Source organism: Cenococcum geophilum (assembly GCF_001692895.1).
Source record: "Cenococcum geophilum 1.58 unplaced genomic scaffold K441scaffold_76, whole genome shotgun sequence".
Classification (NCBI taxonomy): domain Eukaryota; kingdom Fungi; phylum Ascomycota; class Dothideomycetes; order Gloniales; family Gloniaceae; genus Cenococcum; species Cenococcum geophilum.
The window spans coordinates 61457-204339 of NW_027137634.1; the positions used below are offsets into that span (position 1 = coordinate 61457).

Consider the following 142883-nt stretch of genomic DNA (forward strand, 5'->3'; position numbering starts at 1 on the left):
CTTACGCGGCCATTGAAAACGGACTCTGCACCTGTATGTGGTAACGGCTATAAACCTGAGTCTTCGAAGTTTAGACTCAGAGCTAACGCAGAGACGTCGTATAGCGTGCGATACGACCTAGTGGTGGTGGTTATGGGTATTATGGGCGGTGGTGAAAGGTTTTCACATGGGATGGTGAGATCTCGAAAACCACTACTGAGTGCCCCTTACGATAACAGCAACACTATTCTCCTATTAAGGCACCTGTACAATCCAACATGGATACGCGGCATTCGATAACATCCCCCGACCCCCAGTAGAGAGCATCAACAACCTCTTATGTTGACGAACGAGCGATTGCGAACGAACGAGTAATAAGCAAATATACGGCCCCTCCTAACCCCTAGGGCGATCGCCCGCGGAGTATACGGTCACTCGCCATTAACTATTAAATACTACCTAGCAGTCTGGATAACACCGTACGGTTTTCCTGTCTCCTCTTAAGGAGTAGTAACCCTTGGCGAGGGCCTAGTGACTAGGGCCTAGGTATAAAAGATACTTAGGCATATACGTCCCGCTCGCCTTTTAGTATAGTGGTGGTTTATAGATGAATCCCCCTTACGCCTTTAATAGGCCTTAGGGGGGGGGGAGGTATGGCGTATATAGTAATGGTTAATAAGAGATAGTATATAGGGGGTGGTTAAAATACGGAACATAACTATAAGTATATAGCAATCGAACGGCAAGGCCTAGCTAGGATGTAGTGAACCCTAGCTAGAATAAGCTAGAGAAGGAAGCAGTGGTTCCTAAGGAGTTCGAACATCTAAGGAGGACAGGACGTAGCCGTAGGCCCGTAGGGCCGCCGCTACGGACGGATATGGCAAATCAGGGTTTTTTATCCTACTAAGGTGGCTTATAGGGTTTTTCCTCCCCCAACCTAACTGCAGGGTTTTCTTCCTATAAATTACAAGTTTTCCCCCTGTGACGGAGTAGTCTGCGTGGGCCTAGATAGGATCCGTATCAGACGTTAATTAAAGAACTACTACTATATAGGCTTACGCGTCCCTCTTGCCGTACTTGTGCCTTAATTAACTAAGTTGCTAATATTAACTAAAGCTCGTTTACTTTTCTTCCTAAAAAAATATTTATAGACTATAAATAAGAATAGAACACAGAAGTAGACCTAAAGGCTATTACTAGAACTTAAAGAATAGAAAAGAATACAGAACATATATAGACTAAAACCCCTGCAAAAACCCTACCGGAAGTTACCCTAACAACTGTATTACTATACTAAGAACTATAGCGGCCGGCAAAGTAGCTGTAGGACCCTTAAATACCTCTAATGGTGAAATAGCAACTAACTTAAACTCCTAGGTGGAGCTTATAGTAGCTAATGCCGAAATTAAACGATTTTAAGAGCTGCTTAAAGCTAGAGAACCCCTTATACCTAGCGAAGAGTTATTGGACACCTAGAGACTTGCTATAGTCCTTAAGGCCCTAGCCTAACGTACAGCATTAGTATTATTACGGTTTATAAAGGTTGCGGACCCTCTATTACTTATAGATGGAACTAACCCTATATTTAATAATTGGAAGCTTTAATTATAGGATAAGCTCGAAGTTAATGCGGACCACTTCCCTACTACTTAGGCTAAAATGGCCTACGTTTTTGGCCGTACCGGCGGGGATGTATAGACGCACTTACGTCCTTAATATATATAGGACTTAATAAATCCCTTCCTCTCTAAAGAAGAGATAATTATGCACCTGTCTTCTATTTATAAGGACCCCTTTAAAGTATAGAACGCCTAACTTAATTATAAAAGCCTAAATATGAAAACAATGGAGACCTTCTTAGCCTTTTAGACCCGCTTTCTATACCTAGCTGGCTAGGCTTAAATTCCCTAGGAAGATCTAATGCTAGATTTATTTAATAAGCTTACCCTAGACCTATAGCGAGCCGTACTACTAGTTTTTACTACTGTATAGATGCTAAAGGAACTTATAGACTAGTGCTTGGCTATTAACTAAGGCCTCTACCGAATTAAGGCACGTGTTAAACGGTATAAAGCCAGAAACCCTTTAAATTAGACTATAAGTAATATAAGAACGGTCCGTAATGCCCCAGCATAATTGGTAACCCCTATAGCACCACCTATATAGCCCGCCGCCAATTTAGCAGCTAGCCGTGCGGTTAGCCCTGCTATGGGTTTAGCGAATGCTTGGCCTATATATAGCAACCCCCATATACAGGCCCTTAGTGCTTAAGGAGCTTACTTCTCTTGCGGTTAGAAAGGCCACTATATAAAGGATTGTCTAATAAATATAAAAGTAAACGGGGTTCTGTTAATCTAGGAGGATAGCGCAGAGTTAGAAAAAGGGGAACCTTAGGGGAAGGCTCCTCTCTAGGGTTAAAAGGGGTTGATATGTTAGATGTTAATCTAGGTTAGCTAGTTAGTAAAAGAAGCTATATTATTCCTTGTACTTTATTCCGCAATAGATACTAAGTTTTAACCTCTACTTTAGCTAACTCTAGAGTAAATACCTTTGCCTTAATAGACACCTAGTATACCGTAAAGCTGGCTAACTTTCTAAATGTACCTATTAAAGAACTGCCTAAACTAATTCCTATCTATGGGTATAATGGGCGGATAGGACTACCTATTATAACTATCTTGCGGATTTACCTCCGTGTTAACGGACGAAGGTAGTATAATACCCCCTTCCTTATTATGGACCTAGGTAGCTATAATATAATCTTAAGGCGAAAATAGCTAGCCTATTTAGGCTTANAGCTTNANNTATNGAGTAGANNGCTTANCTAGCCNNAAACNCTACNCCNNACCCCTTCCTTTATAAAANAAATTAGCATTATAATAGAAAACCTTATACGGCCCTAGATTAATACTATTTACTAGGCTAATGCTATGCGTAGGGACTAGGCCTTTAAGAAAGATATATAGCTTAATTTACAACGGATCCGTATACTACGTCGCCCCTAGACTACCTATGTCACGTTACCTGCATTAAAGACCTAGGAAGTTAGTAGTAACTTAAAAAAGCCCCCTATGGAGAGCTTAGGCCCTATATAGCTATAAAGAACAGTAAGGGACGCTAGATATTATACTAAACTAATAGATTAGAGGGATAATCTACAGAAGATAGAATAGGAGCTAAGAAAGATTATAAACCCTAGACCGCAAAATACAGTTTAGAAAACGGCTGTAAGAAAACTAGCGGACCTCCCACTAGTTAATGTCTACTGTATTAGTGCCGTAGGATTTTACCAGAACTTAGTTTAGCCTAATACCATTACCTTTATAACGAGCTTATACGAAATTAATTAAATAATTAAGGAAAAGGGAAATAAGCTTAGCGGATAAGAAAGTAAGCTTATAGATAAGGAACTAGTAGAATAAAAGCTGCCCTATTAACACCAGAAATTTAAGAACGTATTCTCTAAAGTAGTATTTAATATACTTCTACCTTACTGACCGTATAACTATAAGATTAAGATTAAGTAGGGCAAAGAAAACACCTTTAGCTTTAGCCCCCTCTATAAGTAGTTTATTACTAAATTATAGGCTATAAAGTAGTATCTTATTAATAACCTAAATAAGGGCTTTATTAAGCCTAGCTAAGCCCCTTTTGCCTTGCCTATTTTCTTTATTAAAAAGCTAAATAGAGGACTTCGCTTCTGCATTAACTACTATAAGCTAAATAACATAACCCGTAAGGATCGCTATCCGCTGCCCCTACTTAATAAGACTCTAGCCTAAATAAGTAGAGCTAAGGTCTTTATAAAACTTAATATCTGCTAGGCCTTCTACTGAATTAGGATAAATCCTAGGTCTAAAGATCTTACTATATTTTAGACTTATTACGGAACGTATAAATATAAAGTGCTCCCTTTTAAACTGACTAACGGACCAGCTACGTACTAGCGGTATATAAATGATATACTTTTTAACTACCTTAACAATTTCTATACGGCCTATTTAGATGATATTATAATCTACTTTAAGAATGAGCTAAAATATAAGGAGCACGTCTATAAAGTCCTATAATGGCTTTGCAAGGCTAGCCTCTAGGTTAACATTAAGAAGTTAGAGTTTAGTGTTAAGCGTATAAAATACCTAAGTTTTATTATTAGTATAGATAGAATTAAAACCGACCTAGAGAAAATGGCTATAATTGACCAGTGGGCACCCCTACGGACTGTAAAGGGGGTATAATCCTTTTTAGGGTTTTATAACTTCTACCGACACTTTATTAAGAACTATAGTAGAATTACCTGGCCTCTTAACCGTCTTACTAGAAAAGACTAGCCCTTTTACTTTAACGCTATATATAGGCAGGCCTTTAATAAGCTTAAGAAACGGCTGGTATTGGCTCCCCTACTTACCTATTTTAACCTAGAATGGCCCTTAATACTAGAAACTAATACCTTAGACGGCGTAATAGCTAGTATTTTTTCCTAGAAGTAACTAGACGGAGAGTAGCACCCTATTATATACTATTTGAAGACTATAATAGATGCTAAGCTAAATTACCATATCTATAATAAAGAAATGCTAGCTATTATCTCTAGCTTTTAGCACTAGCGTATATAGCTAAAGGGGACCCCTAAGCCAATTAAGGTAGTTTTAGATCATAAGGCCCTAGAATACTTTATAATAACTAAGGCCCTTATAGCCCGGTAGGCACGCTAGGTAGATACCCTATCTTAGTTTAACTTCTTAATTATATATAGACTAGGCGCTACGAACCGCGCGAACGCTCTTATAAGGCGTAAGTAAGACCTAGATAACTAGACGGCTGTAAAGATCTTACTATGGACCTAGACGCTACTACAACTAGAATACCTTAACCCCTAGATATAGGCAGAACTAAGTACGGACTCCTTAGGCGCCAAGATATATCCTATTAACTCCTCTAAACTTAACCTTATTAATAAACTACTATAGGCTAACCGAACGACCCCCTTTCTATAGGAATACCGTAAAAAGGTAAAGAACGTTGCCAGCCTATAGTCCCTTAAAAGCGGACTACTTAAGCACTAGGAACGGCTAGTAGTAGCTAAAAAATAAAACTTACGGACCTAGCTTATTGCCGAAGCTTATACCTAGGTCTCTACAGCCCACCCTAGAAAAAATAAGACCCGTAAGATTATTAGTGACCGCTACTACTGGCCCGGAATGGTTATAAATATTGACCGTTATATACAGAATTGCGACAGCTGCCGTAGATCTATAATTCTACAAGATAAGACCCTAGGACTATTAAAACCTCTTCTAATACCCGACCGCCCCTAGCAGTATATCTCTATAGACTTCTATAAGCTACTAATAGACCGCGACGGATATGATATAGTTATAATTCTAGTTAACCGCTTTAGTAAGCGCCTATTCTTAATTCCCTATTATAAGAATATTAATGCTAAGGAGGCGGCCCGACTATATATCTACTACGTCTACCGCATTTATGGACTACTAGATACTATTATATCCAATTGCGGCCCGCAATTTATATCGGCCTTTTAGAACAAGTTTACCCAAATCCTAGGTATTAAGCTAAAGCTCTCTATAGTATACTACCCCTAGATAAACGGCTAGACGGAGATTATAAATTAATATTTAGATTAGAGACTCCGGCCTTTTATTAACTACTTTTAGGACAACTAGGGCGAACTACTACCCCTAATAAACTACGCCCAGGCGACCCTACCCTATAACTCTACGGGATTTGCACCTATCTAACTAGAAATAGGGTATTTACCCTAAATAAGCTTTAATTAGGATAAACTAGAAGGACTACAGACCGTACGCAAGAAACTGTCTTATAAGGAAGCCCAGTAGTACACTAAGCGCTTAGAGGAAGCCTAGATGGTAGCCCATATAAATCTAAAAAAGGCCTAGAAATTAATAAAACAGTAGGCAAATAAGTATAGGCACGAACCTGACTTTACCGTAGGCGATATAGTCTAGGTTATAATAAAGAACTAAAAGATAGAACGGCCTAGCCGTAAGCTAGATTATTAGATAGCGGGACCATATAAGGTCCTTAAGAAGATAGGTAACTTGTATAAAGTAAAGCTCCCAGATTTAATTAAGGTTTACCCCGTTTTCTTGCCGGATAAGCTATAAAAAGCTATAAACGACCTATTACCTAGACAAAAAAACACACCTCCCCTGCCGATTTAAGTTAATGGCGACAACGAATAGGAAATTAAAAAAGTACTGGCCTATAAACTAGTAAGGAAAACGCTAAAGTACTATATTAATTGGAAAGGCTATAACCTAGATCCTACCTGGTACCCAGTATAGAACTTTATTAGCAGTCCCTATAAGCTTTAAGAATTCTATAACCGCTACCCTAATAAACTAGGACCCCTAAAGTACCTAGACAAGTAGATAGAGTGCTAGTATAGTAAAGACGATAAGCTACCGGAAGAACATAAAGATAAGAACGCCCTATAAGCATAATATGGACTATAAAGCCTAAGGGCAGGCTTTTATAGAGGGGGGGGGTAATATTACGGCACTGGCAGAACTTAGTAGAACTTTGCGGTTATATGACTAGAAGACTATATAAAAGAACCCTACTTTAACTAGCGCTGCTCTTCTTCTCCTTTCCTTTCTCTAGCTTTAGATCTTCGTTTATAGACTACCAATTGTATAGGCTTGCGCGTCCCTCTTACCGTGCTCGTGCCTTAATTGACTAAGTCGCTAACATAGCTCTTCTAAGTCTTGGGTAGTAGCCTATTATAAAGTATACTCTAGCTACATCCGTAAGCTAAGGTACTATTAATAGTCCGTAGGTCTTTAGGGCTTTATTTAGGATCCTATCTAGTCCTAATACTATATTATTTAAAAGGCGGCTAATAGTTCTAGCTATTTCTTTAGTTATTATATTACTATTAACCCTTAGGCAAGTTACCGGTGCTTTGCCTATAATATTACTAAAGTCTACTAAAGCTAGTTAAGGGGAAAATCTTTTTATAAGGATCTTTGCCTTCTTATTATTATTGCTTATAGCTAGTAATTTACCTAGTCTTTGTAGGGGCGGAAGGTATAGGTCTTCTACTAGATATCCCACCTTTTTCTTTACCTATTTTGCTATTTTCTAAAGACCTTTATTATAGGGGAGGCTTAGGTTAATAGTATGCTTATTTATAAACCGTCTCCAGCTATTCCTTACTTCTTTTTTTAGGGTATTCTTTAGCTGGTTTCTTATGTCTTTATATTATCTTTTATCTTTAAAATTATAGCTACTTATATATTTTCTTCTTACTCGTTATTAGCTAGTAATAAGAATTATATATTATATAGACTATATATATCGCGTATAGGGGCCTAGTTTTAAGACCGGGCAGTACTCTTTTAGCCTATTTTTAATTGCTACCTAAATCCTTTCTAGTCTTTAGTTAATTTCTTTAGGGGTAGCCAATAAGCCTCGCTTGTTTAGTATTAGGTGGATTTCTTCTAGGTCTTAAAATTATTATTTAACTATATTAAGGAAGCTGTCTATCTTAAGCTTTCTTATTATATATCTTTTACTATTTAGTTACGCCTTAATATCTAGATCTAGCTATATCTAGATAGGGATATGGTCTAAAGCAAGTGCCTATTCTTCTTTAGGTTTATACCTTTTAAGTCTTTAGTATAGGCCTTTGTCTATAAATATAAGGTTAATTATACTTCTAGCGGTGCCTTATTACTATATAATTACTCCTAGGGGGGTAGCTAGCTTAAGGCCCCCAGTGTTTATAGCTCTTAATAGGCACTCTACCTATTGTTTAGCAGTAATATAGATACCCCCCTACTATAGGTAGTAGAGGTTTATATCTCCTAATAGGATAAACTCTATACCTTTAGTTTTTAGTAAACTTATTACTAATATAATATTCTCTATTTATAGGACCCCTTTAACCCTAGGGTTATACACATTAATAATCTATACCGGTCCCCTATATGTTTAGATTGTTATTACTATAATATCTAGGTTAACTGCCTACTATAACTATAAGGATAGGCTAATAGCCTTACTAATTATAAAGTATACGCGTATAGCTGCTTTTAATTTATATAGGAGCTGGAATCCTTAGGGGTAGTATATTAATTATATATAGGCATTATAATACGGCTCTTATATAGTAAGGATATAGTATTTCTCTAAGTCTAGACTGTTTAGTAAGGGCCTTACAAAATAGTGGTTTATATTGCCGCAGTTATACTATATAATAGATAGGTGGCGGACCCCTAGCAAGGGTCCTTTGCCTCTTCTTTATTTCTTACTTCTTTTATTTTTACTTTCTCTAGGACATTTAGAACTTCTATCTCTTATATCTGCACCCTAGTTACTACTTATTTTATATAGAGCTTTTTATTCCCGTATCTTATATTCCTACTAGCGCTTTTATATCTAAATTTGTTATTATCTCCAGTTCTTCCCCTATTCTTACTAGTTAGCTATATACCCTTTAAGAGTTGGCTGCAAATGTTATATTTACCGCGTTAAGTTTAATTCTTAATTATCCTAGTCTTAAGCTTACTATAGCTGTCTATAAGGGTCTTTCTATAGGGCATCCTATAACGAAGTCTTGTAGTAAAAACTATAGTAGACTCGTTAATAGGCTAGGTATATAGGTATTGCAAGTAAGTTAACAACATAATAATAACTAGTGGAGTAGTTGCCTAATAGATTAACTCTAATTGTATTCTAAGAATTACTATAAGGAAGGAACTATCTAGGTAGGAACTAAGGGTCCTTAAATACACAACCGTACTCCTAAGAAAGTTGTTACTCTATCTACTCTATTTACTCTGTTCGCTCTATTATAGATTTTATAGATTATATAGATTACACAGATTATATTACGTAACTCTGCTTATTATTCCTCGTTATATAGTTCTATAGGTTTTATCCTAGACTGTACTTATATTAACCAACTAGCTTTTTCTAACTCCTCTCTAAGTAGTCATAACATTATACTTAAAGCGTTTGTAATACTATCTCCCTCCTTTTTATCTTTATCCTTAAAGATACCTAGCATCTCTAAGTTATTTACTAGAGGTATAATATCCGTCTAATTAATTTAGTTAATATTATTACTTATAATACCTAAAGCACCTTCTTCTTCTTTAACTCTTTGTTATATACGTACAGTCTCTTTTATACTATTACTTAGTAAAGTAATACCATCTCCATATTCTTATTGTGCGAAAGAGGGGTTAGTCTATATTGCGTTGGCGAGTCCTTTAAGCCCTCTTTTTATATAGAGTGTACTAAAGCAAACGTTTAATTGTCTTACGATGTTTACTTAATTTCTAACGCTAAGTGTGCGTGTCTTATAACTCTTAATAGTCTCTAAGTTTCCTAAGTAATTTATTATAGGGTCTTATATTTAATCTGCCGCTATAAAGCTTAATGGTAAGCTATCCTTAGCGCTACTTACGGTCTAACATGCCTTAAAAGAGTCCGTATATATTCTTAAAGCTTAGCATTTAGCTTACGCTTATCTTTAGCGTTTAAAACGTATCTATAAGAAGGTTTATTTAAAGGAGTAGAAACTTATTTAATAAGGTCTATAGGAACTTAGTAATAAAAGAACGGATTCTCTTCTAATAGAGAAGGAAACAACTTTAAGTAGTTCGGCAGTCGCTCTTCCTAGGTCCCCCTTAGGTAACTCATTCTTTAGTAATTCTTCTTTATTAATATTGCCTAACCTTTTCTCTTCCAATACTCCTATACCTTTCCTATAGCGTTTTTTAGGTTCTTTAGTAGCTCTTAGGTAATCTTATCGTAGCCTATTTACTTTACTTTATACTATGTTTTATCGTCTATATCCTTATAATTAACGATCTTTAAAACTTACTATTTATCTTTCTCTTATCCTCTATACGTGTCTGCCTTATAAACTAATAGCTTAATATTCCTATATACTGGCTCTAGTATTATAATATACTATATAGGGTAGATCTTTATCCTAGCTGGTAGGTTTAACTTAAATGTAACTAATAAAATTTTTTATATAATTTTAAAAGGTCCTAGCCTAACGTAGTCTAACTTCTTACTTAGTCGTCAACTCTTGAAATTTTTATATAGTAGCTATACTTTATCTCCCTCCTTAAGATCTAGTCCCTTAGATCTCTTAGCATCGTAGTACTTTTTTATCCTTTATTATACTACCTTAGCTATTTCTATAAGGTCTGCATAAAGATTTATTAAACTCTTTATTCTTTACTTAGCTGTATTACTTATCTTCTTTACTTAACATGGCGATAATAAGGTCCTTAGCTTATATCCATAATTCGCCTTAAATAGTAACGTGCCTATTCCTTCTTATAGTGTTATATTATATATAAACTATATAACTAGTAATAGTAATACCTAATTATTCTATATATAATTAATATAATACCTTAGATACTATTTTAGTATCTAATTTAATCTTTCCGTTTAACTATCTATCTGTAGATAATATACGGTAAAAGTTACTACTTAAACTCCTTGCTCTACTAAGAACACTTCCTAAAATACTACTATAAATTTTAAATCCCTATCCGATATAATCTTACTTAGTACTCTATATCTTACGAATACTTCTTTAATATAGATTCTAGCGACATCTTCCGCTAATATTTCTTCTGTGTATGCTATAAAGTATCCCTACTTTATAAGCTTATCTATTATTACTAAGATTATATTATAATCTTATCCGGTAATAGGATCTCTTAACTTTAATAACTTAATAATAAAGTCCTATAATATAACCTCCTATAGTCTCTCTAGTATTTTAATAGGTTATAGCTCTCTATATGGCTTATGCCTTATTAGTTTATTTCTTTAGTAATTTAAATATTCCTTTATAATTTTTTATACTAAACCCTAAATTCCATTAATAATATACTCCTTTTAAAGTCTTAACACTAAGCCTATAGCTCCGTTATATCCTTAAGTTAATCCTTTATAAAATAACTTAATAAACTCCTTTATAATAGATCTTAGTATATATATTACTTTTTAATTTTTATACTACTCTAAGTCCGGATCCTCTATTTATATATTTAGGATCTTTTATATCTAATTACTCTCTAGTAATTTATAGATCTTTTCTTCTCATATTACTGCGATTTTTGGATAATTATATTTAATTAATCTATCTATATCCCTTTGCAATAAAGCCTCTAATAGCTTTTTATTATTTTATAGTTTAGCCTTTTTACTTAAAGCGTCTGCTTATGTATTTTCTATACCCTTAATATACTAAATCTTAAAATAGTATTTTATAAGCATTTCCGCCCATCTAACCTATCTATAATTAAGTTCTTTTGTTATTAGGAACCCCGTTAAGTTCTTATAATCCGTTTTAACTATAAATAGTTTTTCTATACCTTATAAGAATAATCTCTGTTTCTTTAGTACTGTAACTATACCTAATAACTCCTTATTATAGATGTTATAGTTTAGTTCCGGTGGTATTATCTTTTAACTATAGTATACTACTAGGTGCCATCTATTTTTATATTTCTATAGAAAGTACGCTCTTAGTATATAGTCTAATATATCTATCTTAACTACTATCTCTAACTATAGTTAATAGATTTTAAGAACTGGCTCCTAGGTAAATAACTATTTAATTCTTTTAAATAGTTCCTTTTTTTTCTTTCCCTATGCCCATAGTTCTTCCTTCTTTATTAATCTTATAAGTGGCTTAATATCCTTTAACTATTAAGCTATAAACCTTCTATAGTAGTTGTTACGGCACTGACCTAACGCATACTGTTTCATACTGTCTCGTACTGTTCCCTACTGTTAGCTGGCCTACCACTAGCGACTTAGCGGCCGGCCCTACTATTTATATACAATACCCCCTTTCCACCTTCTTCCCCTCTTTATACTATAACGTAGTTATTCAGTCTACTTTATTACAGCACTATAACAGTTTGTGGTATCTTTAATTTACGCCCCGTCGCGATCACTAATTCCCTATACCCTAGCCAATTAACCTCCGCCCCAGAGCAATCGCGACCTACGCGCGCCTCTACTAAAACTAACATATCCCTAGCACAGTCCTAGAATAATCCTTAGTTTTTACCTAGCGCCTAGATAGGCGACACTAATGACGCTGAAATGGCCGAAACCTAGAACCCCTGTGACGTTTTCGTAGACCTATTTATAGAGATATACCCTAATATCGCGTGGATAATCCGCCGCTCCCTACCGTACCCTAAGACCTTTAAGCCTAGCAAAGCTTACCTTACCCTTGTTAACTATACCAATAAGTTCCTTAATAATATTAAAGTAGGACTATAGTGTATATATAACACAAACACCGCTAATAAAAAAGCCAACGAAAACCTTAGTGCCCTTATCGCTTCTTAGATAGGAACTATTAACTCCTAGGTAGAGATTATTACCGTTCTAAAACAATTAACCCCTATAACAACGGTAGTAACCTAGCAGAAAAAACAGAGATCTAAAGACCCGCCAATATTTAGCGGAAAAGGCACCCCGCTAGAATGATAAGCTAATTTTAAGACCTAGCATATTAAGATTAAGGGAGTCTTTAACCGGGACTAGGACTACTTTAATATAGTTTAGTCCCAGATCCTTTACATCTTAAATATGCTAGAGGATAAGGCCTATAAGTTTATTAAGCAAGGCCTAGAGCTTATACACGAGAACCTAAATAATATATCTGCGTGGAAATGGCCTACTAAGGAAAATATGCTTAAAGACCTTACTGCCTACTACGAGGTCCTTAATATAACCTAGGTCGCAAAAAATAAGCTTAACCATTTCCCCTAAGGCGAGCATAATTACTGGTCCTAGAAGGGAGAGCTTGATAAGCTAATGGTCCGCGCTAAGAAGATAGATAAACAGAAGGTGGACCTACTCTAAAAGTTTATCTCTCCGAAGATGGAAGAGCTGGTACTTAGACTGGCCTATAAAATTAATAATAGCGACTATATAGGTTGGAGTAAGCAGATGGATGTGTTTGCTAAGAACCTCGTAAACTATACACACCAAGCCAACCTTAAGAAGAACGCTAACCACCGCCTACCTGCCTAAGCCCCTGCCCCTATATTAACCCTAACCCTAGTAGTGACTAGAGAACCTATAGACCTTAATAGAATCTTAGACACGGAGCGTAAGCGCCGCGTTAATAATAGACTATGCCTTACCTATGGCCTACCCGGCCACTAAAAGGATGCCTATAACCCTACTAAGATAGCAAACCCAGTCCTAATGCCACCCTATTAAATGACGCAAATAAATAACCGCGGACGCGGCGACTGTAGAGTCTATTATAAACGCGGTGACCGCGGAGCCTATTATAGCCGCGGTAGACGACCCCCCCCCTTTAACCCTACGGCTTAGTTATTCTAAACTATACCCTATATAGGAGCCTAACCCGTTAACAACGCCTAGTATTAGCGACTTCGCGCTAGCGAATACGAACACAGCCACGTTATCGGTGAGGTATTATTTTCCTATACCCCAACCAAAACAGAGATAGATACCGCTAGCTAGACGGACACTAGACCGCCCCGCTAAGACAGCCCTATACCCTAGTTGTTAAAAGGCAGACCCTTAGACTAAGTCGCGCCTAAGGGTCTAAACTATATAAGGAGGAAGACGAGAAGATTAGGTCCCTATTACTAAATTAATCAATCCTTTCTATTAGTAAACTACTACTTAATCTTAAATCAGCAAATAGTAACAAGAAATCAATCCTTATTTAAACCCAACTCTCCTTATTACGTAACCTATACCCCTAAGTTTATATCAATACAGTAAGCCTAGTAGACTTTAGTAGTACCGCAATGGCATTTGCCGACGTAGAGTCTATCGTAAGAAAGTATAACGTTATAACTAAGAAGCTGCTAGCACCTAGGCCACTACGCCTCGTAAACGGCATCCTAACTTCGCTTATTACAGACTACTTTACCACCTAAATGTCAATCGGCCTCTATACTAAAGCCATGCTCTTTTTCGTTACCAAACTCTCGCCCGCTACCCTAATTATTCTAGGTATGCCCTAGCTTTAGAAGCATAAGCCCCGTCCTAGCTTTAGGAAACTTAAGATCCGCTTTAACTTAGACTACTACTCTAGGCACTACCTCCTATAGGGGATAGCCGACGTTAGTAGGGACGCCCTATATAAATACTTAGCACTACTAAGCCTAGTGCCTAGGACTATATATAAAGCCCTAACAGTAGAAGACGTTCCTGATAAAGGGGAGCCTATATAGCTGCAAAGAAATAAGATAGTAGAAGACTGGACTAACCTAGCACTTAAGACCAAAACAACGGGCCAGCTAGCCCTACTAAGACTAAGGAAAAAGGTCCGCTTCGCGCCACTACTACTAAGAAACCAACCCCAACCTAGGCACTATTTAAACCCCAGCCGCCTAGCCCAATACCTAGAACTAAGCCATATGCTATATACGCACACTACAGCTCGCGTTATAGCAAGGACTAGCTATGGAATTACCGAGACCCAGATAATAGAAACCGCGCCACCGTAACGCCTAACCTTATACCCATCTCCCGCGTGTACCATATAGGGCTACCGCCTCGTTTTCGCCCCCCTAGGCCAACCAAGCTATGCTAGCCCAGCTATAGTACTAAAGAGCTAGACACGCCCCAACCTAGACGATATTAAATACACCTGTGCTATTAATTTTACCTAGTTTTATAAACAAAAAGACGTAAAGGTAATAAGGATCTATATAGCGGAGCTAGTAGAACTAGTTAAATAAGATAAGCACTAATAGCTGCTTAAAGAGCTGCCTATAGGCCTAATAGAAGTACTAAACCTATTAGAAAGATCTTTCCGCTAGCTAGTAGAAGGTAACTATATAATAAAGGAAGCCCGTAAAGCGCTCCCCCCCTATTTCTATAACTTCCTTAAAATAAATCTAAAAACTAAACCCGAGCTTTTACGTCGGAAGATAGTTAATACTAATATTAAAAAATTCCTAAAAAGCAAACCAGGATTAACCCGCGAAGATATTCTACAACGCCTACTAAAGGAGTTTAATAAACATATTAAGTACTTCCTCCCTAAAAACGTAGATAAGCTGCCCCCTTACCGACTATGGGACTATAAAATTAAGATCACCCCTAGAAACTAGGCCCCGTACTATAAAAATAGACCACTCTTACCTGCTAAACTTAGGTATATAAAGAAGTGGATTAATAAGATGCTAGATAAGGGTTTTATCCGCAAATCAACCTCACTAGCTACCGTACCACTCCTCCTCGCTACTAAGCCCGGCGGCGGTATATGAATTTACTACGACTACCAAGGCCTAAACATAGTCACTATTAAGAATCAATACCTACTGCCACTAATCCGCAAGACACTTAACGCACTTTATAGCGCCAAGTACTTTACTAAACTTAATATAATTACTGTGTTTAACCAGATCTGGATTGCGGAGGGCTATAAGTAGCTTATAGCATTTATTACCCGGTTCAGACTCTATAAGATACTAGTTACACCATTTAGCCTCTATAACGCACCCACTATATTCTAGAACTATATTAACCATATTCTACACAACGCCCTTAATAACTACTATACTGCCTACCTTAATGACGTCCTTATCTTTTCTAAAACATGTGCTAAGCACACTAAGTATATAAATAAAGTCATCTAAAGACTCGGCAATACTGGACTTTAAATTAATATTAATAAGTCTAAGTTCTACTCTACTAAAACAAAATACCTCGGCTTAATTATCTTAACTAATGGTATAACTATGGACCCTAAGAAGATATAGGCCTTATAGGAATAGAAGGACCCAATATTAATTAAAGAACTATAACAATTTCTCGGCTTCGCGAACTTCTACTAACGATTTATCTAAGGCTACTCTGCTATCGCTATACCTATAATAAAACTTCTAAAGAAGGATATCGGATGGCTATAGGGACCAGAACAAGCCAAATTGTTTAAGGCCCTTAAGGGAGCCTTTACTTTAGCACTAGTACTAGCATACTATAACTATATAAAGAAAACAGTAGTAGAGACAGACGCATTAAATTAGGCTTTTGGCGGAGTCCTTTCCTAGTACAACGATGACGGAAAATTAAGACTAGTCGTATTCTTCTCCGTAAAGCACTCCGCGTTGGAATATAACTACGAGATCTATAATAAAGAACTCCTAGCTATTATTAAGGCTTTAGAGAAATAGCGTCCTAAGCTATAAGGGACTAAGGAGCTATTTAAAATTATTACTAACTATAAGAACCTATAGACGTTTATAACTACTAAGCAGCTAAACTAGCGCCAAGTCCGGTAGGCAGAGTTTCTTTTATAGTTTAACTTTATAATTATATATAGACCTAGCAGCAAAGCCACGCTCCCTAACGCCCTAAGCTGGCTACTAGGAATAAGGCCCAAGAACGCTAATAATAAACGCCTCCGCTACTAAGCCTAAGTCATTATACCGCCCTAGAAAGTTAACCCTATAATCTTAGAAGAATTACTATACAAGTCCTATAACTCTAACAACGCAGAGTTTATAGCTGCTCTAGACCCCAAAATAGCCAAAAAGTCACTAGACGAGTTAATCCGGCTAGGATACCAGGAGAACAAACTCGCAAGAGATATAGTAGCAGCCCTGCGTAATTGGAAAGCTCGCCATTAGCTAAAGAAAATTAAGAAATTACTCCGTTGTAATAAGTTAGAATATAGTATTATTAATAGACAGATCTACTTCCGCTAACGTCTCTTTGTCCCTAACACTCTAAACCTTTACCTAGAAGTTACCCATCGCTCTTATAGTAGCGGCCCCGCTAGTTACCCTAGCCGGGTTAAGACTCTTAACCTCTTAAACCAAACATACTGGTGGCTAGGAATCTCCCAGTTTACGGCTACCTTTATTAAAAACTATGCCCTATACTTTCGCACTAAGACCCCCTATTCTACCCTACCTAGTTTCCTAAAGCTACTAAAATTACCCGCCCGCCCGTAAACCAATATCTTAATTAACTATATTATAACGCTGCTAGTATACTAACGCTACGGCAAGGTATATAAATATATCCTTATTATTATAGACTGCCTAACTAAAATATAATACCTCGTTTTAGTAACAGGACTCTTAACAGAGGAGTTAGTTAATAGCTTTATTAATAATATATATAAGCTCCACGGTGCACTAAGCACAATTATCTCCAATTACAGTATATAATTTATTAGCAACTTCTAGCAACGACTAAGTAAACGCCTTAAGATAACCTTGCGACTAAGCTTAGCCTAGTACCCAAAAACGGACGGCTAAACCAAAATTATTAACGCCGCCGTAAATAAATACCTTTATGCTTTTATTAGCTTTATATAGGACAACTGGGTTAACTACCTACCGCTTACTAAGTTTGCTATAAATAACCAAGTCAATAAAAGCATAGGCATCTCCCCGTTTTTTGCAAACTATAGCTTTAACTCTTACCTCGGAATTGAGCCTGCTGGCCCCTACCTACTAATACTATTAGTATAAGCAAAGAAGAAGTTCTTCCGCGTAGACTCTATAGCCAACCGCTTTAAGCAGATATTAACACAGCTTAAGGCCCTAGCTTAGATTTTATAGCAACGCTATAAAGATAATACTAATACTTATAGGGATAAGAGCGCGTTATTCTACGAAGGTGATATAGTTATAGTTAGCTTAGAAAATATAAAAATAAATAGACTTAAGAAGAAATGGGACGATAAATGGGATGGCCTGTACCCCGTACTCGCAGTATACTAAGGGGTAGTTGTAGTAAACCTCCCGGACTATATTTAAGTAAATAAATCCTTTTATACATTTAAGGTCCGCCTCTAGGCTACTAAAGAGATCCCTGGCTAAGCAAATATTAATACTATAAAGCGCCGTAATGTATAAGGACGAGTGGTAGAGAGAGATAATGACGGCAATATAGAAGATAAATAGGAGTTTAAGAAAATCCTTAATATACATAATAAAGACCCCTAGGGCCTAACTTATGAGATTAAATGGAAATATTATAAGGATATAACCTAGCAGCTAAAGGAAGACCTAAAGGGTTGCGAATAAGCTATATAGCGCTTTTATAAGCAACACCCTAAGAAGCTAGGACCCCCAGACTGGGTATAAGATAAGGAAAAGTCACGCTAAGGTCACGGCCAACCACCGCATTAAAATTTGTGGTGGTTAAGATGTTATAGAACTTTGACTAGCGGTTAAAGTTATCTAATTAGCTAAATTCTTGCTAAGAAACGCCACACGGACCGATTTAGGTGGCGGTGTGGAGTTCTGCTAACCTTACTCACTAAACTAACCAATTAGGATTTTCTATGCCCGGTATGGAAAATCGCCATTAGCTTAGTTAAGGGCGGTAAGCGGAACTAATATCTTTGCGGTAGAAAATAGACAACCTTATATACTGCCTATTTTTAAGTTATCTATTTAGTTTGGGGACTAAACCATCTAGGGGAGAGGAGTACTGTCACGGCACTGACCTAACGCATACTGTTTCATACTGTCTCGTACTGTTCCCTACTATTGGCTAGCCCACCACTAGCGACTTGGCGGCTGGCCCTACTATTTATATACAATACCCCCTTTCCACCTTCTTCCCCTCTTTATACTACAACGTAGTTATTTAGTCTACTTCATTGCAGCACTATAACAGTAGTTATAGAACCCTAAAAATAACCTTAATTATGTTATATTTTCTAGTTCTTACTAATTTACTATAGCCTTAATCTTCTTTAAATCTATACTAAGTTGGCCTAGTTTAATAATAAATCTAATAAAATCCGTCTTCCTAGTAAAGAACTTATATTTTTTAATTACTACTAGCATTTGCTCTTTCTATAGTCTCTTTAAAACCCATTTAACGTGTTCTCTATATTCTTTCTTACTTATTAAATAGATAATAATATTATTAAGATATACCATAATAAATTTATCTAAGTGCTCTCTTAATATATTGTTAATATACTTCTAAAACGTTACTAGTACGTTTATAAGCCTAAATTATATAACTAATGGTTTATATAGTTCTTCCTTTAACCTAAAGGCTGCCTTTTATTTGTCGCCTTCCTTAATTCTAATCTAATGGTACGCCTATCTCAGATCTATCTTTATAAAATTTACGCGTTACCGATCCTATCTTAGATTTCGCTAATTAAGGGTAAAGAATACCTATCCTTCCTAGTAATGCTATTTAACTATCTATAGTTAATGCATAGCCTAAGTTTTCTATTCTTCTTTAGTATGAATAGTACTAGATATTCTGCTAATAACTATAATAGTCTAATATATCCTTTTTAAAAAATTTCCTAAACAAACTCCTTAAGTACCTATAACTCTTTTTTTATTAATTTATAAGTTAGGTAGAACCTTAAACTCGTTCCTAGTTCTAACTCTATCTTATAGTCCTATACTATATAATCTAATAGCTTTTTACTTTCTAGTAACTATAGCTTCTTACTATACTTATAGTATCTCTTTGGTATATAGCTTAATCCTTAATTAGTTTCCTTATATATCGCTCTAGCCTAGTACTATACTAACTTAGTTTATTATTATATCTTGCGTTATTATATATCTCTAATATTAACCTAACCTATAACCTAATTGATCTTTAGATTATATTCCTATAACTAAGGCATTCCTAATACTACCTTATTATTCCTTAATGGTAATATATTAAAAGATATCTTAATTTATCTCCCTTTAATAGTTATCTAAACTAGTCCTATTTTAAGATTAATAATGCCTCCTCTATAGGCTATTAGATCTCCTAAAATTGTTACTAATAAATAAGGGTACTCTTTTTGCCTATATAGTAGCCCCATCCTTTTAACTACTATTAGTAAGATATGGTTCCGTATTACCCCACTATTTACTAACACTTTAAACTATTAATCTTGCCAATTAACTCTTAGGTTTAGGTATTGTCCTTAAATTCCTTTAAGGGTCTAAGGCTCTACTACTAGCTCCCTTTAGTTCTATAGGCCTCTACTTTTCCTAACTATTAGCTACTTAATCTTATTATACTTAGCTTATTCTTTAGCCAATGCCTAGTTTACTTTTTGTCTTTAATATACTATAGATAGGTATTCTCTAGATATTCCTACTATTATTATCTATCTAAGCATTCTTCCGTAAGGAATTTTCCTAATTAAAGTATTAAATTTTCTTCCTCTTAGACTTCTACTGGATACTAGCTATATATATACTTAGCATTCCTATACTATTATTTATCTATTATCTAGTATATCCTTATAGGGTATTTCCGGTTCTTTTCCTTTAGATTCTTATATATTTTATATATATTGTCTATATATATAATCCATAATAGCGTATAATATGCTAGGTACTTTAGGTTAACTCTTAACTCGTCTTTATCTTTAAGTTTAAACCTTTATCGCACTAATCTAAACGTTATAACTTTATTTATAGGTACTAAGATACGCCTCTTGCTTCTCTAGTCCTCTAATTATTCCTTTAAATCCTTTAATATTATAATTAAGGCTCCCTTAATATAATTTATCGCTTTTTCCATAATTAGGTGGTTTTAGATAACTTTTTCGTCTAACTATATATAGAAATCTTCCCACTTATTATTGTGTCGTTGCCTATACCACTTTTAGTATAGCTGTTAGAGTGTATACGGTCTATCCGTAAGGAAGTATCTTCTTATTACTGCATTATAATAGCCTTTTATATATCGTTCTTCGAATCTAATAAAAATCCCTAAATCCTCTTTATTTTCTAGTTTAGTAAGCCACTTAGCTTTTAGTGTACCTATCTTAGGTCTATTAGTAATTCTTTATACGGGTGCTCTATCCTTTATATAACTTAGTATACTAAATCTTATATCTAGTTTCTTTTCTTGCTATAAGGTAATTCTTGCTCTAAATTCCTCTATAGTTTCTTTCTTTTCGCGTCTTATAAGTAGATCCTTAAAGTCTTCTTACTTCTTAATCTTGGTATTAAACTCTCGATCTTTAGTCTAAATATTATGTTCTACTAGTAAGTCTTTTAAGTCTATATATCTATCTCCCAATCTAACTGCTATTTATATTATAGATTCTCTAATCTATAGCAAAGCCGCTTACTTCTTACTTATAGGTGTCCTTATTTATACTCCAAACTCTTAACCCCTTAAATTCTTTAATCCTAAGCTTACCTCTTTCTTAAGCTGCGCTCTAGCCTTAGTCCAACTAGGCTTTACTAGCGTTCTTATCTTGTCTTAAGAGTTTTAAATCTTACTTATCTTATTTTAAGAATCTTATACTATTAGGAACACTTGTCCTAAGCTTATTTATATATTCTTAAACTAAGCTACTGCCCTACTCTATCGGTTTGCGTCTATTATAGGTCCTTAAGTATACCTTATCTCTTCTTAAGAATCTTAGTTATCTCTTATCTCGTCTTAAGAATCTTAAGCCTTTAGCCTTTTGCCTTTATTAAGTGGTAAGCTAGCACTAGTAGTTATCTGCTTACTTAATCGTCTTTAAATATTGCTCCTTCTGTCTTATAAAGCGATAGATGCCGTATTTAACGGTATTATAATACCCGTTACTAAACCTTACTCTATAGCGGTCTTAGTCTCTACTTCTATTGCGTTATTAAGGTTTAGATACCCTTAGTTAGTTTCTTTACTATCCTTATCACTATTAATTAATAAGTACTCTATGTTACGGGACACCCCCGTAATACCTTACACACGTCCACCTATTTTTACCGACTTAGCAATTAGAGACTAACCGCGAAATAGCAATTTAATGGCAATCTAATGGCAATCTAACGGCAATTTACGGCATTCTGCTATATTCTGCCAAGTTCTACTAAATTCTGCTAAGTTTTGCTAGGACTACGACCTAAACCCTATTTTGCCTATATACGTATTAACTAAGTAACTAAGTCAATAATATATACCCTTTCTTCCTATTTTCCTACCTTCTTTTCTTATATAACGTCTTAACTTTATTACGCAGTTTATATACATAGCTTAATAATACCTACTTCGCTATATATTATTACCGCTTATACTTACTCTATAACACTACGTTGCGTTAAAAACTTATACTACCCTCTAAAAATGCAGAACGACCCTAAAGCCCCCGCAACGGCTGACGCTATTATAGCCGCACTCTAAAAATAATTAGTAGGTATACAGAAGTCCTTTATAGACGCCCTTATATAGCACTAAGCCACTTTAACTTAATAGTAAGCCGAATAAGAAGTATAATAACAATAATTAATTAAAGCACTTTAAGAAGAAGTTTGTATCCTTAAGATGCCTATATTAAGGCCCTAAAACCGAACGCTATTTCTAGAGATAAACACGCGGAACGCAAGCCCTAAATTAGTAGTAGTTACTTACCCTATAAAGCCAACTACCGCACTAAAACAATCCGAGAAACTACTAGACCCCCTAATATTTACCAGTAAACAATAAGAGCTTTAGTTATTCTTAAGCCGGCTTAAGAATAAGCTAACTAGTAATACTAACCGCTACCTAACTAAAGCTAACTAACTCTATTACGCCCTAAGTTGACTAAAAGGAGACGTAGCTAACCTTATTAAACCTCTCTAACTAAACTTAGTATAAAGCCTAGTTATACTTCTTAAAGCTATATACAGTAACCTAAACTGCTAAGCTACCGCTTAAAGAAAGATAAACCAAATAACTTAAGAAAAGAAAAGTTTCCTAGTATACTTCTTTAAATTCAACCACTACGTAAAGGAAACAGGCTGGAATAACTCCGCACTAATTAATAGCCTTATTAAATCCCTAAGCCCTAAACTAAAAATCTCCCTAATAGGCGTAAACTTCCTAGAAACTATTAACGCCTACGCAAACGTTATTAACAAACGGTATAACAATATACTACGCCTCATACTAAAGCCCATTTATTAGTATAATACAATAACCCCATAAACGCCTACTAAGTCATTATCTTAACCTAAGCACCCCAACGCCATAGATATTAACACTAGGACCCTAGGATACGCCCTATTAGGGTCCTCTAAATAAGAATAACGCATTAAGCTAGACCTCTACTTTAAATATAAAAGTGGCTCCCACCTCTTAAACTACTACTCTATCCCTATACCCTAAAACAATTTACAAACGGCTAGCACTGGCAGCCGTTTACCACATTAATCTTCTGGTTACCGTCCCCAATCTTTATCTGGTTCCAGCCCTATATTTAATAAGCACTACTTATAAGGATAAAGCTCTAACTAACCTCCTATAAGAACCCCGCCCTAATTGCCTTTAAAAGGAAGATCCTAAAGCTAAGTTGCTTTTTAGGACGGCTCTACTATAGGATCTTATTAAACGCATTTAACGTCACAAACTCCGACTCTTAGGACTATAGCATAACTATTAACTACCGCCTTTAGCAGAATAGTTAAAAGGGTAATGCTTAAATCCTAATTAATATAGAAGCTAGCGGCATAGGATTTATTAACAGGATTTTTATGTAAAATAATAGTTTTACCTTAACCCCCCTTAACCGGCATATTAATGTATTTAGATTTAATAGTAAACGTACCGTCTTAGGCCGTATCACCCATATAGTAGCCCTAAGACTTTAATACCTAAACTATAAAGAACTAATTAAGCTTTTCGTCACTACCCTAGGTTACCCAGTAATCCTTAAATAACCCTAGATAAAGCTACATAAGGTAACCATTAATTGGGACAACCTTAAGCTTCTATTTACCGCCTTCCGTTATAAGCAAAAGTATTATATAACGCACCGCCTTAACCCTAAACTAAAATCTAGGAAATCCGCTAAGATCCACTAGCCTAAGATTTCCACTAATATCTACCCCGCGCCTAAGGAATCCACCAGATTTTACCAACCTAGGAATTCCACTAAACTCCACAAATTGGCCCTAAGCACTATACCGCCCCAAGCTAAGCAAAAGCTTAAGCTCCATACACAAAAATACTAAAAGGACTAGTATTCCACTATAAAAAGGATTCTTAAAGAACCCGAACCTAAATCTAATACTAACTCTGTACTTAATACCAAACCTAAACCTAAATAAGAAACTATAGACAATCCAAGTAAGCTCGGCACCTTAAATATCCGCATAATTAGAGCTACCCCGCTAGCGCAACTTGCTAAGAAACCCGAATATACAATCTTCGCTATTATAATAGCCAATATTAAAAAGGCCTTAGTACTAAAGAAGTATACTAACCCTACCATAAAGGTACTAATAGAGTATTATCATCGCCTAGATGCATTCTTATAAAAGGAAGCTAATAAGCTACTAAAATACTAACCATATAACTATAAGATTATACTTAAAGAAGGAAAGCAGCCTAGATTTGAACCCTTATACGGGATGTCCTAAAATAAACTTCAAGTGCTATAAAAGTATTTAGACGAAAACCTAAGTAGAGGATTTATTAGAGCAAGCTCGTCGCCTATAGCCGTACTAGTAATCTTCGTTAAGAAACCTAGCGGCGGTCTACGCTTCTATGTAGACTACCGAGCTCTTAATACCGTTACCGTTAAGAACTAATATCCAATCCCGTTAATATAAGAGACGCTAAACCGACTAAGTAAGGCTTGTTACTACACGAAGCTCAATATTATCTCTATATTTAACCGTCTCCGCATTATAAAAGGGGATAAATAGCTTACTGTATTTCGTACCTAATATAGACTATTTAAGTACTTAGTAACACCCTTTGGCCTTATAAACGCCCCGAGCTCGTTTTAACATTATATAAATAATACCCTACGCCCCTACCTAGACATCTTCTGTACTGCTTATATTAACGACATCCTAATATATAGTAATAACCTAACCGAATATTGGAAATACGTTGACCTTGTTCTATAAGCCCTATACGGAGCTAGTCTATAATTAGATGTAGATAAATGCGAGTTCTATAAAACGGAAGTCCTATACCTTAAACTCCTTATTTTTATAAACGGTATATAAATAAACCTAAAGAAAGTTAAAGCAATTATAAACTGGCAAGAACCTAAGAATGTTAAAGATATAAGAGCCTTTATAGGATTTGCTAATTTCTACTAACGGTTTATTAATAACTTCTCTACCCTAGTTTTACCCCTTATAGCTCTAACCTAAAAGGATAAAGTCTTTATCTTTAATAAGGAATGTAAGAAGGCCTTTACCTATCTAAAGGTTATATTTACTACTACGCCTATACTCTAACACTTTAACCTAAACCGAATAAGTGTTATAGAAGCCAACTTATCTAACTACGTCACTAGAGGCATCCTGTCTTAATATAATAAGGATAGAGTATTACACCCCGTAGTATACTTCTTAAAATAACTAAGCCTAGCTAAATATAACTATAAGATCTATAATAAGGAATTATTAACTATTATTAGGTATTTTAAATAATGGCAACCTAAACTAGAAGGCGCTAGATTTCTAATTAAGGTCCTTAGCAACCATAAGAACCTATAGTACTTCACAACCACGAAATAGCTAAGTTATCGTTAGGCCCGCTAGTTAGAATATCTATCTCGTTTCCGATTCTTAATTATATACCACCTAGGCATCTAAGGTTAGAAGCCTAATACCCTAACCTAACGCTCGCAAGACGCGCTAGCCCTAGAAGAAGCGCGCTCTTACCGAAATCAGACCCTACTTCGCCCTAAACTATTTAACCCTCCCACTAAAGACCTTATAGTATACGTCCTTAAAATAACTAATTAATTAATTAAATAGATTATAGTTAACGAATACCTAAATAATAAGTTTATCTAAGAGACGCTTAAGCTAATATAAGATGGCATTAGACGCTCTAAAAAGATTTCTCTAAGTAAATATAAAGCCCGCGGAAACCGCTTATATTACCAGAACCGTCTAGTTATCCCTAATTATAATAAGCTTAAGCTTAAACTCCTTAAACACGTATACGATCTACCTGTCGCCGGCCACCTGGGCTAAGGAAAGACCCTAGAACTACTCTAATAGGAGTATTATTAGCCGAACATATATAATATAACACGAAGGTACGTCTTTAGCTGCCATACTTACTGATAAGCTAAAGCCTCGTATAAGACGTATAACGGTCTTTTAAAGCCACTACCTGTTCCGGACCGAAGATAGAAGGATATCTTAATTAACTTTGTTATTAACCTTCCTAATAGTAGAGGCTGCACGAACATTATAGTAGTTATAGACCAACTATCTAAAATAAGATACTTAATCGCCTGCCCCAATATATTAATGCCTGCCGTCGCCTAACTATTCCTAGATTACGTATAGAAACTTTACGGACTCCCTAAAACGATTATCTCCAATAGAGGCAGCTAGTTTGTCTTAGCATTTTAAAAAGAACTAACTACTTAACTCCGTATTAAAGCACTATTATCTACTATGTATTACCTAGAAACGGATGGCCAAATAGAATGCGTAAATGCTATAATAGAATAGTATATTCGGATATACACGTTATATTTATAGGATAACTGGATTAACTGGCTTGTATTCGCTAAGTTTACTATAAATAATTCCGTCTCGGAAACTATAAAAGTCTTCCTATTTCTAGCTAATTACGGCTAGCACCTACAAATGGGTTTTAAACCCTTTAGTAATGTTCCTTACCCTACTTATTATACCTTATAAGTCGTAAAAGTAAATAAATTTATAAAGAAGATGGAGGAACTATAATAGTTTCTTACTAATAAGATAATATAGGCTTAATCTGTCTATAAAGCCGTAGTAAATAAGAAATAAACCCCAATACCGGCCTACTAAATTGGTAATTTTGTCTAGCTAGATATAAGAAATCTAAATATAAAACGACCTACTAAGAAACTTAATTAGAAGAACGCTGGCCCTTATAAGGTTAAAAAGGTTATCTTTTCTTATGCCTACTAACTAAAGCTCCCTAATACGGTTAAAATCTACCCCGTATTCTATACGTCAGTCCTCCGCCCTACTACCCCCGTATTAGACGCCCTGCCTAAATAGATATAAGACCCTCCCCCACTAGTTAAAGTAGATGGTGAGAATAAGTACTTTGTTAAAAGAATTAACGATATTAAGTATAATAAACGGAAACGCTAATATATATATCTTACGAAATGGAGAGGCTTTACTAAGTCCTTATGGGAACCCGTTAACTCTATAGGACTTATATAAGCCGCAGAAGACTTTTACAAACTCTACCCAGAACTACTACAGCCCTATCTCGCAGAAGCTCGAGTTTAAAGGGGGGGTACTATTATAGGACACCCCCGTGACACTTTGTACACGTCTACCTGTTTCTACCAACTTAGCAATTAAAGACTAACCGCGAAATGGCAATTTAACGGCAATTTAATAGCAATCTAACGGCAATCTACGGCATTCTGCCATATTCTGCTAAGTTCCACTAAATTCTGCCAAGTTCTGCTAGGACTATAACCTAAACCCTATTCTACCTATGCACGTGTTAACTAAGCAACCAAGTTAATAATATATGCCCTTTCTTCCCGTTTTCCTACCTTTTTTCCTTACGCAACGTCTTGACTTTATTACGCAGTTTATGTATATAGCTTAATAATACCTACTTCGCTATATATTATCACCGCTTGTGCTTACTCCGTAATACTCTAACTCCATTGTTATTATTACTAATTATTATCCGTATGTTACTATAATATCTTAATCTAGCTTATAGAGTCGATCTTATTCTTTATCTAACTCTTTAGTTCCTTTAAGTCCTCTTAACTCTAGCTCTTATAGCTAATAGCTTGCACCATACTTAGCGTCTTTATAAATTTGGTATGCGTTATTATAACAAAACGCAAAACTTCTAATTAAACACTCTTTTGTTCCTTATAGTATACTATTATCCCTTTATACGTGTATGTCATATACTATTAGTCTAGTTCCCTTTACTATATAATAACTCTAACTACTTCTACAGTTTCTAGCAAAATAACTCTATTTTCTATAATTTATATAAGCTCCTTCTTTAAACCATTACTTTTATTATAGAGTCCGCTTAAACGTCTTCTATTACTAAGATCCTTAGTTTAGCCTATGCTCCTTAGTCCTATAATTACTTAATCCTTAACCTCTAGGTTTCTATAGTTTCTTACTCCATCTTTTATAGGTTTCTTTAGTACTACTTAGGTTTATTAGCTCTGCGCCATACTATAGTTTCTAACTTAGCTTTAGTTATTACGTACTTTATATCTTATATAACTATAAAACTCTATCCTAGCCTCTCTTAGCCTATTCCCTTTAGAAGATCCTATTATTAATCTTAATTGCTTAATCTATTAATTCCCTTAGGGTATCCACATCTTCTATTAGATTACGTCCTAGACTTTAGCCTTAAGTCCCTATTTATACTATGCTATAAGCGCCTTATTATTCCATTTAACCTATATAGTAAGTGTTTAAAACTATATTATATACTTAATTGCTAAAGTTTGCTGTATTAGGTCCTAAAGCTTTTTTTTTACTATAGTTATTGCTTCCAGGTCCCTAAATATCTATATTAATTATTCCGCGAATCCTACCTAGCTAGAAAACACAAATTATACCTCTTAATTAGTAGTAGTTATTCCGTTAGTCTGTATTTCCGTTAAGTAGGGTTTAAACTATTTAAGTGCCTAACCCGTTAGGAATAGTCCTACGTAGGCTATCTAATTTATTATCGTGGCTAACTTAGCCCCTTTTTATATAACTTTAAAATACATTTATATTAGGAATCCTTTAAGCTTTAATCTCTCCCCTAAGAATTGTTTAATTAAAGGTAACTTAACCTTTACTACTCTAATTCTATTAAGTCTTTCTTTAAGTATTTAGTTGTTCTTATTTAACCTATTAACAATTTTCTATAACTGCCTAACCGTAACTAGTTATAAGTTAGTATCTTATATACTTGTATCTCCACTTAACCTTAAAGTAGTTACTGCCGTTAACGGCGTTATAGTGGCTGCTTTTAGTAGCATATTATTTAACTTATTAAAACCGTAACTATGGTAGTAATTATATAACGGAGCTTTGTAGTAGGAACTACGGTAAACTTATTAATAGGCTAGGTATATAGGTATTGCAAATAAGTTAATAACGTAATAATAACTGGTGGAGTAGTTACCTAATAGATTAACTCTAATTGTATTTTAAGAATTACTATAAGGAAGGAACTATCTAGGTAGGGACTAAGGGTCCTTAAATACACAACCGTACTCCTAAGAAAGTCGTTGCTCTATCTGCTCTGTCTACTCTATTTACTTTATTATAGATCTCGCAGATTATATAGATTATATAGATTATATCACGTAACTCTGCTTACTATTTCTTGTTATATAGTTTTACGGGTTCTATCCTAAACCGTGCTTATATTAACCAACTAGCTTCTTCTAACTCCTCTCTAAGTAGTTATAATATTGTACTTAAAGCGTTCGTAACACACCCTCTCCCTTATATTCCCTATAACCCTTATATCCCTATATAGTCTAGTAATATCGCATAGCGTCGCTTCTAGCCTATTAAGGCTTGGGATAGCTAGTCTAACCCCCTAGTATTAAAGGTAGGAAACGCTAAAAAGGTACCTGCGCCCCCCTAGCTTATTGCCTATTGTTTTTATTTATATAACCTAGCGTATAGTTATTCCCGTAGCTGTTAAGCCCTTACCTTCTATCTCCTGTATTTAATGTAGTCTTCTTTCTCCTACGCCTTATATGTACTTCGGTGGCAGTTTACGCATTTTATTTAGTCTTAATTTAAGCAATATCTTATATCGTGGGGGCCTATATAGTGGCCGCAGCACACCTATACTGCGTATATGGATTAGGTGTGTCCCTATTATACGCAGCAATAGTATTATTTTAGGCGGAGTCTATAGTTATAGAGCCTTATATTATATATAAGGCTATTTATAATAATACCTTTTTAGATAAGAAGTTTTTATATTCTTAGTATATATATACTGATAATAAGGGAGCTATGCGTTTAACTAGTGCCTCCCTAGTAAATCTCTAGCGACCCTTATATTCTTTTATTATTCTTATTATATACTTAGTTTACATTTTCCTATTATAGCTATTGGATTTAGGTAATCTTAAGTCCTAGTATAAGGTGTTCCGTTTATTTTACTATCTTATATATAGTTACTATATTATCCGCCTAGCGTCCCTTTTCTACCTTAAGGCTTAAGGGAACCGCTAAGACTTTAACTAGGTAATCTTTATAGAGCACTTTTATGCTAATACGTTCTCCTAGCCTGTCCTCTACCCTTACAGCTCGTTCCTTTACCTATTAGTCCCTTAGGGTAACTCTAATATCTCCGCTCCTAAGGTGTTAGACTATAACAGCGTTATAGACCTCTTTATAAATCTTTATAAGGACTTCTGTTTCTAATTATCCCCTAAGCCCCTCTGCTTTTTCTATATTTGGTTATATTATAATTATATACCCGGATATTATCTTTAGGGGGGTAGGTTCCCTATATTATAGAAGCGCAGCTATAGCGGCCTAGGTACAGTTTACCGGTAAGGAAGGGTTTTATTTATTTTTAATTTTACTTAGCCGTTAAAGGATTTAATTAAGGGTTTGCTAGAGGGGCGCCTAAGATTCGCTGAACTGGCGGAGCTATTCTACTAGCTGTATTAGTTCGTTATAGCTAACGGTTACTCCCCTATAACTACGGATACTAGACGCGTCTAATAGGCTTTATATTTTATTAGATACCTTCTTAATAGAGGCCTTTCCGCTTTATAGTATAGTATTCGCCCGTTTTTATTATAGAGGGCTATTACTAGGCGTGGTTCTAGTGGACGCGCGCGAGTGCAAACCACCGTCGTTTAACGTATGCCTCCCCTACGATGCGTATATCTTAGGGGGATTCTCTAGGTGTTTTTTTAGGGTTCTTTTGGTTGGTTTTAGTCTTTTTTAGGCTAGGTACAGCAAGAGCTCCAATGGGCGGTAACCTAGAAATATAGAATAAAGACATTAACCCTATAACTGCTAAGTAATAGGACCTAAACGGATTCCTATTACACTATATAGTATACTATAAAGATAGTGAATATAATAATACTATATGTCGGTATCACCTAGGGGGTACTATAATTATAATAAGTAGTTCTAGTTCTTGGTTTATTCGTGTCTATCCTCGTCTACTAAAAGAGAGAGAAAGGGGTAGTAAAGGTCGGGCTATCTATTAGGCCGTAGGTAGTTAGATAACCTACACTACGCATATAGCCCCTACCGCATACACTCTACGCCATTTATCTAATAATAATATTTATAACCTCTACTCGTATAGACACTGGCGATATTTATAAAAAGAAAAGAAGGTAAGAAAGTATAAAGGAGAAGTATATAGGTTAACGGGTGCTTAGGGCAGTAATCGCGGATGTTTTAGGTATTGCGAATATTATAGATATTGCAGACGTTGCGGATATCGTTACGGATATTGCGGATATCGTGAACATTGCGGATATTGCGGTGGAAATAGGTAGGCGCGTATAAGGTATTACTAAGGTGTCCTATAATAGAGCGTAGTTAAAGTTAAAACTAAAGGTATGGCGGCTTTAGAAGGTATAAAAGTTGTTATAGACTATAGGGGAAAATAGGTGGAAGGGCTAATAACTAAGTATTGTATAAGGTTGTTCCTCCTCCTAGGTCTAGTTACTATTGTTAGGTAAATTATAATAGGGTATACTGTTGTCGGCTAGGTTACCTAGGGTCGTACTCCTACTACTAGGCAGGCTGCTAAAAGTTATACTGTTGCTAGGCAGGTTACTAGGGTATAAGTATAACGGGTATTTAAGGGTAGTGCTGCTATTAAGTAGCAGTTAGTGCGGCTTACTAGGGTATAAATGCAATAGGTAGTTAAGGTATTACAGGGGTATTTGTAGAGGGAGCTATAACATTTATTAAGGGAACCGTAACGTTTATAAAGGGAACTGCTATTATGGACGCTTTAAGTACAATGCTACGACTACTTAGAGAGGAGTCGGAAGAAGCTAGTTGGTTAATATAAGCACGGTCTAGGATGGAACCCGTGGAACTATGTAACGAGGAATGGTAACCGAGGTTATATAATGTGCTACGTATTAAATAAGAGGAATGAGAGGAACTTATATACCTTATGTATAAGACGTATATTACGTATAAGAAGGATTTTATAAAAGTACAGTTGTGTATTTAAGGACCCTTAATCCCTACCTAGATAGTTCCTTCCTTGTAGTAATTCTTAGAATATAATTAGAGTTAATCTATTAGGCAACCACTCCACCAGTTATTATTACGTTGTTGACTTTTATACTTGTATTTCCTATACACCTAGCCTATTAACGAACCTATTATAGTTCTTACTACAAGGTTCCGTTACACAATCACTACCTAGTTATGGTATTAATATAAGAAGTCGAATAACATGCCACCAAAAGCAGCCACCATAACGCCATTAACGGCAGCAACTACTTTAAGGATAGGAGGTGACACTAGTATAGCGGATACTAACTTATAGTAACCTGTAACGGTCGGACAGCTATAGGAAATAGTTAACTAGCTAATAGCTAATAATACAGTGTTAGAAGAAAGACTTAATGGGATAGGAGCAGCAAAGATTAAGCTACTATTAATTAAGAGATTTATAGGAGAGAGGTTAAAGCTTAAAGGATTCCTTATATAGATGTACTTTAAGGTCTCATAAGAGGGAGTAAAGTTACCTATACCTATAGATCGGATAGCCTATATAGGACTATTCTTATTAAGAAAAGCACTTAAGTAGTTTAAATCTTACCTTACGGAGATATAGGCAAACGGAATGACGACCACTAACTAAGACGTGCGATTTATATTCTTAAGTTAGGAAGGATTCGCAGAATAACTAACGTAGATATTTAGAGACCTAGAAGAAACAACTATAGCGGAAAGAAAACTCTAGAACCTCGTATAACAAACTTTAGTAATTAAGTATATAATATAGTTTTAGACACTAGTAATATAAGTAAAGTGGAATAATAGGGCGCTTATGGCATAGTATAAATAGGGACTTAAGGCTAAAGTCTAGGACGTAATTATCCTAATAGAAGATACGGACACCCTAAGGGATCTAATAGATTAGGCGATTAAGATTAATAATTAAATCTACTAAAGGGAATAGGCTAAGAGAGGCTAGGATAGAGTTCTACAGTTATATAAGGCGTAGAGTACGCAACAATAAAAGCCAAGTTAGAAACTATAGTATGGCGCAGAGCTAATAGACCTAAGTAGTACTAAAAAAGCCTATAAGAGATAGAGCAAACTATGGAAACCTAAAGGATAAGGATTAAGTAATTAAAAGTCTAAGGAGTAGAGGCTAAATTAAGGATCTTAATAGCAGAAGATATTTAGGCGGACTCTATAATAAGAGAAATAGTTTAAAGAAGGAGCTTATATAAATTGCGGAAAATAGGGTTATTACATTAAAGACTATAAAAGTGGGTAGAGTCACTATATAATAAAAGGCATAAGACTAGCAGACAATATATATGTACAAAGGGATAATAATATACTGCGAGGAACAAAAGAGTATTTAATTAGAAGTTTTGCGTTTTGTTATAATAATACATACTAAATTTATAAGGACGCTAAGTATAGCGTAAGCTATTAGCTATAAGAGCTAGCACCTATAGGATATAGAGGAACTAACGAACTAGTTCGCAGATCGGACATTAAGGACGATAAATTTAACCTAGGCGAAATATTCCGTAACGATAAGGCAACAAGGGCCGCTTACTAGGAGTAAGCAGACCTTAAAGATGTTATACTAAAGGTAGAGGATAATTCTATTATAAAATAAGGAATATTAGTAGGGATCGAAACCCCACTAGATATAATGTCTATCGCTTTATAAGACGTAAGAGAAGTAGGATAGCGAACTACTTCGGCACTTAATAAAGGTAAAAGGCTAAAGGCTTAAGATTCTTATAGCGAGATAAGAGATAACCAAGATTCTTAAGACGAGATAAGGCAAGCTTAAGGACCTATAACGGACGATAACCGATAGAGTAGAGTAGTAGCTTAGTTTAAAGATATACAAATAAGCTTAGGACAAGAATTCCTAACGGTATAAGATTCTTAAGACGAGATAAGTGAGATTTAAGACTCTTAAGATAAGATAAGAATACTAAGTAAGCCTAGTTAGACTAAGGCTGGAGCTAAGCTTAAGTCAGAAGTAAGCTTGGGATTAAAGAACCTAAAGGGTCAAGAATTCGGAGTGTAAATTAGGACACCTATAGACCAGAGGTAAGGAGCTTCTTTATAGATTAGAGAATCTGCGGCATAAACAGCAATTAGACTAGGAGATAGATATATAGACCTAGAGGATTTACTAGTTAAATGAAGTGTTTAGACTAAAGATTAAAAAATTAATACTAGGATTAAGAAGTAAGATAACTTTAAGGATTAGAGTATAAGGCGTAAACCAAAAGAAACCATAGAAGAGTTTAGGTAAAGAATTATCGCATAGTAAGAACAGAAACTAGATAAGAAATCTAGCACATTGGGACGTATAAAGGACAGAGCACTAGTATAAAGAATTACCAATAGGCCAAAAGTAGGCATACTAAGAGCTAAGTGGCTTACTGAACTAGAACAAGAAGAGGATCTAGGGATCCCTATTAGGTTTAAAGAACGATATACTAAAGGCTGTTACAACGTAGTAATAAAGAGATATTTCCTTACGGACAGACCGTATATACTTTAGTAGCTATATTAAAAGTAGTATAGGCAACGACGTAATAATAAGTGGGAAGATTTCTATATATAGTTGGATGAAAAAGTTATCTAAGACCACCCGATTATAGAGAAGGCTATAACGCATATTAAAGGAGCCTTAATTATAACGTTAAAGGATCTAGAGGAACGTTTAGAGGACTAGAGAAGTAAGAGGCGCATCTCAGTACCTGCGAATAAAGTTATAACGTTTAGATTAGCATAATAAAGGTTTAAACTTAAGGATAAAGACGAGCTAAGAGTTGACCTAAAGCACCTAGCATACTATACGTTATTATAGATTGCGTGCGTGGACGATATATACGAAATGCATAAAAATCCGAAAGAAAAGAATCGGAAATACCCTATAAGGATATACTAGATAATGGACGAGTAATAGTATAGAAATGCTAAATATATATATGGATGGCATCTAATAGAAATCTAAGAGGAAGGAAGTTTAGTACTTTAACTAGGAAGATTCCTTACGGAAGAATACTTAGACGGACAATAGTGGTGGGAATACCTAGAAAATACGTATCTATAGTATATTAAAGATAAAAAGCAAACTAGGTATTAGCTAAAGAGCAAGCTAAGTACACTAGGATTAAGTAACTAACAGTTAGGAAAAGTAGAGGCCTATAGGACCAGAGGGAGCCAGTAGTAGAGCCTTAGACCCTTAAAGGAATTCAAGGACGACACCTAAATTTATAAATTAATTGGCAAGATTAGCAGTTTAAAGCGCTAATAGATAGTAGAGTAACGCGAAACCATATCTCATTAGCAGCAGTTAAGAGAATGGGGCTACCTTATAAACAAAAGGAGCAACTTTACCTATTAGTTACAATTTTAGGAGATCTAATAACCTATAGAGGAGGGATTATTAGTCTTAAAACAGGACCTATTTAGATAACTATTAAAGGAAGACAAATTAAGATGTCTTTTAATATCCTACCATTGGGACGGGATAAGGCAGTATTAGGTATACCTTAGTTATAGGAATACAATCTAAAAATCGATTGGATTATAGGTTAGGTTAATATTAGAGATACTTAACGCCGTAAGATATAACAATAAGCCAAGTTAGTATAGTATTAAGTAGGAGCAACCTATAAAGAAATAGAAAAAGGACTAAGTTATATATTAAAGAGATACCATAAGTACGGTAAGAAACTATAGTTACTAGAAAGTAAGAAGCTGTTAGAATATATAGTATGGGACTATAAAATAGAGTTAGAACCAGGAATAAGTCTAAAGTTCTTTCTAATTTATAAGCTTACCGAAGAAGAGGGTAGAGCGTTAAAAGAGTTTATTTAGGAAAATCTATAAAAGGGATATATTAGACCATCGTAGTTATTAGCGGGTTATCTAGTACTATTCGTACTAAAGAAGAATGGTAAACTAAGGCTGTGTATTAACTATAGACAGTTAAATAGCATTACTAGGAAGGATAGGTATCCTTTACCCTTAATTAGCGAAATCTAAGACAGGATAGGCAATGCGTAAATCTTCACGAAGATAGATCTAAGATAGGCGTACTATTAGATTAGGATTAAGGAAGGCAATGAATAGAAGGCAGCCTTTAGGTTAAAGAAAGGACTATACAAACTATTAGTTATATAATTTGGGCTTATAAACGCACTAGTAACGTTCTAAAAGCGTATTAACAATATATTAGGAGAATACTTAGATGAATTTGTTATAGTATATCTCAACAATATTATTATCTACTTAATAACTAAGGAAGAATATGGGGAATACGTTAAATGGGTCTTAAAGAGACTATAAGAAGAACAGATGCTAGTAGCAATTAAGAAATGCGAGTTCTTTACTAGGAAGACCGATTTCGTTAGATTTATTATTAAACTAGGCTAACTTAGCATAGATCTAAAGAAGATTGAGGCTATAGTAAATTGGTAGGAACTAGAGAACGTTATACAGTTAAGATTGTTCCTAGGGTTTTGCAATTACTGCAGAAGGTTTATAGCGTAATAGTTAAAGGATATTAAGCCATTTACACGGTTAATAAGGAAAGAAGAACTATGGGTATAAGGAAAGGAGTAAAGAGAACTCTTTAAGAAAGTTAAAGAGTTGTTTACCTAGGAGCCAGTTCTTAAGATCTATTAACTAGGACTAGAGACGGTTATAGAAATAGATGCATTAGACTATATACTAGGGGCGTGCTTTATATAAAGGTATTAAGATGGATAGCACCTAGTGGTATATTATAGTTGGAAGATGATACTACTGGAGTTAAACTATAACATCTATAATAAAGAGTTGTTAGGTATAGTTATAGCATTAAAGGAATGGAGAGCATTCTTATAAGGTATAGAGAAACCATTTATGGTTAAGACGGATTATAAGAACTTAATAGGATTCCTAATAACGAAGGAACTTAACTGAAGATAGGTTAGATAGGCAGAGATGCTTACGGAATACCATTTTGAGATTTAGTATACTAAAGGTATAGATAATACGCGGGCAGATGCTCTGAGCCGTAAAGCTAAACTATAAAACGAGGAAAAGCTATTAGGGGCTTTATTGCGAAAAGATACAGACGGGTTAATTAGGTACAATTATCCGAAAATTATAGCAACTTAAGAAGACAACGAACTAGAGAAAGTCTACAAGACACTAGAAAGCTTTTAGGTATAAAGAATTCTAAAAGCATAGCTAGAAGATCTACAGACGGATATATATAAGAATTGAGAAATAAAGTACATCCTAAGAAGTATAGTAGAGTAGTTTATGGAGGACTTCTATAAGGGACTAACCTAAGGACATAATGGAGCTACGGGCTTAGTGTTGAGACTCCAGGAGGAGTACGTTATTAATAGAATCTAGAGGATAGCTAGAAGGGTTATAAAGGAATATTTAGATTGCTAAAGGAATAAACTAATAAGGTATAAGCTATATAGAGGGCTACAACCTATTAAAATACTAGAGAGACTATAGGAGGTTATATTATAGGACTTTATTATTAAGTTGCCAAAATTAAAAAACCCTATCACCGGACAAGATTACGACGCGATCTTAGTAATAGTAGACAAGCTTATAAAGTGGGGATACTTTATAGCATGTATAGAAGAAATCTTAGTAAAAGATGTCGCTAGAATCTATATTAAAGAAGTGTTTATAAGATATAGAGTACTAAGTAAAATTATATCGGATAGAGATCTAAGATTTGTAGCAGTATTTTAGGAAGTGTTCTTAGCGGAGCAAGGAGTTTAAGCAGCAACTTCTACCGCATATTATCCGCAGACAGACGGTTAAATAGAATGATTGAATTAGACGCTAGAATAGTATTTAAGACATTATATCAATCATATATAGAATAATTAGGTATTACTATTACTAGTTATACAGTTTACATATAATATAATACCTTAAGAAGGAATAGGCATATTACTATTTAAGGCAAATTATGGATACGAGCTAAGAACATTATTGTTACTATAGTAAGTAAAGAAAACGAGTAGTACAGCCAAAGAGAGAATGAAGACATTAATGAATCTTTATATAGACCTTATGGAATTAGTAAAGAAAGTATAAGAGAGAATAAAAAAGTACTATAATGCTAAGAGATCTAAGGGACTAGATCTTAAGGAGGGAGATAAAGTATGGCTACTATATAAAAATTTCAAGAGTTGACGACTAAGCAAGAAATTAGACTATGTTAAACTAGGACCTTTTAAAATTACATAGAGGATTTTACTAGTTACGTTTAAGTTAAACCTATCAGCCAAAATAAAGATCTACCCTATATAGTATATTGTAATGCTAGAGCCAGTATATAGAAATATTAAGCCACTAGTTTATAAAGTAGACACGTATAGAGGACAAAAAGAAGACGAATAGTAAGTATTGAAGATTGTTAATTATAAGGACATTGATGACGAAATATAGTACGAGGTTAAGTGGATAGGCTACACTAAGACTACCTGGGAGCTACTAGAGAATTTAAAGAACGCTATAGGAAAGGTATAGGAGTATTAAAAGAGATTAGGTTAGGCAGTATTAATAAAGAAGGATCGCTAAAGAATAAGTCACCTAAGGGGGACCTAAGAAGAGCAGTTGCCGAACTACTCGGATCTGTTTCCTTCTCTATTAAAAGAGAATCCGTTCTTTTATTACCTAGTTCCTATAGACCTTATTCTATAAGTTTTTACTCCTTAGAATAAACCTTCTTATAAACCTTCTTAAGACGAAGCAGATAAGTAGACGCCGCAATTCGAGTATCTAGGGCCTTCTGTTCCGCGTCATGAGAACGTTCTAACTTAGTAAGGGCTTATGATAGTTTACTATCTAGCTAAGTAGCAGCAGATTAAATACAAAACCCTAAAACAAATTAATTAGGGAACTAGACGACTATTAAGAGTAATAGGTCGCGTATATTTAGTATTAAAAGTAGAGCGAACGTTATAGGATAACCGAATATTTGCTTTAGTGCACTCTAAACAAGAGGAAGGTTGCTAGGACGAAGGACTCGCCAACGCAATATAAACTAACCCCTCTTTTGAATAACGAGAATATAGAGACGGCATAATCTTACTAAGAGATAATATTGCAGCAATAGTGCGAGCACAACATTAGGCGTGTAAAGAAGAAATTACTTTAGGTATAATAAGCAATAATATTAACTAAATTAATTAGACGGATATCACACCTCTAGTAAATAACTTAGAGATATTTTAAATCTTTAAGGATAAAAATAAAGAGGAGGGAGATAGTATTACGGACGCTTTAAGTATAATACTATAACTACTTAGAGAGGAGTTAGAAGAAGCTAGTTAGTTAATATAAGTACGGTCTAGGATGGAACCCATAGAACTATGTGACGAGGAATAGTAACTAAGGTTATATAATATGCTACGTATTAAATAAGAGGAATAAGAGGAACTTACGTACCTTATATATAAGACGTACATTACGTATAAGAAGGATTTTATAGGAGTACGGTTGTGTATTTAAGGACCCTTAGTCCCTACCTAGATAGTTCCTTCCTTATAGTAATTCTTAGAATACAATTAGAGTTAATCTATTAGGCAACCACTCCACTAGTTGTTATTACGTTGTTGACTTTTATACTTGCATTTCCTACACACCTAGCCCATTGACGAACCCATCGTAGTTCTTGCTACAAGGTTCCGTTACAACTGCAACGTTTATAAAGGGAGCCGTAACGTTTATAGGCGGAGTCGTAACGTTTATAGGTAAGGGAAGCTCGGCTATAGAAAAGTTATTTAAGACGGCTAAAGCTGGGGTGGCAGATAACACTAGAGTTAATAGACGTAATTTAAGACGGCAGTTAATAATATATAAATTAAAAGGTCCTTTAGTACTAATAAATAGTCTAATTTCTACATCTAACCATTCCGTACGGTCGTTCTCGTGGGCGACGTTGTATAGTACTTATAGTACTAATTTGCTCTTCTTATTAAAGACCCATACTCTATTACGTTGGAGTAGTTACTTAAGTCCCCTAAGTTTAGACCTATCGGCGTCTTTAAATATCTGCACCGTAAAATTATTAAAGTCCTCTTAGTATAATTCCCATAAGCTTTTATCCTTAAAGTTATACTTAGTATACTCTTTAATTTTAAAGTTAATATAGTTAGTAAGATCTTCTGCGGTGATCTTATTGGTTAGGGTAATCCTATTACCCCAGTCCGGACGTTAAATTCCTATATCGGACATAATTAACTAGCGTAGATTATGGTATTCGTGGCTTGCAAAGGCCGTAAAAAGGGAGGAAATACGCTGGCGTTTAGGGCGTGCTGTTGACGTGATTTTCGACGTGGCAGATCTGTAAGGTAGCAAACAGTGTCAGGATTATAGGTAGGTAGGTGCCGTTAACGCTGCTAGGTTATAGGATGCTGCCGAAGCTGCTAGGTGTACTGGCTTAGTAAAGAGGTTATACTAGGTATTAATTTGCGTAATGGACGCAAACCAGACGAAGCCTTAGTAGGAGCCAGTTCTTTAAGTTCCCAGGGCCTTAGTAGAAAGGGTTCTCCTTAGCAAACGCGATATAATCGACGGGCCTTGGTAGAAGCGATCGCGTGTTATTTCTCTTCGTAATAACACCAGATTCTAATCTGTAATATTACTAATTAGTGTTAGTATTACCTAGGGGGTACTGTAATTACAATAAGTAGTTCTAGTTCTTAGTTTATTCGTGTCTATCCTCGTCTACTAAAAGAGAGAGAAAGGGGTAGTAAAGGTCGGGCTATCTATTGGGCCGTAGGCAGTTAGGTAACCTACGCTACGCATACAGCCCCTACCGTATACGCTCTACGCCATTCATCTAATAACAATATTTATAACCTCTACTCGTATAGACACTATACTATAGTACTATATAAAGGAGGACTTTATTAGATAGATAAAGGAAATATAGGTTTCTATAAATAAAGATATCGTATAGGACTTCCGTAACTTTCTTCGGGAGTATAGAGTATTTATCCCTATAGATAGGGGAGTTATTAGAGATAATATTTAGGAGTATATTATTGACGTAAAAGAAGAGCATAAATGGACCCTATAAGAGATTAAGCACTAACTACGCACTATAAGGAAGCTTAACTTACGATAGAATCCAAGTAATATACCTCTAAAGACGAATCTACCTCTACTCTTAACTCTTCTGTATCTAATTTAACCTATAGCTTTAATATTAGATATTATACCCTAATGAGAGTAGGTATAAGATCCTATTACTTTATAATTTAATAACCTTTAGACTCCACCGATTAGACCTACGTCCCCACTACAGCTTATAATGCAACTCCTACCTTCTCTATCTTAATTTTAAATTAGAGGTAGTTTAAAATTACTTATAGAGCTTGCGAAGCTCTATTCGGATTAGGAGAAGAAGTTTAATAGGGAACTATATAATGTCCTTAATTTAAAACTACGTATCTTCTATAACTATTACTAAAAAGTAGGAATAGAGTCTAATTAATACTATAACGCCTATTCTGTTATGCTTAAGGGCTAAGCTAGTACCTTCTATTATAACCGTTTGGTAGGAAAAGGATATAATTTTAACCGTATAATATATAAGTTAAGATACTACTTTAAAATAGAAGAGAATAAGTAGCAGTATATATTAGAATAGAGAGAGACTACTTTTTTAAGGATTATTACTATAAACCCAGGTATCCCTCGGCTTAATTATCTTTAAAAGCTCTTTAATTAACTTTAGATAATTTAGCGTGGTTTATCCAAATTATATTGAGAGGATTTTAGCCTATATAATTAAGTTATTAGCATATACTAAGGCGTTAAAGAATACAACCTTACTCTCTTTAATCCTACAAATACTTATAAAGGAGTGTGTGCTTAATTAAGATCTTCTATTAGCACCGCTTTACGCTCTTAAGAAGTATAGCAATTTAACGCCTAACTTTAACCTACTTTAATTAACCCGCCTAACTAATATAATTATAACTAAACTAATTAAATATATAGTAGCTAGGGTAGATAATACGGTAGAGGGTATAATTAACAACTATAAGGTAAAGGTGGAGGTTTTTATAGAGGTTTATTTTAAAGCAATCGCTAAAAAAAGTGCTATATTTATAAGAAACCAAATTGCTAGTTAACTAGGTATTGTAATGGAGCCTTATAGTAGGAACTACGGTAGACTCGTTAATGGGCTAGGTATATAGGTATTGCAAGTAAGTTAACAACGTAATAATAACTAGTGGAGTGGTTGCCTAACAGATTAACTTTAATTATATTCTAAGAATCACTATAAGGAAGAAACTATCTAGGTAGGGACTAAGGGTCCTTAAATATATAACCGTACTCCTATAAAATCCTTCTTATATATAAAGTACGTAAGGTACGTAAGGTACGTAAGACGTTCCTTATAGACCTCGCAGAGCTTACAGAGCTTGTCATATAACCTCGATTACCATTCCTCGTCACATAGCTTTATGGGTTCCATCCTAAACCGTGCTTATATTAACTAACTAGCTTCCTTTAACTCCTCTCTAAGTAGCCGTAATATTGTACTTAAAGCGTCCGTAACACCATCTCCCTCCTCTTTATCTTTGTCCTTAAAGATACCTAGCATCTTTAAGTTGTTTACTAGAGGTGTAATGTCTATCTAATTAATTTGGTTAATATTGTTACTTATAATGCCTAAAGCACCTTCTTCTTCTTTAGCTGAGCGCCGGTTTTGTACCGTAGCTATTATATTGTCGCTAGGTAAGATTATGCCTTCTTATTCTTGTTGTGCGAAAGAGGGGTTAGTCTGTGTTACGATTACGTTACCTATTAACCAATAACCGTCCTCCTGTTTTAAGTGTACGCGAGCGAATATATGGTCTTCCTGTGATATTTATTCCGTTTCTAATGCTAAATATACGCGTCCTATGACTCTTAATAGTCTCTAAGTTCCCTAAGTAATTTATTATAGGGTCTTATATTTAATCTACTGCTGCGAAGCTTAATAATGAACTATTAGAGGCGCTGGCTAAGATCTATTAACTTTAGTATAATAATAAGCTTTGTCTAGCTCGCATTTGTAATAAGGAGCGTTATGCCCTAAAGGCCCGTTAAAACGCTTATGCCCGTCTTTTTTATCTTAAGAAGGTTTACAAGAAGGTCCGTTTTAAGGAGTAGAAACTTATAGAATAAGGTTTATAGGAACTTAGTAATAAAAGAACGGATTCTTTTCTAATAGAGAAGGAAATAACTTTAAGTAGTTCAGCAGTTGCTCTTCCTGGGTCCCCCTTAGGTAACTTATTCTTTGGCGATTCTTCTTTATTAATATTGCCTAACCTTTTCTCTTCTGATACTCCTATACTTTTCCTATAGCGTTTTTTAGGTTCTCTAGTAGTTCCTAGGTAGTCTTATTATAGCCTATCCACTTTACTTTATACTATATTTTATCATCTACGTCCTTATAACTAATAATCTTTAAAACTTACTATTTATCTTCCTCTTATCCTTTATACGTGTTTGCTTTATAAACTAGTAGCTTAATACTCCTATATACTAGCTCTAGTATTACAATATACTATATAGGGTAGATCTTTATCCTAGCTAGTAGGTTTAACTTAAATATAACTAGTGAAATTTTCTATATAATTTCAAAAGGTCCTAGTCTAACATAGTTCAACTTCTTACTTAATCGTTAACTCTTAAAAATTTTGTGTAGTAGCTATACTTTATCTCCCTCCTTAAGATCTAGTCCCTTAGATCTCTTAGCATTATAGTACTTTTTTATTCTCTACTATACCACCTTAGCTGTTTCTATAAGGTTTGCATAAAGATTTATTAAACTCTTTATTCTTTACTTAGCTATACTACTTATCTTCTTTACTTAACGTAGCGATAATAAGGTCCTTAGCTTATATCCATAATTCGCCTTAAATAGTAATATACCTATTTCTTTTTATGGTGTTATATTATATATAAACTATAAAACTAGTAATAACAATACCTAATTATTCTGTTTATAATTAATATAGTGCCTTAGATACTATTTTAGTGTCTAATTTAATCTTTCCGTTTAACCGTCTATCTATAGATAATATATAGTAGAAGTTACTACTTAAACTCCTTTCTCTGCTAAGAATACTTTTTAGAATACTGCTATAAATCTTAAATCTCTATCTAATATAATTTTACTTAGTGCTCTATATCTTATAAACACTTCTTTAATATAGATTCTAGTAATATCTTCCGCTAATATTTCTTCTATATATGCTATAAAGTATCCCTACTTTATAAGCTTGTCTATTATTACTAAGATTATATTATAATCTTATCTAGTAATAGGATCTCTTAACTTTAGTAACTTAATAATAAAGTCCTATAATATAACCTCCTATAATCTCTCTAGTATTTTAATAGGTTATAGCCCTCTATATAGCTTATACCTCGTCAGTTTATTTCTTTAGCAATCTAAATATTCCTTAATAATTTTCCGTACTAAACCCTAGATTCTATTAATAATGTACTCCTCTTAAAGTCTTAACACTAAGCCTATAGCTCTGTTATATTCTTAAGTTAGTCCTTTATAAAATAACTTAATAAACTCCTTTATAATAGATCTTAGTATATATATTACTTCTTAATTTTCGTACTACTCTAAGTCTGGATCCTCTGCCTATATATCTTAAATCTTTTATATTTAATTACTCTTTAGTAAATTATAGATCTATTCTTCTTATATTACTATAATTTTCGGATAATTATATCTAATTAATCCGTTTATATCTTTTTTATAATAAAGCCCCTAATGGCTTTTTGTTATTCTATAGTTTAGCTTTTCTACTTAGAGCGTCTACTTATATATTCTCTATACCCTTAGTATACTAAATCTCAAAATAGTATTCTGTAAGTATCTCCGCCTATTTAACCTATCTATAATTAAGTTCTTTTATTATTAGAAACCCCGTTAGGTTCTTATAATCCATTTTAACTATAAATAGTTTTTTTTATACCTTATAAGAATGATCTCTATTTCTTTAATACTGTAACTATACCTAATAACTCCTTGTTATAGATGTTATAGTTTAGTTCTAGTAGTATTATCTTTTAACTATAGTATGCCACTAGATGCCATCTATCTTTATATTTTTATAAAAAGCACGCTCCTAGTATATAATTTAATGCATTCGTTTTAACCACTATTTCTAACTATAGTTAATAGATTTTAAGAACTGGCTCCTAGGTAAATAACTATTTAATTTTCTTAAATAGTTCCTTTTATTCCTCTCCCTATACCTATAGTTCTTCTTTCTTTATTAATCTTATAAGTGGCTTAATATCCTTTAACTATTAAGCTATAAACCTTTTGCAGTAATTACAGAACCCTAGAAATAACCTTAACTATATTACATTTTCTAGTTCTTACCAATTTACTATAGCCTCGATCTTCTTTAAATTTATACTAAATTAGCCTAGTTTAATAATAAATCTAATAAAATCTGTCTTCCTAGTGAAGAACTCGCATTTCTTAATTGCTACTAGCAACTATTCTTCTTATAGTCTCTTTAAGACCTATTTAATATATTCTCTATATTCTTCCTTACTTATTAAGTAGATAATAATATTATTAAAATATACTATAACAAATTCATCTAAGTATTCTCTTAATATATTATTAATACGCTTCTAAAACATTACTAGTGCGTTTATAAGCCCGAATTATATAACTAGTAGTTTATATAGTTCTTCCTTTAACCTAAAGGCTGCCTTCTATTTATTGCCTTTCTTAATCCTAATCTAATGGTACGCCTATCTTAGATCTATCTTTGTAAAGATTTGCGTATTACTAATCCTATCTTAGATTTTACTAATTAAGGGTAAAGGATACCTATCCTTCCTAGTGATACTGTTTAACTATCTATAGTTAATGTATAGCCTAAGTTTTCTATTCTTCTTTAGTACGAATAGTACTAGATATCCTACTAATAATTATAATAGTTTAATATATCCCTTTTATAAGTTCTCCTAGATAAACTCTTTTAATACTCTACCTTCTTCTTTAGTAAGCTTATAGGTTAGAAAGAACCTTAGACTTATTCCTAGTTCTAACTCTATTTTATAATCCCATGCTATATACTCTAATAGCCTTTTACTTTCTAGTAACTATAACTTTTTGCTATATTTATGGTATTTCTTTAGTATATAACTTAATCCTTAATTAGTCTCCTTATATATCGCTCTAACTTAGTACTATACTAACTTAGTTTATTATCGCATCTTATGTTATTATATATCTTTAATATTAACCTAACCTATAACCTAATTAATCTTTAGATTATATTCCTATAACTAAGGTATTTCTAGTATTACTTTATTATTCCCTAATAGTAATATATTAAAAGACATCTCGATTTATCTCCCTTTAATAGTTATTTAAATTAGTCCTATTTTAAGATTAATAATACCTCCTCTATAGGCTATTAGATCTCCTAAAATTATTACTAATAGATAAGGGTGCTTTTTTTACCTATATAGTAGCCCTATTCTTTTAACTACTGCTCGTAAAATATGGTTCCTTATTACTCTACTATTTACTAATACTTTAAACTACTAATCTTGCCATTTAACTCTTAGGTTTAGGTATTATCCTTAAATTCCTTTAAGGGTCTAAAGCTCTATTACTAGCTCCCTTTAGTTTTATAAGCCTCTACTTTTCCTAACTATTAGCTGCTTAATCCTATTATACTTAGCTTATTCTTTAGCTAATACCTAGTTTGCTTTTTGTCTTTAATATACTATAGATAGGTGTTTTCTAGATATTTTTACTATTGTTATCTATCTAAGCATTCTTCTATAAGAAATCTTTCTGGTTAAAGTATTAAACTTCCTTTCTCTTAGACTTCTGCTGGATGCCAGCTATATATATACTTGGTATTTCTATACTATTATTCTTCTATTATCTAGTATATCCTTATAAAGTATTTCCGATTCTTTTTCTTTGGATTCTTGTATATTTTATATATATCGTTTATATATACAATCTATAATAGCGTGTAGTATACCAGGTGCTTTAGGTTAACTCTTAACTTATCTTAATCTTTAAGTTTAAACCTCTATCGTACTAATCTAAATATTATAACTTTATTTATAGGTACTAAGACGCGCCTCTTGCTTCTCTAGTCCTCTAATCGTTCCTCTAGATCTTTTAATATTATAATTAAGGCTCCCTTAATATAATTTATTGCTTTTTCCGTAATTAGGTAGTCTTAGATAACTTTTTTATTTAACTACATATAGAAATCTTTCTACTTATTATTATGTCGTTGCCTATACTACTTTTGGTATAGCTACTAGAGTATATACGGTCTGTCTATAAGGAAGTATCTTCTTATTACTACGTTATAATAGCCCTTTATATATCGTTCTTTAAATCTAGTAAAAATCCCTAAATCCTCTTTATTTTCTAGTTTAGTAAGCCACTTAGCTCTTAGTATGCCTACTTTTAGCCTATTAGTAATCCTTTATACTAGTACTCTATCCTTTATACGTCCCAATATACTAGATCTCTTATTTAGTTTCTTTTCTTACTATAAGGTAATTCTTGCTCTAAATTCCTCTATAGTTTCTTTCTTTTTACGTCTTATAAGTGGATCCTTAAAGTCTTCTTACTTCTTAATTTTGGTATTAAACTCTTAATCTTTAGTCTAAACATCTTGTTTTACTAGTAAGTCTTCTAGGTCTATATATCTGTCTCCTAATCTAACTGCTGTTTGTATTGCAGATTCTCCGATCTATAAAGAAGCCCCTTACCTTTTACTTATAGGTGTCCTAATTTATACTCCAAATTCTTAGTCCCTTAGATCCTTTAATCCTAAGCTTACTAACTTAAGCTTAGCTCCTGCCTTAGTCTAACTAGGCTTTACTAGTGTCCTTATCTCGTCTTAAGAGTCCTAAATCTCCCTTATCTCATCTTAAAAGTCTTATACCTTTAGGAAACTTTGTCCTAAGCTTATTTATATATTACTAAACTAAGCTATTGCTCTATTCTATCGGTTTTCGTCCATTATAGGTCCTTAAGCATACCTTATCTTATCTTAAGAATCTTAGTTATCTCTTATCTTATTTTAAGAATCTTAAGCCTTTAGCCTTTTACCTTTATTGAGTGGTAAGCTAGCACTAGCAGTCGTTTACTTACTTAATCGTCTTTAGATATTACTCCTTCCGTTTTATAAAGTAATAAATGCCGTATCTAACGGTGTTATAATACCCGTTACTGAACCTTACTCTATAGCGGTCTTAGTCTCTACTTCTATTACGTTATTAAGGTTTGGATACCCCTAGTTAGTTTCTTTACTATCCTCGCCGCTATTAATTAATAAGTACTCCAACTCTATTATTATTGTTGCTAATTGTTATCTATATATTACTATAACATCTTAATCTAGCTTGTAAAGTTAATCGTATTCTTTATCTAACTCTTTAATTCCTTTAAGTCCTTTTAACTCTAGCTCTTATAGCTAATAGCTTGCACTATACTTAGCATCTTTATAAATTTGGTATGCGTTATTATAATAAAACGCAAAACTTTTAATTAAATATTCTTTTGTTCCTTATAGTATACTATTATCCCTTTATACGTATATATTATATACTATTAGTCTAGTTCCCTTTACTACGTAATAACTCTAACTACTTTTATAGTCTTTAGCAAAATAACCCTGTTTTCCGCAATTTATATAAGCTCCTTTTTTAAACTATTACTTTTGCTATAGAGTCCGCTTAAACGTCTTCCGCTATTAAGATCCTTAGTTTAGCCTATACTCCTTAGTCCTATAATTACTTAATTCTTAACTTTTAGGTTTTTATAGTTGCTTTCCCTATCTCTTATAGGTTTTTTTAGTACTACTTAGGTCTATTAGCTCTGCGCCATACTATAGTTTTTAACTTAGCTTTAGTTATTGCGTACTTTATATCTTATATAACTATAAAACTCTATCCTAGCCTCTTTTAGCCTGTTCCCTTTAGAAGATCCTATTATTAATCTTAATTGCTTAATCTATTAATTCCCTTAGGGTATCTACATCTTTTATTAGAATAATTACGTCCTAGACTTTAGCCTTAAGTCCCTATTTATACTATACTATAAGCGCCTTATCGTTCTATTTAACCTATATAGTAAGTATTTAAAACTATATCGTATACTTAATTGCTAAAGTTCGCTATATTAGGTCCTAAAGCTTTCTTTTTACTATAGTTATTACTTTTAGGTCCCTAAATATCTATATTAATTATTCCGCAAATTTTACCTAGCTAGAAAATATAAATTATACCTCTTAATTAGTAGTAGTTATTCCGTTAGTCTATATTTCTATTAAGTAGGGTTTAAACTATTTAAGTGCCTAACTTATTAGAAATAGTCCTGCATAGGCTATCTAATCCATTATTATAGCTAACTTAGCCCCTTTTTATATAACTTTAAAATGTATTTACGTTAGGAATCCTTTAAGCTTTAATCTCTCTCCTAAGAATTATTTAATTAAAGGTAACTTAACCTTTGCTACTCTAATCCCATTAAGTCTTTCTTTAAGTATTTAATTATTCTTGTTTAACCTATTAACAATTTCCTATAACTGCCCAACCGTAACTGGTTATAAGTTAGTATCTTATATACTTATATCTTTACTTAACCTTAAAGTGGTTACTGCCGTTAACGGCGTTATAGTGGCTGCTTTTGGTGGCATGTTATTCGACTTATTAAAACTATAACTATAGTAGTAATTGTGTAACGGAGCCTTATAGTAGGAACTACGGTGGACTTATTAATGGGCTAGGTATATAGGTATTATAAGTAAGTTAACAACGTAGTAATAACTGGTAGAGTGGTTGCCTAATAGATTAACTCTAATTATATTTTAAGAATCACTATAAGGAAGGAACTATCTAGGTAGGGACTAAGGGTCCTTAAATACACAACCGTACTCCTATGAAATCCTTCTTGTATATAAAGTACGTGAGGTATATAAGGTACGTAAGACGTTCCTTATAGACCTTGTAGAGCTTATAGAGCTTGTTATATAACCTTAGTTACCATTCCTCGTTATATAGCTCTACGGGTTCCATCTTAGACCGTACTTATATTAACCAACTAGCTTCCTCTAACTCCTCTCCAAGTAGTTGTAACATCGTACTTAAAGCGTCCGTAATAGGCATTCTCTTAATAAGTAAAAAAAGGCATATAATAAGTTTTACTAAAGTGTAAAAAACGTTAGAAATTATAAGGTTACTATAACCTACTTCTAAAGCTTCTTAGTTTAATATAAAGGCGTAGAAGATCTTAAGGGTGAGGTTAATAAGGCTGAATAGCTTCTTATAGATATAGAAATTGAGGACTACTTACCCAACTAATACTTTACTAAGTATAGTAAGGTAGATAGTATATAAATTATTACCATTCTTAATAACTAATCTACGCTCTACTCTATTATAAAGTTAGATATCTTTAACGAGCTATAGGAGAGTTTTACGTTCTCCTTTAATAACAGATACTTGGCGAACGTTTTTTATAGTATTATACCAGACACTAGAGCCACAGGAGTATCTATAGTAGGAGAACCTTAAGTTTAAGCCCTTTAGTAGCTTGATAGCTCTGTTTAGATTAACTATTTAACGGTAGGCTAACACACAATTCGTTTTAGTAAGGGTACTGCAATCTTTTTTAGCATAATTAGGGTCTAAACCCCCTTAGGGTGCATTACTTTTTATATTATTCCCATAAATACCCCTTTTCTATTTTGCATTAAAGATATAGATAAATTAGGCGTTAAGCTTAATAACCTCAAGAATATACTTATTTAGGGAAATAATTAGGTGCCTGTTATGCGCAAGTAGGGTTACCCCTAGTTACTCCTTTATTAACTAGAAAAGAGTGTTACTTAAAGCTACTTAACTAAGTTAGAGTTACGTTAACTATACTATTGCTTTAGCTACCTATCTATTTACTAACTGCTTAGGGTCCTTTAGCGAGCAGGCTATAAAGTTAAGATTAAGGTAATTAAGTATCTTATAAAGTACTACTATTACTACTAAATAAACTAGAAGTCCCCTAGCCGATTTAAGTTTAGCCTTAAAGATAACTACGACTTTAACTTCTATATTATTGTTAACGTTATATATCTTAGCAGTAAGCTAGTACTCTAAGTTATTAACTTCTTAACCTTTTTCTAAGCCGCACGTTTCTTAAAGGATATATTAGCTAAGAACGTATAGGATACCCTTTAATTATACTAAATTAATATTTACTTAGGACCCCCTAACTAAATTATCTACGACGTAGAAAAGAACTTCTTATTTATAGAGTTTCGATAACAGATAAAGGTAATGGTAATTAAGGTTAAGAAAGTCCCTGTTAAGGTATATAATAGTATTAAAAAAATAGAGCGATATTACGCGCCATTACGCCGCGTATATAAGATTATCTTTTTAAAACTAAAGGCCGCTAGCGAAGAACTTACCTTATAAATGGCTGTTAAAGCTATTAACAATTCCGCTAGCCCGGATAGACTTATACCTATATTACTAGTCTTTAGCGCCTACCCTTAAATAATTAATAATTCTCTACTATCTCCCTTTATTATATAATAAGTTAAGGCTATTCGCAAGGTAATAAAGGAGGTATAACGTCTCTACGCTATACGCTAGGTTAACGACGCACTAGGAATAAGAAATAGCCTAAATATATTAACTACGCTTAATCTGCTACTCTAGTCTAAGGTATATATATGGCGTAAAAAGGGAGGGTAGTTAAGCCTATATTAACTTATTATAATTAATAGTTAAACTTATACTATTTAGATGCCTTATAGACCTACTTAATTCCGTTTAACTGTTATTAAGCCTTATTATAAAGATAATAGTTCCGAGCCTTTATAGGATGCTATAGAAAATACCCTAGAGAAGAACTACGATTAATATGCTTTAGAAGGCGACCATAATTCTAATATAATTGTAGTAGATACGCCGCAACTATAACGTAGTAGAGGTCGCCTAAAGGGATTACGAGATTACTAATATCTTATTAATTTCGAAGAGTAATTTATTGCCGCTATTAAGAATAGAGTTAAGCTATTAATGGCCTTTATAATAGCTAAGGAGAAGGCTAACTTTAAACTCGCAAAATAGCTTTAAAAGGAAGGTTATATTATAACTCTAGGAGCTCCTTTCTAAGCATCCAATAAGTAGGAGATCGATAGTCTTATTATAAGAGAAGTCTTTAAATTTAAGAAGTATAACCCTATTAAGTTTAATAGAGTTCGTATCTTTAAGTTAAGAATGGTTAACGAGATTAAGGGTAAAGCTACTAACGCCCTATTTGAGAAATTAAGGCTTATTATCTAAGGTTACAACAATAATAGTAAGGAGGTGATTTTTATATAATCTCTTATAATTTAACGAGCTAGTTAGTGAGTTATTGTTGCGCTAGCTCCCTCCTTAATAAAGAATAAAATGGCGGTTTATTTATAAGATATTACTTAAACCTACATTTAATTAGAGACGCCCCTTTAGCGCTTAATACTGGCATACCTTTTAGAGCAAATTCGCTACTAATATCCCGAAGATATAATTATAGTTATGCTTAAGCTATTATATAGAATTATAGAGGTAGGAACTTATTAGTGGGCTACCTAAAGTAAGCACTATAAAGAGAAGCTTTTAATAACTACTTCTATATTTAATCTATGCTTTCTTATTATAACCATAGAAACTCTATTTGGAATCGTTGGTATATAAACTAATAATATAATTATTTTAGAAGACAACCGATTTTTAGCTCTTAAAGAAAATAAACTAGTAAAGGCAAATCTTATAGTAAAGCTAAAGGAAAAGCTTAATTTAATAATACTATTACTCTTTAATAGATGCATCCTCTCCCTAAATAAGGATTCTATTGCTTTACGCCAAAAGGGTTAAGGTAAGAAGATTAACGTTATTAACGTTAATTCTTTAAAGTAAGGATATATAGAGCAACACGCTTATAGAGTTTATATTACTTTTATTTGTTAACCTAAGGCTTTATTTAATCTCTCTATTATTACCTAATACTAGGAACTAACTAAGGATAACGTTCTTGCCCTAAATAAACGTCTTTTTTAGTAAATAAACTATCTTAACCAAGGACTATACTATATGCCTATTAATCTTCCCACTACTAAGCTCTTTATATTTATTAATAGATTATTTATAAATAATAAAGATTTTAGCTTCTAGCTAAGATATAAGATTATTATTATAAACGAATCTACTAGAGAGAATAACTTTACAATCTACGGTAATTTTATCTATTGGAGCTTAACTAAGAGTAAGTATATTACTTAAAGCGTTCTAGCGTTAGAGATATATAAAATGGTTAGCGGAGTTAATATAGCAATTATAATTGGAACTACCCTAAAGATAATTATAGATTAACTTAAACTTCCCGTTATTCCTATAATCGTATATACCGACTTATATTCCCTCTATAAGTATTTAGTTAAGCTTAGTACTATAAAGAAGAAGCGCCTTATAATTAATATTATAGCACTTTATTAATTTTATAAACGGTGAGAACTCTTTAAGATTTAATAGATTAATGGTTATATTGGGAATAAAGGCAAGTGGTCACCACATAAGGCAAATTGCCATTATAGGTGGCAAGTTGCCGTTACGTGCGGCAAGTTGCCGTCACGTGTCGCCGCGGCAGTAGCGTGGCGAGGAGCCTTAAGCTCCTTACCCTCCCTGACATATACAAAAATAATAATTATTATACTATCTACGAACCGTAGCTACGTGATATCCCCTTATATAACCAATACTAATTAGTAGTTAACTTTACTATTATACTATAGAACAGCTAGGTATTCCACTAAAAAGAGACGAGCTACTATACTAGTGCTACTCGTGCTAGAGGAAGCTGTCTTTTAAGGTTAGAACTGGTCCTAAACCTTAAATAGAACTCTTCTATAAATNTAAGGATTTAAAGGCCAGAACTGGTCCTAAGCCTTTNNNAGATTATAGATTCTTGCGTCNATTATACAGAATAACACGCTTTATAAGTCTTCGCGATTTAAGGCTAGAACTAGTCCTAAGCCCTATAAACGACAAATATACATTATAAATGCGTACTAAACAACAATCCCTATACTAATAATACTTCCCTCCCTCTGAAAATATGGCTATGCTTACCTTAAATAACTAAAAAGACTTCTTACTACTAGGGGTAGCTAAGCACGCGAAACTTATTAATAAAGATTGGGACGAATTCGCCTTTAATATAATAACTTATACCGCAAAACAAGTTAACAGCTTTCTTTTATACTATATTATATTCTACTAAAATTAATACTATACCAACTTATAACTATAGGAGGATTTTAGGCAGGATTTTATAGGATAGACTGCTAATACCTAGGTACTTAGTAACGTTAATATTATTCGGGACTTTTAAGACTTCCTTTATAGGAATAGGGTATACGTTACTAAGAACGGTAACCTAATTACTAGTAATATTTAGGCCGTTATTACTAGTATAGAAGAACTAATATGGACAGAAGCTAAGATTATACGTTAATTATGGAAACCTAAAAACAACCTATATTCTTTAGAAGGTAACTTTAATTTATATTAAAACCCCTAGAACGCTAACCCCCTACCTAAAGCTGCTCTCCTACCTAGAGGTGCTCTCCTACTTAGAGTTACTCCGCCTTTACCTTCTTTACTCTAGCTAACTAGTAAGCCTTTACTATAAAAAGTTACAAATCTAATAAAGGTATATTTAGACAAAGAGAAGAAGTTTAAAGGAGAACTGTATAATATACTTAGAGCAAAACTATAGGTCTTTTATAACTATTATAATAAGGTTAGAATTTAACGCCACTAGTACTATTACGCTTTCTCTATTATATTAAAGGGACAGACAGCAATATTCTATTACAACTATATTACGGGTAAAAACTATAACTTTAATATAATGCTTTAGCTTACTAGAGCCCACTTTAAGACTAATAAAAATTGCTAACTTTATATATCTAAATAGCGGGAGACTATGTTTTAAAGAGTTATTACTTTTAACCTAATAAAGACTCGTTTAGAGTGCCTTTAACTACTCTTTAATAAACTTTAGAAAATCTAATATGGCCTTACTAAAACTTACTAAAATAAGAATAGCCTAAGGGATTAGGTTATCTTAGCATGCCATAGCGTTTCTAAGTGTAACTTAGCGCTATATAAACCTATAGATATATTTAAAGGAGTATATACTAAGCTACGCTCTGCTATAGGTACTATAATATAAATATAAGAATCTTAATAGTTCTATACCGAAAACTTTACCTAACTAAGTATTCCTAACTAACACAATTATAACTGAACTAATTAAATATATAGTGGCCGCAGTAGGGAATATAAAAGAGGGTATAATTAATGTTAACTATAAGGTAATTATAGAGGTCCTTATAGAGGTTTATTTTAAAGTAATTGTTAGAAGAAATGCTACGTTTATAAAAAGCTAAATTACTAGTTAATTAGATACTCCCTTAATAAGCGAAAAGAGGTATATAACAAGTTTCGTTAGAGTATAAAAAATATTAGAAATTATAAGGTTACTACGGCCTACTTCTAAAGCTTCCTAGTTTAATATAAAGGCGTAGAAGACCTTAAGGGTAAGGTTAATAAGACTAAACAGCTCCTTATAGATATGGAAATTAAGGACTACTTACCTAACTAATACTTTACTAAGTATAGTAAGGTAAATAGCATATAAACCGTCGCTATCCTTAATAACCAATCTACGCTCCATTCTATTATAAAGTTAGATATCTTTAATAAGCTAAAGGAGAGCTCCGCGTTTTCCTTTAATAATAGATACTCGGCGAACGTCTTCTATAGTATTATACCGGATACTAGAGCCGCAGGAGTATCTATAGTAGGAGAACCTTAAGTTCGAGCCCTTTAATAGCTTAATAGCTCTATTTAGATTAACTATTTAACGGCAGGCTAGTATATAATTCGTTTTGGTAAAGGTACTATAATCTCTCTCGGCATAATTAGGGTTTAAACCCCCTTAGGGTATATTAGTTTTTATATTATTCCTATAAATACTCCGTTTCTATTTTATATTAAAGATATAAATAAATTAGGCGTTAGGCTTAACAACCTTAAAAATATATTTATTTAGGAAGATAATTAGGTGCCTATTATGCGCAAATAAGGTTACCCCTAGTTGCTCCTTTATTAACTAGAAAAGAGTATTACTTAAAGCTACTTAACTAAGCTAGAATTACGCCAACTATACCGTTATTTTGGCCACCTATCTATTTATTAATTACTTAGGGTTCTTTAATAAGTAGGCTATAAAGTTAAGGTTAAGGTAATTAAGTATTTTATAAAGTATTACTATTATTACTAAATAAACCAGAAGTCCCCTAGCCGATTTAAGTTCACCCTTAAGAATAACTATAACTTTAACTTCTATATTATTATTAACGTTATATATCTTAGCGGCAAGCTAGTGCTTTAAGTTATTAACTTCTTAACCTTTTTCTAAGCCGCGCGTTTCTTAAAAGATATATTAGCTAGAAACGCATAGGAGACCCTTTAGTTATGCTAGATTAATATCTATTTAGGACCCCCTAATTAAATTGTCTATAACGTAGAAAAGAACTTTTTATCTATAAAGTTTTAATAATAGATAAAGGCAATGGCAATTAAGGTTAAGGAAGTCCCTATTAAGGCATATAATAGTATTAGAAAAGTAAAACAATATTATACGCCATTACGCCGCGTATATAAGATTATCTCTTTAGAACTAAAGGACGCTAGCGAAAAACTTACCTTATAAATGGCTGTTAAAGCTATTAACAATTCCGCTAGCCCAGATAGACTTATACCTATATTACTAGTCTTTAGCGCTTACCCTTAAATAACTAATAATTTTTTACTATCTCCCTCTATTATATAATAAGCTGAGGCTATTTATAAGGCAATAAAGGAGGTGCAACGTCTCTACGCTATACGTTAGGTCAACGACGTACTAGGAATAAAAAATAGCCTAAATACCTTAATTATGCTTAATCTGCTACTCTAGTCTAAGGTACACATATAAGATAAAAAGGGAGGATAGTTAGGCCTATACTAACTTATTATAATTAATAGTTAAACTTATACTATTTAGATGCCTTACAGACCTACTTAATTCCATTTAACTATTATTAAGCCTTACTATAAAGATAACAATTCTAAGCCTTTATAGGATGCCCTAGAAGATACCCTAAAAGAAAACTATAATTAATATACTCTAGAAGGCAACTACGATCCTAATATAATTATAGTAGATGCGCTATAACTACGACGCGGTAGAGGTCGCCTAAAGGGATTACAAAATCACTAACATCTTATTAATTTTAAAGAATAATTTGTTGCCGCTATTAAAAATAGAGTTAAGTTATTAATGGCCTTTATAACAGCTAAGGAGAAGGCTAACTTTAAACTCGCAAAATAGCTTTAAAAGGAAGGTTGTATTATAACTCTAGGAGCTCCTTTCTAAGTATTTAATAAGTAGGAGATTAATAGTCTTATTATAAGAGGAGTTTTTAAATTTAAGAAGTATGACCCTACTAAGTTTAATAGAGTTCGTATCTTTAAGTTAAGAATGGTTAATAAGATTAAGGGCAAAGCTACTAACGCCCTATTTAAGAAATTAAAGCTTATTATTTAAGGCTATAATAATAATAGCAAGGAGGTAATTCTTATGTAGTCTCCTATAATTTAATAAGCTAGTTAGTAAGTTATTATTACGCTAGCTCCCTCCTTAATAAAGAATAGAATAGCGGTTTATTTATAAGATATTACTTAAGCCTACACCTAATTAGAGACGCACCTTTAGCGCTTAATATTGGCATACCTTCCGGAGCAAATTCGCTACTAGTATCCTAAAGATACGATTATAGTTATACTTAAGCTATTATATAAAATCGCAAAGGTAGAAACTTACTAGTAGGCTACCTATAGTAAGTACTATAAAGAGAAGCTTTTAATAACTACTTCTATATTCAATCCCTGCTTCCTTATTATAACTATAGGAACTCCGTTTAAAATCGTTGGTATATAAATTAATAATATAATTATCTTAGGGGACGACTAATTCTTAGCTCTTAAAGAAAATAAGCTAATAAAGGCAAATCTTATAGCAAAGCTAAAAGAAAAGCTTAATTTAATAATACTATTACTCTTTAATAGATGCATCCTCTCCCTAAATAAGGATTCTATTACTTTACGCCAGAAGGGTTAAGGTAAGAAGATTAACGTTATTAACGTTAATTCCCTAAAGTAAGGATATAAAAAGCAATACGCTCGTAAAGCTTATGTTACTTCTATCTATTAACCTAAGGCTTTATTTAATCTCTTTATTACCGCCTAACACTAGAAACTAACTAAGGATGACGTTCTTACCCTAAATAAATATCTTTTTTAGTAAATAAACCATCTTAATCGGGGATTACTTTATATGCCTATTAATCTTCCTACCGCTAAGCTCTTTATATTTATTAATAGATCGTTTATAAATAATAAAGATTTTAGCTCCTAGTTAGGATATAAGATTATTATCGCAAATAAATTTACTAAAGAGAATAACTTTATAATCTATGGCAATCTTATTTATTAGAGCTTAACTAAGAGCAAGCGCGTTACCTAAAGTGTTTTAGTGTTAGAGATATATAAAATAGTTGGCGGAGTTAATATAGCAATTACAATTAGAACTACCCTAAAGATAATTATAGATTAACTTAAACTTCCTATTATCCCTATAATCATATACACTAACTTATATTCCCTCTATAAGTATTTAGTTAAGCTTAGTACTATAAAAAAGAAGCGCCTTATAATTAATATTATAGTACTTTAGCAATCCTATAAGTATTAAGAACTCTTTAAGATTTAATAGATTAATAGCTAAGATAACCCGGCAAATATAATAACAAAGGCGAACCTAAATAAGGCACTAGAGACGTTCGTTAATATAAATACTCTACGTATATAAGTTAAAGGTTAGGTTAAAAGGGAATCCCTAGAAATTTCTTAGTTATATAAGGTCTTAAGATATCTAGGAACTTTAACTAGCGGTTAAAGTTGTCTAATTAGTTAGATTCTCTTACCAAGACTTTTTAGAGCATAATATTCTGCAGACCCTAACTTAACCCAGCTAATTAGGATTTTTTATCCCCGGGATAGAAAATTGCTATTAGCTTGCTTACTACTAGTACCTTAGCGGCCCTCCGAACAAGATATCTACCTATAACTCCTAAGTAAGAAAGCACTACGTGCTAAGAGGTAAATTTTGGGATAGCGAGACTTATATTATAATAGCAATAGTAAGTAAGAAGGATTAATATTTGCTACGCTAGTTAAGCGGTATATATATATATAGATAGCAACTATAAAAGAAGAGTTGCCAGTATTAGGAATAAAGGTAAGTAGTTACCATATAAGGCAAGTTGCCGTTACGTGCGGTAAGTTGCTATCACGTATCGCCGCGGCAGTAGCGTAGCAAGGAGCCTTAAGCTCCTCACCCTCCCTAACATATATAAAAACAACAATTATCATACTATCTACGAACCGTAGCTACGTGATATCCCCTTATATAACCAACAGGTTAAGATAACCTAGTAGATATAATAATAAAGGCAAACCTAAACAAGGCTTTAGAAATATTTGTTAATATAAATACTCTATATATATAAGTTAAAGGTTAGGTTAAAAGGGAGTAAGAGTATAATATTTTATAAACCCTAATTTTAACTAGCTAATTAGGATTTTCTATACCCGGCATAGAAAATCGCTATTAGCTCGCTTATAACTAGCGCCTTAGCGGCCCCAATATAATATCCACCTATAACTTTAAGTAAGAAAGCACCACGTGCTAAGAGGCAAATTTTAAATCAGCGAGACTTATATTATAATAGCAATAGTAAGTAAGGAGGATTAATATTTATTACGCTAGTTAAGCAGTATTTATATATAGATAACAACCACAAAAGAAGAGTTGCCAGTGTTGGGAATGAGGCAAGCGGTCGTCACGTGATGCCGCGGCACTAGCGTGGCGAGGAGTCTTAGGCTCCCCGCCCTTCCTCATTCCAATCAATAAGCTTTATTAACCAACATCACTGTAACCTACTCGAGTAGTCGTTATTGGTGAGTCACCCTATGTGACCAACAGATTCTTTAAGTAATTATTTCTCTCCCCACATATACTAAAGCTTTATATCTATTATATTAAGATATAAGATATTGTCAGGTAACGAAGTCACCTCGCAGTTCCGCACAACCGTGCCTGGCATCTTGCCGTGGCTGGGTGGTGCGGAGCCTGTCACCTCACAGATATAGTATTCTAGAAAATAACTTAGATTTTAAATTACCTACTGTCTGAATAAGGTTCTGTAATATAGTAGACACAGTTGCTTGTAACCAATTGGGTTAACCACGTGAGCTAAGCGAGCTCAGGAGATCCATCAAATTCCACCTGTAGAAGTAGAGAAAAGAAGAAGACGAATACAATTGAACCAAAAACCCCCCCACCGTGATCCGAACACCTACCTATATTTAACTTTTAATATAAGATAGCTATGATATAGCTACTAGATAGAATAAATAAAGAAGTTAAAGAGCTTTTACCTCATAACATTTTTAAGATAATTAGACGTGGGAAAGGTGGCAAAGTTTGAGTAATTTAATGATCCGTGGTTGATTACCACCAAATCGCGACTAAAAAGCTCCCAGACACTTCGCAGAGAATTCAAGGCGGATAGGAAGCAGTACGCACGTGCTCTCGCCCCATTCTCGCCCACGAAGCGCCTGATTTATGAGATAAACCAGGAGAACGTAAGCAGGTGTTCGCTACGTGGTCAACTTCATGTACTAGCATACCAGCAAGTGAACGATGAAACATCATACAAGGTGTATAACTAGGTATTTCGTGAAAATTCGTTTCACCGTTTCAAATCCCTACAGGAACGCCAATCTTAGTCCTCTATATTCTGGATATCTCAAAAGAATTTGCCCAACTCCACTGGCACATGTTGCCGCTTCAGAGGGTGTGAACAGCCTCCACTTCCTGGAATCCACCGCACTCTCCTGAGATCCTTGGTACGGGTCTGCACTTTCAACAAATCGGGTATCCCAATGACAGCATTCTCGCTTCCTTTCACATCCGGTTCCAATGAATACTCAATCTGTGAGCCCACTGTGCCCATGTAAGCTCTAATGGTGTACACATGCTGGATTACACCGTCTTCCTCCACTACCACCTTGAGTCCCGGTCTTCGACGAGCATCCTCAATGCGCTCCTGCGCTGCTATCCTCGCTGCCGTAAGAGAGCGGAGGTAATGTGTCTCACTAGCGGTAGGAACATCCATTCTCCTTACGAGGTGTTGGTCGCTGGTGTGTGCTATCTGCGCCAGCGGCCTACAGAGATCCTGCAGGAGCCCGTCGTGGTCACTTGGCGCTCTTATCGTCCTGAGACTAGGAAATGCACCAGCTTCAACTGATGAAGCAAGATCGTCGTTTGCTGTACCGGGAACTAGAATGTCCCAATGAAGGAATTGAAGGGACCTGGATTGAAAGACCGGAAAGGGAGCTACGGCTCCCGGTATCAGGCCAGGGGATCCATCTTGAACGAGAGTAAATCTCCGCAGTTCGGGGAGGCTAGAGAGGAATTTTGATATCACGCTCAAGAGCATGATTTCCAGATCAATCAAGGAGAGACTTCGCAAAGTTTTGGCGGCTTCCGAGGTTGCGAATCGTAGCAGCCCTTTATCGGTCACACCATGGAGATCCTGTAGTCTGAGGGAATGTAGTGCCGGTAAGGCTTGTAGGGTTCGGTCGTTAAATTCTTCAGAGCTGAAATTTGATAAGAGAAGGTTCTTGAGTGAAGGGAGTTTCCTGAAAGTCGCTATGAATGATCGAAAATTCATACATCCAGGCTTTTGTGCATGGAGCACAAGTGTTTCTAGAGCGAGCCAATTGTCGCTCTGCTGAACAAAGGTTTCTATAGGATCGTCGTATGGGAAATAGATATCGCTAATGCTTTTGTCAGAACCCGAGGGGACCTCAAGCCGTTCGTGGTTTTCCAGAATCCAAACACGCGCTCTAAGATTCCTTCTAGTTGATAATGCATGGGACAGCCGATCGAAATTATGGTCGTATGAGATATTGAATCCAGTAATTCTTTCAAGGTTTGGACAGGCCATTACTATCGACGCTACCAAGTCCACGATGTCCGACTTTCCCGCTTGAGACGCATTTTGATATAGTTCGTAAACATCAGGTAGTTTCAGCTCTTGAACATATCTTGCTAATACAGAGCGCTCGCGTAGTGTTCGACGCAGAAGTTTTAAGCGCCCGGCATTTTTAACCTTTAGCTTTCTCAATTCGTGATGCGCATCGTCAGTAACTATCCAAATGCTGCGGTATCTGCAATGGTTTTGTCAGCCCACATTTAGGGTCCGACGCAGGCGAACATGCTCACAATTGTTCCCTCGCAGCTTTATCCCACGCTCGGCTCGTCAATCCAAGATTGCGGATATCACGCAGATAGCATGACAGGCATACTTGGGATGCGGTATCAAAATGTAGGAGTTGTAGTTGCTGCAATATACAATCATAGATCTCCCGGGGCAGTTCCTGGAAGACGTGTGGAGGAAGGAGGCCAACTGGTCTTGTCCGACGCGGTATCGGGTGCTTTTTATATCGTTCAAGTTCCCACGGAGTTTTTACGAGAGTGGGGGCAGTCACGAAATTTGAACCATACGAGGAAATGCTGCTGTAGGAAGCTACGGAAGAACGCTCCGAGGACATTGAATCTCTAGAAGAGCGTGTATAGCGTGAGGATGCGACTGAAGACATTGAATTACGATGCTCGACTTGTGCCGCGGTGCAGGGCCGCGGGGCATCATATCTACCGGGAAGAGGATTAGCAGGGTTCCAAGCGGGTCGGTGCACCGAGGTGGCTATTTTGGTAAAGGCAGAAGGTAGTGACGCATACCTGCTGACTGCATCTCCAAACAAAAATGGCTCTTTATCTGATGTGAAGGATCTGAACATTGCGAAGTGCAGGAGTACAGTGGAGAGGGAGAAAGCCAAGGTTGAGAGACCATGTTGATGATAAGAAAAGCGCGCGTGGGCGGGAAATATATTGAAGAATCAGAGATCTAAGAGCTGAAGGACGCAAGCTTGCGCAACAAAATGGAACGTATCCGGAGTGTATCCAATAACTGGGCTTAGAGACAGGCATTTCCACCAACTCGCGGAGATTTCTGATGCAGCTCAATAAGCCACCGACTAAGGAGGTGGATCCCTTCCCGCACCCATTTTGTTTAGGCTGGAAGAGGCTGATGACCGAGGCTGGCAGTGACAGGTGAAACGGGTTGCTTTTTCTTTTGTTTCATAGAGACTGAATGCTAAACACACAGCGGTTTGATATTTCAAGAAAACACCCGCTGGCACTGGCTTCTGGTCATGATTGTATGGCATTTGCTGATGATGAGGACATTGGGCGTGGTTAGGGAACGCCTTGGTTTCGCTTCTCCCTGATGCCGATCGCGTTGATCGCCGACAAATGCGCCAGCCACATTTTCCACAAACATGTTGAGGGACGGAAGAGGGTAAGGCAGAGGGGCGATCATGCTTTTCTTCCGCAGCAAAGAGCCGGGGGAACGAAATGACAGCATTGATAAGAAGCATGTAAGCCGTCACATCCTGCCTAAACGGAAGAAACCAGCGGGGAAGATTCCTATCTGCGAGCTAACTACGGCTGTGGCACTTTCTATTACATCAACCCTCGCATCTCTGCGCTCCAGCGTTGTCGTCGGCTTCAGTATGCGGCTTTGACAGACCCTGGACAAAATCACCCTCCGTAATCTTCCTACCCTTCATAATCTTTCACAATTTTCACAATTTTCTCACTCGCATATTCTCCGGGGCTGGATCCCACACGGCCCTAATGTGGCTAGTTCACTTTTATTCCCCCAGCGCCTCTATTGACAATCTTTTCCTGCTCTTCCTCACGACGCCCTCGTGACGCCCCAGTGGCGCCCCCGCTAGCTAAGAGACTTTATATGAGCAACCTCTCTATGTAACTATATACGTGGTATCAATCCTCCCTTTGCCAAAAGCTACTTTCACCAAACGCCGCCAATACCGCATCTCGTGTTCCCTTGGGAATTGGCCAGGCTACTTCTCGTCGGCCCACACATCGTATCCGAACGTATCCTTCATATCGACGAACCGTGTATGGCGTCCCTCTGCAACCTTGTTCACTGCCTCAAAGTCCGCATCGCTCAGTGTAGGCACCTGCAAGTTACTGTCGATTCGTGACGGCGTCGAGCTCTTTGGCAGCACCGCGTAGCCTCTCCGCAAGCCCCACGCCAGCAGCACTTGCGCGAGCGTGTTGCCGCTGCGTTCCGCGACTTCATTCAGCGCTGGGTTCGTCCGCACCTTCTCGCCCGTGTTAGGCGCCTGGTCCTGCGAGCCCAGCGGCGAATATGCCTCTGGCAGAATGCCGTGCGAGAGGCAGAACTCAACAAGCTCCGCGTTCGGCAAGAAGGGATGGATCTCGATCTGGTTGACGGCCGGCTTGACCTTGGCAATCTGAAGCAGTTTTTCCAGGCCCGGAATCGTCCAGTTCGAAACGCCAATTGCTCGCGCCTTCCCAGCGGCATACAGCTCCTCCGTCGCGCGCCATGTCGGCTTTGGGTTCTCCGTCAGGCCTTTCTTGATGATGTACTTGCCGTCGGCGCCAAGCTTCGGCATGTTCTTCTGATCCTTCTCGACAGCAATGGGCCAGTGCAGAAGGAACAGGTCAACGTAGTCCACCTGAAGCTTCTCGAGCGAGTTTTCCAGCGACCACTTCACCTCGTCGGGCTCGTGCAGGTGACTCCACACTTTCGTAGTGATGAAAAGGTCGGATCGCTTCACGCTTGGGTTCTGGGCGAGGAAGTCCCGCACTGCCTCGCCAACCTCGTCTTCATTCTGGTAGTACCAGGCGCAGTCGAGGTGACGGTAACCTGCCTTTAGAGCATGGGAGACGGCACGGTATGTATCCCCCTTTGTACCTTCACTAGCAAAGGTACCGAAGCCGACGCCGGGGATGATGACGCCATTGTTAAGCTTAAATGTTTTGCTAGACGCGGGCGAGGATGTGGTGGCCATTGTGGTTAGAAAGCTATTATAGGGTTTTTTCCAAGAGATGCATGGTTCAAATTGAAAAGCTGGTAGAATTCTCAAAGGTGGTCAGAATGTGGAGGCGGCTTGTTTCAGCTGTATTTTTATTCGCGAAACATGATCCCGAAGGGGCACGCCAGCGCCACCCGAGCGCCGTATTACTTTTCTCCGGTGTGTGGAGCCGCACTTACCCCAGTTAGGCGTAGCCTGCGCCCCCAATCCCGCCGAAAATGCAAATATTCTGTCGCAATTAAAATCGCAATTTCAACTGCATTCGACACGTGCACCTTCAGCCTGGACACGGATACCTAATCATGTCAATACACCTTTGAAACACAACACTTAGTTTAGCCTTTACCTAGAGACCTCTCTTTTCCCTCGATTTACCTCCTCATCGTCCGGCGCCCGAGAACTGTCTGTTCGGCGTGGAAGTATAGCTGGGTTCCGACCGAAGCGGGTCATACCCTTTTGATATTGGAATGTTCTGATCTCACTTCTTCAGCGACTAAGACGAAGATTACAATGGAGATAGACAAATGCCGGGTGGGTACTTTCACTGCGGAAGATGTGGTCACACAAAGTCATGTATTGGTAGAGTTCGATGACGTGCAGCATGTCAAGAGCAGGGCATGGTGGACCACTATACAGTCACCGCCAATCATCATCCCATCCTAATTTTCATCCATCCCAGGCAACAGATATGACCCCGGATGCCAGCCATCTCTCATACAAGACGTACTTCCCGGTCACTTCCCAGCCAGTGTCACAGGCACTCTCAAAGTCTACCAGGTTAGGCTGGCAAATCAACAAATCAATCATACCAGACCCTGATATCGGGATCGAATTCATCAAACCTCAAGGACGTTTGCGTGTCTTTCGCGCCTTAGAATTATTAGTGTAGCCCCGTGACCTTTGACTCCACCAACATCCTCATGCAACTCAAGGTGGGAATGACATATTCTCCGATGAATACGAAGGAGTGACTGGAGCGTCAGACGGACGATACCCATAGTTCTGAGCGTGCGATGTATCGGGATTGTATCCAGTCAAAACCTGTTGATCATCAGTCGGATATCCCCAGGCCGCGTTGGTTGGACAGACCGAAGTCACGGGTTGCGGAGCATCGGTTGAACTGAGGGGTTGCTGAGCGGGCGCATTGCATCCATCTTGATCGTTGATACTGGTATAATATTCTGTTTCTTCCAATGATTGACAGTTCAGGTCGTCCTCTTCATGGCCTTGGTAGTTAGGTGTTGCATCCCAAAGGCCCAGTGATTAGCTGGCGATTATGTCCTTCGCTTGAATGGCGCAATTTCGAACAGGGTCGTTACAAGGGGGTACGGAGTATGTAAAATAACTTGGTTCCACTGCCTGGCTGTGGACTCGCTTATTCCAGTCGGAGAACATACAATCGGCCCGGTAGCGCATTTTAAGATGGCAGGAAAAATGAGGGCCCAAAACCCCGCTTGATGATTTGACATCGAAACGTTGGGGGTCAAATGCGGCTCTAATAGCTACAGAAAATAGTATGGCGCTTGAGTCGGGCCGACGAGATACCAAGTAAAACCTTGTGACCTACTTGTAATCATAATATGGAGCATTACGGAGTATTAACCTTGGAAATCCTTTTTGAAGCGTTAGACGGTTGGAATGATGTCATGCACCTCGAGTGAAATCTACATGGTAGCAGGAATTCCAGAAGGCTGCGCGGCACACCTGCAGGTCAAGCAACCCCACAGTTTTTCTAGCTCAAGGCACTGCATCTTTCCCGCGTGCACAAGTCAAGTGGCAGGATAAACAGTGGTCAGACCATATTGAAAACAGTGGAGAAAGAAAGGGGCAGAGGGAAGAGATTATCGAAAGCGTTTCTCAAGGATTGGCAAGTGGGATTCGGCGGCACCACCACCACCCACAGCTGCCTACCCTGGAGAATCCCCCAGAAAATCCATCGGCTGCCTCACCTACCATGATTCTGGGCTATTCATATCTGACCCCTTACCTCGAGCCTTGTCTATGGATGCCCCAACGTTAAAAGTTACTAAAAAGTTGGCAACCCTACCGTGTGAGCCTCCGAACTGAAGCTCTTGGCGTCAGTTCAATATGGAGCTTAAAATTCCAGATTCAGAATTCAACTCAATCCGAAGCCTCCAGATTGCACACGCCCGTGCTTTCACAAAGCCACAAGCGCGTACCAAATTAGGAAGGAACGCGTCCTTTTCTGCCGGACTTTCGGTTCTGATCTGACGTGAAATTTTACAACCGAACGAGCCCTCAGGGTTTTTCTAGAGCTAAGCTTTCTTCGGAGATATGCAAGCACAAGATTCGTCGATCTAGCGCAGGCAACTTGGTGCTCTATCATATGGCGCTTAAGCTTTACAAGGGTGTGGCCGGAGCGGGTTCCACCCTCCTGCTAGCGGTGGCGATGTGCCACCTCTGAAGTCTTTGGTTATGCCAGTGCGCATTAGCTTATTTTCATTAAAGATGTAGAATAAACAATGTTAAAGTACGATACTGCTTATGCTTCAGGACATATTGCATCTGTGTAGCAAATGGCATTAACAGTATACATCGTTTGACTGGCTGGCATCGCTGGTGTCCTCAAGGCGGCGTGCCACACCCGAGCTCCCTCAGTTCTCCCCTGCTACTGGCCGGCGCGAGCTGCGACGAATGCGCCCAGCACGCACAGCTCTGTTGGCTAGCCTTCTTCCTCAGCCCAGCAGGGAGAGTGCGCTCTCTCTTCTAGCACCTGTTCAAGCGCCCTACACTCCTCTTGCAACACGTCCCGACTCGTACATCGAAAACGGCGGCGATGCAGACGCTGGCAACACAGCATGGCGCCGAGTCGAAGCCCCTCGATCGCACCGGCCTCTGCCTGCTGTCCCTCGATGGCGGCGGAGTCCGTGGGCTCTCCACGCTCTACATTCTAAAGGGTCTCATGGCGCGGCTCAACCACGAACGTCAAGAAGCCAGCCTTCCTCGAGTGAAGCCATGCGAGCTGTTCGATCTCATCGGCGGCACAAGCACGGGCGGGTGCGCAGCCCTGAAACTAACTGCTAGATTTAGCCAACTAAGCAAGTTTGATCGCTATCATGCTAGGCCGGCTTGAAATGGACGTAGACGAATGCATCGCGGCATATAGCGAGCTCATGGAGACGGTGTTTGGCAAGAGATCAAGCAAGCTCCCGTTTAGTTGGACCGGCAAAACCAAGGCACGCTTCGACTCAAAGAAGCTAAAGAGTGCCGTTGAGAAGGTGGTCACCAACCACAATGCCTCTAGCACAGAGCTCTTTGACAGCGGGACTGCTCGGGGATGTCGAGTGTTAGTAGCCCTGATATACGGATCACACCACGCTAATGCGGACGGACAGGTTCGTGTGCAGTGTTGCGCACGAGACGAAGGAAATAGTACGCCTGAGAAGCTATAACCTGACTGACGAGACCGGCGTTCCTGCTACAATCTGCAAAGCAGCATTAGCAACATCAGCCGCAACGAGCTACTTCGACCCTGTCGATATCGGGGCCCGCAGATTTGCTGATGGTGGCTTAGGCGCGAACAACCCCGTAGACGAGGTGGAAGGAGAGGCTTCAAATATTTGGTGCGCCGAAACGGGAGATCTAAAGCCCCTAGTCAAGTGTTTTATCTCAATCGGAACCGGAAACCCTGGGAAGAAGGCGATTGAAGATAATATACTAGGGTTCCTCTCTAGAACACTCGTGGGGATTGCTACCCAGACAGAAGAGACCGAGAAGAGATTTATAGCGAAGTGGCGTCAGCATTTTGATGAAAAACGGTACTTCCGCTTTAACGTGGACCAAGGGCTACAGGACATTGGACTGGCCGAGTACCAACAACAAGGTGCTATCGAAGCAGCCACGGATGGATACATCAACCATCAAGCGCAGAAGTTCCGAGTCAGAGACTGCGTTTTAAACCTGAATCAAAAGCAGAGTGTGTATATAGACAACTTTGCCTAGATACAAGCGCGCTGTTTTGCGCTAATGCTACACAGATAGAACAGATACTGCGTTCGCATCCGTTGTCTATGTAAGAGGTTACACCTCTTCTTAACGCGGCCAAGAGTTACTTATCTTGAGTAGGAATTTAATGCGCGTCGCGTTATAGGGCTTCAAGCTAGTAAGTTATTTATTATGTTTAAACTATTCGTGCTAATCTCTATCTAGATGCTCGTAAGGCTTGCTGGAATGTCCCTTTCGAACGGAACTCGCGTTTTGTAGGCCGAAGCCCTCAGCTTGAAAGACTTGAAAGTACATTATTTGTGAACGGCCGGACTCAAAAGACTGCGGTTTTCGGTCTCGGTGGAGTGGGGAAGACCCAGATCGCGCTCGAGCTGGCACACCGAACAAGAGAGAAGTACGGAGATTGCTCTCTTCTCTGGGTGCCAGCGACAAACGTTGAAAGCTTTCAGCAGGCATACCTAACCATTGGGCAGCAGCTAGGCATACCCGGACTAGAAGAGGGACAGGCAGACGTAAAGAAGCTAGTGCAACAGTATTTGAGCCAGAAAAAGGCGGGTCACTGGCTACTTATCTTTGATAATGCCGACGACGTTGATATGTGGATCGGCAGCAGCAGCAGGGCTAGTTTAATTGACTACCTCCCACAAAGTAGTCAGGGTTCAATCGTTTTTACCACTCGGAGCCGGAAGATTGCCGTTGGTTTAGCGCATCAAAACATCGTTGAGGTTTCCGAGATGGACGAAGAGACAGCTTCACAGATGCTAGCCAAGTCCTTGGCCGACCCGAGCCTCCTTAAAAATCGTCAGAACGCGGCCGAGCTGGTCGAGCAACTCACCTTTCTCCCCCTGGCTATCGCCCAGGCAGCTGCTTACATCAACAAGAATGGGATCGCATTTGCAGACTATCTCTTGCTGCTGAAAGACCATAAAGAAAGTGCCGTCAAGATTCTTAGTGAGGACTTTGAAGACGAGGCGCGATACCGAGACGCCAAGAACCCAGTGGCCACCACCTGGCTGGTCTCGTTTAACCAGATCCGACACCATGATCCTCTAGCAGCCGAATACTTATCGATTATGTCCTGCGTAGACCCAAAGGACATCCCACAGTCACTCCTGCCGCCAGCAAAGTCACGCAAAGCGGAAGTCGACGCAATCGGCACTCTAGATGCGTACTCGTTCGTCAGCAGGCAGTCAGCAGGCCAATCGCTAGATCTTCACCAACTTGTGCACCTCGCCACCCGCAACTGGTTAACAAAAGAGGACTCTTTAGCCAGATGGGAAGCTAAGGCTATTGCACGATTAGAAGAAATTTTCCCAAACAATAACCATGCAGATCGGAGCATTTGGAGGGCCTATTTACCACATGCGCAATATATCTTAGGTTCGACACTCTGGGTAGAGGAGATGAATCAGGGACTAGGGCTATGTGAGAAATTTGGACTATGCTTGCTAAGTGACGGAAGATATAATGAAGCAAAAAAGCCATTGCTGCAAGTAATGGAGGAAAGAGAGAAGGCGCTGGGAAAAGAGCACCCAGACACGTTGACCGGCGTGAGCAACCTAGCGCTCGTGCTGCAATATCAGGGGAAGTACGAAGCAGCAGAGGAGATGAACCGGCGAGCGCTGGAGGGAAGAGAGAAAGCGCTAGGGAAACAGCACCCTTCCACGCTGACCAGCGTGAGCAACCTGGCGTTAGCGCTACGATATCAGGGAAAGTACGAAGCAGCAGAGGAGATGAACCGGCGAGTGCTGGAGGGAAGAGAGAAGGCGCTAGGGAAACAGCACCCTTCCACGCTGACTAGCGTGAGCAACCTAGCGGTCGCGCTGCAGTATCAGGAAAAGTACGGAGCAGCAGAGGAGATGAGCCGGCGAGCGCTGGAGGGAAGAGAGAAGGCGCTAGGGAAACAGCACCCTTCCACGCTGACTACGGTGAGCAACCTGGCGGCCGTGCTGCAGTATCAGGGAAAGTACGAAGCAAGCAGAGGAGATGAACGGCGAGCGCTGGAGGGAAGAGAGAAGGCGCTAGGGAAGAGCACCCAGACACGCTGACCAGCGTGAGCGACCTGGCATTGGTGCTGCGGCGGCAGGGAAAGTACGAAGCGGCAGAGGGGACAAACCGGCGAGCGTTAGAGGGATATGAGAAGGCGCTGGGGAAAGAGCACCCTTCCACGCTAACCAGCGTGAGCAACCTGGCGGCCGTGCTGCAGTACCAGGGAAAGTACGAAGCGGCAGAGGAGATGAACCGACGAGCACTGGAGGGAAGAGAGAAGGCGCTGGGGAAGGAGCACCCAGATACGCTAGCCAGCGTATACTTCCTGGCTTTCCTTCTTCATCAACAGCAACAATATGAAGCTGCTTCAGTGCTATATCAAAGGGCAGGCAGCGGATATAAACGTGCACTTGGCCCAGAGCATCCTACTACTGTCGCATGCTCTAAGCACTATTCATCTCTAATACAGGAAATGCAATATGGTTAATGGCTCTGAAATTATATAGATACGCAAGAAATAAATGGCGGTTTATTCGTATTAGATAGTCCACGGGACGCGTATAAGGATTAGTAGAATACTTTCTTATTTATATATTTCGGTGAGCGTATAGTCTAAAGCGTTATTAGCGGCACAGTACGGAGTCCTGGCCCCCCCCGGATGTGCGCTAGCCTTTAGTGGCTTAGTGTGGCGTAAGCGATTCTTGGCGCGCACTGCGGGGTTGCGACGTATGCGACTCTCCCCTCAATACTGTACTCCCTAAGCTTTTAAAATACATCAAATCCTTATTATATCTTACTATTTGTGATGGGTAACTTATACGACATCTGTACAAGGGCTTAGGCCCTTACTATAAAGATTTATGGTAGCACAAATGCCGATATTTAAGCCGCTACTGGAATAAGCGTCTCCCGCATTAAATTGGTTGTTTAAGAAGCACGGAAACGCGGCTTTGATGAGACCAAAAGCCGCATAATTCTTAATATTTACCTTAGAGATGCACCTCGATTAGGTCGTCCAACTAAACATACGTCTGCTAAGATTTAAGAAGTTATTAAAAAGGTTCGTTGTAACCGCTATAGTAGGGAAAAGAGTACTAAGCAACTTGCTCTTGATACTAATCTTAGCGCTAAAACTATATAGCGAATCCTTAATTCGCAGAACTTCCGTAAGACTAAGGCTACTCATAAGCCCGGTCTTTTAGCGCAGATAAAGAAGGATAGGCTTAAGTTCTGCCTTCGCTATGAGGACTGGACTTTAGAGGATTGGATAAACGTTATTTAGAGTAATAAGACCTTAGTTATTCTTGGTTATTGCCTTAAAGGCTATTACGTATAGAGGTAGCCAAAAGAACGCTTTCTTAGATCTATAATAAGACTTTGGTAGAAGGGCTATTTAGAGTTTATATTCTGGGGCAGCTTCTTATATTATAGAAAGGGCCCCTGCTATATTTGGACCCCTAAGACAATATAATAATGAGCTACTACAACAGCTGATTTTATTAAAATTAACGCCGAACTCGAACCTATTGCAAGAGCAGAATATGAGCTTACTATTGCCATGAGGAGAATGGGAATTTAAAATCTTATAGGTAAGAAACCTATATGGAAATGGGATAAAAGTTACGGTAAGCTTATAAGAGGTAGTGGCAAAGGAGTTGATTAGTATTGCTATGTAACGTTTATTCTTATACTAAAGCTAATTCCATTTGCTTAAGCTTGCCAAAAGAATCTTCTAAATACGCTAATTTAAGAAGATAAGGCTTTCTCTTATGTTGCTAAGTATTACAACCTTTTAATGAGCGCTGTAGAAGTTTAACGCCTTACCTAGTGTGGTAATTCGCCCAATATAAATATAATAGAGCCAGCGTGGCTATACCTTAAGAGAGTTACTACTAAGAAGGGCGCCCTTACAGCTTAAAAGCCTGCTAAGAAAGCCTGGTATAAAGTATAGAGGGAGCTAGAGCAGTGGCGAATCTAGCGTTGGATTAAGAGGATCCCTCGCTATATATAGGAGATAATAAGGCTTAAAGGAGGCAACGAGTATCGCGAAGGCTTATTAGATAAGCCATGTTAACTAGGGCTACCAGAACACCAAGTTCCGCAGCACGATTGGGAGGATATATCTGATATTAAGGAGGAAGAGCCGTAGCCAAAGCCACGACGGCGTGCTCTAAAGAAGGCACTAGTAGCTAAGAGCGCTGCTGGCGCTGCTGGCGCTGCTCTTACTGCTATCTTCGCGATACAAGAAGCTTATAAGCTACCTTAAGAACTACCCTAAGAGCCTCTAGAGCTACCTCCCGAATCACCTCCTAAACCACCTTAAGCTCTACCTCCGGAGCCACGACGGAACCCACGACGCCGCCTGCCAATTGAGCTACTTAATGAGACGTTTATTGAACCCGAATAAGAGCCATAACAGCAGCAGGAGCTACAGCAGCAGCAGGCTGAGTCATCGAAAGGAAAGAAGCCAGGGCGAGGTGGTGGGCGAGGTGGTGGACGAGGTGGTGGACGAGGTGGTGGACGAGGTGGTGGACGAGGTGGTGGGCTAGCTAGTGGGCAGAAGCAGTAATCCTATATATCACCACCATGATGTCATATATCTACACTCTCGTCGTAGAGAGCCAAAATCCATCTTCCATACCAGCCTCCTTCCTAATTCGGAACGCCAAGAAAGAATTTGGTGGCGTATTGGTGGCGCATCGGTGGCGCAAGGGGGGCCAGGAACTTTTGACCGCTACCTCCGTAAAAGGTGTACATATAAGGTACTTAGATAGGTTATAGCTAGATTTTAATCTATCAGTGCGAAAGCATTTTCAGACTAGGCGCTAGGTAGTTCAGCTTTAGTTTAGGTGGCACATCGCCACCGCTGGCAGGGAGGACGACTCGCTCCTGTGAAACGTTACTTACAAAAGCCTACTATTAGCGCCATTAAACACGTGTGTTTTAGATCTAGCACTTTACGTACCGAGTATATAAGGTGGGCACTAGCTAAGCCGCTTGGGTAGAAAGTTAGAGCAATTTCACTTAAGGGGGTAGCCGGTTTCACTAGCGACGTAAAACAATTCTGCAGGCGGTGGCAGAAAACCCTCGCCGCGGGAGACGCCATAACCACCAGAGCCGCCGCATACATCAACATGATCTGTCACACGGAGACGCAGGTGTGTGGTGTGAGGAGATTCCATCAGGTGGAGTCGTCACGACAAGCGAGGCTATCACATGATCGGAGGAAGCTCCTGTGGATGCCCCTAATCCCCCTACCAACATGATCTCGTCAAAAATACTGTAGAATAAGTATTGATGCGCCTTGCTGACAACAGTTTAGATGCTGTGAAGACTGTGCACACGAGTCCACTAAAGGCTCCGTTTTTGATTATGTATTGAATATTTCTCACCTGTGCACAGGCTTCGGCCGGCCAAAGGAGCGAGTGGATTCGAAGGCTCCTTCTATTATATCAAGGCATGATGATGTATCCGTGGAGCAAGTAGGGGTTTCGCGTTGGAAAACGGGGCTGAAACATAATTTCGAATCATGATGCCAACGTGGCCGCTGTGAGGTGTTGAATATACTCTCCAGCTGGAACCCTTCCCCATAGCCCCGAAAGCCTTACAGCACTCTACTTACATAACTCTCCTCGACAAAGCCTGTCGCATCATACTCCTACCGAAATATCGTAATCGCCTCTTCGATCATGCCTGCCTTCGACGAATCGGACTTTGGTGTCCAGTCACCTCTCAGCCCTGTTAAATCCCGAGAGAACAATCCCCTACAACGCGTCGCGAGCCGTGGCAACCAAGGAGCCGGTAGCTATGGCAGCAGCCTTACTATTCCAGGCGATGGCCATGCTCACGATGCCATTGAGGTGCCCGCAACTAGGTCTTCGATCTCGGATGCCCAAGCCTATATGCACAAACTGAGCCTTTCCCCATCCATGAAGGAGCGGAGGAGTTCCCGAAACTCTTTTGGGGCTTCCCTACCCATTCTAAGGTCAAAGAGGCTATCGAGACTGTCATCTGTCTACACTGCAGATGGACGACCGGTCAGGCCGGGAATGCCCCCAATCCAGCCCTCCAGAGAAATTCTGGCTGTCCAAGTCCAAGATATCAAGGGAGAAAAGGTTAAAGCCGCAAAAGACATGGCCTTCGTTTTCGACATTGACGCTGTTCTTGTCCATGGCGACCGACTGATCCCCGAGGGAAAGCGCGTCCTGGGGATCCTTAACGGCGACGAGCTTGGAATCAAGATCCCACACATTTTCCTGACCAACGGCTCAGGCAAGCCCGAACAGGCTCGCATGCAGCAGCTCCCTAAGATTCTGCATTCTCCAGTCTCCGTCGACCAATTCATCCAACCGCACACTCCGATGCGTGCATTAGCAGGGTACTACGACACCATTCTGGTAGTGGGTGGTGAAGGCTACCGCTGCCGCAAAGTCGCCGAGCGATACGAATTCAGAGACATTGTCGTACCCAACGGCATTGTGGCCTGGGATCCAACCATCGAAGCCATCATGGTCTCCGACAGCCGCGACCACGCCACCGACATGCAAATCATCATGGACTTGCTACGCAGCGAAAACGGCCACCTAAAGACAGTCGCCAAGGACCCGTCTCGCAGTGGATCCCCATCTACTTCTCCTAGGGAGACCTGATGTGCGTGACCGAGCATCCCATTCCTCGCATGTCGCAAGGCGCGTTCCGCATCGGGTTCGAGGCCATGTACAAGGCGTTGACCGGCGTCGATCTCGAGCGTGTCGTGTATGGCAAGCCGGAGCTAGCCACATGCAAGTACGCGGACAAGGCCATCGCCAGTTGGATGGAGCGGATCCACAATGACGAACGCCTTCCAAGCAGCATCTACATGATTGGCGACAATCCGGCGTCGAACATTATTGGCGGGAACATGTATGGCTGGAACACCCGCCTGGTGCGTACCGACGTGTGCCAGGGCGAAGAGAACGACGATCAGAATCCCGCTAGCTTTGGCGTGCTCAATAATGTCCTGGAGGCTGTTCAGAAGGTGTGCAGGAAGGAGCTAGGCAAGGAGTTCCGGTTTGAGTTTGACGAAAGGATTAACCCGGTGCTGTATGGAAACGACATCTTTGCCATTGAGTAAAGCGTCCTTGGTATATTCTGACATGGCTGGCGTTTTGCATAGAGATATGGGTGTGTAGCTATATCCATGTTTGGTTTTTAGAACACCTCATCAAAGTGTATGGGCCAGCTCTTAGAGGCTTTCGATTACTAGTAACATCTTTCACGAATCTCATATATCTAGCTTCAGGCTATCCAGTAGCTGTAGATTTTCCAGCTCGTCTTGAGAGGACCTTTGTGATGATTCTTTGACTGAAGGCCGTTCTGGCTGCAATCCTAACTCCTCCGAGAGATTATCTCTTGCAAAGTCCAGCACCCATTGACCCTCTGAAAACCTATTCTCGGTGAGTAGTTGCTGGGCGACGCCCAGGGAAAGCTGCACTAGCAAGCGGCGGAACTCCGGTCTTTGGGATCGTGATAATGCTGCTCCATTCTTCAGATATTCCAGGCCGGGATTGGCATTAGGCTGCGATGGATAGTGTGACCAAAGGATTGCTTGAAAAAGTTCCCACTGACGGCTCCATCTCCTCGTGCTATGAATAAATTGATTGAATAGTTCCGCAGGGATGGGGGTTGTCGTTGAAATAATATGTTCCACAACCGATCTGCCGGCAAGATTGGTGTCTGAAGTAGAGAGGCAAATGTTTGGGGTATCAAGCAGAGCGACAGCACGTAAAATTGTTGTGATTGCCGCCTCTGGCCCGCCCTCTCCATCCAGTTTCGACATAGCCATAGATTTTAGCAAATGAGCCCGGAACCGATGCACTTGCTTCATATCAACGTTAGCTTCTTGGATCCACGTTTGCAAGCTGCGAGTGAACCATCGCCATAAAGGATCCTCTGCATGCTCCCGAACAAGGTAAGGCACCAGTAATTTGATGAATCCGAGGTTTGTTAAGAACGGTTTTGTTTTCTCAATGCCACTCGACCATAGCCAATCCGATATCTTCAAACCGATATTGCTGTGCTTTGCGCTCTCTGTCATGGGTGACGATGGTGTCATTTTCTGAATGGCCTCGACACATAGGTAGGCCGATTGAATATCAGCTGACCCACTGGCAACTTGCTCCTGGAACCATTGCAAGGGGTCGCCCATAATTTTGTGGGCATCTTTGATGTCATATGTGCCAGATCTCCTTCTCTGAGGCTTTATAGCAAACAGCGGGTTTGTTAGAACAGTCTCGAGATGCTTGCTGGCTGTTGTGTGCGATTTGGATTCGGGAGCACCAGGTTTCGTGGGGGTATCTTTACTTTGATTATGTAGCTGCAGACGTGCACTATGAGAGCGTAGAGGGTCCCGGAGGTATTCGCGATCCAATTGCTGTCTGAATGAGGTAGTGAGGAGGGCAAGCAGTTGCTGTGATTCGCGGGGGGTAAGAGGAAGCTGCGGATGGATCTTCGAGGAGAGGATGCTGAAAGCGCGGCTTGCAGAGGACTGCATGGGCAACGAGCAACCGGCTCTAGGTGATGGTTGCTTGCACAGCAGGCTCGGTTTTATCGTAGTGCAGGCACGAGGAGACGGCGGTGGGTGAATCTGGGGTGTCTGGGGTGTCTGGCCAGGTGTGTGGTGTGAATTGGGGGTGAGGGGCGGCGGAGCGTGACCTCTTGACTTCAACGCTCGCCGAATCGCGAATCGAAGTGCGCGCTGGAAGAGGCTGGGCAGCCGCAAGACCACCATTTGCACCAGCGGCCGACACGCCTGTCCTCCTTCCCTCTCATCAACCACGCCCTCATGAGCCTGTCGACGAGCAACGTACACACTCCAGATTTTATTCGAACACACGAGAGAGCCTGCTACAGGCTGCCCGGTGCATTTTGACTACCGCAAGTCTGCTTGCTGCCGTTTTAGAGTTCTCGCAAACACCCCCTTCACCTCCTTCGTCATTATTCAAACACAACCATCCTCCTTCAGCTCCCCGGAACCCTTTCTTAACAAACACCCTTCCTCTGTATCGACTCTTCCTTTCACAAGACCACATGTCTGAAGTACAGTCTCGGCCAGCCACTCGTGGCAGGAGCTCGGCTCGCGGTGGGAGAGGCGGATATCCCTCTCGAGGACCACGGTCAAACAGCAAGCAGACGAATGGCGACCACTATGGATCTACACATGTTGATACCTCTGCGGATCAAGGCGAACTTGGCGAATTGAAACGACAATATTTGTCTCAATTGACCACGCTAAAGGAGCTCTTTCCAGATTGGGCCGACGTCGACCTTCTTCTTGCGTTACAGGAAACCGATGGAGATCTTCAGAGCACCATCGAAAGGATTACTGAAGGTATGCACTTCTGGTCGCGTCCTCGACCGCTAGATACCATTCCATCTAATTAGGCCTTGTACTATTGTAATGTCTGATTTAACTACGTCCGCTGACAGAGCTTTAACCATAGGCAACGTCTCCCAATTTTCCGAAGTTAAAAAGACTAAGGACCGATCGCGCTCGAAAGTGAAAGATGCAACCGCCACGGGCCCGGATGCGACTTCTGCGTCAACCCGTGCAGGTCGCGGTCGCGGTGGCCATGACAGTGCTCGTGGAGGCCGTGGACGGACCGAGCGCGGTCGCGGTGGGTTTCGGAGCACTCGTGGTGGAGCACAAGCTTCAACAAATGGCGCACGCGCTGCGACTGGTCCAACGTCTGTTCCTACAACCGAATCATCTGCTTGGGATAATACAGCTGCAAGCGAAAACAATGAGAACGCTCAGAATCCTGCCTGGGAGCAACAGCCAGTAGCTCAGACGGGAGAGCCTAAGGTTCAGAAGAGCGTTGCAGTCCCACAGGCTGCTGCAAAGAAGACATGGGCGAACGTTGTAAAACCTGCTCCGGCTCCGGTTCCCCCGAAGCCAGTTACTCAAGCCCCCGTAGTCCCAGAAGAGCGAGCCCCTGCCCCAATAGAAACACCAGCACATGAGGAAGTACTAGAAACGGTGGCGGAATCCGAAGAACTGCCTATTCCTCCAGTGGCAGACGAGATACCTGAGGAGACCCAGGCCGCACCTGAAGAGTTGTCGAGCTTCACACCCGAAAACCCATTAGAGGAATCCGGCGACGAGCTAACACCTTCCAAACACGAGCTTACAGAAGATAATGTGGAACATCTTCCGGACGTTTCGGCCCCTCCGCCTACCGAAACTGCTGCTAGTATAGTCGCTAGCTCCAGAGACATTGGAAGCGTTGGAGGTGTTGCAACTCCGTTGAGCAGCGCACCTCAAGCACCCATCGGTCGACCTGCAATCGGAGGTTATGCTACTACCGCCCTCAAAGCTGCTGTGACTCCCCATCGCAGCGCAAGTTTCAATAGGAGGTTGATTGAACAGCAGGAAGCCGTCGTTATGCCAGGAAACCTCGCTATAGACAGGGCTGCTGTGCAATTTGGAAGCATGGGCCTAAACGGAGATTTGGATAGCGACGCTTTGGACATTGATGAGGATAGGGAAGAGGCAGAAACACGTACCCAACCACCTCAGCATTCGCCTGTCGCACAGCCTAGGGCTTCTCTTCCTCCGGCTCCTCGACAGCTTGCTCCTCCAGCGGAGGCTCCAAGCCAGGAGACTCACTCTACTCCAAAACAAGCGCCAGGTCTACCACCTGTCCCACAACCACAGAACATACCAGCACATCAGCAGTCACCCCAGAGCCAGCTTGGCCCGCAGACCATGCAGCAACAAGGATCTCAGACTGGCCAGCAGTATGGCCAATTTGGCCGTTATGGTCAGGGTGGTATTCAGTCAGAGCCATCAGCTCCGGCTCAGAAACCCTACGACCCCTTTGGCCAACAAGCCTCACAACCAACCCAATTCGACAACTATTCAAGCCAGGCTCAGGCTCAGGCCCAAGCCTCGAGCCAACCTCTACAGCAGCCCCAATCTCAAACTGGAGCCTTCTCATCTGCTCCAAACGAATACTCCTATACTTCAGAACAGCAAAGAAACGCGTATAATTACTACCAAAACTATAACCAACAAAGCGCTACCAGCCAGCAGGAAGCTGGGTCTACTCAACAACGGACAGGCAGTGCTTTTGGGACGGGTCCGAGCGATTCTTCGTTCCCACCCACCCAGCCACAACAGGTAAGTACTTAAAATCCTTTCATTGTTCATTGGAACTTCTGCCTACTACACCGGAGTGATCTTAAGTAATGTGGGACTTTGAATTCTAACCGTAACCACAAGGGTCCAAATCGCTATGGTGAGGCACAAAACAGTGGCCACACCACACCGAATCCAGCACTAGGAGGACAACATCCAACCGGACCATCATCTCAGCAAGCCCAGCACATGCATCAGCAGCCTCACGCACAACCAGGACATGCTGGAGCCTATCCATACAACCATCCATACTATGGCAGTCCTTATTTCCAGAATTACATGAACCAGTACGGCAACTACGGACAGCAAGGCTATGGCGCCTTTAGCGGGAAGGGAATGTATGGCCAACCTCATCATGGCTACGGTATCTCGCCACAGACTTCATACGATCAGCATTCGTCTTCTCCAGCGAACGTTGGTGGATTTGGGCAGTCATCAATGCACGGACGCGATAGTACTCTTGGTGGTGCTCTCGGGGACTACGGCAGATCTGGTTCTGCACAACCTTCCCAAAATCAGCAGCACAGTGCTAACGCAGCTGGCGGATTTGGTGGCATCCCGGATGTTTTTGCACGATCTCAGGCTGGCTTCCCAAGCCAGAATCAACCTTACGGCCAGCAGCAAAGTGCTCAACAAGGCGCAAGTGAGGATTCCCTCAAACCATTCGGAGACTCGAAGACGAGTGCTGGACCTAGTTCGTCTGCGCTCGGGCAGCCTGGCCGCCCTGGGTCTGCTACAAATAACACTCCTGGACAGTCCCAAGCAGGACTCCCTCCTCCACAATCACACCAGCAAGGCTTTGGTGGTTATCCTAGCCATCTGAACCAGCTTCAAGGCGGTCAAGGGAACCAGTATGGAGGCCTAGGAGGACTTGGTGGGCACCAAGGCGGTGCTCAAAGCCATCAAACTGGAGGATATGGTGGCTATGGAGGATTTGGAGGTTACGGCGGCTACAATCGTGGTGGCTGGGGCACAAACTACGGACAACACTAGGGGCGACACAGACGATAATTAGTGTGCAACATTCAATTGAAACGGTGCCGATCTATTGAAGAAGCTACTTAACCGCTTTCCTTAAATGCTCTGATTTTATCGGGAATCGTGGAAAGTGCGGGGTTTGCAACTTTGCTCGCAACGGGAATTGTATTATGACAAGGGCCGTCTTCTGTTTTGTTCTTCATCTCTCTCACTCTCACTTTTCCTTCCCATGAGCGTTTGTTATACTACACAATCAGGTTTCTCACGGTAACGGCGGAGCGAGGAGGGAGGCCACCTAAAAATAGTTTCTATTGCTGCTGCTACTATCTGTGTCTTGCGTTTTCTTCTCTTTTTTGATGGCGGCCTGCGTGGACGGGGCTAAGTTTGAATCTGCCATTTTTAAAACCTTGGAATCATACGAGAATCAGGATTGTCAGACTGCAAGGCTTTGCATGGGCGAAAAGCGGATTGTTAACTAGCGGTTTCCTGGCACTGGGTTAGGTAGCTTTTATCTGAGCGTACGAGGGAACTGAATCGAATGAGTGGAGCCAATTTTCTGTCTTAACTGCATTCGGACTCGTGACATTTTTTATGCTTGATACTCGGAATGCCCTAGCATTTTCCTAGGCATAATATTACCGGAGCCGGAGCAAGCCGAGACTGAAATGCATATCAACTTTCCAACTTTCCTACTCTAAAGAAGACAAAAAAATATTAATTGCCACTAATTGCCTCTAAATTTTTCCAATAATCTTTAACTACCTCCAACATTTCCCCTGGGATTTCTTCTCAAGGGTCTTTGTATTCTGAATTCGGTTCTACCATCTTGTCATCACATCTAAAATGCCAAAACCTAGCAAACGCCTTCCTAAGTCTTCCCCGCCTACGATAGCTACTCCCAGTATTCCACCCCCCTTCACCCCAGCTCCCTCAAGCCTCCAACCTCTTCTCTCAAAATTATCCAAGTCGTCCGTATACATCACGCATGTAGACCGCCACCCGGCCTTCTTCAAACGCCGCGTCTTCGCGATTCCCGTCCTGCTCAATCTCTCCATTATTCTTATCCTGCTCTGGCGCGCCTATGTCGAAGTCCCTTTCTACTGGCGCATGACGCTCTCATCCCTCGGCCACCCGAACGAATACACCATCCACATCAAAGAATCCTCATGGGGAGAGATTGTGCGCGTGGTGGTGTGGCGCGCGGCGCACTTTCTGATAGACTGGGTGCTGGTGCGGATTGTGGCGCCGTGGCCGTACAGCTTCTTCCTCGAGCGGCCGGGAAACCCCGTCCTGTGGCGGTGGCGGGTTGGGTTTCGGGATAGCGAGGTCTATGTGCGGGTGAGCAGGGGGTGGGGGAAGGAGGACCTTCTGGGCGCGAGTAAAGAGGATGATAAGAGAGGGGGCGATAGTCCGTTCTTCAAGGTTCGCATACTGCCGGCGCTAGACAAGGAGAGGGTTCGGGCGAAAACGGGATATTTGCTCATGGATGGGGATTGGGATTTGGATTTTGCGGTCATGATGGAGGCGACAAGACTGGTGGATAAAGGCGTGCTGCAAGAGGAGCAACTAGAAAAGAGTGTGCTAGTCTGGTGTGGTGATGAAGAAGGGCAAGGCCAATGGGTAATTTGGGAATGTTGGAAACTAGATGAGGGAGCGGAGGCAGAGCAAAGGAAGAAGATCATAGTATTCAAAGTAAGCTTGCAATTTCTGTTCCTATTGGTTGAGCACTGGTGCCTGTCCCGAATCTTTAATTGCCATACCGGAAATCTAACCGTTCTTTCACACAGGACCGCCTTACGCAGATGGGCAAGGAGTCTCTATTTTTCCGATGGATCGAAATCGTTCAATACGAGAGCAGCCAACCCGGTGGTTTCACTCCCGAACGCCAAGTTCTGGCAGCAGAAAAGGCGAAGCAATTATTCGCCGAGCAAGGTGTAGATTTTGATGAATTCATCAAGAGTACTGGTAGTCTTGAGGGTATGCCGGGAATGGAAAATGTTAGATGACACCACAGAATTTCTCAATAACTTTACAACCGTCACAGCCCCAGCGCGCATCATCTGGCACAGCCTATGCTCGCCTCACCAATGACGAACCACGTCCCGACCAAGGGTGCGGCTACAGCATTTTCGGTAGCGATGTAACGAATTTAGGGCATACACTGCAACGTAGTCACCTCATACCGCCTCCAGAGTCTAAAAGAAGTCGTCTATCACCTCACCAAGTCTGGATAGCTATCGAGAGACAAATTCCCGACCTGCAGGGTACACGTTCTTGGAGATAGAGGCCCTTTTTATCTCTAGGAACTGTCAGTTGAGCTAGCTTAAATTCCTAGCAGGCCGAGAGGGATTGATGGAGCCGGCCTTTTAGCCCAATGCAAAAGATGCTGGAGTTGAAAATGAAATGACATGGAATGGAGCTCAGATATAGTATAGCCATAATGCAAGAGCTACAACTCGTCTATTCACAATCGAAAATCTTTAGCCCAAAGCAATATAAAAATGAAATCTCAGCCATGAAGATATCAACTGTGGCAGGACAGGGGTCGAGAAACATTTGGGCCATAGTTTCTTCGGAACCCTACAGCTGAAGCGCAAGGACTTATCTCAGCAAGCTCAGACCATAGAATCAAATTAGCAGGCATGCGTATATCCGCAAGCGGATATCGCTAACCTTTTTGGTCAAAAAGTTGATTCCATGGTCTGAGGGACTTTCGCAGATTTTGTTAAGCGCGTCGTCTAAATTTATATAGGGTTGTGTATAATCTTTGATAAAATTGATAAAGCCACCCACGTAAGGTCTAGCTTTACATATAGGCTTAAAATAACCGCAAGAGCTAGATCTATTAACGATTAACTTTTGGGCCTTATATATGCACCTGTTGCAACGTTATTGTCAGGTGACGAAGTCACCTCGCCCACATGTATTGTTCCGCACATGCGGAGCCTGTCACCTCACAGATCCCTTCCCCTGGTAAAATGGGTCCTACGGTTATCGATAAGGGCCAGCCAATAGAACCAGTAGGATTAGGGCTTCGTGACCATACGCGTACCCCCGATTTTGGTGTTCCCGCACGTCTCGTAGGACCCTACCAGGGGAAGGGATAGCTAAGCTTACTATTCTTAATAACGGATTTTTTTTAAACAAAATTAATCTTAACTTTGGGCGGCTGTGGGCTAATATAGACCCAATATTCATGAAATATCGGGTTGTCTCTCTAATCGATTAACTTTTAGTAGTATTTTAAACCGTTACAGTTGAGCTTTTTAACCGCGAATAAGGGGAAATTATGCAAAGCGTTAACGCGCTTAACAAATGGTGCGGACCGATTGAAAATCCGCACCGACCGAATCACGTCTGAGCTTGCTGAGGTAACGCAAGGACACCTTTAACTACCTGAAGCCTCATACTCATTAGGTCAATTGCTTTTGTACAAAACTCAGCAAAAATTATTCCAAATGGCCCCTACAGGAACAAAGAACAAATACTCCGTCCTCCTTCCAACGTACAACGAGCGCCGCAACCTCCCCATAACAACATTCTCCTTAACAAGACCTTCACCGAGAAGTAGCTCCACCGCCCGCAAAAGCACCAGAAGCGCGACTAATGACTACACCAGCAATCTCGAGTGGGAACTAATCATCATCGACGACGGATCCCCCGACGGCACGCAAGAAGTCGCCCAACAGCTCCAAAAGGTCTACAGCTCCTCCCGCATCCAGATCCGGGCGCGCGCTGGAAAACTCGGCCTCGGCACGGCCTACTCTCACGGCCTGCAGTTCGCGACGGGCAACTTCGTCATCATCATGGACGCCGACTTCTCGCACCACCCCAAGTTCATCGCCGACATGATTCGCGTCCAGAAGACGAAGAGCTACGACATCGTCACCGGGACCCGCTATGCCGGCGACGGCGGCGTGTACGGCTGGGATCTCAAGCGCAAGTTGGTGTCGCGTGGCGCGAATCTGTTTGCGGATACGCTTCTGCGGCCCGGCGTGAGTGATCTGACGGGCAGTTTCAGATTGTATAAGAAGGAGGTGCTGCAAAAGGTTATCAAGAGCACGGAGAGCAAGGGGTACACGTTCCAGATGGAGATGATGGTCAGGGCGAAGGCAATGGGATTCACGGTTGCAGAGGTGCCAATTTCTTTTGTTGACCGCTTATACGGTGAGAGCAAACTTGGGGGAGATGAAATTGTGGAGTATGCCAAGGGTGTGTTCAACCTGTGGCTGAAGGTCTAGAGCGTTGTGGAATCTGTAAGAGTAGGGGACCTGCATTACTACGGCGTTGGGGACATCTAGGAGTGATAGTTGGAGCTAATATATTCTAAGAAATGCGGTGCTCTCAATGGTATCAATTCTTCAATCTTGCAGCCACCCCTAAAAACTTGAAATAAGGACCAAAAGAAAAACCAAGACCTTCCAAGCGCATGTTAATTCTACGCGTTTCAGACCCTCGCCTATTTTTTCGGACTTTGTTTGGGCTCACGCTCCGCAATTCGTAGCAACATGTGGTCCATGAAGAAGAGATTGAAATTGGTGCATTTCCAAGGATTCGTCGGATCAACCAATTCTATATCAAAGCGGCGGATGAGCTGCCATCAATGGGTGAGCAACCCGCAAACCGTGAACACATCAATAGGTGACGAAGACTTACCTCAACAAAGAACTTATTTAACTCCATATAAGCAATCGATTTCCCTAAACACCCCCATCGGCCGTAACCAAACACAAGTTCCAGCGTCCGCTCCATTTGCACTACCGTCTCAGAATCGGCGTCGATCCATCGCTCCGGCCTATAGATTTCCGGATCTTCTCCGTAAACCTCATTTCTCTGTATGCTCCAAGTATTATGCCCTATACTTGTATTGCCCGGCACATATTGGCCTTTAATAGTATCACCACTAGGGGGAACCTTCTTCATCACTAGACCCGTGAACGGCGGATGAATGCGCAAGCCCTCCTTTATACAAGCCTGAAGAAACGGGAGCCCCTTTGCCTCAGCATTTTGAATCGGGTTCGAAATAATCCCCGCAGCCTCCGCAGCATCTATTTCGGCTCGAAGCTTCTCCATGACGCGTGGTGCAGTAATCAGGTACAGTATTGTTGCCCTCAATCCAGTAGCGGTAGTGTCAGAGCCCGCAATGATTTGGAAAAGCACTTCGGATTCAATTCTCCGCTGTGAGAGGCCGTTGCGGACGAAAGCACCGAGCATATCTAATTTTTCCTTCTTATCAGACCCGAACCGTTCCCCGACGACTTCTTTCGCGACGCTGCAAAACGTTATTTAGAAGGCATCTATATTGAGGAGAGGGGATGTCTCACCCCATTAACTTCCCAACACCGTGTTTATCTTTAGGCGATGGCCCAACTAACTCTCTGACCCAGGACTTGTTGAAGAACGAGTTCGCCCAGGGTACCATTGTTAAAAACGCCAGGAAAGGGACCGTCTCTTCCGTCGTCTTGATGTATTCGTGCACATCCTCATCATTAGCCACGAACCCGAATTCTTTTCCGTAAGCAATTTTGGTTATGACATCGAGCGTAAAATACTGGGCCTTCTGACCAAAATCCATCGGCCGGAGTGTCGCCCCTTTGGAAAGATACCTCCGGTGGATCAGGGATATGAACGATGCAATCTGCTCGTCTATTTCTGCCTCAAGATCTGGGTTCTCTTTCCCAGCGTACTGACCGGTAGTTAGCTTCGTTCTCTTGACGTTTTTCAATGCGCGTTATAATCACCCCTCCAGCCATCTTCGCTCGTATCTTGTCATGAGCCGCCACATCCATCGTGGACATTACATTATCTTCGTATGGATCTACTCTTACACCCTCGTACCACCCCGACCGAGTATATGGAGAGCGGGCAGAAGACATGTGCCGTACGATGTCGGGATCATCTGTGATCAAAGTATTTGGGCCGATTCTAGCCAAAGGACCTAGTAGAAACTCGGTTAGAAGTAGTTACTTCTAATGAAGTTGGAAGACCAATATGAATAAAGTAGTTGGAGCTTGCCATATTTCCTGTTAATTTCAGTGTATTTGAAGTTCATTCGACCGGACACTGCCACTGCCGCCACCCATAGATACGAGATCGAGGCAAACCATGGCCCATGAAATTGACGGAGGCGGTACCACGTCTTTGCGTAGGATGTGACAATGACAAAGACAAGTGCATAAGGGAGGTAGGGAAGCAAGAGGGGAACAATGGTCCGGATTGACAGGTCTTGAAGAGAGAGTGTGACTGTCATGGTGAAATGTGATGCTGCTAGAGGGAAAACATGAAGTAGAACAACTTAGTCAGACGAAGTCAAAAAGGAAAGAGAATTGGGCACCTCTTATGCTTCAACCCGAGGTACTCACGCTGGTCTCCACCCCGCAGGAGCCATTTATCGATTTGGAACAAGGATACTGTCAGTCAGTCTACGCTTAGCACGTACACCGTCTCCGCGCATCGGTCGAAAGCGCGTGTTGATCACGCTAACCAAAATGCGTACGTTTGTACCCAAAAGTAGGTGGAAATACGTTAAAATGGTATAGATTCTGCCGATTGATCACCAAGATCAACACGCGCTTTCAATTGGAGTTGGCAAGGTGGTATACTATGGTGTCCGGCGAAAGTATTGTACATTGTCGGTGCGTTGCAGGGGGGTTGGGTGGCTTACGGCTTATTTTTAATTCACTTTTGCGGCAAATGAAAAGGAGGACAATTAAGAAGGTTCATGTTTTCTATACAAACCCCTGCAACGCACCGACAGTGTGCAATACTTTCGCCGGATACCATAGTAAGGTAGGCTTGAAAGATGATATTTGCATTGGATGACGAATCTTCATTCCTAGCTCTATAACAAATTAGCGTACATCCATGACTCGTATGCGAAGACGTGTGCAGGAGAGCGTCCCCATCGAGCCATATTACCCGGCATATATCCCGCACGGCCATGGGCGTTGCGTTTGTTGGTGACTTGCTAAACCCGGCCATTGGACTGCTTTACTAACATTTCAGTTAGTGGAATCATTAATAGGCATCCGAGACGATGCTAGAGAACATGCCGACATCCAAGATGATATCTAGGCCGACATAGTTGTTTATCACATCCAGCAGTCCAGCTGTGTGAGGGTCAAATCGATGAGGATCTCGGCTATTTATGTAGGGGAGGGACCTCCCCTGTAGAACCCCTAAACTAGGCCCTATTTGGCTTTCAACACCAGCTGACCCACAGATGCAAGACCAGGGCAGCACTAGAAACCCCCAGTAACCATGCTCGAAATATGGAGAGGGCGAGAACTAGGGCCGGAGATATCATTATCAAGACGCAATTCCGTTGTTCAATTTCTTTTATATATAGGGATAAATACGAAATCCACCCCAAAGTTTCATGTATTTCGACCTCTACCTACTATAAATAGAATCTGCCTCTATTGGCAAAATTTACTTATGCGTTAACAACAATCTTAGGAGATGTCAGGTGCCTTGGCACCTGTTCGGCTGCGACTAGTATATATATTGTTCTACGCAGCGTACCTGGCAATTGAGCCAGTTACTCGCTTACCTTTTGTGGGTTTGTCTGGCTTGGGTCGCGTAGAGCCTGTCGCCTTACGAAAGAACTTTAAATAAGTAAAATATATAACTTTTAGTATTCTTTAGCCTTTATATACGCGGCGTTCTTTTGCATATATAGTAAAATAAAGTTAAGATATAATTTTACTTTAATTTTTACTAAGTAGATAAAGCTTAATACGGTCTCTGCTCTTCCGCGTTGCCCCGTATATAAGCGCAGACTAAAGGGGCACAGTTAAATCAAGAACAAAAGTCTTTATATTTATATAGTAGAAAGCTTTTTAATAACTTTAACTGTTATAAAGTTAAAGGCTTATTACGATTAAGGTGGATTCTGTTTATAGTAGGCGGTGTCAAAATAAACGAAACTTTGAAGGTGTGTTTTGTATTTGCCCCTTGTATATATAATGAATTATTTCTCATACAAATTCCATACAGATGCTACCGATGCTACCGTAATAATCCCCATATGCATCTAATTCTATTCCTAACAAAGCCTGTCAGGTTGATTACTAAGCACCTTTAGCCATCGTGCAAAAAGTGACTAGGCCTTGTTAAAGGCTAGATATTCTAATAGGCTGAACCCCTTTCAATCTCACTGCCCTTATTCTGCATTGGGTTCATGCTGTATCATTATGAGGCCCTAGCCCTTCACTCGTTTCGTGTGACACTTCATCGCTTGTTTGTTTAGAGTTGTTGTCTGAGGTATGGGATGTATGGCAGATTGATGGCTGGTTAGCAGTCGTTGTAATGTTGGAGCTGGACGCGTGAATGCTGCCAGCATGTTTTACTTGTGTGCATGTGGAATTAAGCGTTCCCTTCGAAGATGCTGATGGGCGTCGTCTGCTAGTCAAATTTCCAGGCTCGGAAGATACTCCGGCAGCGTTTATACCGAACGTAGGGCGAGGCGAAATGACCATAGGAGGGGCTTCATCAGCCGTATCCTCACCAGCCTCATCACTGCCGTTGGCGTGCCCGTTCCTTAGCCTTGCCTGTAAATTATGGAATCTCTTCCGCACGCTTCTGCTTCGCTTTGGGTCTGAACTTTCCAGTTGTTTACCCTCGCTTTGTCCATCGACCCGGTCCAGGAGACTCGTCTCATTGGCAAAGTCGCTGGCTTTTGCTTCGCTGATTGGGGGTGAGCTTGGTGTAAGGCCGGGAATTAGCAGATCCTGAATATCTCCCTCGGCAGTTACAGAGCTGTTTTCAGATGAAGTCTTCTTTGAACTTTGCTTAGTCCAGAGGTCGACATATCTTCCACCACGTTCCAGGAGCTCTTGATGAGTACCTCGCTCGACGATCTCACCGTTATCAACAACGAGGATGCGGTCAGCGTCCATGATTGTGGAAAGCCTGTGAGCGATGATGAAAGTCGTGCGTCCGGCACTAAGTTTCTTGAAAGACTCTTGAATCTGAGACTCAGTTGAGGAATCCACCGCGGAGGTTGCCTCATCTAGGAGAACGATTTGAGGGTTCTTCAGAAAAACTCTGGCAATAGACACCCGCTGGAGTTCTCCGCCCGAGAGTTTGACACCACGCTCTCCGACTTTTGTTTTGTAGCCATCTGGGAAAGTTATAATTTTTTCATGGATAGACGCGGCTTTACAAGCTTCGTAGACTTCTTCGTCTGTGGCATTCAACCGAGCATATCTGACGTTTTCCAGTATCGAATCATTGAAAAGAGAGGGATCTTGCGGAACTACACCAAGAGCATCTCTTAAACTACTCAGGGTGACATCCCTCACATCTTGGCCGTCGATGGTAATGGCGCCTCCGGTAACATCATAAAACCGGAAAAGTAGCTTGAGCGTTGTCGACTTTCCGCTTCCAGTCTCGCCTACTAAAGCCACTGTCTCGCCCGGATTGGCAACGAAACTTATTTCCTTTATGGTGGGCTTGCGTTCATCGTACGCGAAGCTTACATCAGTAAATTCAACTCTTGCACCGGCAAGCTTAAGTTCTGTGGCTCCATCTCTATCAGTAACCTTCGATTTCGTTTTCAGCAGTTGGAGGAGGCGCTCAGCGTCTATAAGGTTTGATGTCAATTGCCGGTAGGAGTAAGCGAGCATCCATAAAGGATATGAGAGATTGTTCCAATATGTACTGAGTGCGACGAAATTGCCGATTGGCTTGAGCCCTTGGGAAACTCGGTATGCAGCCAGGAAGCTGACAGTAAGTCGACCAAGCAGCATAACAAGTTCCTGGGCGCCAAACATGACATAAGTAGCGTCGTAATACACTCGCCCAGTCTTAACTTCCGCACCCATGGCTTTTGCTAGTCGCTCTTGCTCGAAATCAGCGCGATTGAAGTACGAGACAGTTTGCCAGTTGCTAACAGATTCGTATAGAATCTTGGTTTGGTTTCTTGACTTTTCTGTGTAGTTTCGACGCATCTTCGCGGTCCAGGTCGTGAATTTATAAGTGATTATCGTATACACCACCCCAACGACGATAATTACGAAGGCGAAGTAGGCATCGAAAAGATGAGTAACATAGGCGAGAGCAATGAACAAATCGATAACGACTGGGCATGTGTCGAATAGAACCAATTCAATCAGTGAATTAAGTGCATTTGCCTGCTCGACCGACTTGATCAATTCCCCGGAGTCTTTGTTGTCGTGGAAATCCATAGAGAGACCCATGACATGGCTAAAGGCCACAGAAGTGAGTTTGATGTACGACCAGTAGTTAATCCGAAGTTGAAGAACGCTCTGCAAAGCTGCAAGGCAAGCGCGAGAGGCAAGCCAGCGGTAGAACATCCATAAACCAACCTCCTTCCAAGGGAGTTTGCCAGTACCCGCGGTCAATGAAAGCTTGTCGACAATAATACCGAGCTGCCGAGGTGTGAGGACGTTGAGAAAGCGCTCTGCAACCAAGCAGAGGCCAATCAAGACAATGTAGAGCTGCATTCTTCGGTCTTTGGATGGCCAAACGTAGGGAAGAAAAATGAGGAACCCTTTGAGATAGCCCAACCAGCCACCTTGTTCTTCGAGACGCTTACGCTGCTGCTCTTTGAGTTTCTTGTTGTCATCTTCAGAGTCTTCCTCGCCGTCACTCTCACCACCACTCCCATTATCCCTAGAATTCTTTGGAGTTGTGCCGTATCCTATTTCACTTTCTGAAGTTCTCGCGCTGCTATTTTGGGTATTCCCCAGGAGAGATTGCCGTTCCTCGTCCCGTTGGCCTTCTCCTTTTCCACTGCGATATGCCAGTAAAATACCATTCCCGGATAGAAAAAGAAGGATGAAGATTCTCAAAGTTTGTAAAGCCAATCGCGCATTGTCAAAGTCGTCTTCTCGGGAAAATGCAATGGTGGACAGCGTGCACACGATTATTTCGAGCCCGAAGCCGCAAAGCCAGGATCCAACATACGGAGTCCACACGGGTGCCTTCGATTCCCAAAGTACAAGGAATATGCAACCCCATACGAGGACAGAAGTCATTACATAGAGAACGGCATCTTGAGGGGCCCACCAACCATGCTGAACAAGGGCTCGAAAGACATAGAGAGCAGATTCGGCAATGTAGCTCACCAAGACTGCAAGTGTCAACCAAATGGCGGCTGAGTGCCGAGATTTGCTGCTTGGAATTTTCTTAGAGGATTGGAGAGTACAGAATACGACAGCGGAAGCGGCTCCAAAGAAGACCGCTACCAGCAAAGGAGTCAGGTAACGGAAAGCCTCTAGAGCGCGCAGAACAGAGACATTGTGCGAAATTTGACTCATTTCGCAGCTGCTAGTCGAGCGACTAGGCAGCGTTCGTGGATTTGAAGTACGTATGTAAAGTATGTATGGGTATACCGAGGCCTTCAGCCGGTCGCAAAAATATGCGCTCGGGAGTGAGTATGAATCTCGGGTTGGCGAAGATGCAGAAACACAATGTCTAGGCGGGGAGAAAGCTATGGGGAGAGAACGTGGGAGGGTAAGAGAAGGTAGATGGAGGTTGGGAGGTGGGTTAAAAGGGAAGGCGAGTGGCGCCTTCTTTTCTGGATGAGGGGTGGGAAAATCACTGCGTCACTTTGAGATAGGTAGTCATACTTGCAGATGTATAATATCTTTAGGGCTGCGCTGCCAGTAGAGTTCCCTTTCGCAATTAGGCGGCGCCTCGATGATGGAGGTTGGGAAGAGAAGAGGCGCGAGCGAGCTGAGAGTCACTAGAAGCTTTTCTTCACCGCTGCGCTTGACAGTGATCAGCAACGCAATGGACAGTGGCTCGCGCCACAATCTAGAGCCCCGCGTGGAAGTAGTGGGAAAAGCGAACCATATTCGTGGTCGGCCGATGCCGAATGATATGAAAAGACAGAAGGTCCAGGAAGGTGGCTCTGCTCCAAACTTTCAGCCCTTCCAGTCCTTTCGAGGTGGCGGAGTCAATTCAACCTGCTGACATACCACACCGCCTTACCCGCATCACTCGTTCACGCCGTCTTGCACTTCACATCTCCGTTACTTCTACTATCTCTCTACCAGTCTTTCGCCATACATTGAACCCTCTCATAATCTTCCGCGTCCACTGACTTCCTCCCTGCTATCGACGCTAGGCTGCTTCGCCACCTCTTTCGACCGCCATCTGGACCGCGCATCGCAACCGCACAGCTGAGGATATGCCTGCTGCCTGCCAGGCAACAAACTTATAGCCAAAGCTGAATGGCACTGTCACGAGATATTGTATGATTCAACCTTCGCCGTCAATATCTGGCCCCCAAACCGGGCTCCCGATGTTGAGGGAGATGTGACCTGTCGTGGTTGTATTACGAAAACCTAGGGTTTCGCTGACGTTCGGACTAATTCCACCCATGTCTTTCTCACTGCATTAAAAGATTATGAGTGGTATCACGACAAGCTGGTTGCCATGCTTAGCTTCTGCCTGCTCTGATTGTCCTATTGAAACCTACTTATCATTTACTTCTAAGATCTTTGGGTCGTGGCCTTACATTGTCTCATTCTGCCGACGATACTCTCAGCCCCCAGAGCATCAGGGCCGAGATTTTATAACTTAGCTGGTCGGTGCCGATGCCTCCAATCTGATGGGTTAAAATCCGTGTTTAAAGCGGATGCTATTTCCCAAATGACTATGATGGACGCAAGAGACTTCGCAAGGCTGCGATCGTGTCATAACCACAATGGAAGACATATAGGCCTAAAAATGGGTTCAAACCCGTCTGATGTCCCTTGCGAACAGGCTCCAAGACCGTTTGATCCAACACCGGGTCGTCTTTCGTATTATCGTTTTCTCTTAAGCACCTTCACATGCAAACATGTTTGCCTCCTCCCTACAGCGAACTTGCAACACCAATCATTGGCACGCGGCATCTCGGTCAGCCGCCGCATTTGAGAGTAGGTAAGCATAAGATATTGGCTTGGCATAAACAGTAGGCGATTTTGTTGAACAATGCCTGCTCCATCACTTGATCGAGCAAGAACTACTGTCGGTATCTCCCGTTGAGTTACCCACCAGAAGCCAAGGACTCCCAGGACTAGCTTCAGGCATTTGGTTATGCTTCTTCTTCCCAACCAATTATTGCTTCCTCTTTATCTTGTGGGACATGGCCAGTACACCCTTAGAAACAAGGCCAATATTCATTCTTGGAGAAATGGCTGCACATGCTTATCTCTTCCTGCGTGGTGCAATCAAGCTACGAAGACTTAGGTATGCAGCTAGTCTGTAGAAAAGTTAGTTAAACTGTCTTTTTGGAAATGATGCGCGACCATCTGGCGTGCATTTATTTGATAAAGTCCGTCTTGATAACGCTGCCTAGGATACACGCTTCTAGTCTTTGTGCGATAGAACACGTCGTGGGTATCATTCGTGATGTCTTCACCTGATATGGTTACCAAAGATACGCTTTTACATTAAGTTTTCCACCTTTGCGTATTCTTCACTACACAGATCTATCCCAAAGGGAACCTCTCAAAGCCGTGAGTTACATCAGAAACAGCCCCTTAACAACATACTACTCAATAGGGTCTTCTAGATGCCCCATCTTAAACATATTTAGGAAGTCAGCAGAATGAAGGATTGAACCGCCGATATTCTAACTGTTAACGGCCTTTTTTATAAGATAACGAACAAATCTATTTATATGATTGGCACGCTCCGCATGTTTAGCAATGATTGAGCCGATGGTTAAAATCTCTAACCCCCAAGTAATAATATGCCCCGCATCATACGCGGGATGCTCTGTGTATTCGTGTAAATACCATGTCTCTTTTTTTTGGTCTAGTCTAAACCGGCAAACTTCTCAGGGCAATGTAAATATCTAGGGCCAGCACCCTACTATGGAATAGTGGGGGTTGCTTTTGTAGTACTAGCGCAACCAGGCGGTATTTATAGATTAGGGTGTTAAGAGGGCTTAGAAGTATAACATTTTGATTTCTCCTAGCTGGGACGGAGGCGGAAAAATAAGCCTCGCTTCAATTTAAGCTCAAGGCCACAACGTGTGGGGGTATCTGCAAAACCCCTGCGCCGTTGTGCGACATTGGCTATTCCCATACTCTACCACATCAATTCCGCTTGCTAAAGCCTCTTGCGTTCCTTATGATCTGTCTGAAACCTCTCGTATCAGGTTCTTTTTCTTTTTCGTCAGTTACCTGATATCCACCAGTCAATCAAGGGCTTCAGGAATACCGACTTTGGTCGCGCGAGTAGCTGCTTTAATTGATTTTTCATATAAATGGAGGTACCGACAGCAACCTCACTGCGTGATATCTATCCCGACGATGCTATTCCTGTAGAGAGACATCGATGGGAAAGACTGCTAGCGCAGTTCAAGGAGAAATATGGACGACCGGCCGAGTTCCTCGCTAGAAGCCCAGGTCGAGTAAATATTATAGGCGAAGTCTGTATACATCTGCTATCTTGATAGCGACAGAAAACTAACTGGAATATTGCTCAAGCATATCGATTACTCCCTCTACGGAGTTCTTCCTATGGCAATCACTGCAGACTTCCTCATGGCCGTTGCTACGCAGCCCGTGTCACAGAATCCTACAGTCAGAATTTCAAATATCCTTTCGGAAAAATTTCCCACACGGGGATTCGAAATACCTAAGGAAGGAGAAGTGCCAATTGATGCATCTACACATGAGTGGACGAATTACTTTAAGTCCGGTCTTCGTGGAGCATCCAAATTATTACAACAGAAGCACAACAACGGACACTTCGTTTCGGTGGGCATGGACATACTGTCCGATGGTATTGTTCCAAGTGGTGGAGGACTATCTAGCAGTGCATCATTTGTCTGTACTAGCGCTCTAGCGGTTATGAAAGCCAACGGGGAAGAGAAAGTGGACAAGAAAGAGCTCTGCGAATTAGCTATTGTGTCGGAGCGTGCTGTAGGAGTGAATTCTGGAGGGTGAGACTGGTTCCTGAACCTAAAAAGCCAGCTGCTCACGGTAATATTACAGCATGGATCAATCAGCTTCTGTATTCTCTCTCCGAGGCAATGCCCTCTATGTCTCCTTCAAACCTACACTCTCCGCAACGCCAATATCCTTTCCGAATACCGCCCCCGAACTCACATTCGTCATCGCACAAAGCTTTGTTGCAGCAGATAAACATGTTACTGCACCGGTCTGCTATAACCTCCGCGTAGTCGAGTGCACTCTCGCCGCGGTATTCCTCTCCAAAGTCTTCAACCTGAAACGCCCCCTTCCAGCCGACTCCTCTCCCCTCGGAACCAGCCTCCGTGGCTTCCACGACGCCTACTTCGAAGGGAAAGAGGGAATAGCCGACAACACCAAGACCCCCGTCCCTGAATTCCGCGCCCAGCTCGAGAAGCTCGCGCAGCTGACCGAAGACTACCTCCACGTCGAAGCCGGCTACACGCGCGGCGAGATCTGCAGTCTGCTCGGCATCGGCGAAGACGAGCTCAACGAACGCTTCATGTCCAAGTTCCCCGTGCGCGCCGACCGCTTCATGCTGCGGCAGCGCGCCCTGCACGTCTTCAACGAAGCAATCCGCGTCATCGAGTTCCGGCAGCTGCTGTCCGCTCCCCCCTCGGCAGAGGACGGCGGCAGCGACAAGCTCCTCCACGCCCTTGGCGGCCTGATGAACGCGACCCAGGATTCCTGCCGCGATCTCTACGATTGCAGCTGTCCTGAGCTCGATGAGCTGTGCGACCTCGCTCGCGGCGCTGGCGCCTACGGTAGTCGGCTTACTGGTGCTGGTTGGGGTGGATGCAGCGTCCATCTTGTGCCCAAGGAGAAGGTCGATGCGGTTAAGAAGGCCTGGGAGCGCGGGTACTATAGGAAGAAGTGGCCGGATATTAGTGAGGAGCGGTTACAGGAGGCCATTGTAGTTAGCAAACCCGGGAGTGGGAGTGCTGTGTTTAGGGTTTTGGGCGACAAGGTGATTTGATATTTGAGAAAAACCGGTTTGAATAGGGTTACTTGCATATATTGCCGGTTTGCCTATGTATCAAATGGCTCGGTTAGAGGGCTTGGTAGGTGGTAGGGGGTTATTGTGGCATTTACTAGGTATTTTACTCAGACCTTCGGACTTCGCGTCAGATCCCCTTGGACTTTGGTATCGACCTTAGAAGATATCCTCGCGGCGCTTGCTTTAAACTCAGGTGTCGCAAATTCAAATGAGGCTTATTTTTTAGACTACAAACAGTCGGGATTTTTAAAAATTAATTGTATTATTTGCCCGTGAAAGTGGCAGATCGTGCAGCACCAAGGCCGATAACTCTCCCTAAATTGAGTTCTAAGCAACTACAGGACCTTGAAGTTGATGCTATAAACGCGCCCCAGTCGCATAGTTCGAATAGCATAGCATGTCAACTTGACAAAGCTTGACACAGAACCAAGACGCTGATGGATATCAAACTCAAGCCTCTTGACCTGCGAAACTCCAAGCCCGGTGGCTAAAGATCCAACAGTACCCACCAAAATACTAAAACCCGAAGCCCTTGCACCCATCATAGACAAACCCTACGATGCGCGAATAAAGAGAAAGCTGTCATAATCGTGACTATTCATGCGTCATGGTTTCGACGCCTCGACGCCTCTTTAACCACTACACGTCCGCAGGCCCAGACCCAGACGCGGCATGCATCCCATTCCTGCTCCTCTTCCCCTCGCCTTGCCTGTCCAATGCCTCGCCCTCCCTCTTCGTTCCTTTTCCAGTGGCAAGTCTAGAAGTGGGCTTAACACGCTGCCATGAATCAAACGGGCTGTTCTTCTTCCTACGGGTTGGCGGAAGTGGAGGCGTCTGCAGCTCCTCTTCCTGGGGATTAACGCGCTCATCTATATCCATCGCACTAGCAGCATGGAGAAGATCATTCACGTCCTTCTTCCGGCCTCGCTTGACACGCTCTGTAGATGGCGGGGTCGCGGGACGGAAATTTTGCTTGACGGGCGTGATTGCTTCGTCGGCCTTCCCATTTCTCTTTCCGGCGGGGCTGGGGACTGGAACCTCGATATCAGTCAGGGCCTCCTCGTCGGCCTCATCAGCTGCAAGCTCACGCTCACGACCCTGATTTTCATTAGGGAAGAGCAAGCGCGGCTTGATGGATGAGCGGGTAAAAGGGCGATGAACGTCGGCGCCAGCTCTGCGACGAGTTTCTTGTTCGGAGAGGTGGGCATCGTCCGAGGAGGTGGATGGGGGACCGTCATTGAATTTGCGGAAGATCTTACGACCTCGGCTTCGGCGTGTTAGTGGTTGTTTGAATACATGGGAGAAGGGAAAGGTAGCTTACAAGACATAGATCATTCCCTCCTCATTTCGCGCTGCTTCCTCCATCCGTGCCGTCCGCTCGTCGACTTTTCGTCGCTTGAGCTCCGGCACGCCATTCAATCTCGCCTTGCCGTTCTTCTTGGATGTGACGAATGGGTTATCTTCGTCTTGGTCAGGGTCCGGTACCCGCTCTTTGGAATCGGTATAGATCTCAATTTTGCTAGAGCTACCTTCATCCTCAGCCTCTTCGGCAAAGCTCTGAAGAGTGAATGCGGAATGCTTCTTGTTTTTGCGCGATTTGCGTGGCGAGGGCATAGCATCGTCAATATTTGCCGGACGATTGAGGAACAGTACGCGAGCCGTGGAGCTTAGAGTAGCTTGGGATTGAATTGCGCGTTTGCGAGGAGTCTTTGCGGGGGTTGGGAGCATGGCTCGTGGGTCAAATGTTGGTAGACGGTGTGAGGCTGATGTCGCGATGTTGTCAGAATCCGAGTCAAGAGCAGCAGAAGCAGGAAGTTGCTGCCTGTGACCGTTTGAGACGCGTCGGCGAGTCCCTGATCTCGGGCTCTTGGCTGTTGAGTGCTTGATTGGTGACGACGGAGAGGAGGGAGGAGAGAAAGTTTGGCTGGACGTGCGGGTCAATGTTTGTTTTCGCGAACTGGTCGGTGTAGAGGCGCGAGCAGTCCGGGGAGAGCGGAGTATCTTCGGTGGAGTATCTTCGGTTGTAAGTTGCTGCTGTGAATAATGCTTGCGCTGCGCAGCTACGCGGCTAGATCGACGAGGAGAATAGGGCTCGTAGGCGTCGTACCGTGCGCCGTGGAGAGGAGTTGGCGGAGTGTGGGCACGCGCTGGAGGTGGTGGAGTAGTTGCCATTTTGGCGAGGTGAAGCAGACTACTTCACTTGCCCGTCTGGATGGTGAGAGAGGTTGCAATCGAGGCCACGAAGTCGGCTCAGGAACCAGTGGTGAATAGTGTGATTCGACACCAAAACAAGGCGAATTGTGCAAATGACAACAGCAATGCGACGGTAGAACGGCTTTGAGCAGTACCCTGAGGCAGAATAATAATGTAGATTTGCAGTGGATGGTGTTGTTGTGGTGGTGATGGCGATGGGGGTGTGAACAAAAGAAAGCTGGAGGTTGAGGTTGTGGTCGATGCGGTTGATGTTGTTGGCGAAAGCAGGTGGCTGGTTGGTCGGAAGGAGGCTGAACGCCCTGCAGGGAGGGGGAAAGAGAGCCACATCAAGAGCCACATCATCACCGCTCGAGAAGCCCGGGCAATTAATCTCGCGTATACATAAACAATTGTTTTTTAGTGCCTGCCGACGATATCAACGCCTTCAATTCCTCCCCACCATGGACAATCCTAGTATCGACGATTTAACTCGCTCGGACTCTGACACGGACGCGTTATTTGATTCTCCAGCGACGCGAAAGAAGAAATCCAAGGATGCAAATGCCAATACCACGTCTTCAGAGGGCTCTGCGCCCTCAAAAACGCGTCCTGTAGAGTCCCGCTACAGCACTGAGGAAGCCCGTAATGCTGCCTTGCGAAAAGAGCTAGATAGTGTTCGAAACGTCAATAAGGTCATAGAAGACGTAGTTGAAAGCCTGCAAAAAGCAAAGAACAATATGGATGTAAGAAATTATACATTAACTGTTCTCTTGTTGCTGAGTTCTTTTGCTCCCTTTGCTTTGAATATGCGCCATCTAATTCTTACCTCAACTCAGACTGTCTCACGTACCGTTCATAATGCTTCCACTCTGCTTCAAACCTGGACCCGTATCCTTTCGCAGACGGAGCATAATCATCGCCTAATTCTCAACAGCTCCTGGCAGGGCGCAACCCAAGATCTTGCCGATATCGAAAACGAAGCCATACAACGTCAGCATGCCGCTGAGCGACGTGAAATAGAAGAGCAAGCTAGAAGAGAAGCAGCAGCACGGAAAGCCGAGGCCGAAGAGAGGAGAAGGCAGGAGGCGGCTGCGAAACCGGGCACTAAAGGTAGGGGTAGGGGACGAGGTACAAGAGGAAGCGTGACAGCGAGTAGTAGTGGATATGTTAGTGTTGGAGGTCAAGGTGGGCGAGGTGCTGCAAGGGGGGGGAGTACTGCAGGCAGTAGGGGTGGAAGTGGCATCGGACGTGGACTAAGAGGGCGTGGTCGAGGACTAGGTTGAGACCTGGAGCAAAACGGCATGATTTCCAAAATACTTGGTGGAAATAAGCTACGCCAGGCCCTGTTTTCTCCTAGTTGCACCAGCTACTTACGAAAAGCGATGAATAATGATACCCATGTTGTTCGATGTCCATCATGATTGAAAACTGTGGCGTCCTCAAATCGTTTTGGAAGCTACAAAATACTCTCATGAGCCGGCCGAAACTCGAACCGTTCCATTAAGACCTTGGGGCGCTTTACGCTGGGTATTCGGTACTGTTAGGATCTAAAAAAGCTTTGCTGCAATATTGGTATCATAGTTTCTCCAGAGTTTTTCTCTAAGCGTTAGTCCTCACCGCGACTGAAAATTGAACGCCGAATCGTTGATAGTCCGCGGACTCTGTTCTGGAACAAAGAATTCTTTGTCATCTTGTGTTACCCCTTGGCTGTCTTAGTGTCATTGTCCTTGTCCATATTCACGAGAGTCGTATTTGACACTGAACGTCGGAGGGAGATGGGTGTAGTATAAGTATTCCTCGGTTTAGTATGAATTTCTCTAATTCCCTAGCTTGCTTTTATCTCAAGAAGTAATGTGTTGCTTTACTCTCACATTTTTTAGCTGCGGCCATACTGGGTATGATTTCTCCCTCTCTCCATCTGCTTGCAACAATGCCCCGAGCGGCGGCTCTTGTTGTCTTCCGACCGGGCTTGACCTTGAGGCCGTAACCATCGCAAAGCGTGTGATAAAGCCGATGCAATGCTTAGCTTGCTCTAGCGGCAGATCGTATGTGGCGCCGTAGATTCTTTCATGGTTTCCATTCAGCCGCTGGCGTGCTTGCTTACGTTCCACTTGAGGTTCCTGAAGGGTCGAATGGTACTTGCTGCGAGTGCACTGGGAATGAAGCACTTGGCGAGCAAAATTAAACGGTTGCTTCAGGAGCTTGCTAAAGACCTTGAATTCGATACTAGCGAAACTGAGTAGAAAGCTCTTATCGAGACTTCAGATATAGTGACTACGTTTGCGCGCCTCGCGAAGGATTATGGCTCCTGTAGCTACTCACGACCGCCGGGCGTCGAGATGTTCAAGATGGTGAGTGTGGTCGTTCTCAGGACAAAGCGGCTAGGGGCAGCAGTTAAGAATTTTGAGAACCAACGGGACGATAAGAAGGATGTGTTCAAGAGGGCGATTTTAGCTAAAGTGGGCGGCATTTTGCGAGGTGATATATGCGCCTCGACTACATGCCTAGCCTCTAATGAACAATATTCTGGACTGGTTATCGGCAATTCTTTCCTCATGGAAGACGGGGGAAGAGTGTTGATCTGGGGCTAGACTGCCCTGAGAACCTTTCCTACTCGCCCGCCGTTAGAACACTAAAGCCTTCCCCTGAGATCGTGTCAAATTTGTACTATCCCCGTGTCGTGTTACAATGTTAGACGGCTTTCCTGTCTGGCCATGTTTGCGACCGCTGGATTTGTGAATTCTGCGGCCCAGAATGTTTCTGTTCTGGTATGAGTGACTAGTTATCTATTAAAGACTTTACCTGCTATTCCGGGCTGATGTTCATCAATAGCAATACTAATACAATGATTGATTGAAGAATACAGAATGGCGCAAGTGAAAACTGCATGTATAAGCTCAAAGGCGCAAAGTTAAAATTTGGTAAAACAAATGTCAACATTCTCATAGAACAAATTCCCTAATAGACTACAGTGTATATATGGTGGGATTTCTCCGTAAAGTCATGAGTGGTGTGATATCCCCTACACTGATCCTTTGCAATACGATCGATAGCTCCCATCCTCACAATCAAGCTCACTCACATGCAGTCAACCGGCTCGTCCCTGGCTTTTACGTACGGACGGCTCGTCTTGGTTTAGCCCACAGTTCAAAGGAGCAGAGTACCAAGGGATGCTCCGGATGGCTGTGTGCATTGGGGAGCGACCGGCGATGGCTGGAATAGCTCAGCCCAGCACAGTCATGTTATTTTCCCCCTAAGGCCTGACTGACCACGGGTTCGTCTCCTGCAGAGCGACGTAATAGCAATTATGGCTGAAAAACCGCTATGTTATTTTTTATTCCCAGCTTTCCCAAAGAACGTGCTCAACTTTTTCATCCCAGTAGTGTCGACTTTCTTGAGCTGCTTGATTCCTCTACTCTCATTTTTCTTCCTCTTCTCATCCTCTTCTTTCTTGCGCTTCTTCTCAGCTCGAGCCTCGGCCGCTTCATCATCGCCCTCAAAGCCACGTTTTCGACTGATACTGTCGGAAAGTGAACGCAGCGCTTGTGCTTGGCTGCGCATAGATGCGATATGGGAGAGGTGTGCATCAAGGGGCCAAAAATCAGGGGATTTGATATCCTGGAGCAGTGTTTGTAGTTGCTTGTGGAGGTGAGGGGGTATGTATGAAGAGAAGATGAAAGTGAGAGCTGTGCGTATGCGGAGGAGATAGGGTATATCTTCTGGTGCTGTGATAGACGGTTTTGACAAAGCTATCTCAGGTGGAGTTGAGAGAGCAAGGCTAGACGCGGCCGTAGAGATGGAGGTGGTAGAAGCCTGGGAGTCATTTATAGCGGTCGAGGGAGTTGTGGTGCCAGGCGACTGTGCTGAGGACTGTGATTGATATTCTGTAGGCTTCTCGCCTTCACTAACAGGAACTGGCGCTGTTTCTGTGGCGTTGTCGAGATCGCTTGTTTCTCGTTTTACACTCATTATAGGAACTTCTAGCACCGCGCGTACATATTTTTCTTCCATAGACGCTGGCAATCCTTCTGTTGCCATCCTTTCAGCTTTGGAGAGCAACATGGCAAGGAGTTTCTGTTGGGATAGCCTATACATCTTCTCGTCTCCAGCATCAACTATGTCGCAGATGGCCGCCATACGCCTTGATATCCTATCTTGGAGCTGAGAATGACGTAAGAGTCGCTTGATATGTGGAGATGTGGCACTGAGGGTGTCAAGATGGTCGTCTAGAGAGAGGAATAGCTGCTTCTGTGATTCTCTGGAGGTTGAAGAGATAGGCGAGAGCGCTGGGAGAATAAGGAAAACTATATCGAGAGGTGTGGCAATGAACAAGTCTGCTGACTTCGTGATATAGCCTTTTGATATTGAGGGGGTGTCTGGTAGTTTCTCTCTGGAGTCATGCTTGTCCGAATTGCCTGTCCTCTGATTGCTTGGGTCTTCTGAAGGAGATATTGTTTCACACGGCCCATCTCCAACAGCTTTATGTGGTGCTAATAGCCAGCTCCGGGGCGCCTTCTTAGGTGCAGCAATCTTGGTGAACTCATAAAATCCGGTTTCGGGACAGAAGAAATATCGGTTTGGAGAAGCGGTCGCAGGGTTTGACAGTGTTACAATCCGCGATGCGGGCGACGCCTCTGTGGGTAATATGAATAGTTTGGGAGGATTGATAGCGCTGGGAGGTAAAGGGGCGGGAGCAGCGGAGGTTGGATCGGGGATTGGGTCTTTGGCGGCTGGTTTGGAGCGAGTTTTTGCCATTGTTACTCAGAGCAAGTTGTTCTCTTTTATGAAAATACAGGATTATGCGACTGGAACAGTTGTTAAGGGATTGAGCAGCGTTTGGCGGTATATTAGAACTCGGGACTGGTTAGGCGTGGTCGAGACGCGTCTGTCGAAGTCGAAGGCGCGTCTCCCCAGGACTCGCTTCGTTTCAGAATAATCCGCCGACAGCAAAAACACAGCGTGCAGCTTATCCTGCCCGTATACGCGCCCAACGAATCTTGAACCTGATCTTGCAATAGCATTGGACCTTTCAGGAGCGCGAGCGCCTTCCAAATTTTAATTTTGGCCAGATATGGGCAAAGCAGCAGTAGCGCCATCGACATCAACGGCGTATACTCAGCTGCTAATCCGTAAGACCGCACTGTTATGATATTGAGGAAGTCCGCTATGTCTGCTGGTACTTTTGTCGCTATATGTGCCTACTTTCTGCTCTGTGAACATGATCTGACCAGTTATTTCAGTACCCTCCAAGGAACCAAACTGGCCCCCAAAATCACCTCACGAAGCACTACTTAGCTCCCCTAGTGGCAGGAGGGGGCTACAAAGCCGGCGTGACCGAGACTCCCCCTCACCATCTCCAATTCGAAGGCTGTCCTCTGTGAAGAGACCTGGATCAAGAGCGCAGATCTCATCTAGCGATGAGGATGAGGATGAGGATGAGGAAACATTGGAGCTCCAGCTTAAAGCCATCGAAGCACGATTGAAGCTAAAAAAACTGCGGCAAGCGAAGGCAAAGCAACTGGCAGACCAGGATAGTGATAATGGCAGTGCACGAATATCTTCAAGAGCGAGCACAGCGGCCAGTTTACGGAAAGTCGACCTTCCTCGCCCACAATCTGGAGTCCAGGTACCAGTTTCACCAGTTCATGTCAAGAGAGCGCCGCAAGCTCCTAAATCGCCTGCGCGAGTGGTGTTGGGTATTGACAAAGGATTGAGAGCGCAAGACGTCTCTTTGAAGAGGGCCCCGAGATTTCATGCACGAAGCCAAAATGGATCGGGTACGCTCTCGGCCTCCAGATCGCAACAGGGTTCTGGGACCGGGCAAGTTACAGAAACTGGAACATCTACTCCGCGAGGAAAAACGTTTAGTGAGCGCATTGCGGAAAGCCGGCTTAGTGATAGAGAGCGACAGCAGAAAGAATCAAGAATACAGAAAGCTCGGAGCCGTGGGTTTGGTTTTGTTGCAAGGGCCTCAGAATCATCCCAAGATGGAGCGAGCTCTCGTGCGGCATCATCACTTTCATCCGGGTCAAGTTTGATGGGAAATTTGGAGACGACGGTTATGCTACCCTCAATGAAGAAAGCCACCCCGCAGCCTCTCCAAAAAAGCCGCTCTCTAGCCAACTTAGAGACTGCGCATACTCCGAGGAGCCCATGGACTCTCTCCGCACGATCGGAAACTTCTCACGCGACAGCGAAATCTTCTCTCTCCAAATTTTCCACTAGCACCCTTCGAAATCATAACTCTGCGGCTTCAACTGAACCTACCGGAACTCCATCAAACAGTGATGAAGCGCCTTTAGAAGCGACCACCATCTTTGAGACCTTTTCTGGGTTCCATTTATCTAAACGACTCATTCCACACAATACTCTAACCCGGACTCTCGACTCTAAAGACATATTCACAATTCCCAAACTCCTTAAAACCGTGAAGTCGCCTAACTATGATGCGCCAGATGTTGAAAGTGACTATGTCGTCCTCGGTATCATCGCTTCTAAATCATCTCCATTGACTCCCAAAAATGTACGCCGTACTAATTCCACTGGAGACCCCGATGACGACACCAAGGGTCCTGATAAGTTCATGGTTTTGAAACTTACAGATTTAAAGTGGGAGGTCAACCTTTACCTCTTTGACACCGGCTTCTCCGCCTTCTGGAAATTATCCGTGGGCACTGTCATTGCGGTCCTTAATCCAGACATCTTGCCTCCACACAACCGTGACTCAGGGCAATTTTCGTTGAAATTAACAAGCAGCGAAGACACTGTCCTTGAAATTGGTGGGGCAAGAGATTTAGGATTTTGCAAGGCTGTAAAAAGGGATGGAAAGGAGTGTGGCCAATGGATTGATAGTAGGAAAACCGAGTATTGCGATTTCCACGTCTCGTTACAAGTCGAGAAGAGTAAGAGGGGGAGAATGGAAGTAAATACTATGACGGGTTTTGGAAAAGATCCCGCTAGCAGGGGTAGAGGCGGTGGCTATGGCATGTTTTGCGGAAGAGGTGGTGGTGGTAGTGGAAACTCGAAGAATGATGGGACGCCCGGAGCTGGCAGGTACCACGACAAGTACCTTCACGAGACGGTTTATATTGCACCTGGCACTCGAAGTGTAGCGCAGCTTCTCGATAATGATGACGCATATGAGAGGGGTTTTAGTCGTGCGGAGTTGCATAGGAGACGACTGGCAGAAAAGGAGAAGGAGAGAGAATTAGCAAGAAAGTTAGGGGAGGTGGGGAAAGGAATGGGTAGTGAGTACATGAGACTAAAGGGTTCAGACACGCCTAATTTACCTGCTGGCGGAGAAGCGAGTGGAAGAGAGGTATTAAGTATGGACAAGGAGAAGGAAAGTGGCATAGATGGAACGGCTTTGGGACTTTTGGGACGGAAGGCCGGTGATGTCTCGTTAAGCCCTGTCAAGAGAAAAAGAGGTGGAGGTAAGGTCACTGCAAGTGAGCCAGTGGGTTGGAGTGGCGCATTCAAAAAGGGTTTGTTAAGTCCGAAGAAACAAGAGCAGAGAGAGACGAGTCCGACGAAGAAAAGGGCAAGATTTATGCTCGCTGAGAAAGGCATCAGAGAGCCAGGCAGAGACAGCCTAGGTGGTCTTGATGTAGGGTTACTGGCAGCTATGGACGAGGATGATGATGACGGATTGGATATCATTTGAAGTGCTCAACTGGTGTTCAGGTATTGTGGTATGGGACCTTGGTTACGGATGGTTTGGGGGTTCAGGACTGCAGGGCGATCCCCTCGAACCTCAAAGGATACCCAGGTGTGGATGAAAGTTTCTCCGCCGAAACTCTGGGACTCGAAATTTTGCTTCTTCAAATAGAAAATCACACGAGATATGGTCTTAACCTTGGAGAGGGTCACTCCAAAAGAATCCAGAAATGCCCTTTCTACTGCATTCAAATCGATCTATTTAAATCGATAGTGACAAGCGGTTATTGGCAGCTTCATATTTGACATCTCTATTTCGACATTCCTTTCTCTCCATTAGCCTGACTACTCAGAGTAACTAATACCTTTTTCTTAGTCATCTACTGATGATTCTCCGACAAAAAGGATATTTTACTTCCCCTATATCGCCTTGGCTTTATCCATTTATCCAGTATGGCATTATCCGCAAAACCAAACGTCACCGTTTCCCTACCTTCAGCTATGAAGATATACTCCATAATTCAATATGAGGATCCCTACGTCCAACCTCTAATACTCTCCGCACTCTCGGCTAAGCTCTCATCATCCTCGTACATGCTTATAGACTCCCTATCCGATTTGCCAACTCCGTCCGCCCCGCTCCTACAATTCCGTTCCTACGAATCACTAGAATTTGATCATCTGCTTGACCATCCTGACACGTCGATCTGCAACGCTTATATTATTCGGAAAGCGCTGATTAGAAAGCACTACCTTTCTACCACTATTGCGAATTGGGTTACTAAAAACTCCGGCAGTGTGCTAAAGAAGTGCGTGAAGCCAGCAGTTGACTTTGAGGTTGACTACGCTGAGTTCCTAGATGAGGCGCTAGTTGAGGCATATGAACTTAAAGATAGCTTCGAGCGTAATGAAGGCAAGGGGAAGAAGGAGAGGGAATGGTGGATTCTAAAGCCGGGTATGAGCGATCGAGGACAGGGAATTAGGTTATTTAGCACAGAGGAGGAATTGCTTCAGATTTTTGAGGGGTGGGAGGCTGATGCGCCCGATTCAGAGGAAGAGAGCGAAGATGAGGAGACTGCTGCGAGTGAAGATGCAAACTCTGGATCCAAAGGGCAGACTAGCAACGAGTGGGATTCAAATGAGAAAGACTATATCGCTACATCGCACCTTCGCCATTTCATCGTCCAGCCATATATCCACCCTCCTCTCTTGCTCTCAACTAGTTTGGACCCAAACCCGTTAGGGCTCCGTAAGTTCCATATCCGCACATACGTCCTTGCTGTGGGCGCTCTTCGGGTGTTTGTCTACAAGCCGATGCTAGCGCTGTTCGCTGCACGAGCATATGCAGCGCCATGGGAGGTTGGGAATGATGAAAAAGGACTTAAGGCGCATCTCACGAATACATGTCTGCAAGAGACGGGTGAAAGAGACGGTAGCGTGGAGCTATTTTGGTCGCTACCTGATGTCCTACCCAATGAGGACGCTGGTGTACACGCTAAGGTGAAACCGAAGGGCGAGCGCGTGGAAACATGGAAGGACAACGTCTGGAACCAGATCTGTTCAGTAACCAGCGAAGTTTTCGAGGCTGCTGCTAGAGGCATGATGGTGCATTTCCAGCCCTTACCAAACGCCTTCGAACTCTTTGGGCTGGACTTTCTCATCGCTCAAGAACTAGAGGGTCAAGAGGTGACGACGTATTTGCTGGAAGTCAATGCATTTCCAGATTTTAGACAGACAGGAGAGGGGCTGAGAGATTTAGTGGGCGGGCTGTTTGGGGAGGTTGTGGATGTGGCAGTCAAGCCTTTTTTTGGATTGGAAGGGCCAGGTAGAGAGGGTAGCGAGAGAATGAGGTGCGTCTTAGATGTGGATTTGGGCAGGAGGTAGGATGATAAACGAGGGGTGGGATAGTCATGGTATAGAGTGCATGAGCGCATCTTTTCAGGTGCTTTCGTATCAAGGCAAAGTTACCAGGAACATTTACGGGGGCATTCAAGTAGTCCGCATCGTCTCAGAGCACGAGCCTTGGTACTTATGAAAAGTACTCAAGATATCTGACCTGTGGTGATGGCGGTGATGGAAACATGCAAATGAATCGAGAAACAAATTCATAATAAGATTACAAAGTTTACACCAACAATGGCTATCTAACTCATGACAGTGCTCCCCTGTTCTACAGCCCAGTTTCGTTGAGAGACATTGCGACGTAACAGTTTCTGCGAGTAACCACACCTACAAACCTGTTCCTCATGTCCATCATCCTAGCACGGGAACGTACTTAAGTAGTTCGTCATACTCCCTCCCTACCCAACCCTCCGTCCTCCCTGCTCTTCCCACCACCATCAGACTACCTGCTAGCCATAGCCCAGACACTAATGCTGCAACCCCATTAACCCCATACCACCGCCTTTTCCTCCTCAGTTGGCCTTCCGCTCCTGCAACCCCCACTTGCTTTGGCGCCAGCTTCAACCATTTGGCCCAGCCCCACATAAAATGCCACACACCTACACCCACAAGGGTAGTGAAACCTGTGAAAGAGGTGAAAGGGCGAAGCGCAAAAGCATGGCTTATATATAATAGATTTACCAGTGCGCTGTCTCCGTGCAAGTACAGGGGTATTAACCGCGTCGTGAGCGTATGGAACCCTAGTAGTGGGATGAGGGCGTACCCTAGCGTGCTAGTACTGCTGAGTGCTGGCCAAGCTATATGTTTGCGGTCACGATGGGTCTCAGCGCCATAGTGATATAAGGTCTGGCGCCGCCGGTAGAGACGTAGGGCAATGCCGGAACTAATATGGGCGGCGAGTGGGAGGGCAACAAGAAGCGGTTCCGTAAGAGCAGATTGGTAGTACGGGCGAGTGAGGAGGAGATAAGGGTTGCTAGCAGGAACGGAGTGCGTAAGCAAGGGCAGGAGAGATGTATTCATTATGTGGAGTGAGGCGAAGAGTGTAAAGGTGTAGGAGGAGTATCGCTGAATTCGGAGGACTATTGGAACAATTAGTGGCCCATCATACAGCTGTGTAGCCAAAGGAAGTATTTAAATGGGAATAAGGGGCACTGTACGGTAGTATGCTGGGCCATGATTTCCTAGGCCGAGCGTAGATGTGCGAGCATGGCTGGGGAGTGGGGAGGGCGACGACGATGATGGGAAATAGCCGTCTTTTGACGCTTCAAAGGGAGTTTCGTCTACTGGCGAGGGATCGACCTCTGCGAGGCCTATTACACTCTCTTTTGACTCTAGGGCTGAGGGTGTTGAGGGTGTTGCAGGCGTCTTCTCGTCCATGTCGATAGGTGTGAAGTGAAGATATGTGCCATGTCGAGTGGTCGGCGACATCTTCGCCGAGGCCTGGCGGAGCTCCAGGTGTCGACGTCAACTTCAATATCAGCGCCTCTTTGCCTATGCTTAGTATAGTCGATTCACGTTAAAATAGAATTACTTTTCAGAATGCCTCCAGTAAGTTGTAGAAGACCGGTAGCATACCAAGCCAAGGGATGATACTTGCTCAGACTTTACAGCGCTCTTACACCAATCCTGCTCCCAAGGTTAGTGCCTTCAATAGCAAGCGCAACTGCAGTTGCTCATATAAAACATGCTAATAAAAAATAGACGGAGAGTGCCCGTGCAGCTGCGCGATCTTTCTTCTGTGACCTCTGCCAGAAAGGCTACGCCCGCATGAACGAGTTAGACGCACACCTCTCATCTTACGACCACGCGCACCGCAAACGTCTTCAAGATATGAAGAAAATGCAATCCGATCCACGGGCGGCCGAGAAAGCAAGGCGAGCAGAACGCAAGGAGGCTGAGAAGACGGGGCTTGTCAGTATAAAGTTGGATCCAAAGACCAAGAAGAGCGGCGGCGGCGGCGGGTTTACAAAGATTGGCAGTGATAGCGGCGCCACAGGGAAGGGTGGGACTAATGGCTTGGCTGGATTCACTAAGATTGGCGGAAATAGTGAGCTGGGGAAGAAAGTGGCTCTGGATAAGCTGGAAGATAACGAGAGTGATACTGATGATGAGGAGTATGAGTACTATGATCCTAGGAAACCGACAGATTGCGACGGCAATTGCCCAGGAGTCGTTTGAATGGCGAACTCTGCATAATGCATGAGTGGATCTAGGAGTTTCAGGGGCTACCGTGAGCATTTGCGGGCGTTTGCTAGGGATCATCTATAGTGCTGAAATGGATAGAGGAATCGTCTGGAAGGGAAAATAATTCTTTGAATGTGACATACAGCTGTCCATTGACTATACACGGGCCTCTATGAATTATTGTGAGTTTTTTCTCTTCCAGTACTCCTTCGTTTTACAAAGTCCTCTCCCCTCGGTTTCGACTTGGGGTGACGCGGTTAAATAATATAAAGAGATCTCTCGGCGCTTCCCCTATCTAAGAGCTATTATTAGATGTATTCAAGGTTACTTATTTAATGATATAGTTTACCAATCTGATATTTGTGAAAAGGCCTATATAATCGGCTACTTGCTCTCCGGATACCTGTAGCTCTCTAGATACTAATGCAAGTCTCAATCTACCTGCCAAAAGGTCGGTTTCAGAGCGTTATATTCTATTATTGCCCTCAGGCATAGGGTCAGCTGCTTTGTGGATAGATTTATTACTGGTTTACTGTTTCTACAGGAGAAGATTCGGATTTCTTATAAGGTTACATTAATACATAGGCCTACGAGGTCACTCCTCGATGTGGAAATAATGGGTAGGATAAGAATTTTTATGGATGTGGTCCTTAGGACACTCAAAGCTATATATATAAGTACTTCGCTATGGTTTTGCCTTTGGTTTAACGCATAGTCTCTATTTATAATCTTATATAGGGATTTCCAATTACTGTTTTAGCATGACCGCAGAACGCCTTAGAATCTAATATAGACGAAACCACTAGAAGTACACTAGCAGCATCTAGGCCACCTCCTAAACCTTAAAACGATTAGACATCTATAAACGCTAGAGACTAGCTTAACTTATATACCTAGGCTTAATAGGAGCTTAGTAAGGTTACTAGCGTTCTACCTAATACCGCTAATATAAAGGAGCTAGATAAGCTAGCTAAGAAAATAGCTAACTTATAGAGCATTATCGATTTAATAAAGCCCTTCTATTACCTCTTTAGTAAAGAGCATAAGTTATATAGCAAATATATACGCTAAACAAATCTCAACACCCTAGTTAAGAAGTCACTACCTAATATTAGCGGTACTACTTAATATCATTTTAACTAGTGGATTGTCGTAATTAAGAACCAATTTAAGGTTAATAACGCTAACTATAACTATAAGCGACGTACGCGCTGGGCTATTAAAGGTCTTATAAAAGAGAAGATAATTACCTAATTGGTTTATCGCTGGTTGGGCACTAGGGATAAGGGTCATTTACTATAGAATAAGTTTAAGACTATGGTCTAAAACTAGATCAGAAACCCTATAGTAAGACGCTTTAATAACGCTATTATATACTATATAGCCGTTATAAAAGAGAACTAGAGGTTTAACGTTTTCCTAGCCTATATATATAGCTTAGGGGACCTCTTCTTATATACCCCTTTTATTAACCCTAAGTAATAGGTAGACGTTTAGTTCTTATATCTTTTAGCCTACCTATAAGCAGAGCTCTTCCGCCAGAACTTTTCCTAATAGGTAAGAACTACTAAGGATCTCTTTAATAAAATCCGCTATATAAAGCAATTAATTAATATAATAAAGCTTACAGAAGATCGTGTAAGTAGTAGTAGTAAATTATTATATATAAAGCGCGGTCGCAGTATAGGCTCTATAAAATTAAGTTTAGGGAATAAGACCTAAAAAGGGTAATGCTTTAAGTAAAATCCTAGGCAGACTACCTAAAAGCTAGATAGCTTAGGGGACCCCCTAGACGCTAGTACTACGTAGGTAAGTTAAAGGACTGCAGGCGGCTATTATAAGAAATACTAGAAGTAAGCTAATAAAGAAAAGCTAGCCTAGCCTTTAGAAAACCTAAAGCCCTAATAGCGTATCTCTTTTAATTATAACTAGGGCCTAATATAGAGGGAGAAAAGAAACGTATTATAGTATATATTGTAATAGATACGCCTTAGGGTAAGGCCTGCCTATATACTTTTATATAATAATAGGTATTAAATTAACCTTATTAATTAAGACGTTATCTATAAGTTTAACCTGCCTATATACTACGCGCTATATTTATATAAACCTATTATATATTTCGTTAATAGTAACTAAATAATAATCTAGAATGCTTATAATCTAACGGTTACTACTAGCAACTCCTAGGGTACCCTAACACTATTAGCCTACAGACCTTTTAGGGTGGCTTATTTAATAGTTATAATATAGTTCTTAGATAGAATTAGCTCGCGGAAGTAGATCTATTAATTAGCTTTTATTCTAGATAGTTTATCTAGGGTACTTCGGACCCTAAACGCCTTTAAATAGTTACCCTTAATACTTTCCTAATAGATATTAAGGCTAATAAAATAGTATATTCGCTATAGCTAGAAGACTCTTTCTTTACGTTAGTTGTAAATATAATAGAGGACCTATTATTACTAGTAGTAAGTACCCGTATAGACCCTTTAGATATAGAAATACTAGTTATAAATATAATAGAGGACCTACTATTACTAGTAGCGAGTACCTATAGAGACCCTCTGGTGCTAGCGTAGATTACCTATAATTAAGGGGGAGGTAATTAAAACCCTAAAACTATTAAGTATACTATAGCAGAGCTATATATACTCTTAGTACAAGTATACCTATAAAACGTATATTGGCTATACCTCCCAAGCCTCAACGGGCTAGAAGCGACGCCGTGCGACATCACCAGACCGATTAGGGACATAAGGGTCACAGGGGACACAAGGGAGAGGACGCCCCGTAGGAAGACCCCTATAGACAGCAACAGCAGGCTCAAGACCAGGACAATTAAGAATTAGACTTAATGCGGCAAATATAACATTCGCAGCCGACCCACAAAGGGTATATAGCCGACCAGTAAGAATAGGGGAAGAACCGGTAATAATAACAGATTTGGACATAGAAGCGCTAATAGGAACACAAAACACGGGAATAGAAAGCTCTATACAAAATAAGTAGTAACTAGGGTATAGATATAAGAGACAGAAGCTCCAAATATCCTAGAGAAAGTGGAAATAGAAGAAGCGAGGAATGAAGGAGAGTCAAAGGACCCTCGCTAGGGGTCCGCTACCTATCCATTATATAGTATAACTGCGGCAACATAAACCACCGCCTCGTAAGGCCCCTACTAGATAGTCTAGACTTAGAGAAATACTATATCCTTGCTATACAAGAACCGTATTATAATACCTTTATATAATTAATATACTGCCCCTAAGGATTCCAGCTCCTATATAAACCAAAAGCAGCTATATATATGTACTTTATAATTAGTAAGGCTATTAGCCTGTCCTTATAGTTATAGTAGGCAGTTAACCTAGATATTATAGTTATAATAATCTAAATATATAGGGGACCGGTATAAATTATTAATGTGTATAACTCTAGGGTTAAAGGGGTCCTATAAATAGAGAATATTATATTGGTAATAAGCTTACTAAAAACTAAAGGTATAGAGTCTATCCTACTAGGAGATATAAACCTCCACTACCTATGGTAGGGGGGTATCCATATTACTGTAGATTAATAGTTAGAGTGCCTACTAAGAGCTATAGATATTTAGGGCCTTAAGCTAGCTACCCCCCTAGGAGCAATTATATAGTAATAAGGCACCACCAGAAGTACAATTAACCTCACATTTATAGATAAAGGCCTATACTAGAGACTTAAAAGGTATAACCCTAAAAAAGAATAGGCACTTACCTTAGACTATATCCCTATTTAGATATAGCTAGACCTAGATACTAAAGCGTAACTAAATAAAAAAAGATACGTAATAAGGAAGCTTAAGACAGATAGTTTCCTTAATGTAGTTAAATAATAACTCTAAGACCTAGAAGAAATCTACCTAATACTAAATAAATGAGGCTTATTAGCCACCCCTAAGGAAATCGACCGAAGACTAGAAAGGATTTAGGTAGCAATTAAAAATAGGCTAGAAGAGCACTGCCCGATCTTAAAACCGGGCCCCTATACGTAATACGTATAGTCCACACAATACGCAGTTCTAGTTGCCAGCTAATAATAAGTAAGAAAGAAATATATAAGTAGCCACAACCCTAAAAATAAGAGACGATATAAAGATATAAGAAACTAGCTAAAGAATACCCTAAAAAAAAAGCAAGAAATAACTAAAGACGGTTTATAAATAAGCATACTTCTAACCTAAGCCTCCCCTATAATAAGGGCCTTTAGGCTATAGCGAAATAGGTAAAGAAAAAGGTAGGGCGCCTAGTAGAAGACCTATACCTACTACCCCTATAAAGAGTAGGAGAATTATAGGCTATAAATAACAATAATAAGAAGGTAAAGATCCTTATAGAAAGGTTCTTCCCTTAACCGGCTCTAGTAGACTTTAGTAATATTATAGGCAAAATATTAGTAACTTACCTACGGGTTAACAGCGATATAATAACAGAGGAAATGGCTAGAACTATTAGCCGTCTTTTAAATAATACAGTACTAGGACTAGATAGGATTCTAAATAAGGCCCTAAAAACCTATAGGCTACTTATAGCACCTTAGCTTATAGATATAGCTAGAGTATACTTTACTATAGGCTACTACCCGTAACTTAGAAGATCTATAATAACGGTTATCCTATAAAAAAAAGGTAAAGCAGATTACTTAATCCCAGAAAGCTACTGCCCTATTGCTTTAGAAAACACCCTTAGCAAGATCTTAGAAAGGGTAATAGCGGGACGTATAGTAGATATAGTAGAGGAATATACCCTACTACTATAAAGCTAAATAGGGGTAAGAAAGAACCGCTTAACACTATTAGCACTTACGCTACTTACTGCTACTATTAAATCTATATAGGCGATGCGAAAGGACTTTATAATATTAATGCTTAGCCTAGATATTAGTAGTGCCTATAACAATATACCCTACGAGCGTCTCTTATATATCCTTAGAGTAAAGGGCTTTCTAAAATAGATTATATAATTTATCTAAGGGTTTATAGGCTAGAAAGAAATATTACTGGTCTTTAGCGGATACTAGAGCCCCCCTATCGCAGTTATAACAGGAATACTATAAGAATTACCCCTCTTACCTATACTCTTCCTTTTCTTTATAAGCAACCTACTTAACTCCTTTAAGGAAGGGGCGACCTAGGGGATAGGCTTTGTTAATAACACAAACCTAATTATATACGGGCTAATAGCTATAGAGAATTGCAGAACACTAGAAAAAGCCTATAACACTTATATAGAATAGGCAAAACGTTATAGAGTTTAATTCTTACTAGAGAAATACTAGCTAATCTATTTTATAAGAAAACGTAACCAATCTATAGATCTCTAGCATATAATTCGCATCTAAGGCTTTAAGGGTTAACTAGTTTAGGGCCTAAGGGTATTAGGAGTATAGGTAGACAGTAAGCTCTAGTAGAGCGTATATATAGCGTAAGCGGCCCATAAAGGCCAAGTATAGTTTATCGCTTTATCTAGGATTATTAATTCTATATAGGGTCCATACTTCTAGAGGTTACGCCTACTATATATAGTAGTTATCCAGCTAACTATAACATATAGATCCAGTATTTGGGCTATTAGAGAAACTAAGAAGGGCCCCCCTAAATTACTCCTTAAACCACTTTAAAAGGTTTAGACAGTCTACCTTTAGAGTATTATAGGCGGGTATAAGTGAACGGCCACAGCACTGCTTGAGAAGAAATCTAATATTCCCCCCCTATAGTTATATATTAAAGCCGCTATAATATAAAAAAATGTAAAATAAACGCAACTCTAATATTATAAAGTATATTAAAACACGCCTAAGTAAACTATAGAGGGACCCTAGGGTGCCCCGTAGGAGAATAAACCAATAACCCTAAAGTAGGGAAGAGATATTAGAGAAANAGGTAAAGAAAGNAGAAGAAGAATNNTNCNNCTTTAGGGCCNAGGCCTANATAGAGGAGNAAGGGAGANGTATAAGAGGTTAGTAAAGATAATAGTAAGATANAGAAAGGAGCTAAAGTAGAATATATAAGAACGCTAGGAAACTATTTACTATAATATAATACTAGTTAGACTAACGCTAAAGAGGCGAATAGGAGTTAAAGGTATAGAGGCTAACTTAGGTAAGATAAACCTAAGCTATAGTATGGTTAACGCTATAGGGGGTAAATACCTAAGGGCTCTAAGAAGGCCTAATAAAGGTAGAAAATATAATAGCAACACTCTTAAGAACAGAAATAATAGGACTAAAAGATTGGCTTTACTAGGTGGGTATCCTAGTAGGTAGCCTAAGATATAAATATAGCTGGCTAAGACAGACACTAAAATACGTAATACTGCTATGCCCCCTACGCACTAATTAAGAAATAATACTCTTAGCAGCTGGTATATAGAACTATAATACACTGCTCTTAATATAAAAAGGCCTTAAGGCGGTTACCTAGTGGCTTATTAGTTAAAATNTNCTAAATNAGTTNNNGGTTNTAAGGGAAATNNTAATANAAGGNAAGGGGGCGAGNAGTAGNTNCCCCCTAGTAACTCTACAGTAGTAGAGTAATAGTTTGTGATACTAGCGCGTCCGTAGGCTTATTACGGCAGTAGTAGTTCCTAAGGAGGTTAAATAGTAAGGTAGTAGAGCACTATAGGCGACTTGTAGGCGCTAAGTAGGCGAGTCCTAAAAGGTAGGGAGATAGATTACGGGGTTTTCTCATTTTCTTAAATAGAGTTTTCTCCCTACATGTAAATAAGAAGTAGTCCGTGTAGGCCTAATAGGGATCTAAATCGGACGTTAAGCAATGAATTATTAATTATATTAGCTATACCCCTCTCTTTACTAGCTCCCGGAAGCACACTACTATATAATAGTTGGTTTAGCCTTTATAGCCCCTAGTTTACTATAACCGACTACGGGTGCTGCCGAGACAGCCTTAACGCCACCCTATATATTGATCGCAGATTAATATTACTTGCAGATTACTGTTCCCATTTCATCCTGTTACTTATACTATTTTATATATATATACCTCTTAATTTCCATAGATTTACAATTAAGTCGCTTGTCTAATTCTATACACTATAAAAGCTTACATTTACTAAATATATATAAAGAAGAAACTAGTATTTTCTCTAATAAACTAGCAAGTATACTACCGCGGAACTCTAAGTATAACTATATAATTGACTTAGAAGAAGGTAAGACGCTACTAGTTCTATATAGGGTACTATATTAGGTCCGGATCGTAACCCTTTTATTAAATACGGTATTTTAGCATTCCCTATACTACCGTATAGGTCAGTGTTTTATTAACTTCCTATTTATTGTTACCATTTACTTAAATTAGCAGGGGAGGCTTATTCTTTTATCCGGGCAATAGGTTGTTTATAGCTTTCTATAGCTTATCTAATAAGAAGATAGGGTAAACCCTAATTAAATCTAGGAGCTTTACCTTATACAAGTTACCTATCTTCTTAAGAACTTTATATAGTCCTGCCATCTAGTAGTCTAGCTTACGGCTAGGTCGTTTAGTCTTCTAATTCTTTATTATAACCTAGACTATATTACTAGGGGCAAAGTTAAGCTCTTAACAGTATTTATTCACCTACCATTTTATTAATCTTTAGGCTTTTTCTAAGTTCTTATAGGCTACCATCTAGGCCTCCTCTAAGAGTTTAGTATACTATTAGGTCTTACTATAGGATAGCTTCTCTTATATAGTCTAGGGTTTTTTTAAGCCTTTTTTAGTTAAAGCTTATATGGGGTAAGTATTCTATTTCTAACTAAATCGGGGCAAATCCCGTAGAGTTATAGGGTAAAGTTGCTTAGGCGTAGTCTATTAAGGGTAGTAGTTTAGACTAGTTATCCTAAAAGTAGTTAATAAAGGGCCTAAGCCTCTAGTCTAGGTACTAATTTATAATTTCCGTCTAACCGTCTATCTAGGGGTAGTAAGCCGTAGAAAGCTTTAGCTTAATGCCTAGGATTTAGGTAAACTCGTTCCAAAAAGTCAATATAAACTATAGCCTATAATTAGACATAATAGTATCTAGTAGTCTATAAATTTAGTAAACGTAGTAGATATATAGCTAGGCTGCCTTTTTAGCATTAATGTTTTTATAATAAGGAATTAAAAATAGGCGTTTGCTAAAGTAGTTAACCATAACTATAACTATATCGTATCTATTACGGTCTATAGGTAGTTTATAAAAGTCTATAAAGATATACTACTAAGGGCGCTCTAGTATTTAGAGTGGCTTAAGTAGTCCTAGGGTGTTATCTCTTAGGGTTACAGCTCTCTAGCAGTCTTTACAGTTCTATATATATTAATTAATATCCGCAGCTATTCTTAGCCAGTAGTAGCGGTAATCAATAATCTTATAGGTTTTATTCCTGCTAAGATATACCGTAGAAACTTAGCAATAAGCTTTACAAATAAGCTTAGTCCATAAATGTTAACGTTAGGGACTATAAGCCGCTCCTAATATAGGAGCAATCCTTCCTCTATTTTAAAATTAGGGTTTCCTTTTATAAATTAATTGCGGAGGGCCTTTAAGGCGTTAGCCATGCGGTTTATAGTTAAAAGGTAGTTAATTAGCTCTATTAGTTTATTTAAGGACTCCTTTAACGGTGCTAGCTTGTTTTACTAGGGGCTTAGCTCCTTAAGGATCCGTAAGTTAAGCTATTTAGGATAAAGAAGGGTACGCGTTCTATATTAAGTCTTTAGCTTATCCTAAGGTCCTATATCTTATTCTTTTTAGGTTAAGGTATTAGCCTTAAAGTTTTACTTACTAGAACGATATATAATTATAAAAAAGAATTAGAAGAGTATTTTAGCCTATTAAGCTTATTATTTAGTAAGATGCTTTATAGTTATAAAGTACTTTAGGACTTTATAATCTATATATATCTTAATCTAAGAGTTTATACCTTTAAGCTCTACACACTATTAAGAAAGTAATTAAATAATAGCTAGTATTTCTTTACTGTGTACTTTATAGTTATACTTAGCTAGGTTTATTATTTTTAAGAAAAAGGTAATAAAGTACTATTCGCTATTTAGATATAGCTATAATAAGGTTCCCGCTATATGTAAGGGGATCTTATAGATAGGGGGCTATAAGGACACAATTATAGAATAGGATAAATTGGTAAGAGAGATGAATCCTTAAGAAGGTAAGGCCTTTGGGATTGTAGAGACTATATATTATAGGTACGTGCCTTTAGTACGTAATTAGCGACTATTTAAAGGGCGTCTAGGGGTTGTCCTAAGGGCAACCCAAGGTGTCCGCAATAATATCCCTTATATTACCCCCCCTTCTTACAGTTAGCCCCTAATCGCTATTACCTTATAGTAGGGAGATTATAAGGGCTTGTTTTAGAAGGGGTTTAAAAAAATATTAGAGAGTATCGGTATTACCTAGGGGGTACTATAATTGCAATATAAGGTAACTGGTTCTTAGTTTATTCATATCTTCTTTATCTACTAAAAGAGAAAGAAAGGGGTAGTAAAGGTCGGGCTATCTATCGGGCCGTAGGCAGTTAGGTTGTCTCGTTCCCAGACCTTCTTACCAAGGCTTACCTTGCCAAGCCGCTAGCCGCTTTTAACAAGACCTTCATTAGAAGGTCTAGTACACGGTTCGGATTTTTATTAGTCCCGCGCGGGGTATTTAGGCCTATATATACCTACTTTAAGCCAAATTATCTTAACTTCTATAGCTCCCTAAGCTATTCCTAATAGCTAGAATTACTAAATCAAACCTAGCGAAGAAGACTACGTTGCCCGATTTGCCCGATTCTAATTCATTATCTCATTGTCGCGCCTAACGCCCCCAAGTCGTAGCAGCCGCACCTTTCCCATAACCTTTTCCTACCGTAGCTAGAGTATCCAAACCGACGAGCCGGCTTTAAATAATAACTAAGGACTACTAGTAGGTATAGATTTGCTTTATAGAAGGGGGTAAGCTTTAGGTAGAGCCTCACACAGAGCTTTAATAAAGCCTTATGTAAAGCTTTAGTAGAGGCTTACGCAGAGCCCCACGCAGAGCTCCGCGTAGGGCTTCGTGTAAAGCTTCTGTAGAGCTTCATACAGAGCTTTATACAGAGCTTTATACAGAGCCTCCGTACGCAGAGCTTCGTGCAAAGCTTCGTGTAGAGCCTCCATACGTAGAGCTTTATATAAAGCTTTATGCAAAGCTTTATACAGAGCTTCGTATAGAGCCTTATGCAGAGCTTTAAGCAGAGCCTTATGCAGAGCTTTAAGGAGCTTTAAGCAGAGCTTTAAGCAGAGCTTTAAGTAGAGCTTTAAGTAGAGCTTTAAGCGGAGCTTTATATAGAGCCTTATATAGAGCTTTATATAGAGTCTTATATAGAACTTTATATAGAGCTTTATATAAATATATAGGCGTATAGATATATATTTTTATACTAGTAATTAATTATAGAATTTATAGAAATAATTATATAGGAAATTATATAGATATTTATTTATTTATTTATAATAAGGCTAATAATACTATACGGCTCCTAGATCTAGGGCCTAGGACTAGGTAGTAAGGTATTAATAAAAAGCTCTTTAGCGCTATTAGCTAAGCTATAAAACTAGTACCTATATAAAACTATAGGGGTTTATAAGAGAACACTACGCGCTATAATAGAACATAAAGTAGTAGTTTTACTAGTAGACTTATATATTAATATAACTACTATATAGAGAATAGTTATAGTATAAGGCTACCTAGTAAAAGAAAATATATACTAAATACTAAAACGTATATAAGGATTAAGGGCCCCTTAAAAAGGCAATACGCCTAAGTATACTAGCTAGGAAGCCCTCTACCTATAAGTAGTAAAGAAAGAAAAGAAAATATAGGAACTACTAGCTTACTAGGTAGAGACCTAGCGCTATACTAGTAGAGTACTACTATAGTAATAGAGGATAAGAGGCTATTAGTATAGATAGAGATCTACTATACTTATTATAAAATAGATAGACCTTAAATAGAAGCGATAATAGAAGGAGGTAGTAAAAATATAAGACGTAGCTATATAGAATACCTTATAGTTAATACTAATACTCCTCCTATATAAAGGACTAATAAAGGTAAAATCTATAGCCGCCTTCCTACTATAGATAGAGATTTTAAGCCTAAATATATAGCTAGTAAGTATCTATATTNTAAATACTATACCTTAATACNCTTATAGATAGCCTATTTAGTTAGTATACTATATACTACTTTTCTATAGCTACTACTTAGTAANGTACTAGCTATTTACTANTATAGATATAAATAATATTACTTATACTCTCTATAAGTAGGGGCNTATAAGTAGTATTAATATAGCTTATAGGCTAAGGAGTTTTTTAGTAGTTCTAAATAGTATATAAGATCTAATAGGAGGACACTAAAGGATATACCCCTTTTAGCCCCTTAGAGACTAAATATCATAGCTTAAATAAATGCCTCTAAACCGAAGCTTAAACAAATGCTGTATTACAAAGATACTAAGCTAAAAAGAAGGAAAAAGGGGTCGCTAGGACCGATGTAAACAAATATATAGGGTAAGCCGCTAAGGCGCTAGCTTTAGGCGGGCTAATCACAGGTCGGTAGAATATAGTAAAATTTGGCAGGTAACGTACGATAGCGCCGTTATATCACCCCCCTCTTTAAAAGAAAGCCTGCCCTTAGGCTTAGTTAGAAAAAATAGGGTAGCACTAGGCTTATAAATATAGGATTATAAAAATATAAGATAAAGAGATAAAGGGGATACGAGTCCGTCCTAACTAAGTATAAAGGGCGATTATAGGCTAAGTAGAAGCACTAGGCTAGAAAAAGTAGCCGCTAAAAGTCTTAGCACGGATCTAACTAATTAGACAACTTTAACCGGCGGTTAAAGTTCTTAGACATCTGAAATTTTACGGTACTGGCAGAAAACGGCAGAATATAGCAGAATTTGGCAGACAGCTGTATTAGGGCTTTGAGGCGTTTTTGTCCCTATATTCTTCCGATAACTTATTATCTTTATTATGCTAGCATTCCATCTATTTATCTAGGTACTTTAGGGGTCTAGGTACATTAGGGTATTAGTTATAGAATTCTTTAAGCTTCTAGGGGCAGCCTATAAAGTTCCATGTAGGGTACTAGGTTAGGTTAGGATTGTAGCCCTTCCATTAGACACGGTATTTTAGCGCTCCCCATACTATCTTATAGGCTAGTATTTTATTAACCTTCTATTCATTATCACTATTTACTTAAACTAGTAGAGGAGGCTTATTCTTTTATCTAGGTAATAGGTCGTTTATAGCTTTCCGTAACTTATCTAGTAAAAAGATAGGGTAAACCCTAATTAAGTCTAGGAGCTTTATCTTATATAAGTTGCCTATCTTTTTAAGAACCTTATATAGTCCTGCTATCTAGTAGTCTAGCTTATAGCTAGGTTGTTTAGTCCTCTAATTCCTTATTATAACCCAGACTATATCACTAGGGGTAAAATCGGGCTCTTAACGGTATTTGTTCGCCTGCTATTCTATTAACCTCTAAGCTTTTTCTAGGTTCTTATAGGCTACCGTTTAGGCCTCCTCTAATTGTTTAGCGTACTATTAGGCCTTAGTATAGGATAGCTTCTCTTATACAGTTTGGGGTTCTTCTAGCCTTTTCCAGTTAAAGCTTATATAGGGTAAGTATTCCATTTCTAGCTAAATTGGGGTAAACCCTATAGAGTCATAGGGTAGGGTTGCTTGCGCGTAGTCTATTAAGGGTAGTAGTTTAGACCAGTTATCCTAGAAATAGTTAATAAAGGGCCTAAGCCTCTAGTCTAGGTACTAATTTATAATCTCTATCTAACCGTCTGTCTGGGGGTAATAAGCCGTAGAAAGCTTTAGCTTAATGCCTAGGATCTAGGTAAACTTATTCTAAAAGGCCGATATAAACTATAGCCTATAATTGGACACAATAGTATCTAGTAGTCCGTAAATTTAGTAGACGTAATAGATATATAGCTGGGCTACCTCTTTAGCATCGATGTTTTTGTAACATAGAATTAAGAATAGGCGTTTACTAAAGCGGTTAACTATAACTATAACCATATCGTATCCGTTACGGTCCCTAGGTAGTTTATAAAAGTCTATAAAGATATACTACTAAGGGCGCTTTAGTATTAGGAGTAGCTTAAGTAGTCCTAGGGTCTTATCCTATAGGATTATAGCTCTCTAGCAGTCTTTGCAGTTCCGTATATATCAATTAATATCTATAACTATTTTTAGCCAGTAGTAGTGGTAGTTAATAATTTTACGGGTCTTGTTCTTACTAGGGTATACCGTAAAGACTTAGTAATAAGCTTCGCGGATTAGTTTAGTCTATAGATTGTTAATATTAGGGACTATAAGCCGCTCCTGGTATAGGAGCAATCCTTCCTCCGTTTTAAAATTAGGGTTTCCTTTTACGGCTTATTCGCGGAGGGCCCTTAAAGCGTTAGCTAGGCGGTTTACAGTTAGGAGGCGGTTAATTAGCCCTATTAGCTTATCTAAGGACTCCTCTATTAGTACTAGCTCGTTTTACTAAGAGTCTAGCTCCTTAAGAATCCGCGGGTTGAGCTATTCTGGATAAAAGAGGGCGCGCGTCTAATATTAGGTCTTTAGCTTATCCTAGGGTCCTATATCTTATTCTCTTTAGGTTAAGGTATTAGCCTTAGAGTTTTACTTACTAGAACGATATATAATCGTAAAGAAGAATTAGGAGAGTATTTCAGCCTACTAAGCTTATCACCCTATAAGCTGCTTTATAGTTATAAAGTACTCTAGGGCTTTATAATCTGTATATATCTTAATCCGGGAGTTTATACCTTTAAGCTCTACGCGCCATTAGGAGAGTAATTAAATAATAGTTAGTATTTCTTTATCGTATACTTTATAGTTATACTTAGCCAAGTCTATTATCTTTAAGAAGAAAGCTATAGGGTACTATTCACTATTTAAATGTAACTGTAATAGGATTCCCGCTATAACCCTATTAGAGGCGTCTATTTCTAGCATTAATTTAAGGTCCAGGTTATAGTAATAAAGGATTAAGGAAGAAATAAGCCAATCCTTTACCTCTTTAAAGGCCTCTATACAGCTATTATTAAAGATAAAAGGCATATCCTTCCTAGTTAGTCGTATAAGAGGTTTTGCTATAATTCCGTAGTTACGGATAAACCGATAGTAGAAATTATAAAAACTAAGGAAAAACTGGATTCCTTTTACTATATAAGGGGGCTTTTAGTTACGGATTGCCTCTACCTTCTTAGGGTTAACCTTAATTCCTTCTATAGTTATAATAAACCTAAGGTATTTTATACGTTTTACCCTAAACTCGCATTTCTTAATATCGACTTATAAGCCCGCGTTCTATAGCCTCTCTAAAACCTTCTTAATATAAACTTAATACTTAAGTTCGTTGTCTAAGTATATAAGAATATTATCTAGGTATACTGTATAGAATTTGTTAAGGTAATTAAAAAGAACGTTATTTATATACCTTTAGTACGTAGCCGGTCCGTTTATTAGTCTAAAAAGAAGAACTTTGCATTTATAGGAACTATAGTGGGTATAAAATGTTATTAAATCTTTAGATATAGGGTCTATCCTAATTTGGTAAAAAGCTTAGCGGATATTAAGTTTGGTAAAGATCTTTACCTAACTTAGACGTGTAAGGGTCTTATTAATTAAAGGAATAGAATACCGGTCCTTTTAAGTAATAACATTTAGCTTTTAATAGTTAATATAAAAACGAAGGCCTTTATTAGGCTTTTTTACGAACAAAATAGGGGAAGTAAAAGGGGCTTAACTTAGCTTAATAAACCCTTTATCCAAGTTGTTAATCAAGTACTACTTTATTACTTTTAGCTTATCCATTAATTAATAGTAGAGGGGGCTATAGCCTAGCGAGTTATTGGCCTCTAATTAAATCTTATAATTATACGTCCGGTAGGGGGGTAACTTATCTAAAGCCGCCTTTAAGAATGCATCCTTATAGCCTATATAAATGGTAAAAAGGAGGCGTTTAACTAGTTCCTCATCGGTTTCCTTATCTAGCCTTTTCTCTCTATTATTAATAATTTAGTTAATCTTATATAGGCTCGTTATAAAGACCTTATTATTCTTCCGGTATATATTAAAGTGGAACGCTACAGCGCTAATTACAGCGATATTTATAGTAGGGGGGTTAACTAATAATAGGGGCGTATATAACTTTAGGGACTTCTAGGGTACTAACATCATCATTACTCTTTTTAGCTCCTATTATATCTTTTAAAGGTTATCCCTTATATCCTATTAATACGTTCTTTTCTATAATAGTTAAATCTATACAATTTGGACGTTATCTATATTATTATTTATTCCGCTTTTATACGTAGAGTCCTTTTTAAATATAGCGCTTCGGGAAAGTATCTTTATTAATACAGAGTTTTTTCTAGCTTTATGGCGGGCGTCCTCTTAGGTAAAGGCTAGGTCATAAGCCCGGACATCCTGCTAGTAAGTAGGGTTACCCCTTATAGCTAGTATCTTACGGTTAGTTCGGATCTCCCTAATAAAGGAGGGCAACCTTAGTCTATCCTCCGGCTAGATAAACTGTCTTTTTTATATATTTAACTAAATATTAAAATAGGACATCTATTTTCGTCTAAGGATTATATCATAGGACCCTAGGTCTAGGATGCAAAAGGGGATACTATATTAGCGTCGTCCGTTAAAAGTAATATGCAACTTTAAGACGTAGGTAATAGGCCGACTGGCTTAGCTATTATAGCCCTTTACTTAAATAGGCTTCTCTAGTTAGATGGCTTCTGTATTTAAAAACTTGGCAATATTATTCGCATAGGTAGTATTTATAAAGGCGAAGCTATTTACTTTAATGTTAATAAGGGCGGTTATATTAACTCTATATTTATTTTAAGATACTATATATAGAACCGTGAAATACTTTCCACCTATTAACTAACTAAGATTAATCTCTTCAAGATCGATAGGGTACCCTAGGGGGGAGTCTTTCCCTAGGGTTCTTTTTTTCCTAACTTATCAGACGTTTCTCCTTCCTCTATCTCCTTAATATCGCCTATATCCTTTAGCTCCGGGCAAGATAAGGTAAAATAACCTTACTTATTATAGTTAAAGCACGTGGCCGAGGTAGGGTTAATTAGAGTATTACGGCAAATACTAGTTAATGGCGTAGTACGTAGCTAGTTGGGCGAGGCTCGCCGGTGCGTAGTTATAACCGCCTTTAGTATAAGAGCAGTCGTAACTTATCTTCCTGCTCTAGCTCCTATAGGTATAACTAGCGAGTTCCAATTATTATGGAGTCACTTCTACTAATTAGGGTAGGCGTTAATTCGCTTTAGTTCTAAGTCTAATAATAGGTAACAAGCTGCGAGTCTTTCGTGGGTTAGTAGGTTATTTAAGGTTATAGTAATCTTTTTTTATAGCTAGATTATTAGCTTATCGTATAGGTCTAATTAGTAGTTCTTAAGGGGAACCTAGCCTTCTCCTATAAGGTATAGGAATTAAGTCTAAAATTTAGTAAAGGGTTGGTTCGGTTTTATTATTAGGTAATTATAGTTATAATAGGCATCCCGTACTTTATTCGGGTTAACGTAGATAGCCGCTAGGTGCTATATTATCTCATTAACAGATATAAATTAGACAGGGAAGTCGTCCTTAAACTTAGCTTAAAGGTGCCGTTGGGCGTCCCCAGTGGTTCGACTAAAGAGGTAGAGCATTTTAGCTTCTTTAGAAAGGAAATAGTTGTAGTTAATACGGAGCTTTCCTTGTACTTAAATCCTCTAATTCTTAAAGGTAGGGTCTATCCCATTAAATAGTGGTAGGGGGTTAGGGAGCTTAACGGACTTTAATTACTTTATTATTGTATCCGTATTCCCTGGTATATTATATTTAGTAGAGTGAATAGGTCAGCTAGGGCTTTAAGAAGGGGAAGCTAGGCTATTTTATAGGGCCGTAAGGCTTTCTAGGATCTCTTATAGGGTCTCTTATATATTTCTCGCTTTAAGACGATCGGCTTCCTAGCTAGCTGCAAGGGCGCAAATCTGCTCGCGTATATCTACAATATTATTATTATCTTCAATTTCTGATCCTAATTAGATCTTAGGTTCCTCTTAAGTAGAGGCAGCTCTCTTAGATAAGCTTACTTTAGGTACTATCGTTAGCTTTCTAAGGTTTATTAGTATTATATGCTTTAGTTTTAATTCCGGGGGTATAGGTCTAGTCCTATTTAGCTTATAAGGTGGGATATTATCTAGGCCTTCCCAGGTAATATAGAGTTGTTTTAGTATCTAAGTATAGCGCGTTAATGCGTCGTTACAGACGAAGTTTCTTTAGGGTGGGATATTATTAAGGCCTTCCTAGGCAAGGTAGGGAGAGCTTAGTATAATGTCATGGCTTAAATAAATGCCTCTAAACCGAAGCTTAAACGAATGCTATATTACGAAGATACTAAGCTAAAGAGAAGGAAAAAGGGGTCGCTAGGACCAATGTAAACAAATATGTAGAGTGAGCCGCTAAGGCGCTAACTTTAGGCGGGCTAATCACAGGTCGGCAGAATATGGCAGAATTTGGCAGGTAACGTGCGATAGTGCCGTTACACTAAATACCGCTGCCTAGCTATAGATAGTACGCTAATAAATTACTAGATACTCCTACTACCCCCCCTAGATCTTCTAATATACCTAAAAAGTATAGTATATAAGGTAGACCTAAAGATATAAAAATATATTAGTTTAGTAAAGGTAGAATATATAAAACTAACTAAAAGGAAATACTTAGGATTTTCCCTTTATAGGGCCTTTTCCTATAAAGGGAAAACCCTAAGTATTTCCTTTTAGCTAGTTNTATATATTCTACCTTTANNAAACTAATATATCTTTATATCTTTAGGTCTACCTTATATACTATATTTTTTAGGTATATTAGAAGATTTAGGGGGGGTAGTANAAGNNTCTAGTAATTCGCTAGCGTACTACCTACAGCTAGGTAGGGATATTTAGTCTTTAAGGGACTAGAAAAGGGAGTACCCTTTAATATCCTCCTATTAGATCTTATATACTATTTAGAACTATTAAAGAACTTCTTAGCCTATCCCTTAATACGGTAGGGTCCTTTACCAAAGTCACTTATATTTATAACTAGATTTAATTAGATATTTGCATTAACCTAGCTTTTCTAATTAGTCAATTCTTATCAATAACCTAAGGACCAAAATTGCCGTGTCAAGGGATAAGCTATCTTATTACTACCTATAGGCCTCTACTTATAGAGAGTATTTAGGTAATATTGTTTATACCTATACTAGTAAGTAGCTAGTCCCTTACTAAGCGGTAACTGTAGAATAGTAATATATAGCGTACTAACTAAATAGGCCACCTGTATATATATTAAGGTAAGGTATTTAAAATATAGATGCTTACTAGCTATATTTAGGCCTAAAACCTCTATCTATAGTAGAAAGGCGACTATAGATTTTACCTTTATTAGTATTAACTATAGGGTGTTCTTTATAGCTGNNTNTTATATTTTNNCTACCTCCTTCTATTATCGCTTCTATTTAAGATCTGCCTATCTTATAATTAGTGTAGTAGATTTCTATCTATATTAGTAACCTTTTATCCTCTATTACCATTATAGCGCTCTACTAGTATAGCGTTAGGTCTCTGCNTAGTAAGCTAATAGTTTCTATATTTCCTTTTCTCTCTTTACTACTTATAGGTAGTAGGCTTCTTAGCTAGTATATTTAGGCGTATTACCTCTTTAAGGGGCTATCGCTTCTTATATATATATCTCGTTCCTTATATATATTTTCTTCTATTAGGTAGCCTTATACTATAACTACTCTCTATATAGTAGTTAAGTTACTATATAAGTCTAGTAGTAGAACTACTACTTCGCGTTCTAATATAGCGCGTAGTATTCTTCTATAGGCCCCTATAGTTCCATATAGGTACTAGTTTTATAGCTTAGCTAGTAGCGCTAGGGAGCTTTTTACTAGTACCTTACCGCCTAGCCCTAAGCCCTAGATTTAGAAGCCGTATAGTATTATTAGCCTTACTACTACTATATATAGTAGGCGTATATATTTAAAAGAGGGTCCTTATATTAAAGTAATAATTTATAATACTACCAAAAATACTACTACTTCTCTATAAGTCGCCTATATAATTATACTTGTTTTTAGTTTAACCTAGAGTTTATTTAAACCCTAGACCTTAAGGGTAGCTTCTAGTTTTTACTTCGCAGCTCTAGATATTTACTATTAAGGCTAGGCCCACTACTTACCCTTTTTTCCCTTATAAAGTAGATAAACTAGTAATTATCTAGTACGAATTTAGCGCTATATTGTTTTTGCCTATATATAATGTACCTAATTATATGCCTAGTTTAGCCTAGTATAGTTCTACTACTATATATTTCTCTATATAATTAGGTTTTATATTATCTATAAATTCTAGGACTATTATATCCTAGCTATTATTATTATATTTTATTTAATTCTATTATTTGCCTAATTTAGTCCCTTTACTAGTGGTCTATATAGCTTTCTACCTTCTATTTATAGGAAAAATCCTAAATAAGGAAAAAAACCTAGGTGTAATCCTTTTAGCTAGTCTTACGCACTCCACCTACACCTAGCCTATTTACCTTTATAATATATTTACCTTTTATACTATACTTCTAAGGTATCTTAGAAGGTCTAGGGGGTAGTAGGAGGGTATAGTAAGTCGCCTATAAGCCGCCTTTAGCTTAGTAGGGTTGTTTAGTCCCTAAGGGGCTAAAAAGGGGCATATCCCCCTATGTCCTCCTATTAGATCTTATACACTATCTAGAACTACTAGAGGACTTCTTAACCTATAAACTATTATACTGTTTTATATAGGCCCCTGCTTATAAATAGTATTTAGGTAATATTATTTATGCCCGCTATAGCAAATAGCTAGTCTTTTACTATATAGTAGTTATAGAAGAGTATTATATAGCGTACTAACTATATAGGCTATTTATACGTATAGTATAGTATAGTATTTAGGATATAGATNCTTNCTAGATATACGTTTAGTTNTAAGACCTCTATCTATANTAGAAAGGCGGCTTTAAATTCTGCCTTTATCTGTCCTTTATATAGGGAGAAAGTTAATATTATTTATAGGGTGCTCCACGTAGTTCCTCTCTACGCTTTTACCGCCTTCTTTTAGCATCGTTTTTACTTAATATCTACCTATCTTGCGATGTATATAGTAGATCTCCACTTATACTAGTGGCCCTATATCCTCTATTATTATTATAGTGCTCTACTAGCGTAGCGCTAAGTGTTATAGTAGCTCTTATATTTCCTATTCTCTCTCTACCACTTATAGATAGAGGGCTTTTTAACTTATAAGCTTAGGCGTAATGCTTCTTTATAGGGCCCTTACTCCTTATATACGCTCTACTATTTAGNGTATCTCCTTTTCTANTAGGTGGCCTTATACTATAGATGCCCTCTATATAGCAGTTGCTTCTATATATACGTCTAATAGCAGTATTACTACTTTACGTTCTATTACGGTATATAGTGTCCTTTTATAGGCCTCTATAATTCTATATAGCTATTATCCTAGCTATTATTATATATCTCTAGTAGTTTAAATATAAAGAAAAGAATTAGAANTAGAAANAGGGGTAATCNCTATATAATACCTATAGGTATTAGTATTAATTCGCTTTTATAGCCCTTAATTATAATTTTTATAGTACNCCCTATTAGAAAGGCTTANATAAACTTAATTATCTAGTTTAATAGGCCTTTATTTCTTAGGATTTATAGAAGTCTCTTATATAATATATTATTAAATATTCCGCTTAAGTCTAGGCTTAGTATAGATATAATATATTATAGGTAAGCTTACTATACCGCTTAGATACTAGAGGTAATTAGGAAGAGGGCTAAAAGGGTTAATATTTTCTTTTTTACGCCTATTTATATCTATAGTAGTAGCTTTTATACTTCTACCGCTTCTTATATACGTTTTATAACTATTAAAACGTTAATTATATAATGTAATCATGAGATTATAAAGCGAGACTAGCTAATCTAACCCTAGAGTAACCCCTTACTTCTAGACAACAATTAACTACCAACTTTAATACCGCATATATACTACTATAAGTAATATTTATGCACGTTAATAAAGCGAGTATACTAACACTAATTAGTAGACGTATAGATTAGGAAATATGTAATAGCAAAGCTTAAAACCATATATTAGCTTAACTACTAACGCGTTAAATCGCAGAGCTATCGCCCTATTTTAGTTAAAGGAGAAAACTACATTACCCTTAAAGCTTAAAACCACGTATTAGCTTAACTGCTAACGCGTTAAATCGCCTAGAAAACTATATCTTTACTTAAAAAGAGCTATATTATCCTTAAAGCTCAAAACCACGTATCAGCTTACTAATGCGTTAGATCGCCTAGAAGACCCTTAAAGCTTAAAACCACGTATTAACTTAACTATTAACGCGTTAGATTGCCTAGAGAACCGTATCTTTACTAAAAATCGTCTACAGTGTCTAAGAACTGTAGATTCGTTAATAGGACACGTATATACCTTTGTACCCTTACCTTAAACCTAATAACTACCCTTACACCTACCCTTATATACTAAGACACAACAATATAGAAATTAACTAGAAGGAAAGAATGACTAAATACGGCTACGGAATTGACTTAGAGACGGCTATAAATAACGACCTAACGGAGTATATGGAGACTAAGATGCACCTATATATATAATCTAACCTTATAGACTTTGCATTATGGACAGTATTTTAGGAAGACTTTAAGAACTTTACGCTAGAGACCTTTAAACGAGTATAATCTAATATTAGAATGGGAATCCGTTAATACCTAGTTAAGAGAGGAGTATATATTATTAAGTAAGATAAGAGATACTCCCTTAGTAAGGTGCTGATAGACGTCGCTAATAAAGAAGAGTTTTATAAATAGACGGATAAGGAGCTTATCGCGGCCCTTATAAAGGTAAAGCTAATAATTATAATAACTCTATAAGACTAACTTAATTCAACCTTAAACAAGCTTGCTATACCTCTAGCCCCACCACTAGCTACTCTACTAACTCCACTAGCTATTCTAGCTGCTATACTACTAGCTACTCTAGTTACGGCACCGCCAGCTACTCCAATTACTATCCCTACTACCCCTACTACCCCTCCTAGTCCTTAATCCTCTAATTATAACCAAATCCACGCTCTTATTAACCAACTGCTATAGCTAAAAAAAGTAGTAACTGTAGTAGCTATAGCAACCGCAGTAGCTATATATATATACACTACCTAAACTAGCCGTGCCTAGTGTGGAGTAAGGACCTAGATATAGTAAGAAGGTAGCTATAATTGCGAAGATCTATATATATAACCAAAAGTATAATAAAGTTAATAATAGCTTTAACTTTAAGCTAACCATCTTTTATAATATCTATAAGAGATCTAGCTTACTACTAGAAGGCTATATAGTGGCATTCCCTAATATATTAAAAGGGCTTACTTAGGACCACTACTATAATAGTAACCTTAAGTTAAAACCTTTTACGGAAGCCTATAACTATATATAATAATTCTTTAAAGGGCTAGAATACTACCGCAAGAACCTTATAAAGTAGAATAGTATAACCCTCTAAGGAGTTATAGATAAAAACCCTAATAGGTTAATTTATTAGAACTTCTAACTACTTATAAATAAGCTATTAAAGTAATATTATAGACTATACCCAGACTTCTATACAAACCGTATTTTTATAAATAAGCTAGTTACTACTTACTAGGGAGTACTAGTATGCCGTATTACTATCTCTAATCCTTTAGAAGACCTCTCTTAATTAATCAGTAAGCTATAATCCTCTATTATTATATAGGAAAAAGAATACCCCTAATAGGCCTTAATAAGATCGTCTTACTAAGCCTTTTTTACGGATTAACGTTACTACTAAAATAAGTAGAATTGAGACCAAAATACTAATCGCTATGGTAGCAATCGCCCTTATAGAACTAACGGCAGACTAAAGGCTAAGTGCTACGTCTATAAGAGGGAGGACTGCCGTTTATAGAAATATATAAAGGAGGAGCGTAATTGGTCCAGAGACGACTATAAGAGACATTTTATTAATATTAAGGGCCGTAATAAGGGCAACTTTAACAACTACTTTAAATAATACGTCGCCGCCTGCGAAAGAGATAAAGAGGATAACTTAGACTTTATAGCCTATATATACGACGCTAATAACTCTAGGAGTGATGCTGGAGAACCTAATAATAGTTCTACCTACATTACTACCTTTAGAACGCTTACTATAGAGAAAGCAACCTCTATAAGCGTAGAGCTAGCTAATAAGGCTTATACGTACCTACTTATAGCTTTAATACTTACTATAGAGTCTACTATAGAGCCTTATACGGAGACCAACCCATTTGCCTATAGTACGGCTATAGCTATAGCGTTACGGTATACCTTAACGGTCTTTATAGGAATTATAATTAATATAGGTGCTTCGCGTAAGTCTATAGCTAGCTATAGTTAATTCTAAGCTCTATAGGCTGTAAGTAAGTCTATAAGTCTTAATATATTAACTAAGGGCTAAGTAACTATCCAATTTGGGATCGGAGCCTTTACGTCTATTAAAACTATAGACGTCAACAGCCCTATAGGCAAGGTATAATTCTATATTATTAAAGCAGATACTCCCTTTCTACTTTACATAGCAGATATAGATAGACTCTATATTAAATACGATAACCTAAAAAACGTTATTATTACTTGCACCAAAAAGGTGCCAGTAGTTAGATAATTTGGCCACCCATTTCTCTTATAGAGCTTCTCCTTATAGTCTTATCTTGTTAAGTCTTTTAATACGAACCCTTGCTATTTAATTAACGTAGAACTACGACGCCTATACCGTTGATTTAGTNACCCGTTAGTTAATAGACTATAAAAGCTTCTTAATAAGACTAGCTATGGCTATAACACTAATAGATCTGCTATTAAAGAGCTAATTAGACTCTGCTACTATTACTAAAAGTTTGGCAGATCTTTAGGTAGATTTTGCTTTACCTTATAAGATAATGTTAACTTTAATTATAATATTATCGTCAATATTATGTATATTAGCGGCTCCCCCCTACTATACGTAGTTAATAAAGTAACTTAATTTTAAGCTGGCAGATAGCTATAAAATATTAGCGCTAAGCACACTTAGGACGTTCTACGAATGTGCTAGATTAATAGCTATTTAGGACCACCAGACTTAATTACCATAGATACTAGGAATAACTTTATTAGTAAGGAGTTTAAACACTATATTACTACTATAGGAGTAACCATAAAGTTAGTTCCGGTCGAATTATATAATTTTATTAAAATAGTAGAATGCTACCACGGTCCGCTACGATAAGCCTACTAAATCATTATAACTAAAATCCCTAAAATTAGCAAGGAGATGGCCCTATAAATAGCCTTTAAAGCTATTAATAACACAGCTAGCCTAAAAGGCCTAGTTCCTATACTCCTAGTCTTTAAAGCCTACCCCTAAATGGTTAAATCGGACGCACCATTACCTTTAGTTATATAGCGAGCTACGGCTATTAAGAAAGCAATAGCGGAAATCTAGAAGTTATAAGCTAAACGATAGATTGCTAACGCTTTTAATATGCGAAATAGACCATAAACTAACGCTATTTATGGCCTCCTACCTAATTCGCCTATCTTAGTTTAAAGAGAAGGTAATACTAGCTAAAGTAGTTATTAGGACGGACTATATATACTACTTACCATTAATAGCGAGACCTATACCGTAAATATAACGGAGCCTTGTAGTAGGAACTACGGTAGACTTGTTAATAGGCTAGGTATATAGGTATTGCAAGTAAGTCAACAACGTAATAATAACTGGTGGAGTGGTTGCCTAACAGATTAACTCTAATTATATTCTGAGAATTACTATAAGGAAGGAACTATCTAGGTAGGGACTAAGGGTCCTTAAATACACAACCGTACTCCTATAAAATCCTTCTTATACGTAATATACGTGTTATATATAAGGTATATAAGTTCCTCTCGTTCCTCCCGTTTAATACGTAGCACATTATATAACCTCGGTTACCATTCCTTATCACATGGTTCCACAGGCTCTATCCTAGACCATGCTTATATTAACTAACTAGCCTCTTCTAACTCCTCTCCAAGTAGTCGTAATATTGTACTTAAGGCGTCCATAACACCATCTCCCTCCTCTCCATCTTTGTCCTTAAAGATACTTAGCATCTCTAAGTTATTTACTAAAGGTATAATATCCGTCTAATTAATCTAGTTAATATCATTATTTATAATACCTAAAGCTTCTTCGTCTTTATATACGCAACATTATACCCGCACTATTACTACAATTTTATCACTTGGTAAAATAATACCATCTCCGTATTCTCGTTATATAAAAGAGGGGTTAGTCTACGTTATATTAGCGAGTCCTTTATCTTAATAGCCCTCTTTTTATTCGGAGTGCACTAAAGCAAACGTTTAATTGTCTTACGATGTTCGCTTTACTTCTAACGCTAAGTATGCGCGTTCTATAACTCTTAATAGTCTCTAAGTTCCCTAAGTAATTTATTATAGGGTCTTATGTTTAATCTGCTACTATAAAGCTTAATAGTAACCTAGCTTAGGCCCTTATAAAGCTTAAGCGTTCTTAGGATGCGGAACAGAAGGCCTTAGATGCTTATATTACGGCGTCTACCTATTTACTTCGTCTTAAGAAAGTTCATAAGAAGGTCCGTTTTAAGAAGTGGAAACTTATAGAATAAGGTTTATAGGAACTTAGCAATAAAAAAATGGATTCTCTTCTAACGGAGATAAAAATAACTCTAAGTAGTTTGGCAGTCGCTCCTCCTAGGTCCCCCTTAGGTAACTTATTCTTTAGCGATTCCTCTTTATTAATATTACCTAACCTTTTCTTTTCTAATACTCCTATACCTTTTCTATAGCGTTCTTTAGGTTCTCTAATAGCTTCTAGGTAGTCTTATCATAGACTATTTACTTTACTTTATACTATATTTTATTGTCTATGTTCTTATAGCTAACGATCTTTAAAACTTACCATTCGTCTTCCTCTTATTTTCTATACGTGTCTGCCTTATAAACCAGTAGCTTAACATTCCCGTATACTAGCTCTAGCATTGCAATATACTATATAGGGTAGATCTTTATCCTAGCTAGTAGGTTTAACTTAAATGCGACCAATGAAATTTTCTATATAATTTTAAAAGGTCCTAGTCTGACGTAGTCTAACTTCTTACTTAGTCGTCGACTCTTAAAATTTTTGTATAGTAGCCACACTTTATCTCCCTCCTTAAGATCTAGTCCCTCAGATCTCTTAGCATCGTAATACTTTTTTATCCTTTACTATATCACCTTAGCTGTTTCTATAAGGTCTGCATAAAGATTTATTAAACTCTTCATTCTTTACTTAGCTGTGCTACTTATCTTCTTTACTTAATGTGGCGATAATAAGGTCCTTAGCTTATATCCGTAATTCGCCTTAAATAGTAATATACCCATTCCTTCTTATAGTGTTATATTATATATAAACTATATAATTAGTAATAGCGATACCTAATTGTTCTATGCGTAATTAATATAATACCTTAGATACTATTCTAGTGTCTAATTTAATCTTTCCGTTTAACCGTCTATCTATAGATAATATATGGTGGAAGTTGCTGCTTAAACTCCTTGCTCTACCAAGAATACTTCTTAAAATGCTATTACGAATCTTAGATCTCTGTCCAATATAATTTTGTTTAGTGCTCTATATCTTATAAATACTTCTTTAACATAGATTCTAGCGACATCTTCCACTAATATTTCTTCTATACATACTATAAAGTATCCCTACTTTATAAGCTTGTCTACTATTACTAAGATTACGTTATAATCTTATCCGGTAATAGGATCTCTTAACTTTAGTAACTTAATAATAAAGTCCTATAATATAACCTTTTATAGTTTCTCTAGTATTTTAACTAGTTATAGCCCTCCATATGGCTTATACCTTATTAGTTTATTTCTTTAGCAATCTAGACATTCCTTAATAATTTTCCGTGCTAAACCCCAGATTCTATTAATAATGTACTCTTCTTAAAGTCTTAACACTAAGCCTATAGCTCCGTTATATCCTTAAGTTAGTCCTTTATAAAACAATTTAACAAACTCCTTTGCAATAGATCTTGGCACGTATATTGCTTTTCAATTTTTATACTGCTCTAAGTCTAAATCTTTTATTTATACGTCTAGGATCTTTTATATCTAATCACTCTCTAGTAATTTGTAGATCTATTCTTCTTATATTACTGCGATTTTTAAATAATTATATCTAATTAATCCGTCTATATCTTTTCGTAATAAAGCCCCTAATAGCTTTTTATCGTTTTATAGTTCAGTCCTTCTGCTTAAAGCATCTGCTCGTATATTCTCTATACCCTTAGTATACTAAATTTTAAAATAGTATTCTATAAGCATCTCCGCCCATCTAACCTATCTATAATTAAGTTCTTTCGTTATTAGAAACCCCGTTAGGTTCTTATAATCCGTCTTAACTATAAATAGTTTTTCTATACCTTATAAGAATAACCTTTATTCTCTTAATACTGCAACTATACCTAACAACTCCTTGTTATAGATGTTATAGTTCAGTTCCGGTAGTGTTATCTTTCGACTATAGTATGCCACTAGGTGCTATCTATCTTTATATTTCTATAGAAAGCACGCTCCTAGTGCATAGTCTAATACATCCGTTTTAACCACTATCTCTAACTATAGTTAATAGATTTTAAGAACTGGCTCCTAGGTAAACAACTATTTAATTTTCTTAAATAGTTCCTTTTATTCCTTTCCCTATGCCCATAGTTCTTCCTTCTTTATTAATCTTATAAGTAGCTTAATATCCTTTAACCATTAAGCTATAAACCTTCTATAGTAGTTGCAGAACCCTAGAAATAACCTTAACTATATTACATTTTCTAGTTCTTACCAATTTACTATAGCCTCAATCTTCTTCAGATCTATATTAAGTTGGCCTAGTTTAATAATAAATCCAATAAAATCCGTCTTTCTGGTAAAGAACTTGTATTTCTTAATTACTACTAGCATCTACTCTTCCTATAGTCTCTTTAAGACCCATTTAATATGTTCTCTATATTCTTCCTCACTTATTAAGTAGATAATAATGTTGTTAAAATATACCATAACAAATTCATCTAAGTATTCTCTTAACACATTATTAATACGCTTTTAAAACATTACTAGTGCGTTTATAAGCCCGAATTATATAACTAATAGTTTATATAGTCCTTCCTTTAACCTAAAGGCTGCCTTCCATTTATCGCCTTCCTTAATTCTAATCTAATAGTACGCCCATCTTAGATCTATCTTTATAAAGATTTGCGTATTACCGATCCTATCTTAGATCTTACTAATTAAGGGTAAAGGATACCTATCCTTTCTAGTAATGCTGTTTAACTATCTATAGTTAATACATAGCCTAAGTTTTCCATTTTTCTTTAGTACGAATAGTACTAGATATCCCGCTAATAACTACGATGGTCTAATATATCCTTTTTAAAGATTTTCCTAGACAAACTCCTTAAGTGCCTGTAACTCTTTTTCTGTTAACTTATAGGTTAAATAGAACCTTAGACTTATTCTTAGTTCTAACTCTATCTTATAGTCCCATACTATATACTTTAATAGCTTTTTACTTTCTAATAACCATAACTTTTTACTATATTTGTGGTATCTCTTTAGTACATAACTTAATCCTTAATTAGTCTCCTCGTATATCGCTCCAACTTAGTACTATACCAACTTAATTTATTATCGCATCTTGCGTTATTATATATTTCTAATATTAACTTAACCTATAACCCAATTAATCTTTAGATTATATTTCTGTAACTAAGGCATTCCTAATACTGCCTTATTATTCCCTAATGGTAATATATCAAAAGACATCTTAACTTATCTCCCTTTAATGGTTATTTAAATTAGTCCTGTTTTAAGATTAATAATACCTCCTCTATAGGCTATTAGATCTCCTAAAATTGTTACTAATAAATAGGGGTACTCTTTTTGCCTGTATAGTAGCCCTATCCTTTTAACTGCTGCTAGTAAGATATAGTTCCTTATTGCTCCACTATCTACTAATACTTTAAACTACTAATCTTACCATTTAACTCTTAGATTTAGGTGTCGTCCTTAAATTCCTTTAAGGGTCTAAGGCTCTATTACTAGCTCCCTCTAGTCCTATAGGCCTCTACTTTTCCTAACTATTAGCTGCTTAATCCTATTATACTTAGCTTACTCTTTAGCCAATACCTAGTTTGCTTTTTATCTTTAATATACTATAGATAGGTATTCTCTAAACATTCCCACTATTGTCGTCCATCTAAGTATTCTTCCGTAAGGAATCTTCCTAGTTAAAGTATTAAACTTCCTTCCTCTTGGACTTCTGCTAGATGCCATCCGTATATATATTTAGCATTCCTATACTATTATTTATCTATTATCTAGTATATCCTTATAGGGTATTTCCGGTTCTTTTCCTTCGGATTCTTGTATATTTTATATATATTGTCTATATATACAATCCATAATAGCGTATAGTATGCTAGGTACTTTAGGTCAACTCTTAACTTATCTTCATCTTTAAGTTTAAACTTCTGTCGCACTAATCTAAACATTATAACTTTATTTACAGATACTAAGATGCGTTTCTTACTTCTTTAGTCCTCTAATCATTCCTCTAGATCCTTTAATGTTATAATTAAGGCTCCCTTAATATAATTTATTGCTTTTTCCGTAATTAGGTAGTCTTAGATAACTTTTTTGTCTAACCATATATAGAAATCTTCCCACTTATTATTGTATCGTTACCTATACCACTTTTAGTATAGCTATTAGAGTGTATACAGTCTGTCCGTAAGGAAGTATCTTCTTATTGCTATATTATAACAGCCCTTTATATATCGTTCTTCGAACCTAGTAGGAATCCCTAGATCCTCTTCTTATTCTAGTTTGGTAAGCTACTTAGCTCTTAGTATGCCTACTCTCGGCCTATTAGTAATCCTTTATACTAGTGCTCTGTCCTTTATACGTCCCAATATACTAGATCTCTTATCTAGTTTCTATTCTTGCTATAAGGTAATTCTTGCTCTAAATTCCTCCATGGTTTCTTTCTTTTCACGTCTTATAAGTAGATCCTTAAAGTCTTCTTGCTTTTTAATCTTAGTATTAAACTCTTAATCTTTAGTCTAATTATCTTATTTAACTAGTAAGTCCTCTAAGTCTATATATCTGTCTCCCAATCTAACTACTGTTTGTATTATAGATTTTCTAATCTATAGTAAAGCCGCTTGCTTCTTGCTTATAGGTATCCTTATTTATACTCCGAACTCTTAACCCTTTGGATTTTTTAATCCTAAGCTTACTTCTTCCTTAAGCTACGCTCTAGCCTTAGTCTAACTAGGCTTTATTAGTATTCTCATCTTATCTTAAGAGTCTTAAATCTCATTTATCTCATCTTAAGAATCTTATGCTGTTAGGAACACTTGTCCCAAGCTTATTTATATATTCTTAAACTAAGCTACTGCCCTACTCCATTAGTTTGCGTCCGTTGTGGGTCCTTAAGCATGCCTTATCTCTTCTTAAGAATCTTAGTCATCTTTTATCTTATCTTAAGAATCTTAAGCCTTTAGCCTTTTGCCTTTATTAAGTAGTAAGCTAGCACTAGCAGTTATCTGCTTGCTTAATCATCTCTAGATATTACTCCTTCCGTCTTATAAAGCGATAGATGCCGTATCTAACGGTATTATAATACCCGTTACTAAACCTTGCTCTATAGCGGTCTCAGTCTCTACTTCTATTGCGTCATTAAGGTTTAGATACTTTTAGTTAGTTCCTTTACTGTCCTTATCGCTGTTAATTAATAAGTACTCTAACTTCATTATTATTGTTACTAATTATTATCTATATGTTACTGTGACATCTTAATCTAGCTCGTAGAGTCGATCTTATTCTTTATCTAACTCTTTAGTTTCTTTAAGTCCTCTTAACTCTAGCTCTTATGGCTAATAGCTTATACTATACTTAGCGTCTTTATAAATTTAGCATGCGTTGTTATAACAAAACGTAAAACTTCTGATTAAACATTCTTTTATTCCTCGTAGTACACTATCGTCCCTCTATATATGTGTGTTACATACTATTAGTCTAGTTCCCTTTACTGCGTAATAACTCTAACCACTTCTATAGTCTTTGGCGAAATAACCCTGTTTTCCGCAATTTATATAAGCTCCGTCTTTAAACCATTGCTTTTACTATAGAGTCCGCTTAAACGTCTTC

At 39.3% G+C, this 142883-nt stretch overlaps 21 protein-coding genes across 21 annotated transcripts; 11 read left to right on the forward strand and 10 right to left on the reverse strand.

Moving 5' to 3' along the window:
* Positions 1–61222: 61222 nt before the first annotated feature.
* K441DRAFT_709027 (uncharacterized protein) lies at positions 61223–63677 on the reverse strand (the record flags this gene model as incomplete). The annotated part of the gene is made up of 4 exons (XM_067653824.1): positions 63220–63677; positions 62704–63132; positions 61601–62648; positions 61223–61567 (listed from the first exon to the last, which is right to left on the reverse strand). The coding sequence occupies exons 1-4, from the start codon at positions 63276–63278 to the stop codon at positions 61223–61225; spliced, it is 1881 nt and encodes a 626-aa protein (XP_067497508.1). The 5' UTR covers positions 63279–63677.
* Positions 63678–63924: 247 nt separating this feature from the next.
* Positions 63925–65640, reverse strand: K441DRAFT_669788 (Aldo/keto reductase). The gene has a single exon (XM_067650182.1). The coding sequence runs from the start codon at positions 65382–65384 to the stop codon at positions 64407–64409; it is 978 nt and encodes a 325-aa protein (XP_067497509.1). The 5' UTR covers positions 65385–65640; the 3' UTR covers positions 63925–64406.
* A 695-nt stretch (positions 65641–66335) lies between these two features.
* K441DRAFT_682144 (uncharacterized protein) lies at positions 66336–66824 on the reverse strand (the record flags this gene model as incomplete). The annotated part of the gene is made up of 2 exons (XM_067651547.1): positions 66336–66634; positions 66806–66824. The coding sequence occupies 2 exons, from the start codon at positions 66822–66824 to the stop codon at positions 66336–66338; spliced, it is 318 nt and encodes a 105-aa protein (XP_067497510.1).
* A 1173-nt stretch (positions 66825–67997) lies between these two features.
* On the forward strand, positions 67998–71328 carry K441DRAFT_647401 (uncharacterized protein; the record flags this gene model as incomplete). The annotated part of the gene is made up of 5 exons (XM_067646855.1): positions 67998–68715; positions 68765–69345; positions 69407–69441; positions 69495–69531; positions 69579–71328. Coding segments are annotated over exons 1-5 (2631 nt in total), but the record flags the coding sequence as incomplete, so codon positions are not given.
* Positions 71329–71592: 264 nt separating this feature from the next.
* On the forward strand, positions 71593–71850 carry K441DRAFT_591444 (uncharacterized protein; the record flags this gene model as incomplete). Its single annotated transcript, XM_067644835.1, has 1 exon — positions 71593–71850. A coding segment is annotated over one exon (258 nt), but the record flags the coding sequence as incomplete, so codon positions are not given.
* A 283-nt stretch (positions 71851–72133) lies between these two features.
* K441DRAFT_739918 (uncharacterized protein) lies at positions 72134–72642 on the reverse strand. Its single transcript, XM_067654363.1, has one exon. It carries the CDS (start codon positions 72547–72549, stop codon positions 72370–72372), a length of 180 nt encoding a protein of 59 aa, XP_067497513.1. The 5' UTR covers positions 72550–72642; the 3' UTR covers positions 72134–72369.
* Positions 72643–75052: 2410 nt separating this feature from the next.
* On the forward strand, positions 75053–76476 carry K441DRAFT_690807 (HAD-superfamily hydrolase; the record flags this gene model as incomplete). Its single annotated transcript, XM_067652420.1, has 2 exons — positions 75053–75977; positions 76007–76476. 2 exons carry the CDS (start codon positions 75053–75055, stop codon positions 76474–76476), a joined length of 1395 nt encoding a protein of 464 aa, XP_067497514.1.
* A 150-nt stretch (positions 76477–76626) lies between these two features.
* Positions 76627–77895, reverse strand: K441DRAFT_690808 (uncharacterized protein; the record flags this gene model as incomplete). Its single annotated transcript, XM_067652421.1, has 1 exon — positions 76627–77895. The coding sequence occupies one exon, from the start codon at positions 77893–77895 to the stop codon at positions 76627–76629; it is 1269 nt and encodes a 422-aa protein (XP_067497515.1).
* A 536-nt stretch (positions 77896–78431) lies between these two features.
* K441DRAFT_591230 (uncharacterized protein) lies at positions 78432–81534 on the forward strand (the record flags this gene model as incomplete). The annotated part of the gene is made up of 3 exons (XM_067644830.1): positions 78432–78732; positions 78845–80523; positions 80626–81534. The coding sequence occupies 3 exons, from the start codon at positions 78432–78434 to the stop codon at positions 81532–81534; spliced, it is 2889 nt and encodes a 962-aa protein (XP_067497516.1).
* Positions 81535–82362: 828 nt separating this feature from the next.
* K441DRAFT_591285 (uncharacterized protein) lies at positions 82363–83525 on the forward strand (the record flags this gene model as incomplete). The annotated part of the gene is made up of 2 exons (XM_067644832.1): positions 82363–83211; positions 83307–83525. 2 exons carry the CDS (start codon positions 82363–82365, stop codon positions 83523–83525), a joined length of 1068 nt encoding a protein of 355 aa, XP_067497517.1.
* Positions 83526–84977: 1452 nt separating this feature from the next.
* On the forward strand, positions 84978–85760 carry K441DRAFT_709033 (glycosyltransferase family 2 protein; the record flags this gene model as incomplete). Its single annotated transcript, XM_067653825.1, has 1 exon — positions 84978–85760. One exon carries the CDS (start codon positions 84978–84980, stop codon positions 85758–85760), a length of 783 nt encoding a protein of 260 aa, XP_067497518.1.
* A 218-nt stretch (positions 85761–85978) lies between these two features.
* K441DRAFT_682151 (cytochrome P450) lies at positions 85979–87769 on the reverse strand (the record flags this gene model as incomplete). Its single annotated transcript, XM_067651548.1, has 5 exons — positions 85979–86113; positions 86176–86791; positions 86844–87205; positions 87261–87457; positions 87487–87769. 5 exons carry the CDS (start codon positions 87767–87769, stop codon positions 85979–85981), a joined length of 1593 nt encoding a protein of 530 aa, XP_067497519.1.
* Positions 87770–89652: 1883 nt separating this feature from the next.
* Positions 89653–92995, reverse strand: K441DRAFT_330535 (uncharacterized protein). The gene has a single exon (XM_067641215.1). The coding sequence runs from the start codon at positions 92802–92804 to the stop codon at positions 89700–89702; it is 3105 nt and encodes a 1034-aa protein (XP_067497520.1). The 5' UTR covers positions 92805–92995; the 3' UTR covers positions 89653–89699.
* A 2304-nt stretch (positions 92996–95299) lies between these two features.
* Positions 95300–97752, forward strand: K441DRAFT_669803 (galactokinase). Its single transcript, XM_067650183.1, has 3 exons — positions 95300–95914; positions 95973–96430; positions 96483–97752. The coding sequence occupies exons 1-3, from the start codon at positions 95750–95752 to the stop codon at positions 97432–97434; spliced, it is 1575 nt and encodes a 524-aa protein (XP_067497521.1). The 5' UTR covers positions 95300–95749; the 3' UTR covers positions 97435–97752.
* A 342-nt stretch (positions 97753–98094) lies between these two features.
* On the reverse strand, positions 98095–99627 carry K441DRAFT_591423 (uncharacterized protein; the record flags this gene model as incomplete). Its single annotated transcript, XM_067644834.1, has 2 exons — positions 98095–98722; positions 98777–99627. The coding sequence occupies 2 exons, from the start codon at positions 99625–99627 to the stop codon at positions 98095–98097; spliced, it is 1479 nt and encodes a 492-aa protein (XP_067497522.1).
* A 394-nt stretch (positions 99628–100021) lies between these two features.
* On the forward strand, positions 100022–101335 carry K441DRAFT_647424 (uncharacterized protein). The gene is made up of 2 exons (XM_067646856.1): positions 100022–100391; positions 100485–101335. Exons 1-2 carry the CDS (start codon positions 100110–100112, stop codon positions 100929–100931), a joined length of 729 nt encoding a protein of 242 aa, XP_067497523.1. The 5' UTR covers positions 100022–100109; the 3' UTR covers positions 100932–101335.
* Positions 101336–102524: 1189 nt separating this feature from the next.
* K441DRAFT_330598 (uncharacterized protein) lies at positions 102525–102922 on the forward strand. Its single transcript, XM_067641216.1, has one exon. It carries the CDS (start codon positions 102628–102630, stop codon positions 102868–102870), a length of 243 nt encoding a protein of 80 aa, XP_067497524.1. The 5' UTR covers positions 102525–102627; the 3' UTR covers positions 102871–102922.
* Positions 102923–102975: 53 nt separating this feature from the next.
* K441DRAFT_424277 (uncharacterized protein) lies at positions 102976–104331 on the reverse strand (the record flags this gene model as incomplete). Its single annotated transcript, XM_067641571.1, has 1 exon — positions 102976–104331. A coding segment is annotated over one exon (1356 nt), but the record flags the coding sequence as incomplete, so codon positions are not given.
* K441DRAFT_690817 (TTL-domain-containing protein) lies at positions 104294–109188 on the forward strand (the record flags this gene model as incomplete). Its single annotated transcript, XM_067652422.1, has 3 exons — positions 104294–104490; positions 105064–107254; positions 107812–109188. The coding sequence occupies 3 exons, from the start codon at positions 104294–104296 to the stop codon at positions 109186–109188; spliced, it is 3765 nt and encodes a 1254-aa protein (XP_067497526.1).
* A 209-nt stretch (positions 109189–109397) lies between these two features.
* On the reverse strand, positions 109398–110621 carry K441DRAFT_621952 (uncharacterized protein). The gene is made up of 2 exons (XM_067645985.1): positions 110364–110621; positions 109398–110285 (listed from the first exon to the last, which is right to left on the reverse strand). Exons 1-2 carry the CDS (start codon positions 110581–110583, stop codon positions 109558–109560), a joined length of 948 nt encoding a protein of 315 aa, XP_067497527.1. The 5' UTR covers positions 110584–110621; the 3' UTR covers positions 109398–109557.
* Positions 110622–110649: 28 nt separating this feature from the next.
* Positions 110650–111763, forward strand: K441DRAFT_669810 (uncharacterized protein). Its single transcript, XM_067650184.1, has 3 exons — positions 110650–110754; positions 110817–110843; positions 110908–111763. Exons 1-3 carry the CDS (start codon positions 110746–110748, stop codon positions 111382–111384), a joined length of 513 nt encoding a protein of 170 aa, XP_067497528.1. The 5' UTR covers positions 110650–110745; the 3' UTR covers positions 111385–111763.
* Positions 111764–142883: the final 31120 nt, after the last annotated feature.

Coding starts and splice junctions, on each gene's coding strand:
- K441DRAFT_669788 (XM_067650182.1), bottom strand. CDS start 65,384: ATGGCCACCACATCCTCGCCCGCGTCTAGCAAAACATTTAAGCTTAAC.
- K441DRAFT_739918 (XM_067654363.1), bottom strand. CDS start 72,549: ATGAGTAGCCTTAGTCTTACGGAAGTTCTGCGAATTAAGGATTCGCTA.
- K441DRAFT_330535 (XM_067641215.1), bottom strand. CDS start 92,804: ATGAGTCAAATTTCGCACAATGTCTCTGTTCTGCGCGCTCTAGAGGCT.
- K441DRAFT_669803 (XM_067650183.1), top strand. CDS start 95,750: ATGGAGGTACCGACAGCAACCTCACTGCGTGATATCTATCCCGACGAT. Junction 95,915..95,972: donor GAGTAAATATTATAGGCGAA/GTCTGTATACAT, acceptor ATATTGCTCAAG/CATATCGATTACTCCCTCTA. Junction 96,431..96,482: donor GTAGGAGTGAATTCTGGAGG/GTGAGACTGGTT, acceptor GTAATATTACAG/CATGGATCAATCAGCTTCTG.
- K441DRAFT_647424 (XM_067646856.1), top strand. CDS start 100,110: ATGGACAATCCTAGTATCGACGATTTAACTCGCTCGGACTCTGACACG. Junction 100,392..100,484: donor AAGCAAAGAACAATATGGAT/GTAAGAAATTAT, acceptor ACCTCAACTCAG/ACTGTCTCACGTACCGTTCA.
- K441DRAFT_330598 (XM_067641216.1), top strand. CDS start 102,628: ATGGTGGGATTTCTCCGTAAAGTCATGAGTGGTGTGATATCCCCTACA.
- K441DRAFT_621952 (XM_067645985.1), bottom strand. CDS start 110,583: ATGGACGAGAAGACGCCTGCAACACCCTCAACACCCTCAGCCCTAGAG. Junction 110,286..110,363: donor TCATGGCCCAGCATACTACC/GTACAGTGCCCC, acceptor TTGTTCCAATAG/TCCTCCGAATTCAGCGATAC.
- K441DRAFT_669810 (XM_067650184.1), top strand. Junction 110,844..110,907: donor ACACCAATCCTGCTCCCAAG/GTTAGTGCCTTC, acceptor AATAAAAAATAG/ACGGAGAGTGCCCGTGCAGC.